The 144,179-nt window shown below is 44.2% G+C and overlaps 2 protein-coding genes across 10 annotated transcripts; one reads left to right on the forward strand and one right to left on the reverse strand.

Moving 5' to 3' along the window:
• Window positions 1-10,654: 10,654 nt before the first annotated feature.
• BABAM1 (BRISC and BRCA1 A complex member 1) lies at window positions 10,655-58,199 on the reverse strand. Of its 6 annotated transcripts, none has more exons than XM_056518111.1 (9): window positions 58,176-58,199; window positions 30,502-30,841; window positions 29,610-29,668; window positions 29,414-29,534; window positions 26,864-26,942; window positions 24,309-24,333; window positions 20,516-20,645; window positions 20,319-20,399; window positions 10,655-11,049 (listed from the first exon to the last, which is right to left on the reverse strand). In XM_056518111.1, the coding sequence occupies exons 2-9, from the start codon at window positions 30,754-30,756 to the stop codon at window positions 10,846-10,848; spliced, it is 954 nt and encodes a 317-aa protein (XP_056374086.1). In that variant the 5' UTR covers window positions 30,757-30,841; window positions 58,176-58,199; the 3' UTR covers window positions 10,655-10,845. The 6 variants fall into 6 exon arrangements, with proteins under 6 accessions (XP_056374086.1, XP_056374079.1, XP_056374082.1 ...); XM_056518104.1 differs by lacking the exon at window positions 58,176-58,199 and adding an exon at window positions 34,878-35,014; XM_056518107.1 differs by lacking the exon at window positions 58,176-58,199 and adding an exon at window positions 34,866-34,993.
• On the forward strand, window positions 34,984-115,330 carry LOC130269369 (colorectal mutant cancer protein-like). Of its 4 annotated transcripts, XM_056518102.1 has the most exons (16): window positions 34,984-35,122; window positions 45,554-45,598; window positions 61,659-61,751; window positions 62,597-62,701; window positions 66,900-67,069; window positions 68,987-69,148; window positions 74,300-74,440; window positions 75,647-75,774; window positions 75,929-76,069; window positions 78,676-78,776; window positions 80,539-80,671; window positions 81,595-81,853; window positions 86,412-86,594; window positions 88,092-88,183; window positions 88,979-89,101; window positions 114,633-115,330. In XM_056518102.1, exons 4-16 carry the CDS (start codon window positions 62,638-62,640, stop codon window positions 114,811-114,813), a joined length of 1,878 nt encoding a protein of 625 aa, XP_056374077.1. In that variant the 5' UTR covers window positions 34,984-35,122; window positions 45,554-45,598; window positions 61,659-61,751; window positions 62,597-62,637; the 3' UTR covers window positions 114,814-115,330. The 4 variants fall into 4 exon arrangements, with proteins under 4 accessions (XP_056374077.1, XP_056374075.1, XP_056374078.1 ...); XM_056518100.1 differs by lacking the exon at window positions 61,659-61,751; XM_056518101.1 differs by lacking the exon at window positions 61,659-61,751 and having other exon boundaries at window positions 35,052-35,128.
• Window positions 115,331-144,179: the final 28,849 nt, after the last annotated feature.

Here is a 144,179-nt window from a genome sequence, read left to right on the forward strand (position 1 = left end):
ACTTGCCCCGTGTGAGTTCAAAGGAGAATCAAATTTCTCTATCAGCTCCATTGGGGGACACAGACCGTGGTGTATGCTGCTGTCTCTAGGAGGTATGACACTATGGCAACAAAAAAAGTTGGCTACTCCCAGCAGGATATACCCGCCTCCAGGACCTGAGCTAATCAGTTTAAGCTTAGTGTCTGAAGGAGGTGGACATGGTCTGGATTTCTACAGACCAGGTCTTATGTTTTTTTATTTTCCTAGCTAGGGAATGTGTTTTTTTTTAGGTGGGGACTCAGGAACTGCGGCTCAGGTGGGGACTCAGGAACTGCGGCTCACTGTTTCCCCATTGCGATTGAGGGGGCACAGACATTGCGTATATGCGCTGTTAACCCCCTCTCGCCAACGGTCAGCGCCTGGGGTTGTACCTCATGGGTCCGGGTCCCCCTATTTCCCTGCTCGCCTCGTTCGCACATGGTAGCTCGGCGTGATGCAGGTAACAGAAGGCTGACTGAAGACTTCACAGAAGACTCCATTAGGTAAGTTCTTCTGACCAGGTGAGTATATATTTTTCTCCCTTTTCTTAGGTGCTGACTTGCAGCCTCTGGAGACCCTAATTTTTTGGCCCACCTTTCAGGATCTAAAGGGCTGGCCTGTATTGGGGCTCTATCTTTATTCAAGCAGGGGCGAGCAATGGCATTTTGGGCAGGAAGGGGTTACCTTATTACTTTATATTAACTACATGTGTGTGTGTGTATTTTTATACTATGCGGCTGTCAGCCGCAGCGCATACTATGCGGCTGACAGCCGTGGCGTTTGTACTGTTCGGTGCACTGAGCGCCGACTTCTTCGGTTTCAGCAGCAAACAGCTGCCGGCGGACTTGAGTATCGCCCGCTCACTTCCCCGCGGGCGCAGACGCGACTGACATGTGCGCCTGGGGCAAGGAGCGGGCGCCATTACTATTCTTCACGGTGGCAGAGGCGCTATAGCTCCACCCACAGGGCCGCCGGAGCTTACTGGGGGCACGAATCGCCCTCCAATCAGCGCCGTGCACGCGATTTTTGTGAGCAGAGGCCAATTAGACAGTGCCCCTACTCCAGGCACGCCCCTCTATGACTATTGGCTGGCCTGTTTCTCCCTCTTTCACTCAGAGCGGAGTTCTCCTCACAGCAGCTGCCACAGGGGACACAGACTCGGGTGAGAGTTATTTTTTCATTATGTCCGTACCCAGAACTTTTCCTCCCTCTAAACAGACAACTGGAGCATTAGTTTCCTATTTTGTCTGTAAGAACTGTAATTCCAAAATGCCTGGTTCTGCTGAACCCACTTGCTCTGCCTGCTCCTCTGCTGCCCCAGCCCCCATGGTACCCCCGGATGCTCTTTCAGTTCAGGTGGATTCGGCCGCCCCTCCAACCTGGGTTTCTTCCCTATCCCAGTATATGGCTGACTTGACTCAAGTCTCCCGTTCGGTGGCTGAAGCCTCCCGTGACGTGGTGTCTGCCTTCAAGAAGTCTGCCCTGTGCCGGCCCTCTAAAGGGACCCGCTGCCCTTCTCCACATACCTCACGCTCTCACAAGCGTACTAGGGGTGCATCATTTGACTCTTCCATTGAGTCTTCAGGCAGATGTGCTCACTCCCCTCGTGGGTCCCGCCCCTCTGGGTCTGGTCACAAACGTCGCTCCTCCAGAGGACGTTCCCGCAGTTGCCACTCTGCCTCGCCAGAGCCACATACCCGGTCAGGGTCACCCCCTCAAAGGCTGCCTCCACTCGTTCACATTCTCCTGGTGAACTGGCGGATGAGGCTTTCGAATCGGCATCTGACTCTGAGGACCGCTTGGATTCAGTTGAAACGGTGAACTCATTGGTTGCGGCCATAAGAGACACCTTTCACTTAGAGGACCCAGGATCTTCGGACGTGACTCCTGAAGTATCCTTTCATCGTGCTAAACTGGCACCTCAAAAGGTTCAGCTCTCACGCTGAATTTGACACCCTTCTGGAATCTGCATGGAAACATCCAGACAAGAGGTTCCCGGGAATGAAGAAGGTTCAGTTGCGTTACCCATTCGACAAGGACATTGTCTCTAAGGTGGTTTCTCCTCCCTCGGTGGATCCACCAATTTCCCACCACTCTAAGGCTACCACACTGCCACTGGCAGATGCAGCTGCTTTCAAGGACCCAACGGACAAGAAGGTGGAGTCCTTAGTGAAGTTTGCTTCTGAAGCAGTAGGCTCTTCTCTTCTTCCCACCTTCGCCTCGGCTTGGGTGTCCAAAGCCCTATCGTTGTGGTGCTCAAAGATCCGTCAGGGTATCCAGGCGGGATCCCCCCCAGAGGATCTGTCTGCTTTGGTTCTCCAATGCTCTAAAGCTGGAGAATTTCTGTGCTGCCTTTACTGTGGATCACCTAGCAGCCCTCCACCATTCCATGTGGCTTAAGGCTTGGGATGCGGATGCCGCTTCCAAAAGGTCTCTCACCGAGCTTCCTTTTACTGGTGCCCATCTTTTTGGCAAGCGCCTTGGCAAGATTATTTCTGAGGCGACGGGGGGGGGGGGGGGGGGGCTGTTTGTAAGAGTTCTTTGTTGCCTCAAAATAAGGCTCGCTCTACTTCCCAGATGAAGTCCTCTTCCTTTCGGGGTCGGGGCAGGCGCCTTCGCGGGACAAGGCTCCCTCATTCCGGGCGCGCCCATCTTGGAAGTCGGACACCAACCGTTCCGGCCATTTTGCGGCCAATCGGGCAACCGCAAACCCACTTCCGCATGCAGTGATGCCCCCAACCGCAGATTTTTCTCGGGTGGAAGGTCGTCTTATTTTTTCGAGACATCTGGACCACACACATTCAGGACCCTTGGGTCAGGGACGTGGTGTCCAAGGGTACCGAATCGAGTTTGCCTCCCTCCCGAGGCATCGTTTATTTCAGTCCCGGGCTCCCTGGTCTCCTCCTCTGGCGAAGCAGTTTCAGGAGGCTCTCCGGGCCCTGCTTCTCCAGGGAGTTATTGTCCCCTTTCCTCCAAGGGAACGTTTTCAGGGTTTCTATTCCAATCTTTTTGTGGTTCCCAAGAAGGGCGTCTCAACCGTCATCTTCTCATCAGCCACTTTCGAATGGAATCCCTCCGTTCGGTCGTGGCATCCATGGAACAAGGGGAATTTCTTTCTTCGGTGGACATCAAAGGTCTTTACCAAGTGATAGCCCTGTTGCGGTCGAGGGGAGTCTCCGTAATCTCTTACCTAGACGACCTTCTCATCAAGGCTCCCCCCAGAGTCCAGACCCTGGAGAATGTGGATCTCACCCTCCAGACCCTGGATCGTTTCGGGTGGATGGTAAACAGGGACAAGTCTGTCCTTTCTCCCACTCAGTCTCTGATCTTCCTGGGACTTCAATTCAACACGGCCTCTGCCCGGATTTGCCTTCCGCCGGACAAACGTCTGACTCTCCTGTCAGGAGTCCGCTCCCTTCGGGCCCAGGTCCCAGTTTCCATTCGCGTTTGCATGGAAGTCTTGGGTCGGATGGTAGTGGCCATGGAGGCCGTACCCTTTGCCCAGTTTCATTACCATCCCCTTCAACTGGCGATTCTCTCTCGATGGGACAGATCTCCTCTGTCTCTCGATCGCAAGATTGCTCTCCCTCGTCACATCCGTCAGTCTCTGCTCTGGTGGCTCCGCTCCCCCCTTCTTCTTCTTCAGGGGGCGATCATTTCTTCCCCTCCAATGGCAGGTGGTTACAACGGATGCCAGTCTGTCGGGCTGGGGCGGTGTGTTCAGGGACTGGACGGTTCAAGGCCTCTGGTCTTCCTTGGAAACTCTTCTTCAGATAAACATCTTGGAACTGAGGGCGATTCTTCTTTGCCTTCTTCATTGGGAGTCCCTGCTTCAGTCCCACCCTGTCCGCGTCCAGTCGGACAACGCCATGGCCGTGGCGTACATAAATCGGCAAGGCGGCAGCTCGGCAGCCATGGCCGAGGTGACGAAGATTCTCATCTGGGCGGAAAACAAGGTTCCAGCCATTTCGGCGATTCACATTTTGGGTGTGCTCAACTGGGAAGCGGACTTCCTCAGCCGGTCCTCGGCCGACCCCGGCGAGTGGTCTCTGCATCTGGAGGTCTTCACACAGATCTGCGACCTCTGGGGCATTCCAGACATGGACCTCTTCGCGTCTCGGCACAATCGGAAGATCCTTCCGTTTGTGGCGAAGTCCCGGGACCCCCTGGCGCTAGCAGTGGACGCCCTAGTGATTCCTTGGACAGGGTTTGCTCTGCCCCGTTTCCTCCCCTTCCGCTCCTTCCCAGGGTTCTGAGGAAGCTCAAAGCGGAGGGGGTTCCCGCCATACTGGTAGCTCCAGATTGCCACCCCAATTTACAGTCGCTGCATTTGACGGCATGGCGGTTGAGACCGCGGTTTTGAGAGCACACGGTTTCTCTTCCCAAGTCATTCACACCATGCTCAGGGCTCGTAAACCCTCCTCGGCAAAAATTTACCACCGTACTTGGAGGTCTTATTTTTGTTGGTGTGAAGCTCAGGTTTTGTCTCCTGTTACTTTTTCTGTTCCCCGTCTTTTCTCTTTCTTGCAGGGTTTGGATCTGGGGTTGTCTCTCAGTTCCCTTAAGGGTCAGGTTTCGGCGCTTTCTATTCTTTTCCAGCATCCTCTGGCTTCTAATTCTCATGTCCGGACCTTTCTTCAAGGAGTGGCGGATGCTGCCCCTCCTTATAGGTCACCTTCTCCCCCTTGGGACTTGAATCTGGTTCTGGGGGTCCTCCAAGGTGAACCTTTTGAACCCCTTAGGGAGGTGTCCCTGCGCCTCCTTTCTTGGAAAGTGGCATTTCTTGTTGCTATCACCTCCATTCGGAGAGTGTCTGAATTGGCAGCTCTCTCCTGCCGTTCTCCGTTTCTGGTGATTCATCAGGACAAGGTTGTCTTCCTGCCAGATCCTTCCTTTTTGCCTAAGGTTGTTTCGGCCTTTCATCTCAATGAGGACATTGTTCTTCCGTCCTGCTCCTTCTCATCCTAAGGAGCGTTTACTCCGCAAACTGGATGTGGTTCGGGCTGTTAGATCTTACCTATCACTTCTTCGTTTCGCAGTGTGATTCCTTTTTTGTCCTTACGGAAGGTCGTCGCAAGGGACAACCTGCTTCCAAGGCCACCATTTCTCGGTGGATCCAGTCTGCCATTTTGGAAGCCTATCGCTGTAGGGGGAAGGTTCCGCCCTTCAGGGTTGTGGCTCATTCTACCCGTTCTGTTGGGGCATCCTGGGCTCTCCAGAACAAGGCCTTGCAGATTTGCAAGGCGGCTACTTGATAGTCTTTGCACACTTTCTCGAGGTTCTACCGGGTTCATACCTTCGCATCGGCTGATGCTAGTCTGGGCCGTAAAGTGCTGCAGGCGGCAGTGGAATAGATTATCTGCCCACCCAAGGGACGGCTTTGGTACGTCCTACGGTCTGTGTCCCCCAATGAAGCCGAAAGAGAAAAGGAGATTTTTTAACACTTACCTTAAAATCTCTTTCTCGAAGGATCCATTGGGGGACACAGCTCCCACCCTTTTGGGTTTCTCTTTGGTTTTCTGTCCGAGGGTGTGTTCAGTTATATTTTTTCTTCTGGTTCTCAGACAGTTCGTGTTTTTTCCTTGACCTGTCGGTCCTCTCCTATTGCTCTGTTACTAAACTGATTAGCTCAGGGCCTGGAGGCGGGTATATCCTGCTGGGAGGAGCCAACTTTTTTTGTTGCCATAGTGTAATACCTCCTAGAGACAGCAGCATACACCACGGTCTGTGTCCCCCAATGGATCCTTCGAGTAAGTGTTAAAAAAAAATCTTTTTTTCACAATTTTGAAAGGGTGCCAATAATTTTGACCAGCCCATTTTTGGAGTTTGGTGTGACATTGTCCAATTTGCTTTTTTTCCTCCTTTTTTTGGTTTAGTTCCAAAACATACAAAGGAAAAAAAAACATATGTATAGCAAAACATGTGTTACTGCAATCCTTTTCTGTGAGAAATACTACATTTTCTTGAAAAATTTCAGGGGTGCCAACATTTACAGCCATCACTCTATATCCTTGTCAGTCTGTATATCCTTGCCGCAAATGGACATTCATTACCATCCATCTCTGGCTCCCAAGGTATGACACACGCTCAACAGGTGAGCACGCATCATACTCGGTGGGTCCCGGTTGCTATAGGCAACTAGGACCCACGGCTAATGCCGGACATCGCCGCTAAGGCTGATGTCCAGGATTAACCCTTTAGACGTGGCGATCAAACTTGATTGCCGTATCTAAAATGAAAGTAAAACATTGCCAGTTAGCTCAGTGTTGCTGTTCGGGATCGCAGCGTCCCGAACAGCTTGCAGGAAGCGAGGAGGATCCTTACCTGCCTCCTTGCTATCCGATCGCCGAATGACTGCTCCGTGCCTGAGATCCAGGCAGGAGCAGCTGAGCTGCAATAACACTGATCAATGCCATGCAGTGAACAGTGTAAGAGATCAGTGTATGCAATGTTATAGCCCCCTATGGGCTATAACATTGCAAAAAAAAAAAAAAAATGAAAATAAAGTGTTAATAAATGTGATTTAACCTCTTCCCTAATAAAAGTTTGAATCACCCCCCTTTTCCCATTTAAAAAAAAAGTGTAAATAAAAACAAACATGTGGTATCGCCACGTGCATAAATGTCCGAACTATAAAAATATATAGTTAATTAAACCGCATGGTCAATGGTGTACAAGTAAAAAAATTCCATAGTCCAAAATAGCGTATTTTTGGTCACCATAAAAAAAAAATTTAAAAGTGTTCAGAAAGTCCAATCAAAACAAAAATGGTACAGATGTAAACTTCAGATCAAAATGAGTGCCGATACCACCCCTTATATGGAAAAATAAAAAAGTTATAGGGGTCAGAATGACATTTTTCAACGTATTAATTTTGGTGCATGTAGTTTTTTTTAGTAGTAACATCAAACCTATGTAAATTGGGTATCCTTGCGACCGTATGGACCTACAGAATAAAGATCAAGATTTTTACCGAAAACTGCACTGCATAGAAATGGAAGCTGCTAAAAATTACAAAATGGTTTTATTTATTTTTTTGCCCCACACTTTTTTCTGGTTTTGCCGTGGATTTTGTAGTGAAATTGTTAATGGTATTACAAAGTAAAATTGTTGGCGCAAAGAACAAGCCCTGATATGGATTTTTAGGTGGAAAATGTAACCCCTTAAGGACCGGGGGTTTTTCTGTTTTTGCATTTTCGTATTTTGCTCCTTGCCTTTAAAAAATCATAACTCTTTCAATTTTGCACCTAAAAATCCATATGATGGCTTATTTTTTGCACCACCAATTCTACTTTGTAATGACATCAGTCATTTTGCCCAAAAATCTACGGTGAAACGGAAATAAATCATTGTGCGACAACATTGAAAAAAAAACGCCGTTTTGTAAATTTTAGGGGCTTCCGTTTCTACGTAGTACATTTTTCAGTAAAAATGACACCTTATCTTTATTCTGTAGGTCCATACAATTAAAATGATACCCTACTTATATAGGTTTGATTTTGTCGGACTTCTGGAAAAAATCATAACTACATGCAGGAAAATTAATACATTTAAAATTGTCATCTTCTGACCCCTATAACTTTTTATTTTTCCATGTATGGGGCGGTATGAGGGCTAATTTTTTTTGCGCCGTGATCTGAAATTTTTAACGGTACCATTTTTGCATTGATAGGACTTATTGATCGCTTTTTATTCATTTTTAAATTATATAAAAAGTGACCGAAAATGCACTATTTTGGACTTTGGAATTTTTTTGCGCGCACGCCATTGACCAAGCGGTTTAATTAATGATATATTTTTATAATTCGGACATTTCCGCACGCGGTGATACCATATATGTTTATTTTTACTTTTATTTACACTGGTTTTTTTTTTATTGGAAAAGGGGGGTGATTCAAACTTTTAATAGGGGAGGAATTTAATGACCTTTATTCATTTTTTTTTTTTCACTTTTTTTTTTTTGCAGTGTTATAGGTCCCATAGGGACCTATAACACTGCACACACTGATCATCATTGATCACTGGTTTCTCATAGGAAACCAGTGATCGACGATTCTGCCGCATGACTGCTCATGCCTGGATCTCAGGCACTGAGCAGTCATTCGGCGATCGGACAGCGAGGAGGCAGGTAGGGGCCCTCCCGCTGTCCTGTAAGCTGTTGGGGATGCCGCGATTTCGCCGCGGCTATCCCGAACAGGCCACTGAGCTACCCGGCAACTTTCGCTTTCGCTAAATGGTTAATAGCGCGTGGCGCCGCGATCGGCGCTGCACGCTATTAGAGGCGGGTCCCGGCTTCACTATGACGCCGGGCCCGCTGTGATATGATGCGGGGTTACTGTGTAACCCCGCGTTATATCAGGAGAGCAGGACCAAGGATGTACCGGTACGTCCTTGGTCCTTAAGGGGTTAAAGTGTTATGATTTTTAGAGGAAAAAACTAAAGTGCAAAAAAAAAGTGCAAAAAAATGAAAAATCGCCAAAGAGGAAAGGGGTTAATGCTGACAGTGCATTTGATCAGGTCTCGTGGGCCCACATCATTCATACCTTTAAATATAGCCTTTTGGTTTCCCTTTTTTATCCTAGTCCGTACCATTTATACAAATGCTCATTCCACCATCTGGTTGAATGGGCTTTAGTCTACTCCTTTTGAGATATGTCGGGGCACAAGGCAAAGTTGTCCTCTGTCCCCATTATTATTTAGCCTGGCCCTAGATCCTTCAGGGAGTTCAAGAAAGTTTACCAGTATTCTAGGTCACTGAGGTTGGCCAATCTCTTGACTCTTGCATTTGTTGACAACATTTTAATGTTAATGGCCAACCTTAGGGTTGATATACTAGAGGTGATATATGATTTCCACCGGGTTTAGGGGTTCCTTATGAATTATGCTAAGACTCTGGTACTTTCTCTTTATAAATCAGCCCAGAATGGATTAAACACAATGTTGCTGTTTAAAAGGCAGTCTAAAGCTCTAACATATCTAGGTGTTAAACTTCCTTCTAATCTACATAATCTTTATGAATTCAATATCTGTCATATTCGCAGGAATCAAACTCTTAGAGTTTTTCTCAACGATGTTCCCTCTTGGGCTGATCCCATTTAAAGGAAAACTGTCAGTAAATGGGGCCGATGGGGATGCTGATCAATATGCTGCCTACAATGCCCGGATCCACCCCGCCATTCGCCCGTTATCTTAAGCTCCTAAATTGCATGGGCGGGGTTACAAGGCTCCTTCCGGCACTCTGATGTCAGTGCTGCTTATGACTGTTCCTCCCCGCTCTGTACTAGACTCCACTGAGGAGGGAGGGGATTAATATTCACAAGCTGGGCGGCGCTGACGTCAGAGTGCAGAATGAGCCTTGTAACCCTGCCCATGTCAGTTAGCAGCTCATTTGCATATTAAAAAACGTAACTGGCAAATGGCGGGGTGGATGCGGGCATGGTAGACAGCATATTGATCAGTGTCCCCCAGCAATACCAGCCAGTACCTCTGGTTGGTGCGGGGGGAGTTTACTGACAGTTTTCCTTTAATAAAAACGACTGCTTTCTCTTCATTACTTTTTCCTTTACAGACCCTGACAATCATTTTACAAAAAGCTGATGTCAAACTGCTCGATAGACTCTTTAGACAATTGATTTGAGGGTTTAACTGGGGGAACCGTATCAGCCTCTTTAAACTACAGCAAACATAATTTCTGGGTGGTATTAACTTTTCTAATCTAAAGGTTTACAGCATTGCGGCATTTAAAGGAGTACGATAAGGGAGAGCCAGAGATACAGCATTTGGGTATCTCCGGCTCTCCAATAAAGATACATGGAGGGGTCATGTCGGCTGCCACTTGGTGCAGGGATAAGTTGTACTGTACTCCTTTAAGCAGTTAAATGACCTGACACACCCAGCATCCCTACCTCCGTTCTTTCTGCTCCTATATGCCCACCCACTTTGTGAATATTCATGGTGAGGTAGGCAAAGGGGTATGTTTGATCCCGCCTCCGTTGGGTAAAGGACGACATTTACATATTAGGAACAGAGGCTAATACACCCTGTATTTTTCTAGAATGGTGGCACAGATCCAGATAATTTATACATCATTTTACTCTGGTTCATCCTCCCTATAACTGTGTATTGGGTTTAGTGCAGGTTAACTGCCTGTCAGTTTCCCTTTAAAATCCATGGCTATGTATGTACAGCAGTCAGAGCCGCCAGGGAGAATAGCTGGAGAAAAAAAATACTGCTTGCGCTGTCTTTTTCTCCTGCTGGGGTCCATCAGGACCCACTGTTGCCCGTTGCGCCCCGTCAAACTCCGGGAAAAATAAATACATTTTAAAAATGGGTTTGAAGGCTGTTCTTGACAGGGCACAACAGCAGTGTGAAAGTAGCCTGTCTGTCGGTTATTCTGCCAAACTAAAAAACAACATATAAAGAGAGACAAAAAGCTGAGCACTGTGACTGATTTTGGGTAGAATTGGAGAAAAAAGTAGAGCATTTCTAGAAGGACTTCTAGTTTGCTTACCATGCCGTACACAGACTCCGTGATTTTCACTCTGAAATCTTGCTGCATCACAGCTTAGCTTCTCTCCCGCTTTCAAATCTTGTTCTCAGATAGGAAAGCACAGATCACCTGGTTCGTTTTAAAAGGGGTGTATATTTCAAATAAAATAGTTTTAATAAGTGTTATTTACTAAATACATCTGCAACCTCAATTAGGAAATCTATTTGATGAATTTGTATCAGCTTTTCATGGTTATTCTTTGCAAGACTGATGCAATATGCAATTTATATAAAAATGTGTTACTTTATTATCATCATCAAGATTCAACTCAGTTTATTTTAGACTGTCACTTCACCCTCTGCATTCTCCTCTTCTTCCTCTAGAAGGCTATAAGAGGCATGACTCTGAAATGGGCGCTGAAGAGGATGAGCTAGAAGTCTGGCCATACAGTTGTGAAGCTCAAGAGCTGGTCCTGTTATTGAAACCTCATATTTATAACTTGTGCCTTTAGTATCCAAACTGCTGAAGAAATCAAATGCATCCTATAAAAAAAAAATTAAAAAAAATAGATATTTAGAGACATTGCAAAGTAAATAAACATTAGCCATCAGTTTATAGACATATTGGAGGAGATTTATCAAAACTTTTGCGGAAGAAAAGTTGACCATAGCAACCAGATTGCTTATTTTATTTTTCAGAGACTTTTTTTTAACAATGAAAGAAACAAACAATCTGATTGATTGCTGATCAGCATTGGAAGTTGTTAATTTTTTTAGAAGTTCATGTTATATGTTCTCCAAATATAAACCAAAATGCAGATATATATATATATATATATATATATATATATATATATATATATATATATATATTTTTTTTTTAAAGTATTTAAGTTTTGCATTATAATTAACAAACATCACCAACAAGGTGGATCAAGGTAGAACATATACAACAGACTACGTAGGTCCCAGAGACCAGCTCTAGCACAGTAACAGAGATTCAGAGTATGCAAAAAAATGCTCCAGTAAAACAGAAGGGCACATCTCAGACCCAACAGTAGGAAGCCCAACACAGACCGACAGACCGACACACACACACACACACACACACACACACAAGCACTCATCCCGGTTAACCCAACCCTCCCCAACCCAGCCCGTTCCCGTAAAGAACTGCAGCACGCTACAGAAGACCTACTGGGATAGACTAGTCAGGGGGTCCGTCGACACATCCAGCAAAAGCCAGGGGGTCCATAACTTGTCGAATTTTTTAGGGCACTTACGACTCACATGGTATAACAGGACATATTTATTAATCAAGTTTAGCCAACAAGACACCGGGGGGCGGTTGCGGGAGAGGTGTCTTTCCAGGTTATCACTACAACCTTACGGGCACAGAATAGCAGGAAGCGAATTAGTAAGCGTCTATGCGAACCAGAGACCACTTCATTAATGACTCCCAGCAGGCATACCACAGGGGTGAGTAAGAAAGGGAAGTCTGGGGGCGTGGCTTAGCATGGCATGTGAGCGGTCGCAGCATCCCTGAGCTCTGCTGCTGATCCTACACTTATCCTGGGCATCTGGCACTTTTAGCAGCTCCGACCCCTACAGTGTGTTGCCGTACCTCTCCTGAAGCTGTGGGGTGTGAGATGGCCGGGCGTAGGGAGGCGGCGGGACCAGGCCGCAAGCCGTGCAGGCACCATCTTGCGTTGAGATGGCTGGCGTGGCGGAGCGGCTACAGTGATTCGCCGGGGTCATGGACCCTCCTGAGCTGGATCGGGCTGCAGCTGATGACTGGAGCGACGTCAGTGATGCAGGGCAGAGTGGCTGCGGGCAGAACCTGCTCCTTCCATGGCTTCAGGGCCTGAGGACATGCCGGTCAGTGAGTACAGTGCAGCCTGAAGTTAACTCTATTGCTGCTGGAGCCCCTGCAGTGACTGCTACAAACTCCCTCACTGTATCTACTTCTGTGCCTAGGACTGTGTCTCCTGCTCCCCTCTCCTATGCTAGGGTGGTCACTGTAATGCTTCACCTGGCCTTAACCCTTCCTCTGCCATTATGGGGCCTCATGTTCCAAGGGGCACTGCTGTTCCTTCTACTGCCCCTGAATCTACTCTTACAGATGTGATGTTAGCTATTTCTAAGGGGAATACTGATATGAAGCTTCTTATTGGTGGCATGCGTGAGGACATTAACCTGTTACGCCAGAAAGTGTCTGAGCGGGTTGGGGCTGTGGAGGAAAGAGTTAAAAGATTTGGAGGATCAGGTCCCCCCCGAAGCGGGACATGCACTGTGCAATTACTAATCTGACCTCATTGGCTGCCATGTCGGATGATATGGAAAACCGCCATCAGCGGAATAATGTGCGCCTTCTGGGGGTACCATAAAAATCAGAGCCACAACCCTGGAGGAGAATTCTTTGAGAAAAGAGACTCTGACGCCCCTGTTTGCAGTGCATAGGGTGCCCACCAGACCTCTCCCGCCAGGAGCTCCGCCTAGAGCTGTGCTTATTAGTATACTGCATTATAAGGATAGAGACATTATTCTACACAAAGCTCGGGACATGGAACAGCTCGCCATTAATGGCAATCATGTCCCTGTGTTTCCCGACTTTTCTGCTGAGGTCCAAAAGAAAAGAGCTAAATATATGGATGTCAAGAGACTTTTACATGCCCTCAATGTGATCTATTTCATGCTTTATCCATCCAGACTGAGGGTTGTGGCTCTGGGCACTACCCACTTGTTTGATACCTCAGTGGCAGCTGTGGACTGGCTGGATGCTCATGAAGCGCAGATTTGACAGGTTTGCCAATGATTATCCGCGATTTGTTTTGCTGCAGTTGTCTTCGACCACTGCGGCAGCTGCACTGTTAACTAAGTCTGCTTCTCCTAGGTTTCCCTCACTCTGCTGCAGTACACTCTCCTGAATGTACTCCCCTCCTGTGGGTGGGGAGCAGAGCTTGGCCATTTTGTCATTTTCTTATTTACATTCTCAATGTTTAATGGGGAGCTTTTATATGCCTATACACTTTGGGGGGGGGGGGGGGGTTCTTACTTATTTTCTATATCCTTTGGGGTGTTTTATGATCGGTATTGCATCATGCCAGATGCCTAGGTTATGTTGTTCTTCTCCCAGGATTATAGTTGCACGATTGATGGGAAGAATGTTTATTTGTATTCTACATGCTTTTGGTTACTTGGCTTTTTCTCTGCCCCTTGTGTTGCGAGTTGGGACATTTGTATCTTTGTTCTTTGTCTTTCCTCCAGGTCTGGCAGTTATTCCTTTGTCCATGTTCCTGTTTTCACCTGTTCTACCTGGTCATTTGCCTTGGTGTCTGTGCTTTCCCTGCTTCATTTATTGTTTTGTCCACTCCTATGGCTACTGATGTACACATGGTGGCATAGAATGTATGGGGCCTTAATGACCCTCCTAAACGGCTTGCTGTTCTGCAGGAACTCAAGCTTCCTCAAACTGCTGTTTTGCGTGTCTCTGAGACACATCTGACAGATGATACGAAACAGGTACTTAAACCATGGTCCGGCCATACCTTCCATGCCACCCATTCATCTCATGCTAGAGGTGTCAGTGTTCTTATTCACAGGAATATTCTTTTTAAGTGTTTTTCTAGTTTGATTGACCCTGATGGTTGCTTTGTGTGCCTTTATGGCGAATTTCACCATGTGGCTTGTATATTGGCTGCAATATATATCCCTCCCCCATGTTCTATTGATGTATTAAGGAGGGTGGTGTCCTTTGTCTCCTCCCTGCCAAATGTGCCCCTTCTTCTGGTAGGAGGAGATTTCAATAATCTTTTGAATCCGTCCATAAATAAATTTGGGGGTAGAGGGGCCCCTATAGGGTTTTCTGTTACCGGTCTGACTAGGTTTGTAGAGGAAGCTGGGTGGGTTTACTTATGGAGGCGGCGCAATCCTGCAGGTAGGCAGTATTCCTGCTACTCTAGTTCCCATGGTACTCTTTCACATATTGATTTAGCGCTGGTTAATGAGCTGATCTTCCCATGGGTGGCAGTGGTGGAATACCCTCATTTATCGGATCATTCTCCTATTCATGTACACCATAGCTTCAGTTCTAGTCCTAGAGTTAGGGGGTCCTTGTGGCACCTTAATCCGTACTGGCTTCAGGTACCCACAATAGCCACACCCTGGTAGCAGATATTGAATCTTTCCTGGAAATTGTGGCACAGCTTTGCTGGGGGTAGTGTGAGCTTTTGTCCAGGGTGTGTTTACTAGAGACATTAACACATGTAAATCAAAGAATCCAGGAATACAGGAGTCGTTGCAACAGCAGGCGATTTCTGCTGACAGGGAGTTCCTTGGGAACTCGTCTGATGCTGTTCAGGTCTGCTGGCAGTCTTGATGCACATCTACTGCAAATGGCGGATAATAAACGTTTCTTTCAGCAGCAGCGATATTTTGAAAGTGGGGAAAGCACTGGACGTTTTTTTGGCTCGTATGATTCGGGTGCAGCAGGAGTCCATGGCCATTCCCTGTCTCTGCGATGGTGCTGGGTCTCTTGTGCAGGAGGAGGCTAAAATTCTTGATGTGTTGGTCTCCTTTTATGAGGAGACTTATTCCTCCAAATTGTTGTATGATGATGTTGCTGTGGATCAATTTGTTTCCCCTATCCTGGTGGCAGCCCTGTTGCAGACCCAGAGAGACTTTCTGGACACGCCTATTACTTTGAGAAAATTGGAGGAGGCCGTGGGTTCTTTGCCAAATAAGAAATCACCAGGGGTGGACGGGCTACCTAATGAATATCTTAAGCAATATAGTGATGTGCTGCTTCTTCAGTTACTAGAAGTTCTGCAGGCTGCTGGAGTTGAGGGGGCTTACCTACTTCTATGTCAGAGGCTTTTATAGTACTATTGCTGAAGCCTGGGAGAGATCCGCTTTTGGCGGGTTCTTACTGACCAATCTCATTGTTGTGTTCAGATATTAAACTGTTGGCTAAGGTACTAGCGAATCGGTTGCTGGGGGTTCTCTCTACTCAGGTGCATGGCGATCAAACTGGGTTTATGCCTGGCAAGTCCACGGCTGATAATATTAGACGGCTGTTTTTGAATCTTCAATTGGTGCCGGTGGGAGCTGTTGGTAGGGCTGTACTTTCACTCGACTCTGCCAAAGCTTTTGACAGTTTCTGAGTGGTGCTTTCTGTGGAGTGTGATGCGTCATATGGGCTTCGGTCCTCAATTTCTGAAATGGGTTATGTTGTTATTGGTGGCTCCGCGGGCCAGGATCAGGACTAACTGCCTACTCTCCCACTCTTTTCCCCTGGGTAGAGGCACTCGCCAGGGGTGTCCCTTGTCCCCCTCTTTTTGCAATAGCCATAGAACCCCTGGCTCTGTTGGTTAGATCATCAGCGGATTTTAGAGGATTCCGATATGGTACCCTTGATGTACGCATATCTCTGATGATATGCTTTTCTTGGGTGATCTTGCTCATACTCTTCCTCCGCTGATGCATCTGATTGAGCGGTTTGGTGAATATTTGGGCCTGACCATCAACTGGGATAAATCTACTCTCCTTCCTTAGGACCCCTTGCCACAGATCCCGGATGTTGCCAGGGTGGACATCCCCATAGTGAGTCAATTCAAATACTTGGGCATTATGATTATCGCATCTCCCTCTAGTTATATTGCTCTTAATCTGGTGCCACTATTGGATCGTAGTGCTTGTAAGGTAGCCAGTTGGCGTAAGCTCCCTCTCTCGTTAGCGGGTAGGTCCAATCTATTCAAGATGGTACTGATGTCACAGTTTCTGTATGTGTTGCATAACTCTATTTGGATCCCCATAAAGTATTTTATTAGGATTCAGTCCCTTTATGGGGAACTTATATGGAATGGTAAGTCAGCCCGAATACTTTTTGAGATGTTGCAGCGTGTTAAGGAGGAAGGGAGCCTGTCGGTTCCTAATCCATGGCTATATTTCCTAGCCGCACATGTTCAACAGTTGAAGGGGTGGGCACGTATGCTACTATAGGGTGATCGGGTCAGTTAGTGTCCCAGCGGTGTGGGGGGGGGGGGGGGGGGAGAGATATGGTGCCTACGTTTACTCTCCTACGTAAGGTATGGGTGAAGTTTAGGTCCCTTCTCCAGTATACCACTTATGTTACATATTCTCCTCTTTGGCATAATCCTAATCTGTCTGAACTTCGCGCTCTCCCTGATTCTTCCCTTTGGTCCCCTCGGGGGGTTCTAGACCTATCTCAGTTGTATACCTGCCTATCCATTGACTATCAAGGAGAAGTGGGAAGCAGATATTGGTCCTCTTTCAGATGAGCAGTGGGCTCAGGTGGTGTCTATGACTCCAAGACTGGTTGTGTCGGAGGCTCATCATCTCTCCCAGATGTTTTTATTACATAGAGTGTACCGGACCCCTGCTTTTATCCACAGAATTGGAGTAGGGCTGGGCTCCTGTTGTCCTCATTGTTCTCTACCTGATGCCCATCTGTTACATATGATGTGGGAATGTACACATCTTACGCAATTCTGGAGGGAGGTGTTACATTTAATTAGGCGGATCTATGGTATCCTGCTTCCTCCTCCTGCTTTGTGCGCTGGACCGCATAGAGGATCCGGATGGGGATAACGGGGTATATTTGGGTATTTGTAGGATTCTTTATCAGGGGTATAATACAACCTCATTCTGAAGCTGAAGATACCTATAAAAGGAATTTCCAGGAAAGCTATAACGTTCCTTCATGTCCGAGAAGGATCGGAAGATCTGACCCTCCCCAAGCAAGTGGATCACAAATTTGACTCCATGAGAACCCCAGAAACTGGCCTCTTGTAACCCATGTAGATGAGGTAATTGTACATTTCCCCACAAGGGTGCCCTAGGAGATACCAGAGGCTGTGGAAATTTACTCGACACCACGGACCATACTTTAGCTATAGTTTGAATGGGAATAAGAAAGGAAGAGCGAGAGTGATACCTGTAGAGAGTATTAGTAAGAGCTTTATAGGAACCCATAATTGCTCCAGCCAAGGCCGTCGCCGAGTTCGACAAATCCAGATTGATCCACCATGCTGAATAGACCACTTGGGAGTCAAGAAAATAGTTGCAGCTAAACCGCCATGCCGCTTAGGAGCCTAGAGGCAGCTAAACCTCCATGGGGCAGCTAAACCGCCATGCCGCTTAGGAGCCTGGAGAAGAGCCCGACCAAGTCTGGGAGGTTTTCCCTCCCAGTAGAAGGATCCCAGAGAACCACATAATGTATTAAAATTTTTCCTAGGGAGGGATCATGGGAGCTAAATGAAAAAGATAAAGTGAGGACCAGGCCTTGAACCACTCCACAGTGGAGCATAAAAGCAGCTCCAAGTTCAGGGACAGATAGTCCATCAGGGAAGCAGTTATCTCCACCCCTAAGTATCTAAAACAGGAAACCACCTGCACCCCTGCCGTAAGAGAGGATTGGGACTCCAGACAAAAGTGCCATTAGGGAGGACTTAGCCCAGTTGACACCCCCAAGCCCGAAATCGAACTAAACCGATCAAGTAGGTCAATAAGGGACAGGAGAGAACCCCCAGCATCCGCTAAATACACCAGTGTGTCATCTGCATAAAGGGAAACCTTCTCTACAATAGACCCCCTGGGGATACCACAGACAGCAGTGTCCCTACGGATGGCTGTTGCCAAAGGCTCCATCGCCAGCACAAAAAGGAAGGGAGATAGCGGGCACCCCTGCCTCGTCCCACGACCCAGGAGAAAAGGAGCAAAAACATCCAAGTTAGTGCGAACGTGGGCCCTAGGACTATCATATAGCAAGCGAACCCAAGCACAAAATCGTGGACAAAACCCAAACGAACCCAGTACCTCCCCCAGATAGGACCACAGCACAGAGTCAAAGGCATTGTAAATATCCAGACTAACCACCACATCTGTAGGAAAGCCCTCCTCTACAGCTGCTATGTTGAGCTGCAGACGCTTCACATTCATATCAGTAGCCCTACCCAGCATAAACCCAGTTTGGTCAGGATGAATGATAGCCTTAATGACCCCATACAGGAGAGTGGCCAGCACACTAGACAAGATCTTAATATCAACATTCAAAAGGGAAATAGGTCTATAAGAATCAGACAGCAATGGGTCCTTTCCAGGCTTGGGGAGCACAACAATCAACGCCTCCCTCATTGTGTCTGGAAGAGCATCTGCAGCAGCTATTGAGTGAAACAATTTAAGGAGTATAGGGGCCACTCACTCCTCATTCATCCTATACCAATCACCTATCATCCCATCTAAACCTGGGCAGATTTATATCTAAAATAATTGGCAAAGATCACACACTAAAACCACTTCTAGTACTTGGACATATACAAAGACTCACTGTAATATTTAAACCACCTCCCCAATATTATAAAAGGTCCCCCTTGCGTGGGCATAATGGCTCTGATCCATCAAAGAATGAGTCCGATTTACCAGCAAAATATTGATTAAAAGGATCACATTGTGCATTCTGGTCTATTCATCAAGTAGATGCACATGGACACAGCCATCCATATAATGTTAAAGAAAATGTCATTATGCTAATTAATGCACCTTCTTCCATTGCTTCACTGTCCAATTCTGATGCTCACATGCCCATTTTAGGCGGATTCACAAAAGAACAGGGCTCAGCATTAGGGCACTATAGCCATCCCTCAGCTACGCAGCAAGCTGCAATGTACTATATTTCTATCCTAGCCAACATTAACTTTTTCAGCATTTTGTGCTCCAGTAGCTCTTCTGGGGAATCTGAGCAGGCAAGCTAGCCTTCAAGAAGCATCCCTAGTCAGTACAGTAAAAGGTGAGGGTCATCTTTTCTAGAAAACACAAAATGACAACCATAGGTTAGTCACAGTCTTATATGGATACTTGCTGAGTAGTTAAAAAAAATGTGAGGCAGATTACTGCAAAGATCCTATTAGATGGTGCTCAAGTACAAGGCTCAACAATTGTGCACATATGTTGGCCAAAAGGGTTGCTGAATCATGTGTGTATTCCTTTGCTTACACAATTTATCAGCTGTACATCCCCTTTTAGACAGGGAGATGTGTGGTCGACAAACAAGGTTTTTTTTTTACCTTTCAAAAGAAATTATCACTGGCCCTAATTCAACAAGGTGATTTTAGCATGTTTAATAACTGCCCATTATAATAAGGCACTTAGACATAGGCCTTAATCCCTAAAGAGCTGTAGGCACTACCTGTACTAGTGGAGAATACCTCTATAAAAGGCATCAAAAATAATCGGTCCCTTTTTTCTGTCAAAATATAAATGAGCGCAACCAGTTTATCATCACAGTTGTCAGATACATACAGGTAGGGGAATAAGCTTCAACCGAAATCCTCCCTAAAATATAACTTTTACTGCCAATTTTAAAAGCGTTCTATGTATGCAAAACATATGCCACTTTTTTATATGTTTATCTGGTTATGTATGTGGTATGTCAGGTGACCAAAATAATAACGGTACAGGTATAAAATGGGACACAACCCTATTTTATCCCAATGCATACCTTACAAACATATAACAATATGCTACATTCACCTTTCCCCCCCCCCCATCAGATTTATACAGTATCCAATAAAAGGTCTTGTCAGAAGTTGATAAAACCCCCACTATTAGCTAAAACAAAAGGGTGTCTCAGTAGCCAGAGTGTCTCAGTACCCAGATCGCCACATAAAAAAAAAAAATGAAATTTCTGAAATTACAAGTTCATTAAAACTGTGAAAAAAAAAAATAATGTATAAATAAGAATTGTTCATAGACAATACAATACTCTGTTGGCAGAGGTCCCATCTCCCACTTACTTTCCAGCTTACATCTTCTTCATCGGACCCATTGTGGATGTAAACAACATCAAAGAAAAAATAAGGGCACTGCAGCATTTTCTGTAGAAAGAAACAACAAATATTATAGTTGAAGTGTATGAGTCCACAATGGAGATACAATACTTTGAACACAAGCAGCCAATATAAGAGTTTTTACTTAGTGTGAACTACTTTACCTTCATAGTCTCTGTCAGAGCGAGTGACGGCTGGGAGGCTGGACGGCTGTAGATCAAGATTATCCTCACTACATATGGAGGGGGAATAGTCTGCACATTATCAGTAACTGGAAATTCTGTTCTCTGTTGTCTGCATAAATAAAGTAGACTATGTCACCGTCATTAAAAGATAATCCAGCCCTCCACACTCTGAACCTTAAGATAGCAATTTCATAGGCCTATCCCCCCAAAAAATGTATTCTTACTGCTGGTCCAGCCAAAAAACTTTTGACATATCAAAAGCTTTGATCGGTCTGAGTCTGAGAGTAAAGATCTCCCACTGATCATCAGAATGAGTGGGTAGAAGTGTCCCTGCTCGCAGAGATCAATGTCCTGCTTGAATGGACGGCCCCCTTAAAAAAAATGGAGCGAGTCGGGGGGGGGGGGGGTGGGGGGGGTGAAGAACGCTGATGTGCGCTTGTTCTTATGACTGGTGGTGGTTTTGGTGCTGAGACTCTAAATCAAAACGTTTGACATGTCAAACCCCCCCTTTTTTTTTTTTAAAATGACAGGGACACTTTAAAGTTGTACTCCGGTGGTTAAGAAGCTAGAGCAGGGGGAGAGAGAGGACATACACAGCTCCTCATCTCTCCTCCCCTGCTCTGTCTTCTGAGGACGCAGGTCTGCACTGAAAGAAGACAGAGAAGATAAGAGTGTTATGTGGAGTGGAGGATAACAAAGTGCACGGGCTGGGGATGTATAGACTGCAGGGGAATAAATCTCGGACTGGGGATGATTTCTGTGTGTGAAGGGGGGGGGGGGGGGACTCCTGAATGACACATGCTGGGAGTTGTAGTCCCTGTTATGTGTGTGTATGCTAGTGTTTACAAACCAGTGTGCCTCCAGCTGTTGCAAAACTATAACTCCCAGCATGCCTGGACAGCCTTTGGGCATGGTGGGAGTTGTAGTTTTGCAACAGCTGGAGGCACACTGGTTTGGAAACACTGTCCTAGCCTATTCAGCATACACATCATGTTACACCAGTGTTTCCAAACCAGTGTGCCTCCAGCTGTTGCAAAACTACTACTATCAGCATTCCTGGACAGCCTTTGGGCATGCTGGGAGTTGTAGTTTTGCAACAGCTGGAGGCACACTGGTTTGGAAACACTGGTGTAACATGATGTGTATGCTGAATAGGCTAGGACAGTGTTTACAAACCAGTGTGCCTCCAGCTGTTGCAAAACTACAACTCTCAGCATGCCCAAAGGCTGTCCGGGAATGCTGGTAGTAGTAGTTTTGCAACACCTGGAGGCACCATGGTTGGGAAACACTGGTGTATGTCCTATAGAGGTGTGGTGAATTACAACCCCCAGGAGACTATAGAGGCAGCATGCTGGTGTTATACCACAGACTGAAGACTCCTGAATGACACATGCTGGAAGTTGTAGTCCCTTTTGTGTGTGTATGCCAGTGTATCCCAACCAGGGCTGATTATATTAGTGTACTGTGTATAAGGGGGCCGACCTAGGAAAATAGTAGGGTGGGTAAAGGGTGGAACAAAAAAAATAAAAAAATAAAAAGGAGCTGCCCCAAACCAGCAAGGCTTGTGGCATGCTGGGATTTGTAGTTTTCACCACAGCAAGAAACAGGAAATAGAAGCAAACACAGGAAAACAAAGTGGGGGATAAAAAGACAACAAAGAAATAGAAATAGAGTTGCCTAAACAACAAGAATAGAAATGAAACAAAACAAATAGGGTAAGTCAAAAACGGAAAAACACGTTGACCACCAGAGTATCCCTTTAATGTCTTTCTTTTTAGCCAGACCAAGAGTAAGAATACATGTTTTTTTCAGTAGTTTGCTAGTAAAAAGGTTACTAAATTTACCTTAGAAGATTTACCCACTTTTGGCTGTGTGCAAACACACTTTTATTGGGGCTCATTTTGAGATGTAAAGTCTGCACTGAATTTAATGCGAACAGGGCTGTCAGTTTACATGTAGTTTCATTTTGCAATCATACTTATTACAGACATAAAACACAGGATAAAAGTACTGAAGACTTATTTGAACTATCCTTCTCACATTTTTTTGGTGGGGACATCAACATCCCAAATAATGTCTTCTCTGCAAATTTGTATATCAGCATTTTCTGAAGCAAATCACTAAATAAATAATTTAAAAGAACAGTCCAAATGGCAGAAAATCACATCTGAAAGAGTTTCAAAAAGACTCTGTGCACATAACCTTTATCTTTCTGATAAATATATGCTGCAGAATACAAAGAGAAATCCAATGTATATCCCTATATTTCTGTCATGTATTTCACCTAGCAATTAATTCCTCAGAGTTTTGGATGCAGATTAGCCCCATTTAATAGGGCTGACATATTTTCTGAATAAATTACATATCCACAATCAACACTTATGTAAGTGCTGCAGTTCAGTGTACACTACCGAGAGTATTAAAAACAGTGGGATACATATTGCATGTGTTTTTCACAAAGCCTTATGCATACAATGAGTATATCTTTTCTACAGATTTTAACATGGCATGTCCCTTCACACTGATGCTATCTAATCTGTGTTGGCAGAGTCAGACTGTGTTAGGACACACTCTAGTGACAGAATGAGAGAATGCTAATGCTTATTTGTCAATCAGGTTTCTCATTACATTTCCAGAGTAACTGCCCAAAAGAAAAGATGACCCAGCACTGTTATTTTATGGGGAATATGTCGTTACTATGGCAGGGGAGCAAATAGGTCTTCTCTAATCCCTTAGAAACTGAGATACTGCAGGAAACCTTACAGTGAAAATGGACCCATTGATCCTCCCAAGTTAGAACATGATATTCAATGTTTCATTAAAATAAGATTTTATAGTATAAAGGGCAACGCACTTTGATCCCGAACTAGACTCTTCATCAGGCATCTGACGATTTACTTTCTGGTAAGAATTAAATCTGCTTTTTTTTTTTTTTGTTTTCTGACCTACAGGCTTCACTGGGTATGCACTTGTTTTCCCTTTTTTTGCATAGAGTTCTCTAATCTCTTAAGGGGACAGACCAATTTTCACATTTGCGATTTTTTTTTTTTTCTCTTACACTTTGAATAGGGGGCGGTTTACACAGTGCACTTTATGGTAACAATGACATGTTCACTTTATTCTGTTGGTCAATATGATGATATATTATTTTCTATTATCTATTATAAAATGTACTATTTTTTTATTTATTTTTTTATAAATAAAAGGCCAAACTTGCCCCATTTCTGTCCCCTATAACTTTTTACTTTTTTAACTGTTTGTGTGTCGTGATCTGTATTTTTATCGGCACCATTTTTGTTTTTTATGATGCTTTTAGATCACTTTTTAGTCATTTTTTTTCTGATATTTGAAGTGACCAAACATCAGCATTTCTGGTGTGTTTGTGGTATTTTATTATGTTTCCACTGTTCAATGCAGAATCATCAAGCAGCAGGAGTTTGGTAAGTGGGACCTTTGCCGCCATTTTATCTCATTTGACCCCTGTAATGGGTATACCAGAGAAGTCATTTTTGGCGCAGTGCTCGGCATTGATCATGGGGTCTAAAAAGTTAATGGCAGGCAGCTTATGCACTCGCTTCATAGTCACTTAACGTTCCAGGGCCTACATGTACACCCTGATGCCTTAAGGCCTTGATGTCTCAGTGTTGTCTACGGGTTTGACCTTTATAACTCTGCTGCAAACCTGTAGCTGACCAATTAATAATAAATCTAACTTCAAATTCATTATACATTTTTTTTATAAATTATAATCTCAGTTATTATTATAACTTACATTATGTTAAAAAGTCCTTCCAGGTCTGAACAACGAATTAAGGAAACGTATATACAACTAAAGTTAGTTTTTGTCACATCAGCAGTGCCTGACAGACCCCACTGACTTATATAATGTGGTTAGGTGGGTTCGCTTAAGGTGCATTATTTTGACTGGAAAAACCGTAGTCAGAATCTTTGTCAAGAAAGGCAGCCTCCCATGCAGAAATTAAAACTGTCTTTCTTATTCTAACTTATTATAATAAAAATGACATACCAAGATGGCTGCATGTGCAAGTGAATCTTTCCAGAGTTTATTGCTCTGAGACAGACAAAACAGCAGTCTGGCAGATATGATACCTTTTAATGGCATACAAAAATAAAACAAATGAAGTTACATGATGAGCTTTCAAACCAACTAAAGATTTTTTTTTCTTACATGGTATGACTCAGTGGGAATAGAGTGGCTGTGGAATGGAATTTATTAGCCCTTTTAGGTTACGTTCACACGTACGCAGATTTGATGCGCAGGATTTTCTGCTGCAGATTTCAATGTAAACTAAATGACTGAGCACAGCTTCTAATCTGCAGTTACAAATCCTGAATTCAAATCTGCTCAGGATCCTGCATGTGTGAACGTACTCATAAGGTACGTTCACATGTACAGGAACCTGCGCAGATTTGATGTGCAGGATTTTCTGCTGCAGATTTCAATGCAGACTAAATGACTGAAAACAGCCTCTTATCTGCAGTTACAAATCCTGCTAAATTTGATGCGCAGGATTTGTAACTGCAGAATATCCTGCACATTAAATGATCATCCTGTACGTGTGAACGTAGCCTTAATCAGAATACAGTTTCAGTCTTTTTAAGGTGTTTGTTTAGTGACAAATTCAAAATTTTCCAGTACTTTTTGCATTAATGGGGTTGTCAAACCTTGTGTTTTCTGCTCCCTTAATCGCTCCTTCCACTCCATTTCCTGGTTTGGTGTGTGGCGGGACATTCAAATCGCACAAAACTTGTTTTGCAGACAGTGTTGGAGCGATGGAGAGAACTTTCTTTGGTGTGAGCTCTCCTGCTCGCCAACCTTCTGTGTGTGATAAGTAAGGATGTCCCGATACCATTTTTTTTTTTAAGACCGAGTACCGATACTTTAATTCTAGTACTCGCCGATACCAAGTATGAGTACTTTTATTTTAAAGGGAATCTGACAGCAGGGTGACCCGGTTTGTGGCGCTGTTTACCGTGCTGATATGTGGGTCCTTGTTGTGTACAATGGAGGCGGCTGCTGTAGTATGAGCCAAGATTTCTCTCTTCTCCATTGGACAGAACAGGGAATTTGCATTGGCGGTGAAACCGATGACCATATGGTGAGCAGCGGCAGAAGCCGGGTCACCTGCACGATCTATCTATAGATTCAAGTTAGTGCAGGTGACTCTGCTCTAACATTGCCTTTAATAGTAGGTAGTATCCCCTTGCAGACATTAGCAGCAGCCCCCTGGCAGTCATTAGTAGCAGCCTCCCCTGTAGACAGCTGCCCCCCTGTAGACATAAGTAGCAGCCCCCCTGTAGACCACAGCCCCCCTTTAGACAGTGGGTCCCCATTTAAACAGCAGCAGGCTCCCCCTTTAGACAGCAGCAGACTCCCCCCAGTTTAGACAGCAGCAGGCACCCCCCCGTTTAGACAGCAGCAGCCCCCCCCCCTCTTAGACAGCAGGGCCCCTGTTTAGACAGCAGCAGGGCCCCCCCCCCTTTAGACAGCAGCAGGGCCCCCCCCCCCCCTTTAGACAGCAGCAGGGCCCCCCCCCCCCTTTAGACAGCAGCAGGGCCCCCCCCCCTTTAGACAGCAGCAGGGCCCCCCCCCCCCTTTAGACAGCAGCAGGGCCCCCCCCCCCTTTAGACAGCAGCAGCCCCCCCCCCTTTAGACAGCAGCAGCCCCCCCCTTTAGACAGCAGCAGGGCCCCCCCCCTTTAGACAGCAGCAGGGCCCCCCCCCCCCCCTTTAGACAGCAGCAGGGCCCCCCCCCCCCCTTTAGACAGCAGCAGGGCCCCCCGTTTATACATTAGTAGCAGCCGCCTCCTTGCAGGCAGCTCACCTCCTGTGTCGGGTGTTGGTGCTGCCCCGTTCTCCCGTCCTCTGGTCCGCATCATGGCGTCCTATGGAGGAGCATGTGACATATACGTCACTCTGCTTCCTCCGTAGCGTTACGCTGGGTGCAGGGGAGGAGGCGGAGTGACGTGTGTGTCACATGCTCCTCCGAGGAACACTATGATGCGGACGGGAGGATGGAAGAACAGGCCAGCAGAGCGGCACCAGGTATCGGGCATGGTATTGGGGACATTAAACGAGTCCCCAATACCATGCAAATGGCTAGTATCGGCCCCGATACCAGTATAGGGACATCCCTAGTGATAAGCTTATCACATACACCTCCAGAGACAGTACACAAGTCCTGGAGTCATCTGTGAGACTCTTGTCACACACAGAAGATGGCTTACAGTATCTTACTTAATTTACATTGTTTACATTACATGTAGTGATGAGTGATTAAACCACTGATGAAAATGTAAAGGATACTGAATGATTCACAGACGTTTGTCTCCAGATCATAAAGACAACTGCAGACTTCCCGGGGGTCTGAAGTAAATCCAGAGAGCTTGAAAATATCAAATTTTAGAAACTGTTAAGCAACAAAAATCAGGACATTTCATATGAAGCATCATTTTTAAAAATCAGGACATTTCATAGGAAGCATCATTTTTAAAAATCAGGACATTTCATATGAATATCATTTTTACTCTGGTACCCTGTACAGTCACTAATTTAGTTGTGTTAGACAAAATACTACAGTACTATGGTTAGACAAAAAATATTAAGCAATATATTATTATAATCATTGAAAAGGAATTCTTATCTTTGTAAATCTTAATTATACTGGATTCAAAAAGAGGTTCCAATGAACAAACAAAAAAATAAATAAAAATACTCCAGTTTTACCAAAGGAATATTGGTATGGTAGACTTTTGACACTCAAGTGGTTTACAGCTTCAAGTCTCCTGGAGCCACATGATATTGTAGTAAAATAGAACATCTATGGAGTGGAGTATTGTGACATCATGGTTCCGCCCCCATGTGACGTCACGCTCCGCCCCCTCAATGCAAGCTTATGGGAGGGGGCGTCAAGCCCCCTCCCATAGGCTTGCATTGAGGGGGCGGAGCGTGATGTCACAATACTCCGGCCCCGTGATTGGCAGTCATCAGACCTGCAGCAAACATGCTCCAGGGGCTGATGGTAACGGGGTGCTGCATGAAAGATCACAGGGGTCCCCAGCGGCGGGACCTCCGCGATCAGGCATCTTATCCCCTATCCTTTGTATAGGGGATAAGATGTCTTAGCGCCGGAGTACCCCTTTAAGGCCGGCTTCAAAATTCAGAATTTCTGGCCTGACAAAATCCGTCTGGAGATTCTGAGTGAGATTGAATATGTCAGTGGTAGGACCGCACAGATATTGCTGTCCCCATAGACTGCAATGTCTGCAGAGCGGAAATCATCCAGAACACACAAGTTCAATGTTCTGGTGGAATTTTTAAAAGGGCACTTTCCAGGCAGAAAGTCCGCCTCAAAAACTTTGCAGTGTCTACTGTGTACCAGAATCCCATTGCCAGCAATAGGACTATGCTGCTCCAAAATATCAGAGTGGAATTTCAAAACTGAATTCTACACGGAAATTCCGTAGTGTGAAGCCAACCTAAAAATACAACTATATATTAGTAAGTGCTTTCATTTTGAGTTAGAAAATCTAAGGTTTTTTTCTCCCTTACTTCTGGATAACCCTTTTAACAGAACAGAGAAACAGCTTGGACACAATAGCTGTTTCCCTATTATAATATTTACAAAATGGAATAAAAAAAAAATCTGGTAAAAACATGGGATTTGGCAAGTATAGTTCAGAAAAATCCAGCTCGCTCCACCAATACGCCCCCGACACGGATCCGCACCCAGCCCGGTGCACATGGATTCAAACAAGAAGAGGAGATGATCCAGCGTGGGTCAATAGAAATCCAGACTTTATTAGAACTCACAGTAAAAGCAGTAAAAGCAACCAGCAGATCAGACGCGTTTCAGGCGCATGCGCCCTTCGTCAGTGATGTCATCCATCTGCACAGGTGTCAGTTAAATACCGACCAGGTAGTGGGTGGAGAGTTAACCACCAATTAAACTACACTTGGACCGCTGACAACAGTGCAGAGGAGGATACTAATACAAAACATGGACAAAATGTTAGTAAAAGTACAAGAAGCTAAAAACAATACACTAATATGCAATTTTGCACAAATGGCTTGTACAACATAGGAGAATAACAGGCTGGTTGCTTTTACTGCTTTTACTGTGAGTTCTAATAAAGTCTGGATTTCTATTGACCCACGCTGGATCATCTCCTCTTCTTGTTTAAAAACATGGGATACATTTTAGTATCACATATTATCCTTTATATTGTCTGAGGCCATGTTCATTCACACAGTTCTTTTGGTCCCGTCTTTTTCATGCAAAAAGGACGGCCATTTTTGGTTGCTGTCTTTTGCTTTAAAACTGCCCATCTTTTTCTAAAATAACAGCTGTTAAAGGGGTTCTCCATTGCCCTGTCTTCTGGAGCTCCGCTCGCAGCGTCCGGAAGTTTATTACTCCGGACGCTGTGTGCGGGCTTCAGTGTTTGAGGCCGCCCCCTCGTAACGTCACGCCCGCCCCCTCAACTAAAGTCTATGGGAATGGGGCACGACCACTGTCACGCCCCCTCCCCAGAGACTTTCGTTGAGGGGGGCGGGTGTGACGTCACGAGGGGGCGGCCTTGAACAAGGAAGCCCGCACACAGCGTCCGGAGTAATAAACTGCCGAACACTGTAAGCGGAGCTCCGGAAGACAGGGCAGTGGAGAACCCCTTTAAATCACACAGTGTAGGAAAATGTGCATTCCAGCGTTTTTCCATTGAGTTTCACTGAACTCAATAACTGGAAATAGTCCATATTTTGTAACTCAAAGGCCAAGAAACTACAGTTTTTGGTAGAAAAGACCGGTGAAAAACAATGTGAGAACATAGCCAAACATTGGCCTTACTTGCTTTCCCTTACCCACATAGCTTCATTATTTGCAACCACAAGCGCAAATTCATGTCTCTTGTCAATCTTATGCTTGGTACGTACAAACATCTCTATCATCTTTTGTGAAGAGTTAAGGGCATTGGTTTTGGCACTGGAAAAAAGGAACACGGTATACATTAAAGTGCCCAGGTCACATCTAAATCATATGTTTCAATAGAAAACATACCCATTGAATGATTCCAGCTTCTGAGAAGACATTTCTTCTGACAAATCCAGACAAATAATCTAAAAAGATAAGCAGAAGAAATGCAGACAGTTTATAGGATGACGTGACAGTGACAAACAATTCTAAGCAGAACAATGTTAGTATATCGGCATATCCCCGTTTCTCCTCCACCATTGCCCAGTTCAGGCTTCCCTCAATAAATAAAAGCTAACTGTGATAGACATGTTCCTACCATACCTTGAGGTGGCCTTATGCATTAATATGGGGATGTTGGGGGGGAAAAGAAAGATTAGGCATATTTTAATTCAACTGCCAGACACCTCTATCAGCTATCTCTTTGTTGACAGCACATGCTCAGTCAAACCATGTATGTATTTGTATGAAGAGGTCATTAGGAATACCTAATGTCTGACCGCTATTAAAAGTGTGAGGCCAGCTTTACAATGCACAACTAGGCTGCTTATGAACCTTCTTGAGAAGAATCCATACAAGCAAGCACAGGTGTTATTTTCATCTCTTTAAAACTTGTAGTACATGGGGTGAAATTTGTTATTTGCGTTGGAAATTGCAAACCATGTTCATTTAACAACCAATCACAGCTCAGCTTTAATTTTACCAGAGCTTGTTAAGATATGAAAGCTGAGCTGTGATTGGTTGTATTAGACAAAACCGGACAGTTTAGGTTTTAGGCAGATTGATAAATCTGGGCCATAGAGTTACATAGAGAAAGGATCAGTGGAGCAGTTGCCCATAGCAACCAGATTGCTTTTGAAAAATTTAAGAAGCAATCTGGTTGCTATGGGTAACTGTACCACTCTTCCTCTACACAGGTTTAAAAAAATATCCCCTAAATAGTGTAAATTTGGGGTCTAGTGTCTGCTATAGTACACACCACTTTTTCTGGGCAGTTCACCCTTGGAGTTTTGACTTGAAATTCCACAGGGGGCGGAGGGACACAACTTGGGGAAGCAGAGACTGGTTGAGAAGGATCGTCTGCCTGTGCCGCTTCACCCTCTCCCTCACTTCGGCTGCCCACTACAGGCTGTGGTGGCACTCCTCTATCTTCAGCACCCTCTGGGTTAGAACGTGTCCGGGGTCTCTGTTCCAGTGTTCTTTCGCCGTCTTCTGCGGGTTCTGAGGTATCCATGTTGCATATCTCTTCTGTAGGGCTATCCAGCTTTATTGAGGGAAATTCAGCCAATAATGGATATCAAGCAAATAGGATATTGAACCTATAATATGATGATAAATGTATTAACACATTATGTAATCTTCAAAATATATTCTCATATTGCCTCATGAATCTTTTATCTTTTAATCTCTTAAAGGGGTACTCCGGTGAAAACATTTTTTCTTTTAAATCAACTAGTGGCAGAAAAATAAACATATTTGTAAATTAATCCTTTCTGTCCTTATTAGCTGCTGAATACTACAGAGGAAATTCTTTTTTTTTTTTTTAATGCTCTCTGATGACATCACGACCACAGTTCTCTCTGCTGACGTTATTATAACAATAATAACGCTTTATTTATTGTTGTCCTTAGTGGGATTTGAACCCAAGTCCCCAGCACTGCAAGGAAGCAGTGATAACTACAGAGCCACCATGCTGCCCTTAGCATACATCTGCTATGCATGGTTGCTAAAATGGACAGAGATGTCAGCAGAGAGCACGGTGTTCGTGATGTCATCAGTGTTCCAAAAAGAAAGGAATTTCCTCTGTAGCATTCAGCAGCTAATAAGTACTGGAAGGATTAAGATTTTTTTAATTGAAGTAATTTACAAATATGTTTAACTTTCTGCCACCAGTTGATTTAAAAGAAAAAAGGTTATCACCGGAGGATGCAGGGTTTTTCCATTTTTGCATTTTCATTTTTTCCTCATCACGTTCTAAAAATCATAACGCTTTCAATTTTGCACCTAAAATTCCATATTATGGCTTATTTTTTGCGCCACCAATTCTACTCTGCAGTGACAGTCATTTTACTAAAATATCCAAGGCGAAGCAGAAAAAAAATCATTGTGCGACAAAATTGAAGAAAAAATGCTTCCGTTTCTACGCAGTACAATTTTCGGTAAAAATGACACCTTCTATTTATTCTGTAGGTCTATATGGTTAAAATGATACCCTACTTATATAGGTTTGATTTTATCGTACTTCTGGAAATAATCATAACTACATGCACGAAAATGAATATGTTTAAAATTGTCATCTTCTGACTACTATAACTTTTTTTTTTTTTTTTCCCATGAACGGGGTGGTATGAGGGCTCATTTTGCGCCGTGATCTGAAGTTTTTATCGGTACCATTTTTATTTTGATCGGACTTTTTGATTGCTTTTTATTCATTTGTTTTATGGTCTAAAAAGTGAACAAAAATACGCTATTTTGGACTTCGGAATTTTTTTGCGCGTACGCCATTGACCGTGCGGTTTAATTAATTATATATTTTTATGGTTCAGACATTTACGCACACGGCGATACCACATATGTTTGTTTTTATTTGTATTTACACACTTTTTTTTAAATGGGGGGGTGATTCTGATTTTTATTAGGGAAGGGGTTAAATCACATTTATTAACTTTTTTATGCAGTGTTATAGCCCCCTCTAGGGGCTGTAACACTGCATATACTAATTGCAGGCATTGTTCAATACATTGCCATAGGAATGCATTGATCAGTGTTTTCTGAGCTTGATTGCTCAAGCCTGGATTTCAGGCTTGGAGAAATCAAATGCCGATCGGACAGCCGAGAAGAAGGTAAGACACTTCCTGCTGTCCTCTCAGCTGTTCGGGACGACGCAATTTTACCGCGGCGGTCCCGAACAGCTCTGCTGAGCTAACCGGCAGTGTATTCTCCCGTTTTAGACACTTTGATTGTGGTGTCTTGATTGTGGTGTCTAAAGGGTTAATACCAGACATCAGCCTGATCGGCGATGTCCGGTATTAGCCGCACAGATACGACCCCACAGATACGAAGCGCGCTCAGAAGCGGTTTCACAGATCGGGAGCCGGCCACAGGACATAAATATACGTCCGTGGTCGTTAAGGGGTTAAGGATGGTAACCACAATGGGGGGAATTTATCAAGTAGTTGGACAGGTTTTTTTTATTTATTTTTGTCACATTTGTCTTGTGCAGTCACTTTTAGCGCGACAAACCTAATTGATCATTAACAAAAGTTTTCTATTTTAGTTGATCATTTAGTCAGGATAATGCAGTGGAATCAAATTCACTATCTGGGAATTTGCCATTTTTCTAGAGCCGCAAACATAAGTAAGCCCGGACCACACTTAGAAAAAAAGGAGCTGTGACTGGAAGAGATTTTAGTTATGCAAAAGTTATCAAAGACCGTCCGCTACTATGGTAACTTTGGAGCAAAGACGCCAAAAACACTGCAAATTAATAATTAAAAAATCTGTCTACATGAATAGCTTTCCACCAGGAGAATTTATAAATACCCCTCAATGTGATGCGGGCAGATTGGATTGTATAGTGAGTTGGGATGTTCCGATACCAATACTGGACATTTGCACAAAATTGATCGCAGCATCTAAAAATCCTATGATTAACTGCCGGTGTGAGGTGTTTTTTTGCACCCCCGTAGATCCATGCGTCTGCTCCTCCCCCAGTTCTCCGAACATTTCCGAAGCTAGAGCTGGGGGAGGGCAGAGCAAGGGGAGGAAGGAGGTTCACTCCCCCTCCCTCATCTCCCCTCCCTGAGCTCGGCTGGACGCAGATCTCTACAGCACGCCCCCTCCCTGAGGACATAGATCGCCCCGGCAGGTCCCCTCCCTCATCTCCCAGAGCTGAGGACGTAGAGCAGTGCTCCCAATGAGCTCTATGTGTAAAGGGGGACATACTGTACGGGCTAAAGGGGGACATTTAGCCTGTACAGTATGTCCCCCTTTAGCCCCTCAGGGAGGGGGCGTGCCGTAGAGATCTGCGTCCAGCCGAGCTCAGGGAGGGGAGATGAGGGAGGGGGTGTGAACCTCCTTCCTCCCCTTGCTCTGCCCTCCCCCAGCACTAGCTTCGGAAATGTTCGGAGAACTGGGGTAGGAGCGGACGCATGGATCTACGGGGGCGCAAAAAAACACCTCACACCGGCTAGCTCAGGGATGCTGATCGGGATCACCGCAGTGAAATCACAGTGTTCCGATCAGCTGTCAGGATGGCCGGGGGTCCCTTACCGTGCCCCAGTGCCCTCCTATAGTTACTCCTTTACTGCAGCCATCCATGGCAGGCATTAGTAAAGTAGTGCCAATAACACTGATCAATGCTATGCTATGATCAGTGTCTGCAATATACAGATTTCATGAAATACTACCCTATGGGGACTAAAAAAATAAATAAAAAAATACTAAATGTGAATTAACCCCTTCCCTAATAAGTTTGAAATTTTTTTTTTTTTTTTTTTAAAAGAACACCCCTTTTCCTCATAAAAAAAAAAAACTGTCACATGACATTGAAAAAGGTATTGGTAATTGGTATTGGCAAGTACTTAAAAAAAAAATTATCATTTCTCGTACTCGGTCTTAAAAAATGGTATCAGGACATCCCTAATAGTGAGCCACTAACTCCATTGTATGATGACCCTGCCAGGGAACAACTGTGCAGCAACCATAAGCGCTGGGTGAGGAACCGAGGGCTCTGGTGCACACTTGGTTAATAAAGATGGCTACCAGACAGATGCTGTTGCATTTACTACAATGATGGTGCAGAGGGCGGTAGAAAAAGGGGTGACACCAGGTTAGCTCCTGATGATAAGACGTGTCAGAGACTTTACAACCTGTCTTCTAGAAGACTGTCTGAATCCTAGATCTATAAGGAATGAAAGCGATGCTTGGTTGCTATGGGGATTTCTCTTAGTTACGCATGTCTCCAAGTTCCTGGTCCACATTTTTCTTTTTCAATAAGGTTATAGGATAAAACTGCTGGAACTGTACTGCTCTGCATCTATTCACCTATGTCAGTGGTCTCCAAACTGTGCACCCTGCAGCTGTTGCAAAAACTACAACTCCCAGAATGCCCGGACAGCGGTTGGCTGTTTGGCCATTCTGGGAGTTGTAGTTTTTGCAACAGCTGGAGGGTGCACAGTTTGGAGACCACTGGCCTATATAGATAATAAACACCCTGAGAGGAAGGCAGGTCAACCTATCTATGTAAAGAAGCCAAACCACATGAGCCCCGACCTGCACACAAAGCATCTATTGCTATCATCTCATCCGAGCTCTCGGCAGTCACCTGCGCTCCACACTGACCCTCGGGCTCACCTTACGGCAGCCGCTGTTTTCCCCAGCCTCTCTGCTCCTTCACCATTTGATACAAGAGGCAGAAGTGCCTGACCAGGAAGTGCCGGCGAGGAGCGGGGAATTGTGGGAATTGTAGTTTTCTGTGTGGTGCCTTGACGTGCGCGCTTACTCGCTCTATTTCATAGACTAGGCATACTTACTCCGAGGCAGTTCATGGCGTATGAGGAATAACTCCTATTCTGTTTCAGTGCGGTTTACAATTTCTGGTAAATGTGTGTGAATATAGTCTTACAGCTTCAGGGACGAACTGTGCAGGAAACTTACATTTGCGGTTTTCATTTTTTCCTCCTCACCTTCTTAGGGTGCGTTCACACTGAGTAATTCAAGAGGAATTTACTCGAGTAATTCCTCTTGAATTCTCCTCTCCATATTAATGCCCATCTCCTCTGTCCATTGACTTTAATGCTATTTCTGCTGTCCTGTTCACACTGCGGAAATTCTGCTAGCGGAATTCCAACGCTGATTTCCGTTCCATGCTTGAAGAATGAACATGTTCATTCTTCAAGCGGAATCCGCTAGCAGAAATCAATTGAAGTCAATGTTAAAAAAAAATTCCGCCCGACATCGTTTTCACGTGGAATTTGCGGGCAATTTGTGTGCAATTTGCGTGGAATTCGCACACAATTTGCACGGAAATGGCTGAAAAACCCTTCACTTCTTTCTCCCCCATGTCTGCGCGCAAGTCCGCGCAAATTGTGCGTGAATTTTGCACGAAAAATAAATAAATTTCATCCCGTATATTTTTCAGCGTGAATTACTCTTCATTTACTCCGTGTGAACGCACCCTAAGGCAATGTTCACATCACGGATGTGGAATCCAGCAGACAAATTCTGCTCAGAAATCCTGTTTCAGTAGAGTCCTATTGTTTTCAATTGGATTCAGTTGCGTTGTGTACACGGTGGAATTTCCGCAGCAGAAACATCTGGCGCTAAAATTCCTATTGACCTCAATTTATGCAAAATTTGCTCGGAAATGCATTGCTGTCTATAGAGACGTGTATTTCTAGTGCCAGCTATAGAGCCGTGTGAACATACTTTAGATATTCTCTACTTTCTTCTTCCATCCACAAAGCCATATGAGGGCTTGTTTTTTGCTGGACCATTTTGTACTTTGCATGGATACCCTTCATTTTACCATAGAATGTTTAACAAAACCATAAAATAATTGTGAGGTAAAATTAAAATGCAATTTTGCTAATTGTTTTAGTGACGTTCACAGTGCAGTAATGTTTTTGTCAGGTCTGTATAATCGCGACGATGCCCAGATTGTATAGGTTTTGTTTTGTTGTACTACTTTTTAAAAATGAAATAAATCAGCATTTTTTAAACTCTATGAAGGAGATTTATCATTATTTTCAAACATACAACCTTGATAAATAAATCACATGTAAGCAAACCCGGGAAACCCGTTTACAAAAGCATTTTTTAAAGCAGAAATTTTTCCCTTATGTTAATTGCCGAAGTTCTTTATTTACCCTTTATTACCAGTAGTGTTGCTAGAGAGTGCCGGGCGGGGGGGATTGTGCCGCATCGGGTGACACCCTGACTGGCCTGTCTAGCAATAAATACCTGCACTCCAACAACTCATCCACCCTCCTCAGAAATAAAAAAAATATTAAAAACATACTATACTGCACCATTTTTGTTTAATTTTGAGCCCGCATTTTGTGACGTTGGTGGGCGGAGTCTTGCGTCGCTACACTGAGGCTGGAGTTTACATCAGGAAGGAAGACAGCGCAGCACCAACAGGCACATAAACAATAGTGAAGCCACAAAGAAAACGGCTCGGTACGTTACCCACCCTAAAATGTGCAGGAAGCTGTATTACTATGGATGTTTCTTTTTTTTTTAAGGGAAAATTTTGGTGCCACATATGGGGGTTATTTACGTAGTCTGTAAAAATTCTTTGTGCCTTATTCTATTTAACACAACATTAATTTTAAAATGTAGTGGGTGCACCAGCATGTACGTGTCCTAAAATTTATAGTTATTAGTTATAATTAATTTTTTATATAATTAATATTAATGTAGTAGCTTTGTTTTATGATGCAGAACAAGAACAGTTGTTATAGTGGGTGTTAATGTCCTTTTTTGCAGATGTATGCACTTTCTGTAAGGCTGCATTCACATCTCATTTTGTACATACGGGTGATTGATGTAACTATAAACTGTATGGGGGGGGGGGGGGAAAGCGATGCGGACAAAAAAAAAATGGGGGGCCAAATGCAGCGCCCTGAACCCCTAATAGGGCCTGGGTCACACTGAAAAATTGCGGCGGACCCTTGGGGACCTATTAGGGGGGGGGGGGGGGGAATTTTTAAAACTTTTATTTTATTTTTTACCCTACCTTTCCCTGGGCTGTATTCTTTCCCTGATCTATGGGGGGCTTCTTTCCTTCTGTGGGGGCTCTGATCTCAGCAGAGGGGGGTCCTGGTCTTCCTCCAGCAGCTCTGACCGCTGATTGAACCCAGCCAGCCGCGGGAGCTGCAGGAGGATGCGGTTAACCCCTCCCCTGCCGGCTGCTATTGGCTGGACGATAGCAGCGATCCTGGGGGGGGGGGTGACGAAATCGCCTCCTCCCCATAGATACAGGAGGTGATCGGGGGTGTATCCTACACTCCCGATCACATTGTATCTCCGGGTCTGCGGGTCACCAGTGACCCGCATCACCGGAATCGCAGCGATTCACAAGTGTGAATTCGCTTGCGTTTTTTTGCGATCGCCGACATGGGGGGTCTAATGACCCCCCTGGGCGTTTGCACGGGATGCCTGCTGAATGATTTCAGCAGGCATCCCGGTCCGATCCCCGCCTGGCGGGGACCGGAATTGTCCATGACGTACGCGTACGTCATGGGTCCTTAAGTACCAGGGTGTCATGACGTACGCGTACGTCAAGGGTCCTTAAGGGGTTAATGCCTAAAATGATAGTGGTCAGATGTGCAAAAACCCATTTCCTTAAGGTGAAAATGGGCTTGGTCCTTAACCCCTTAAGGACATAGCGTATTTCCGTTTTTTCACTTTTGTTTTTTCCTCCTTACATTTTAAAGATCATAACCCTTTCAATTTTGCACCTAAAAATCCATATGATGGCTTATTTTTTGCGCCACCAATTCAACTTTGTAATGACATTAGTCATTTTAGCCACAAATTATATGGCCAAACAGAAAAAAAAATCATTGTGCGACAAAATGGAAGAAAAAACGCCATTTTGTAACTTTTGGGGGCTTCCGTTTCTATGCAGTACATTTTTCGGTAAAAAAGACACCTTATCATTATTCTGTAGGTCCATACGATTAAAATGATACCCTACTTATATAGGTTTGATTTTGTCGCACTTCTGAAAAAAATCATAACTACATGCAGGAAAATGTATACGTTTAAAATTGTCATCTTCTGACCCCTATAACTTTGACCCAAGGTAAATATTAGGTGTTTTGTTTGGACAATCAGAGAATCACTACTGGATCTTATTGGCCACTGGTAAAAAGATGATGGATGATGACATCATTAGTATATGGATATAAAAAGGGCTCATTTCCCCTTGACACTCAATGCTGTCAGTAATCTCCTTGATAAAGCCATGTGAGTGCTTTCCCAATACATACTTAACAATGAGTCCTCATAGAATGTACCTCTAAACACTTATTAGTGAGCGATATTAGCCAGTGAGTCCAGACCTGCGGCGCACAGCAGGTACTGGTCAGTGTGCAAAAGTGACTGGGTTACATAAACATGGAATGAAATAGACAGTTTTCATCACGGTTTATGTCACCTTAGTGGTGATTTTTTATTAAAGTGGTCATCACCAAATACTAACTAGTGCTGTCAGCTACAGAGTTGTCTAGAGGAGTGAGACGGTTGTCGTTTGAGAAGGGCTATATAGATTGCTGTAGCATTCCACATACTTATATAGTAGGCAAGTAATACTACACTCCATGGGGGACATATAACATTTCCAGTGTATAATAGAAGTTTTTTACCCCTCTGCCTGTTTAAATTTGGCGCAGCTGCGTTAAATTTATCATTCTTGTGCAGCTACTTTCTTGAATTGCGTTTAAATTTAGAATTCTCAGAGCATAAATTTACCCCGCAGCTCTATTTAGTAGGAGCTCTGTCTGCAGCGTATCTGCACCTAAACAGTAAGTGTGTCCTCGTTATTAGTTTTAGAATTTTTTTCCTTCATTATGTAGAGCTTTAATCTCACAATAATACCACTTTTTGCACCCAATTATAACACATCAATTATACCAATGTCCTTATTCTTCATTTAACATCTGTGACACCCCTGTGCAAATCACCTCAAATGTACATGGTGCACTCTACCTTATGGGCCTTGTTGTACGCCCGCAGAGCACTTTGCGCCCACATATGTGGTATTTCCGTACTCTGGCTAAATTGTGTCCCAAAAAATGGGTATTTTTTTTCCCCCATTTACCTCTTGTGAAAATGTAAAGTATGCGGCAACACCTGCATGTCAGTGTAAATCATTTTATTTTTATACACTAACATACTGGTGTAGACTCCAACTGTTCCTTTTCATAATGGGTAAAAGGAGAAAAAGCCCCCCAAAATCTGTAAGGCAATTTCTCCCGAGTACGGCGATACCCCATATGTGACCCTAAAATGTTGCCTTGAAATACGACAGGTCTCCAAAGTGAGAGCGCCATGCGCATTTGAGGCCTAAATTAGGGTTTTGCATAGGGGTGAACATAGGGGTATTCTATGCCAGTGTTTCCCAAACAGGGTGCCTCCAGCTGTTGCAAAACTCCCAACATGCCTGGACAGTCAATGGCTGTTCGGCAATACTGGGAGTTGTTGTTTTGCAACAGCTGGAGGCTCCATTTTGGAAACAGTGCCGTACCAGATGTTGTTCATATTTATTGGGGAGGGGAGGGGGCTGTGTAGCGGTATGTGTATATATAGTGTTTTTTACTTATTTTATTTAAGTGTAGTGTAGTGTTTTTAGGGTTCAGTCACACGGGCGGGGGTTGACAGTGAGTTTGCTGCATCTCAATTTTGCAGCACTCCCTGTAAACCTCCGCCCATGTGAGTGTACCCTGTCCATTCACATTGGAGGGAGGGGGGGGGGGGACATCCAGCTGTTGCAAAACTACAACTCCGAGCATGCCCTTTGCTGTCCGTGCATGCTGGGAGTTGTAGTTTTGCAACAGCTGGAGGCACACTGGTTGCGAAACACGGAAACAGACTCAGTGTTTCACAACCAGTGTGCCTTCAGCTGTTGCAAAAACTTCAAATCTCAGCATGCAGTGACAGCAGAAGGACATGCTGGAACTTGTAGTTATGCAACAGCTGGAGGCATACTGCTACAACTCCCAGCATGCCCTTTGGCAGTCCGTGCATGCTGAGGGTTGTAGTTATGCAACAGCTGAAGGCACACTGGTTTCAAAACACTTGAAAGTTTTTTACTTAACTTAGTGTTTCCAAACCAGTGTGCCTCCAGCTGTTGCACAACTTCAATTCCCAGCATGCATGGTCTGTCAGTACATGCTGGGCGTTATAGTTTGGAGGCACAGCTGGAGGCACACGGGTTGGGAAAAAGAGTTAGGAAACGAACAATGTTTCCCAACTAGTGTGCCTCCAGCTGTTGCAAAACTATAATTCCCAGCATGGCCAGACATGCTGGAAGTTGTATTTCGGCAATATCTGAAGGGTCAGATGTTGACGAACTACAACTCCCAGCATGCTTGGGCAGTCTGGGCATGCTGGGAGTTGTAGTTTTGCAACAGCTGGAGGTCCACAGTTTGTAGACCACTGTATAATGGTCTCCAATCTGTTGTCTTCCAGATGTTACAGAACTACAACTCCCAGCATGCCTCGACAGAGTGGGCATGCTGAGATTTGTAATTTTGGAACATCTGGAAGAGCACAGATTGGAGACCATTATACAGTGGTCTCCAAACTGTGGCCCTCCAGATGTTGCAAAACTACAACTCCCAGCATGCCCAGATGGTCACATGGTAAGATGGCTGGCTATCAGTGATAGCCACCATCTTACCAGGCGCTGGGGAAAAGTATAACGGAAAGCAGTAAATTTTAAAAATAAAAGGACAATGATCTACAGTGTTAAGTGTATTTTAATGTGGCGGAGCTTGTTCAATGAAGTAAGCTATCAAACATTTCCTATGTAAATGTATTAAATTGTTGGATCATAAAATACCAATATACAAGTGATCTAATGAATAACTGAACTGTAAACAAATATTCTATGTGCAAATTATTTTAAAAGTGCTTTGGAATAACCAAGGAGTAAAAAGCAATATAAAGCAAACCAAATGAGGAATTGAGATAGGAAAGTTATAACATTCTGGTGGTTCCTTAGTAGAACTTTCCTTCAGAAATAGAAAGGATTGCTACGTGCAGTTAAAGTTGGCTTATATTTATGGGGAAAAAGACGCACGTGCGTCAAAATTTTTGGTGCAAAGGAAAAGAACGCAGGTAATAAATCCATGTGTACTATAGATGTTACTCCAAGGTACCCTGATTCAGCCATATCTGGACGACATGCTCTACCAAAACGTGCGCAAAAAATGGGAAAAAAAAGCACTTGCGCAAAACTCCCAGCATGCCTGGACAGTCAACGGCTGTCCGACAATACTGGGAGTTGTTGTTTTGCAACAGCTGGAGGCTCCGTTCTGGAAACAGTGGCGTACCAGACGTTTTTCATTTTTATTGGGGAGGGGAGGGGGGCTGTGTAGGGGTATGTGTATATGTAGTGTGTTTTACTTTTTATTTTATTTTTTGGTAGTGTAGTGTAGTGTTTTTAGGGTACAGTCGCACGGGCGGGGGTTCACAGTAGTTTCTCGCTGGCAGTTTGAGCTGCAGCAGAAAGTTTGCGGCAGCTCAAACTTGCAGCCAGATACTTACTGTAAACCTCCGCCCATGTGAGTGTACCCTGTACGTTCACATTGGGGGGGGGGGGGACATCCAGCTGTTGCATAACTACAACTGCCAGCATGCCCGTTGGCTGTCGGTGACTGCTGAGAGTTGTAGTTTTGCAACAACTGTAGGCACACTGGTTATGTATCACTGAGTTTGTGACCTAATTCAGTGTTTCACAACCAGTGTGCCTCCAGCTGTTGCAAAACTACAACTCCCAGCATGTACGGTGCATGGTGTACATTGACTGCTGAGAGTTGGAGTTTGCAACAGCTGGAGGCACACCGGTCGTGAAACACTGAGTTAGGTAAAAAAAAAAAAACTCTTAAGTTTCACAACCAGTGTGCCTTCAGCTGTTGCAAAACTACAACTCTCAGCAGTCACCGACAGCCAACGGGCATGCTGGGAGTTGTTGTAGTTATGCAACCACCAGATGCACCACTACAACTCCCAGCATGCACTTTAGCTGTTTGTGCAAGCTGGGAGTTGTAGTTATACAACAGCTGAAGGTACACTTTTCCATAGAAAAAATGTGCCTCCAGCTGTTGCAAAACCATAAGTCCCAGCATGCCCATAAGGGAATGCTGGGAGTTGTGGTGGTCTGCCTCCTGCTGTTGCATAACTACAGCTCCCAGCATGCCCTTTTTGCATGCTGGGAGCTGTTGCTAAGCAACAGCAGGAGGCTGTCACTCACCTCCAACGATCCAGCCGCATGAGGTCAGTCCCTCGCCGCCGCTGCTGCTCCTGGGGCCCCGATCCCAACATTGACGCCGGGGATCGGGGTCCCCAGCACCCGGGGTGCACGTCCCACACCCGCTCATGTCCTCCGGAAGAGGGGCGGAGCGGGTGCGGGAGTGACACCCGCAGCAGGCGCCCTGATTGGTCGGCCGGTAATCCGGCCGACGAATCAGTGCGATCGTGCGATCGTGAGGTGGCACCAGTGCCACCTCACCCCTGCAGCCTGTAATTCCGGGTCACCGGGTCACTGGAGACCCGATTGACCCGGAATCGCCGCAGATCGCTGGACTGAATTGTCCAGCGATCTGCGGCGATCGCCGGCATGGGGGGGGGGGCATAATGACCCCCCTGGGCGATATGCCGGGATGCCTGCTGAACGATCTCAGCAGGCATCCGGCTCCGGTCCCCAACCGGCTAGCGGTGGGGACCGTAATGGGTACGCCCTCGGTCCTTAAGGACTCGGAATGCAGGGCGTATCCATACGCCCTATGTCCTGAAGAGGTTAAGGCAAGTGACCAACAAATATACTGACCAAAAGGTTGGCTTGGTTAGGGATCTGTCTATTCAGTGTCATCAGTGTTATGTGATTGGGTTAGTGTTATTAATCATGTGGTATTGTTTCTCACCTTTTACTTTATATTTTTGATTAAAAGTTATGTCTTATTAGAACACATACTGTTATAGAGGTTTTTGTTACCCCTCCTGCCGGGGTTAGTTTAATCTTTTTTGATGACAATACAGGGTTTTATTGGAAAAGGGGCATTATTCTTTTTCTTTACACTTCATACATATATTGAACAACCTTTTATTATTTTATTTTTCACTTTTTCAGGTTATGCTATGCTGCAATACATTTGTACTGCAGCACAGTATAACCTGATCTGCTGCAGACACTACAGACTATGCGATCCAGGCTTCCGTAGCAGGCAGACAGGAGGTCATCATCTGACCTCCTGCTGCCATAGCAAGCAACGGCAACCCCTGATGGTATCACGGCGCCACCTTTGGTGAACAGGGGGAGCCCGCTCCCCCTGTCAACACCATAGATGCTGTGATCCGGATTGATCACAGCATCTATGGGGTTAATGCTGCCGGGACTGGCACCCCCGGCAGCTGCGGCGGGACCCCGGCTGTGATTGACAGCCGGATCCCGCCACCGATCTCCTGCGTTGCCTGCGGCAGTGCAGGAGATCGCTAGGATGTATCCATATGTCCCAGCGTGCGAACAAGTTGGGTGCTGGGAAGTAGGGATCGACCGATATCTTTTTTTAGGGCCGATACGATAATCGGTGGAGGTTAGGGCCGATAGCCGATAACTTATACCGATATTCCGGTATAAGTTATCGGCTATTTATCCCCCCGCGAGGGTGAACCGGTCCGGGCTGTCCTTCTCCGGGGGTGCTCTTCTCCACTCCGGGCAGGCTCCGGCCTAGTAACGCAGCATAGACGCCGCTGCGCAGTGATGTCCGTGCGCAGCAACGCATCTGACGTCACAGCGTAGCAGTGTCTATGCAGCGTACTAGGCCGGAGCCTGCCCGGAGTGGAGAAGAGCACCCCCGGAGAAGAAGGACAGCCCGGACCGGTTCACCCTCCACTCGGAATGCCGCCGGACACTACAGGAAGGATGGATGGCCCGGACCACCCCCATTACGGGTAAGTTTAATTTTTTTTTATTGACTCGGAGGGTGGGGGAGGGGCCCGACCGGTATAGCGGTATGGGCAAAAATCCATACCGTGGGAGAAAAAAAACGGTATCCGGTTCATACTGGTATACCGGCCAGCACTACGGTGGGGGGTGCGACGCAGTGCGGTGGGTCTGGGGGGGGGCGATCGCGGTCCGGCAGGTTGGGGGGTGGGCGGTTGCGGTGCGGTGGGGGCGGTGCGGGGGGCATTATCGGCAAGGTAATTGCCGATACCGATAATGCCCAAGATCGTGATTATCGGCCATACCGATAATCGGTCGATCCCTACTGGGAAGTATGAATATGTTCTATAGCGGGAAGGGGTTAACATTTTGTCTTCAATGTAACTACTTTTCCTGATACCCTAAGGCTGGGTTTACACACAGAAGAAGTGTGTTAGAGCTATTGCTGCGCAAAGAGCTGCCTTGCAAAAACACATCCAATTCTCTATACATCTGCATGTATTTTAACATCAGGCTTCTTAGCTGTGCAGCAAATACTGTAGCACTAGTGAATAAACCATCATATTATCTGTAGATAGACCCTATTAACTTTTAACTGGATCGAAGCCTAGACACTTTGCACTTTCCTTGATGGTTTTGAAAAGTGTCTAGACACTATGGGGGAGATGTATCAAAACCTATGGAGAGGCAAAGTTAACCAGTTGCCCATAGCAACCAATCAGCTTGCGTCTTACATTCTTAACAAGGCCTCTGAAAAATGAAAGAAGCCATCTAATTGGTTACTATGGGCAACTGGTCAACTTTTCATCTACACAGGTATTGATAAATCTCCTCCTATGTGAGTTCTATATATCATCGTGGCCTATGACCAAACACAATGGCACATGATCCACAACTCCATGGCCCCAACAAATCCAAACGTTAAATTCACAGAAATGTTTTGACCTGTGGTAGCTGACCCACAAACATGGGTTAAAACATAACGTTTCTTGTATGCAAAGCAAATTGCAGAGTATATACCACCCATATATATCAATATTTTCAAAGATTTAAGATAGATACATAATGAAAGCAAAAAATAGGCATAGTGAGATAAATGGGAGTGGTTAACAATGTAAAAAGTTATCAAAAGTTATCATCCATCAATAGAGGAAAGTACAATAATGGTCACCTTTCCTTAAAAAAAAAATACAATATGATATTTAGCTCATTTATATTTAATTGTAAAATGAAACTAGTTGGAATGAATGTTTATGAAAATACTACACAAACAAACCTTGCCGTCACAGTATACCACTTTTCCTCAGGAAGCCCCTTGCTATGAAATCATTGTCCTGTTTCCTCTTCTTGTTTCCAGTGTGCTACAGGCTTCTGGCTACGTCGGATGGTCTGAATATAAGTGGTAAGTAGTGAACGCCTTCATATTCCTTGTTAATAAGATCAGCTTTGTTGTCAACTTGTAGATGTTATATATTGTGATAACCATTACTATCGCTTGATATGCTTTGCTGGTATAGTAGGGGCAGAACCTTGTATAACATGAAACAGCTTTTACTTTTAACATTTTATATTAACTTTTTATTTATTTATTTATTATTCATTTTACTTAATTATTCCATATGCACAACCTGTTTATACTTAATTCACTTTTAAAGCTGTTTCTAACTAAAGGAAAATAAAAGCCAATTCTAAATAAAGTTTCCTAATGCTGCACAACAATAAAGTTTCCAATTGCTACACGTTAAAAAGAAAAAAAAGGCATTGTTTTAGATTATACGTTATCATTTTTGCTTTTGTAGTGCAATGTCTATTTATATACAGTTGTTTGTCAGACTGGCTGTATATTCTATTATAACCAAGCAGGATATTAGATTTTCCTGTTTCTTGGATTATATAACCACTCCCTATGAACTGAACTTTATAAATGGGTATGCACAATGCTCTGTATATCACGTAATGCAAAATACATGTTCACATTTAGAAAAGAACAAGAAATAATATTCATATGAATCATTCATATGTGTAAAAGTTTCCTCAGGGTATAGCTTGTGCACACACTGATAAGGACTCACTGGGTGCAAGTAGAAGGGACAGCATTCTTTTAGAAACAAGAAAACAGAAAAGGCCTCTTTTTTCTTAGACCATTAGGCTGGGTTCACTCCATGGTTTCTGCAAGTATTTTGATGTGTAGTATGTGCCAATACGCTAACAAAAAGTGTGCAAAAAGTGCAATTTGGAAATACGCATTGCATATTTTTTGTGGCACTCATTTCAATAAAATTTGAAATCCAGGATGCAGATTAGCCCATCAATGTCCAAAACTGCTAAAAAAAAAAAAAAGTGTGTGGTCAGAAGAGTGAAAATATGTGGTAAAAAGTCCCAGTCTACTCTGCAATTTTCTGCCATATGTTTTTTGATGCTTATTTATGCTGTGTACACATAGGGGGAGATTCATCAAGACCTGTGCTAAGGAAAAGTTGACCACTTGTTCATAGCAGCCAATCAGATTGCTTCTTTTATTTTTCAGAGGCCTTTTCAAAAATGAAAGAAGTGATTTGATTGATTGCTATGGGCAACTGGTTGACTTTTCCTCCCCCATACTCATATTTTATGTTACCACTGCTTAGGGAGCCATTGGAACTGGGCACTAACACTTTAAAGGGGTATTCCCAACTATTTAAAGTTATCCCTTATTCATAGGATAAGGAATAAACTAGGTGATAGTGGGGACAATGAATAATACTGAGAAAAGGAATAGAGGATAGGGTCCGGCTCCTGGGTAGAAGTATCCAATAAAACTTAACCTTTAATGGCAAATATTAAAACATGGAAATTCGCCACTGAGTGGCAAGTGACATGTCACTTAAAAAAAGGGGGTGAAATGCCGACGCGTTTCGAGCAGTTGCTCTTAATCATGGCCTTGGTACCTTGTCACACGGGAGTTTAAATACCCACTGGCATATGGTCGGGTCCCACCGTGGATACAAACTCCCCGCCTCCGTCAAACAGGATGTGACGTGGCATATGGAAGGTAGCACATTTTTTCGGCTACCTTCCATATGCCACGTAACATCCTGTTTGATGGAGGCGGGGAGTTTGTATCCACGGTGGGACCCGACCATATGCCAGTGGGTATTTAAACCCCCGTGTGACAAAGTACCAACGCCATGATTAACCCCTTAAGGACTCAGGGTTTTTCAGTTTTTGCACTTTTGTTTTTTCCTCCATACCTTTTAAAAATCATAACCCTTTCAATTTTCCACCTAAAAATCCATATTGTGGCTTATTTTTTGCATCGCCAATTCTACTTTGCAGTGACATTAGTCATTTTACCCAAAAATGCACGGCGAAAGGGAAAACAAAATCATTGTGCGACAAAATCGAAGAAAATCGCCATTTTGTAACTTTTGGGGGCTTCCGTTTCTACGCAGTGCATATTTCGGTAAAAATTAAACCTTATTATTCTGTAGGTCCATACGGTTAAAATGATACCCTACTTATATAGGTTTGATTTAGTTGCACTTCTGGAAAAAATCATAACTACATGCAGGAAAATGTATACGTTCAAAAATGTCATCTTCTGACCCTTATAACTTTTTTACTTTTCCACGTACAGGGCGGTATGCGGACTCATTTTTTGCGCCGTGATCTGAAGTTTTTATCGGTATGATTTTTGTTTTGATCGGACTTTTTGATCACTTTTTATTCATTTTTTAATGGTATAAAAAGTGACCAAAAATGCGCTTTTTTTAACTTTGGAATTTTTTTGCGCGTACGCCATTGACCGTGTGGTTTAATTAATTATATATTTTTATAGTCCGGACATTTACGTACGCGGCAATACCACATATGTTTATTTTTATTTATTTTTTACACTGTTTTATTTTTTTTATGGGAAAAGGGGGGTGATTCAAACTTTTATTAGGGAAGGGGTTAAATGACCTTTATTAACACTTTTTTTTAACTTTTTTTTTGCAGTTTTATAGGTCCCATAGGGACCCGAACAGCCCGACTGAGCAGCCGGGTCACTTTCACTTAAGAAGCGGCGGTCAGCTTTGACCGCCGCTTCTAAAGGGTTAATAGCGCACATCGCCGCGATCGGCGATGTGTGGTATTAGCCGCGGGTCCCGGCCGTTGATGAGCGCCGGGACCGACGCGATATGATATCGCGGGAGCCGGCGCAGGACGTAAATATACGTCCTGCATCGTTAAGGGGTTCAGAGCAACTGCTCGAAACGCGTCGGCGTTTCACCCCCTTTTTTTAAGTGACATGTCACTTGCCACTCAGTGGCGAATTTCCATGTTTTAATATTTGCCATTAAAGGTTACATTTTATTGGATACTTCTACCCAGGAGCCGGACCCTATCCTCTATTCCTTTTTTCAGTGTTACGGGGAGTGGCGGCTCCCTGCTTCCGTGCTCCGGGACTATTGCCTGATGCTTGACACATATGGACTTTGGTGAGCTGATCTATTTCTTTGTGTTTCTCTACAATGAATAATACACTGGCTTTGCATGCATGTTCTACTCCTTTAACCACATAGGGACCCAGGTACTTAAAGGGGTACTCCGATGAAAAACTTTTTTTTTAAATCAAATGGTGCCAGAAAGTTAAACAGATTTGTAAATTACTTCTATTAAATAATCTTAATCCTTCCTGTACTTATTAGCTGCTGAATACTACAGTGGAAATTCTTTTCCGTTTGAAACACAGAGCTGTCTGCTGACATCATGAGCACAGTGCTCTCTGCTGACATCTCTGTCCATTTTTAGGAACTGTCCAGAGTAAAATGAAATCCCCATAGCAAACATGTGCTGTTCTGGACAGTTCATAAAATGGACAGAGGTGTCAGTAGAGAGCACTGTGCTTGTGATGTCATCAGACAGTTCTGTGTTTCAAAAAGAAAAGAATTTCCGCTTTAGTATTCAGCAGATAATAAGTACAGGAAGGATTAAGATTTTTTAATAGAAGTAATTTACAAATCTTCAAAAGGCAATGAAGGAATAGAATGAATCGGCAACTCACCAGTCTTCTCCTTAGAAAAGGTTCCTTTATTCAAACATACTCACAGCATGAAATGCAATCAGGGAGAGGGATCGGTTCAGGGGGGGGAGGGGGTAAAAGTAGTAGGCCTACTACTTTTACCCCCCCCCCCCCGCACCGATCCCTCTCCCTGATTGCATTTCATGCTGTGAGTATGTTTGAATAAAGGAACCTTTTCTAAAGAGAAGACTGGTGAGTTGCCGATTCATTCTATTCCTTCATTGCCTTTTGAAGATTTGAACTTTTGCCAAGTATCAGTGCACCACCACATCTCTACTTATATTTCTCCGTATTAGCGTCATACACGACTGTCCGTCAGAGCCTATAATAGCAGTGCCGAATATCACTTCTTTGCTTTAGTTAATTTACAAATCTGTTTAACTTTCTGGCACCAGTTGATTTAAAAAAAAAAAAATTAAAGTTTTTCACCAGAGTACCCCTTTAAGGACCCAGTGCGGACCTGTACGCCCGTGGGAATTTTGGACCCTGCCGCGCACCAGGCGGGGACCGGACAGGGGTGACTGCTGATATATATCAGCAGACACCACGCACAAATGCCCATGTTGGCGATCACCGCAAATCGCCGTTGAATTCACACCGGCGATTTGCGCCAATTCCGGATCATTACGAGTCTATGGTGACCCGAAATATAAGAGGAATCGTTGTCCAAGACACCCACGGTCCCCCTGAAGGGATAGGAGTGAGGTGGCAGGGGTGCCACCCCTCCTATCCCTGCTATTGGTCATCAAGGAGCAACGACCAATAGCAGATCGGGGGCGGGGTGGTTAACTTTCGGTTTCCCTGTACTGCCCACCCACAATAGGCGGGGCAGAACGGGTAAACCGACAGAGGACCGGTGCCGAAGGTCCCCTTACCCATCCGCGGCAGCAGCAGGCAGCGATCGGTGGCGGGGATCGACAGAAGAGGAGGACGGCGATGCGGCTCCCTGGAGGGCTGCAGTTTGGAGATCACTTTGCAGTGATCTCTAAACTGTGGCCCTCTAGATCTTGCAAAACTACAAATCCCAGCATGCCCACACAGCAATTTGTTGTCTGGGCATGCCTCGGATTTATAGTTTTGCAACATCTGGAGGTCCACAGTTTGAAGATCACTGTGCAGTGGTCTCTAAACTGTAGCCCTCCAGATGTTGCAAAACTGCAAATCCCAGCACGCCCAAACAACAAACAGCTGTCTTGGCATGCTGGGAGTTGTAGCTGCGTACCTCCAGCTGTTGCATAACTACATCTCCCAGCATGCCCTTCGGCGATCAGTACATGCTGGGAGTTGTAGTTTTGCAACAGCTGGAGGCACACTGGTTGGAAAATGCTGAGTTAGGTAATAGAATCTAACTGAAGGTTTTCCAACCAGTGTGCCTCCAGCTGTTGCAAAAGTACAACTCCCAGCATGCACAGTTTGTCAGTACATGCTGGGAGTTGTAGTTTTAACAGCTGGAGGTTTGCCCCCCCCCCCCCCCCCATTTGAATGTACAGGGTACATTCACACAGGCAACTTTACAGTGAGTTTTCTGCTTCAAGTTTGGGCTGTGCCGCAGCGCAAATTCCTAGCGGGAAACTCACCGTAACCCGCCAGTGCAAATGTACCCTAAAAACACTACACTAACAGATAATAAAGGGTAAAACACTACATATACACCCCCTTACACTGTCCCCCCCAATAAAAATGGAAAACGTATCATACGGAGCCTCCAGCTGTTGCAAAACAACAACTCCCAGCATTTCCGGACAGCCCCTGACTGTCCAGGAATGCTGGGAGTTGAGCAACAGCTGGAGACACCCTGTTTGGGAATCACCGGCGTAGAATACCCCTATGTCTACCCCTATGCAATCCCTAATTTAGTCCTCAATTGCGCATGGCACTCTCTCACTTCAGAGCCCTGTCGTATTTCAAGGAAACAGTTTAGGGCCACACATGGGGTATTTCCGTGGGAGAAATTGCACTAAAAACTTTGAGGGGCTTTTTCTCCTTTTACCCCTTATGAAAAGGAAAAGTATGGGGCTACACAGCCTGTTAGTGTAAAAAAATTTAAAAATTTTTACACTAACATGCTGGTGTTGCCCCATGTGGGTGTAAAAATGTGGGTGTAAAAATGCTCTGCGAACGCACAACACGGCTCAGGAGTGAGAGCGCACTATGTACATTTGAGGCCTAAATTGGTGATTTGCACAGGGGTGGCTGATTTTACAGCGGTTCCGACATAAACGCAAAAAAATTAATTCGGGTAGAAAAACAGACATTGTGCACATCTACAATCTTGTATAATGATCTGATTGCTTCTCAGCATAATATCAAAAACTAACAGGTTGTTAGTATACATTTTTGATCAAAAAGTACAAGCCCACTCACCACGTCAAGGCCACCTAACCAGAGTGGGTCCCTAACGTCCCTAGCATAAAATGGCGCAGCACCGGGCGGCGACCACCACCGCCGCGACACCAATGCCCACAGGGGGGGAACGACCCACTGGCAGAGCGGCCCCAATGCCACTCAAACCAGTCTATGGGCCGCACCCCCCGACAGACACGGCAGCAACGGACACCGCACAGCACCACACCAATGTGAACAAGGTGTAATAGCTCACTTACCATGCTCTCCAAGTCAGACTGGGAGGCTGCTAAGAAAGAAATGGCCCAGGTGTAGCTAACTACTACTTATATAGGTTTGGGCTGAGGGGGTGGGGAAGAGTACAGCACATGTTCAAAAAAAAAAAAGAAAGAGGGGATAGAAATCACAGTGTGAATTCGGGTAGAAAAACAGACATGGTGCCCATCTACAATCTTGTATAATGATCTGATTGCTTCTCAGCATAATATCAAAAACTAACAGGTTCTGACATAAACGCAAAAAAATTAATACCCACATGTGACCCCATTTTGGAAACTACACCCCTCACGGAATGTAACAAGGGGTATAGTGAGCCTTAACACCCCACAGGTGTTTTCCATTAAATTTGGATGGGAAAATATAAAAATAAATTTTTTTCACTAAAATGCTGGTGTTACCCTAAATGTTTCATTTCCACAAGAGAAAATAGGAAAAAAGCCCCCCAAAATGTGTTACCCCATTTCTTCTGAGTAAGAACATACCCCATATGTGGATGTAAAGTGCTCGGCGGGTGAACTACAATGCTCAGAAGAGGAGGAGCACCATTGGGCTTTTGGAGAGAAAATTTGTCCAGAATTGAAGGCCATGTGTGTTCACAAAGCCCCCATAGTGCCAGAACAATGGAAACTATGGGACATGTGACCCCATTTTGGAAACTACACCCCTCATGTAATGCAATAAGGGGTGCAGTGAGCATTTACACCCCACAGGTGTCTGACAGATTTTTGGAACAATGGTCCGTGAAAATGAAAAATTTTATTTTTCATTTGCACAGTCCACTGTTCCAAAGATCTGTCAAACGCCAGTGGGGTGTAAATACTTACTGCACCCCTTATTAAATTCTGTTCCACTGTTCTGGCACCATGGGGGGCTTTGTAAACGCACATGGCCCCTGACTTCCATTCCAAACAAATTCTCTCTCCAAAAGCTCAATGGCGCTCCTCCTCTTCTGAGCATTGTAGTGCGCCAGTAGAGCACTTGACGTCCTCACATGGGGTGTTTCCATACTCAGAAGAAATGGGGTTACAAATTTTGGGGGTCATTTTCTCCTATTACCCTTGTAAAAATTTAAAGTTTGAGGGAAAAACAGCATTTTGGTGAATTATTTTTTTTTCATTTACACATCCGACTTTAACAAAAAGTCGTCAAACACCTGTGGGGTGTTAAGGCTCACTGTACCCCTTGTTACATTCCTTTAGGGGTGTAGTTTCCAAAATAGTATGCCATGTGGGGAGTTTTCTGCTGTTCCGGCACATAGGGGCTTCATTTCCAAAAGCCAAATGTGACTCCTCTTCTGAGCATTGTAGTTCGCCCACAGAGCATTTTACGTCCTAACATGGGGTATTTCCATACTGGAAAAAGATGGGGTTACAAATTTTGGGGGGAATTTTCTCCCATTACCCTTTATAAAAATGGTACATTTTTGGAAAAAAAATGCACTTTAGTGAAAACATTTTTTTTTTCATTTACACATCCGACTTTAACGAAAAGTCGCCAAACACCTGTGGGGTGTTAAGGCTCACTGGACCCCTTGTTACGTGCCTTGATGGGTGTAGTTTCCAAAATATGCCATGTGGGGGGTTTCTGCTGTTCCGGCACCATAGGGACTTCCTAAATGCCCCCCAAAAACCATTTCAGCAAAATTCACTTTCCAAAATCCCATTGCTACTCCTTCCATTCTGAGCCCTCTACTGCGCTCACTTGACATACACATATGAGGTATTTCCTTACTCTAGAGAAATTGGGTTACAAATGTTGTTGTTTTTTTCACTCCTATTACCACTTGTAAAAATTCAAAAACTGGGTCTACAAGAACATGCGAGTGTAAAAAATGAAGATTGTGAATTTTCTCCTTCACTTTGCTGCTATTCCTGTGAAACAACTAAGTATTAACACACTTACTCAATGTCATTTTGAATACTTTGAGGGGTGCAGTTGTTATAATGGGGTCATTTGTGGGGTATTTCTAATATGGAGGCTCTTAAAATCCAGCCCTCTGATGTCTTCCAAAAGTACAAACATGTAAACTTTATGATGCAAACATAAAGTAGACATATTGTATATGTGAATCAATATATAATTAATTTGTAATGTCTATTTTCCTTACAAGCAAAGAGCTTTAAAGTTAGAAAAATGCAAAACTTTCAATAGAAAGTAAAAGCATCCCAGAGTTATTAATGCTTAAAGTGACAGTGGTCAGATGTACAAAAAAGCGCTCTGGTCCTTAAGGTGAAAATGGGCTTGGTCCTTAAGGGGTTAAAATGGACAGCGATGTCAGCAGAGAGCACTGTGCTCGTGATGTCAGCAGAGAGCTCTGTGTTCCTAAAGGAAAATAATAAGTATTCAGCAGCTAATAAGTACTGGAAGGATTAAGATTTTTTAATAGATATAATTTACAAGTCAGTTTTACTTTCTGGCACCAGTTGATTTAAAAATATATATATATATTTCCACCGGAGTACCCCTTTAATTACCAAAGACATTTCTCCCCTCTTCTGGTGAGCGCTGGTCCCAATGGTTGGACCCCTCCTCCCCCTTTTGATCACCTTGTTTCCCCCTATCTTATGAATATGGGATAACTTTAACTTGTAAAATGGCCAAGGGCACACACAGCTACATAAAAAATTAGAATTATAACAAAATGGGGACTTTAAAATGTATAATATTGTAATCATGATGGAGCTGGTAGTGAGGTAGAAGGTCCAGGTATATCTAGCTCTGAATCTGGTCCAAACAGAAGAGAAAATCTTGTCCACAGCACCAAAGTTCATGAAAAAATATGTGTTTTTTATTCCATAAAAGGTGTCAATACAACAGCGACGTTTCAGTCAGCTCAACCTGACCTTTCTCAAGCATCACACAACCAGTGCTAACCATATCTTTATAGAGGCACCAATTACAAATGGTACCAATTAGTGTGCAAAATCAATCATTAAATAAAGTGCAAATGCATAGTGTAAACAATACAAAAAATATATACACATAAGTAGCAAAAGTACAAAACCAAGAAGTATACAAAAGTGAGACTTATACACAATATAGTGCAGTAAATACATTAGGATAAACACTAATTGTGTTTAATTAATAAAGTGACACACATGTGTAGTCAGACATACAGGGTTAAAAAGGTGGGGGAACACACACTCACCGGATGACAAAGTATATCCACGCTATTACAGTATTCGGCATCAGGAAGTAACAACAGCGCCTGCGCGCCTCGTTCTCAGAGCGTCTCGTGTGGCAAGTAGATCTAGGCCAATCAGCGGATGGCATCCAGGTGCCCATGGCGACGCGCCGCGAAATCTAACGCATGCGTACATCACCACGAGACAACCTGCGCCATCTTGAGTGTGGGAAACAAGCCTCTCATATATCCAAGGGAGCAAACTGAAAAAATAGTAAATCTCTATCAAGTATGACTACCAGGTAACAGTGTAAGGTCCTAGTCCCCTGCAACCATCGTACCATACAGACTCGGGAGGTCTGTATGGTATCTTTATTCTTTAACTTTATGTTTTTTATTATTTATTTTTTATTTTCGTTCTGTTCATTTTGGTTATTATAATTTTTGATACTAGACTCCAGGTTGGTCCAAATGTCCTTGACTGTGTGATCTTGTGTGTGGTTTATGGACCAAGAGGGTCCTAGGGTGGCCGGCGAATCTGTGTGCTGTGACCACACACCTCCATACGATGTGTGGAGATGTGGGTCGCGTGCACACTGTGCGATGCTAGCCTCCGAAAGCCGGATGCTGGCGATGCACATGAGTGCGGACCTCCCGAGTCTGTATGGTACGATGGTTGCAGGGGACTAGGACCTTACACTGTTACCTGGTAGTCATACTTGATAGAGATTTACTATTTTTTCAGTTTGCTCCCTTGGATATATGAGAGGCTTGTTTCCCACACTCAAGATGGCGCAGGTTGTCTCGTGGTGATGTACGCATGCGTTAGATTTCGCGGCGCGTCGCCATGGGCACCTGGACGCCATCCGCTGATTGGCCTAGATCTACTTGCCACACGAGACGCTCTGAGAACGAGGCGCGCAGGCGCTGTTGTTACTTCCTGATGCCGAATACTGTAATAGCGTGGATATACTTTGTCATCCGGTGAGTGTGTGTTCCCCCACCTTTTTAACCCTGTATGTCTGACTACACATGTGTGTCACTTTATTAATTAAACACAATTAGTGTTTATCCTAATGTATTTACTGCACTATATTGTGTATAAGTCTCACTTTTGTATACTTCTTGGTTTTGTACTTTTGCTACTTATGTGTATATATTTTTTGTATTGTTTACACTATGCATTTGCACTTTATTTAATGATTGATTTTGCACACTAATTGGTACCATTTGTAATTGGTGCCTCTATAAAGATATGGTTAGCACTGGTTGTGTGATGCTTGAGAAAGGTCAGGTTGAGCTGACTGAAACGTCGCTGTTGTATTGACACCTTTTATGGAATAAAAAACACATATTTTTTCATGAACTTTGGTGCTGTGGACAAGATTTTCTCTTCTGTTTGAACGATGATCCCCTAACCAAGGATCCAGGAGCTGCGTGCACCCCCTTACGATAATAATAATTTTTTCTTCTATTGGCTGTGCTGTTCTTCTTCTACTTCTGAATCTGGTCCAGGTATATCTAGCCCTATCAGCCCAATGGCACCTCTTTGATCTGAACACAGAAAGCCTCTGGGTTACCATAGAAAAACAAGGAAGAGCGCTCCATAGCGTATTACCGCAGGTACAGGGTCGAAAGGATAAAATAGGGAATGCCCTTACCAGATGCGGTTGTGTAGAACAAGATCCGGCCTGCAGCCTTCCCATCCAAACAAGACAATGGCAGCAACAACACTTCTGGAGGGGATGGGATTCAGCGGCGCTGGTCAGGAGTAGACACATCAGGTAGGTAGAAGAATGATTTTTATTTAAACAATGTAACGCGTTTCACCGTAGGTGCTGTTCATCAGGCATGAATGAAGCCTGATGAAGCTGCACCTGCGGTGAAACGCGTTACATTGTTTAACCCCTTAAGGACTCAGGGTTTTTCCGTTTTTGCACTTTCGTTTTTTCCTCCTTACCTTTTAAAAATCAACCCTTTCAATTTTCCACCTAAAAATCCATATTATGGCTTATTTTTTGCGTCGCCAATTCTACTTTGCAGTGACATTAGTCATTTTACCCAAAAATGCACGGCGAAACGGAAAAAAAAATCATTGTGCGACAAAATCGAAGAAAAAACGCCATTTTGTAACTTTTGGGGGCTTCCGTTTCTAGGCAGTGCATATTTCGGTAAAAATTATGCCTTATGATTATTCTGTAGGTCCATACGGTTAAAATGATACCCTACTTATATAGGTTTGATTTTGTCGCACTTCTGGAAAAAATCATGACTACATGCAGGAAAATTTATACGTTTAAAAATGTCCTCTTCTGACCCCTATAACTTTTTTATTTTTCCACCTACAGGGCGGTATGAGGACTCATTTTTTTGCGCCATGATCTGATGTTTTTATCGGTATAATTTTTGTTTTGATCGGACTTTTTGATCACTTTTTATTCATTTTTTAATGGTATGAAAAGTGACCAAAATACGCTTTTTTTAACTTTGGAATTTTTTTGCGCGCACGCCATTGACTGTGCGGTTTAATTAATTATATATTTTTATAGTTCGGACATTTACGCACGCGGCGATACCACATATGTTTATTTTTTTTACACTTTAATTTTTTTTATGGGAAAAGGGGGTTGATTCAAACTTTTATTAGGGAAGGGGTTGACCTTTATTAACACTTTTTTTTTGCAGTGTTATAGGTCCCATAGGGACCTATAACACTGCACAAACTGATCTTTTACACAGATCACAGGCGTGTATTAACACGCCTGTGATCAGTGTTATCGGCGCTTGACTGCTCCTGCCTGGATCTCAGGCATGGAGCAGTCATTCGCCGATCGGACACCGAGGAGGCAGGTAAGGGCCCTCCCGGTGTCCGGTCAGCTGTTCGGGACGCCGCGATTTCACCGCGGCGGTCCCGAACAGCCCGACTGAGCAGCCGGGTCACTTTCACTTTCGCTTTAGAAGCGGCGGTCAGCTTTGACTGCCTCTTCTAAAGGGTTAATACCACACATCGCCGTGATCGGCGATGTGTGGTATTAGCCGCGGGTCCCGGCCGTTGATGAGCGCCGGGACAGACGCGATATGATGCCGGATCGCGGCGCGATCCCACTTCATATAGCGGGAGCCGGCGCAGGACGTAAATATACGTCCTGCGTCGTTAAAGGGTTAAATAAAAATCATTCTTCTACCTACCTGACGTGTCTACTCCTGACCAGCGCACCTGAATCCCATCACCTCCAGAAGTCTTGTTGCTGCCATTGTCTGGGTTACCATGGCAGCCAAGGACCTAACATATCTGTTATCTACTGGAGCCTGTAACTGCCTGTTAATGGAACACTAACAGACAGGCAGGTATAAAATACTGCACTACATAGTGCAGTTTACTATGAGCAGTAAGTATTTACAGGTACACTTGTTCAAATACCCTTTTAAGACTAATAAATAGTGTAATGAATGTGTTACATTGTAAAAAAAAAAAAAAAAAAAAACTGATTTAATAAAAATGTTTTATTGGAAAAAAAGCTGCACAACCATAGCGAATGGTTCTATAAAACAAATGCCAGTTTTTCATCCTGTATTTGGAACTACATTAAAAAAAAGCTCTTTTTATCCCATCTTGTAAAAAAAACAGAATATAAAGTGATCAAAAAGTAATATCTACCCCAAAAATGTATCAATGAACACAAAAGCTTCTAATCAACTTCAATATGCATTTATAACCCCTTGGGAGCCCTGTTGCCTTTCTGGGACTTGTGGTGCTTACACCAAACAGATTAATACTGACTTGTGAGACTGAAGGATGAATCCTGGTAGGTTGGGTCCTGCTGAGGTACTGAAACCTTTTCTGCAGAGGCATGAACTTCCACTGTGCGAGTAATCCTTGCAGTATGACCAGGTGAGATTAGATTTGAACTAGGCCTCTACTCGGAGCACACACCTGAACCAAACTGTGGCTCAGCATCTCTTCTATACTATAAGGGTGAGACTTTAGGGGTTTTCATTGGCAGACAGGGTCACATGGGGTTCACTGCTCTCCTTCAAAGACAGTAACACATTAATAACATATATACATATAACAAGAATATAATTGATTTTAGAAAAATATATTATTTTGCAATAGAATGTAATCATAATTAGTATAATTATAAGTCTCTGGTGGGCCCAACACCTTGTGCTGCCAAGCTGCCCGAGACAGTCTAAAGCCACAGAACAGCTATTGGTGCTGGTAGACCACACATGCTTGAGCAAGGTCCAGCAAACGCATCAGTAAGTGCACAAAATTACTTGTATAGTTTGTCTTTTATGTTTAAATAAAAGTATCCTTTGTTAGAAGCGCCGATAAAGTATCCTTTATTTCCAAGTGTTCTGTGCGGTCTTGTGACTATGATACCACCATTCCTGTATCGCTGTTGGGTGGATCCATGGCAGCTGATTCATTACCTTATACCACGTACCTGTATAGATGGTAGTGCTCTAAGTGCAACACATTTTTATAATCCTTGCACTTTTAAGTTTTACTTATCGATCATCTGGTGATACAAATGGGGTCCCATCTGTGAAACATCCCCTTTAAGGTCCCCCTAAACCTGCAATTCTCCCCACCCCCGGCATTCTCTGGAATGGGACCACAGCTCTCTGTGAGGACTGTGTACTGCACACACTGCAATTATTTCAGGTACAGAAATGGTTCCTTGAAAAAGTCAACTCTTACGAAACGCAGGTTGGAACAGGCAGTGACCAAATGCAGTATGGGTGAGTGGATTTGTGTTACGGCAGAGGTGAAGTGGATCCGCTGAGCCTGTGTGGATGACGGTGTGGGCCGTACCAGGGAGCAGAGTCTAAGATGCAGCTGATTTTAACCAGAGCCCGCCGCAAAGCGGGATGGACTTGCTACGGCAGGCAGCACCCAGGTTGCTACCCCTGATACGACTCGTCCACACAGGCAGCCAAGGTGTAACGTGGCACAGGAAGGATGAGGCAACACAAAGTCAGAACAGGTAGAAGGTCAGGGCGTGCGGCACAGTAGCAAGTTCAGGTCACGTAGCTAGAGGTCAGAAGGCAGGCGGCACAGGAGCAATGTCAGGATACGTAGCAATGGGTCAGATGCACGGCAAGGCAAGACACAAACTGAACGCTTTCTCTAAGGCAATAATAGCACAAAGATCCGGCAAGGGTCAAAAGGAATTGCTTATACTTATAGGGTCACGGAACAGCAAGAACCAATTAAGTGAGCACTGGCCCTTTAAATTTCACAAAGTCGCCACGCTCATGCCCTAGGAGGCGGGGACGTGCGCCTGCAAGCAGGCAGAACAGAGGAGACACAGGGACGACAGGGGAAGTAAGGAGCAGTGTGCTGAATGCAATCGCATCGCGTGATGCGAATCGCATTGCAGACCGCACCGGGTAGCGGAGAAGGAGTGTGTCTGCGGCCAGCATGTCTGACCGCGGCAAGACTCCTGACTATTTGTTTACTATGCTCGGCAAGTATAATTGGGGATAAATATGCAATAGTCTAGGAGTTTAAGTGAGGACATTGGTACCTGATACTCAGTGCACTTTACTACGCCATTACTGCAGTGCAATAGTGATTTTTTTCTACAAATCCTCCCAACATTTTATCATCATTAGTTTGATACCCTTCTCATTATTATATTACTATAGTGGCATAATGGGGTCCTGCCATTAGTCTTGTTTTTAAATTGTCTTGTTGTTTCCTGCACATTGGAGATATTGTAATTTTCATTTTTTCTAATGAAGTTTATATTTTGTATCAGTAGCTATTGCTCTTTTCTTGTTGTAGTGCAAAATATTGCCTTCAGAGCTGTACTGAGTGGTATTAATTCAGAGACCCCGGGCATTTTTTGATAAGATGGAAATTCTTTAATGATTATGGAGGTAATATGCCGTGCAGGTGTTCTTTGTTTAATGTTACAGAAATGGTACAGCAGCAGAGTAAAGCACTCGGGTCTCTTCAGCGCTCCTATAGAAATGAATGGAGCATGTGCTGTCTACACAGTCTCCTCTCAAAGAGCCATCCCAATAAGAAGATGGTGAGGGGTTCCAGCAGTCAGACCCCACGATCAGAGACTTATCCACTATCCTGTGAATAGGAAATCAGTTGTATGTCACTGGACAACCCCTTCAAATTTGGGTTATTAGACCTGTGGTGTAGACTTGCAACTGTAATACCCAGAAATACTCCTGTAATACCTTTTTTTGTAATATTGCTCTGTAATGCCTGTCTTGCACTATGCTTTTTTATTTTGTGATTTTTTTTGAGTGCTGTATTTTTAAACACTCTTTATAACATTGTATGCAAATACACAGCTTTGCAGCACAAATATTGTATACACACAGCATTGCTGCACATTCGTTATATATATGCAGCTCTGCTGCACATACACAGAAATCTCTGCTACAAATACACACACCTTTGCTGCATATATACACAGCCCTGCAGACCAGACACACACACTGATTTTTATTAAAAAAACAACTCTCTGCATGTTTTATTACCTATTCTTTAGTCCTGTTCTTCCTGACTTCTTCCAAGCAAGTACGGCAGATTTTATAGTGTGTGTTTTGTGGAAAAAAATGTATCATTATGACTTTAACTCTCTGTTACATAATGTTTTTTTTCCAAATGTTCTTCTCTTTTTTTCTATATGCTTTTAGTGCTCCTTAATTGCAACCCTGGATTGCGGTATCATCCACTATGGGACAATTGCCTAGATAAACATGTTTGTGCAAGTTTAAAAAGTAGTCCAGGTACCTGTCCATCAGAGATTTTAACTTGTGTGTAGTTTTTGTGGAATTTTTATGTTAGAAGCTCTATTAAATCTGCTGTGAGCAGAAAACCACTCCCCTTCCCAACTACTTTACATTGAGCCCCACGTACTTGGTGAAGCAAACATTTTTGCACAAATGGGGGTTTTGCAAAAGTTTGCAACTTTTGACGCTTTACATCAGACATGCAAATGTCACAAATAAAAATGAATGCATAAATTAATGCCAAAGAAGTCAAAGAAAGGCCAAAAAAGAAGGTGGGAAGGAGGCCCTAAACTAAGCTGTATATATATCAAGAACCGCTACTTCTATTTGAGAGATAGCATTAACATTTCTAGTGGGCAAACCACTGAGGAAGGTAGAACAGTAAATTACAATGGCAGTTCCACATGAGAAAAGAGCAATCCACAGTGGCAGGAGTTGTCTGTATTGCTCTCATCACTATGGTTACAGGAAACATAGTGCTCCATTATTTGTACCATTACGGTGTATACTATAAAACTATTAATATTTCAAATGTTCACTGCACTATGCAGGGAGAATAGATTTTTCTTAATAACTTGTATTAATTATTAATTGATATATTTTTCATTGCCTTAACTCTATGAATATAGAGAGGAATTTGAAGGTTATTGACCCATCACTGTCACTGTAAAATAATTATACAATCTATTGAGCCATTATAAAGAAATGCAAATGTGTTTCTATTTCAAGAGATTTGTATCAATGAACTCTAATATTGCTTAGAGTCAACAGTGCAAGAGGTTGATAATAGAATCCATGGCAATATGGCCTATTCTACAGCTCAACTGCTTTTCTTTTGTCAGAAAGGGGACAATGATGGAATAAGGAAGTACCATTTGAAAATATGGAGGAATCTTTTCATTCAGAAAATGAAAGCCAGTCATCACTGTTAGATCCTGGTAATACAGGTAACAACACAATGATACTCATAAATCAATTTAACTTTCTTCTGTCATATAACAGAAGAAATAAGAAATGTTGTCAGATAAGACATGTTTGTTTGTTTGTTTTTATTAGTTTGTTTGGAGTAGTACAATATGAAAAAATCTACATCCCCTATCCGCAGGATAGTGGATAGGTGTTAGATTACGGGGGGTCCGACAGCTAAGGGCCCTCCGCAATCTTCCTCCTGGCACCAGGTCTTTGCATGGATGTAGTGTGTTGACCACGGCACGAAGCTGTGGCCTAAATGTCCCCTCCTTGCATCTCTATGGGAGAGCCGGTGATACACAAATTGGATAACTCCTTTATTTGTGCCTTAACCATTTGCTTGTTTGTGGCTCAGCTATTTCTGATGGTGCCCCTATTCACAAAAACAGACAAAACACTCATTATATTGTTGGGATTTTACAGAAGCTCTGTCTCATAATGCATAAAAATATGCAGTGAAGAGTGTCGGGGAGCGGGTAGAATTGTGCTCCGTTCAGGGATTTAAGTGCCAAATTTGAAATGCATAAATTTATGTCATTTACATAAATTGCTATCATGCACAGTGCAGCCAGATGCCATAATGTGTGTAAAAAGCATTAGAGGTATTCTTTAAATCAAATGTTTATGTAAGGTGTAAGGATTCCTCCTTGAGGATAGCTCTGGGATCGTCCTGGACACTGCCACAGGACACGTTTTCTCTCAATAAATCGGCAGACAATGGTTATTCATGCAAGTCTGGCACCTTGCCAGCTTTATTTAGACAGGTTGCAGGAAAAAACAAACATAACGCAGGAACAAAATAAAATCCTAGACCGTCTGGCCACTGACGACACATATCACCATGCCCTGACTACTAACTGGTGAGCTGCCAGTTAAACATGTGCCTCCTGCAACCTGCTACTCACAGTTCACACCACTTCTTGGACCACTCACAGCTCCGGCTGTGTTTTTCCCTCAACAGGGCCCGTGTCTCCCCCTTACAGCCAGCCTGCTGTTTCCTAGGGAGAGCCCGTGTCTCCCCCTTACAGCCAGCCTGCTGTTTCCTAGGGAGAGCAAAGATTACACTGGATCTCTTCCTTATAAACACCTCCCCTCTCTGCTGCGTCATTCATTAGGCCACAGGTGGAGGTTTCTCCAGGGTGAGCCAAGGAAATACATCCCTTCCTTGCCACAGTATCACAAAGGCTACATTCACATCACATTTTTTACATACAGTTTTGAATCAGGTTTTTTTCCCCCCAAAACAGGAAACGAAAAACTGACAAAACCATATGTAATTGTATATTTATAAAAACCACGTACGGTTTTTATTTATTACAAAAGTCCTTTACACAGCCACCCAGGACTCCTGCAGCCAGCACCGACTGGCCAATCACGGCTCTCGGCAGGGACTATGAAATTACAGTGATGGGATTTCATATTACTGGGAGCTGGCCGGCCGGGGAGCAGAGCACAATGCCGCCCGCTTCTCTGGCAGGAGCCATCTCTCCTACTACTCCTCACATCATGGGAACAAACTCTGCTCCCAGAAATATGAAATCACATCACTGTAATTTCATAGTCCCCGCCAAGAACAGTGATTGGCCAGTTGGTGCCAGCCAATCAGGGCTCCCAGCAGGTAATTCAAAGTAACAGAGTAACAGTGCAGAGATTTTTTATTCTTCACATCATGGGCCGGCTGGGGAACAAAGAATGCCACTCAACATGCTTATAAGTTAGGATCACAGCAGGTCTCAGGAGTGAGACCTGGTGCAATCGGTCCCTCAGCCCCTGTACTACTACTATTTCCAACATGGTGCAGACTCTGTTCCATGATGAGAGTAGTAGTACAAGTGCTTCCGCAAAGTCACCACAGGGAGGAAGTTTAAAAACAGGACAGAACTGTGCACAAAACTATGGTTGACCATGGTTTTGTGCACAGGAAAAATAAGATACATCTAGTTGTATAAGGTTTTTGTATGGGAGATCAGTGAATATGGTTTGCTATACAAATAGAAAACCATATACGGCAACCGTATTGCAAAAATCTGATGTGAATGCTCCCTTATGCATATTAGTAACATTTCTGGTAATTTTCTAATTTTCCATTTTTCCATTTATCAACATTTTAAAGGGGTATTCCAGGCAAAACCTTTTTTTTATATATATATCAACTGGCTCCGGAAAGTTAAACAGATTTGTAAATTACTTCTATTAAAAAATCTTAATCCTTCCAATTGTTATTAGCTTCTGAAGTTTTCTGTCTAACTGCTCAATGATGATGTCACGTCCCGGGAGCTGTGTCCCGGGACGTGAGTCATCAGAGAGCAGTTAGACAGAAAACCACAACTCAACTTCAGAAGCTAATAACTATTGGAAGGATTAAGATTTTTTAATAGAAGTAATTTACAAATCTGTTTAACTTTCCGGAGCCAGTTGATATATATAAAAAAGTTTTGGCCTGGAATACCCCTTTAACCCCAAGACAACACAGGGTATACATGTATGTCCTTGCCACCTTGGATATAATGACCAAGGGCATACATGTACACCCTGAAGTGTTAAGTGTCTATGAAGGGAGCACGCTCGCTTTTTAGGCAGTGAGTGAGGGCTACTGTGATCATAGGGTACAATGCATAGCAATAGGTGCAGCATTGTACAGTAAATGCAAATTAACAACCACGTATATTTACGTCTGTGGCTGGCTCCTGTAATGTGCTATCGGCGACCAGGACCTGCAGCTAATACCGGACATTGCCAATCAGGCTGATGTCCGGTATTAACCCTTTAGATGGGATAAAAGTCGATTGTGGCGTCTAAACCAGGAGAAATCACTGCCGGTTAGCTCAGCGGAGCTGTTCGGGACCACAGCGGTGAAATCGAGGCTTCCCGAACAGCTAAGAGGACAGCAGGAGGTGCCTTACCGAGATCCAGGTCGAGCAATCAAGCACAGATTACACTGATCAATGCTATGCTATGGCATAGCATTGTTCAGTGTATGCAATCAAAGTATTGCAAGTAATAGTCCCCTATGGGGGCTAAAAAAAAAGTGAATAAATGTGATTTAACCCCTTCCTAAATAAAAGTTTGAATCACCCCCCCCCCCTTTTCCCATAAAAAAAAAAATTTAAACAAAAATAAAAATAAACATATGTGGTATCACAGCGTGCGTAAATATCCGAATTATAAAAATATAATTTTTGTTAAACCGCACGGTCAATAAAAAAAATTCCAAAGTAAAAAAAAATTCAAAAAAAATTCTGCAGGTGCAAAATTAAAAGCGTTATGATTTTTAGAAGATGATGAGGAGAAAACAAAAGTGCAAAAACTGAAAAACCTGTGGTCCTTAAGGGGTTAAAATTATATAAAAGCCCCCCTCCCCCAATTAAAATATAAATCACTATCATTTTCATATTACATTTTTTTTTTATAAAACATATTTGGTATTGTCATGTGCGGAATTGTCCAAACTGTATAAAATGTACATGACTCCGCATGGTGAATAGTGTAACTGAAAATCAAAATAAAAAAACGCTATAAATGCTGATTTCTGGTCACATCAGAATTAAAAACATTTATTATAAATGATCAAAAAATCTAAACAAATATTATATAAGGATCTACAGATGATGGCACAAAATATGACCCTGCATACAACTAAAAGTCATAAGGGGTCAGAATGTTATTTGTTAAAAGAGTTAGATTTTTTTTTCAAAGTAGTACAATAATAGAAAAATATATAAATAGGGTATCGCTTTAATGGGATTGCCCCACAGAATAAAGAATTGTTTATACCATACTACCATACAGTGCACCTTATAAAAACAATGTGGCTGCTGTAAAGCATCTCTCTAAATACTGTCAACGTAGCAGAGAGAAATCCCAGGCAATATGGCTGCCACCTAATAAAAATTCTCTAGAAAATTTATATATAAACAATCTTAAAATAGGAACAGATTTATGAAAGCAAATATGTTTTAGCATATGGTCCGAGCAGTTAAAAATGTGACTGAATACATTTCCTTGGACACTCTGGGACGTAATTAAAATAACACCCGGGGCCTCCATAACAGCTATAACAGCAATATCTAAACACAGGAGTACTTCTTTTTAAATCATTCTAATTAAAAAAAACTGTTAATTAATAATATGACAACCCCTGTTACAATATTATTTCCTCTTTTCTCTTTTTTTTAGCATATCAGAATGACCTCTTCTTACAGCTGCAAGAAGTAATCTCTTCCCTGGAAACATGTGTATTCTCCTGGAAAAATCCACCTGGGAACAGGTCAAGGGAGGAAAGTGTGGCGTCCCCCAATGACCTATGTTCTAATGAAAAGCCTGAAATTGTACATGGATTAAATCAGGTCTTCAATGAGTTCTATACTTTTCATCAATAACAGTGGCTAGTCATGGAATGAAAAATAAGTAACAGGGCAGGGCCAGACTGGCCTACTGGGATACCAGGAAAGTTCCCGGTGCGCTGCTTGCCCTTTGGGCCAGCTGACCTGGCTGGCAGTGTCAAGTAAAAATGTAGGTGATGGAGACAAATAGCCTCTCCAGCTCCCACCGACTCTGCTCATCTGCCTTTTCTTAGATTTTGCACAGCGGAAGTAGCTGTCGGGCAGAGAAATCTACCATATATGACATTGATGCCAAACAGATACAGTGACCAGGGGCTGATTGCATTATGCCATGAGGCTGGTGTCATGCAATAATTTCCCCAGTCCAGCCCTGTTACTTGGTTATATGAACATTATTTCCATTGAGAACCATTTTTTTTAGTGGTGCAACCAGCAGTGCAAACAGTTTTTGTTTTCATTTGAGTTGCCATTGGTAATTCAAGGTACAATTTCTCCTTTGGTCTATGCAAACTAGTTTGCAGGTTAATTTTTAATTTGTCATCAAATTTTAATAAGCAAACACAATTTGGCCCTGTTTACATCATTTTACACTTTATTTCCTAGACCTTCAAACATCCAATGCTCACCTTATACTTTAAAACTGTGCATTTATTTAGGACACGCATCAGTGTTTTGTATTTTTATAAACTGTCTAGCATATAAAATTAGATCCGATTTTTAAACAAAAGGTGTCTTCAGGTGTCAGCAGAGATCACTGTGGTCAGATTGAAAAGAACTACACAACTTCCTCTGTAGTATACAGCAGCTAATAAGTACTAGAAGTATTAAGATTTTTAAATAGAGGTTATTTACAAATCTGCTTTACTTTCTGGCACCAGTTCATCTGAAAACTTTTTTCCACCGTAGTACCCCTTTAAATGGCAGCATGTTCTACCTTATGGTTTTGCTGCAGTATTTTGCCATTTTGTTTGTGTACAATCATGGCGTTGAAAACTTCATTTAAAAAAGCACAACTGTGCTTTTTCTTAAAAACTGTTTCAGGACCTTTTCCTAGAACTTAAAGGGGTACTCCCGTGGAAAACTTTTTTTTTTAAATCAACTGGTGCCAGAAAGTTAAACAGACTTGTAAATTACTTCTATTAAAAAATCTTAATCCTTCCAGTACTTTTAAGGGGCTATATACTACAGAGGAACTGCTTATCTTTTTAGATTTCTCTGATATCATGACCACAGTGCTCTCTGCTGACCTCTGCTGTCCATTTTAGGAACTGTCCAGAGCAGGAGAAAATCCCCATAGAAAACATATGCTGCTCTGGACAGTTCCTAAAATGGACAGTAGTGTTCAGCAGAGAGCACTGTGGTCATGACATCAGAGAAATCCAAAAAGATAGGCATTTCCTTTGCAGTATACAGCCCCTAAAAAGTACTGGAAGGAATAAGATTTTTTAATAGAAGTAATTTACAAATCTGTTTAACTTTCTGGCACCAGTTGATTAAAAAAAAAAAAAAAAGTTTTCCACGTGAGTACCCCTTTAATAAACATGTTGCTGCACATACTGATGACAACTAGAAAGAAAACATTTTGGCCCAGATTTATCAATCCGCTGAAGACAAAAACTTAAGTGATTTTCTCATAGAAACCAATCATAGATCAGCTTTCATATCCTTACAAGCTCTGGTAACATGAAAAGTAAGCTGTGATTGGTTACTGTGCAAAAATCACTCCAGATTTTCAACAGATTGATAAATCTGTGCCATATTATTTACATTGCTGACTACATACAGAGAAGTAATACATGTATTGGCTGTATTTGCCTAAAGAAAACCCTTCCTGATTTCAAAATTTGGCAAAAATATGGCATAACATACTTACATCACTAATAGCTAATGGTATTCACAATCTAAACTCTTTCCATACAGATTTCAGATGATGATGCTAACGTCTTACAGTCTGAGATTACACGCTTCCAGGAGAATAACGCAGCACTGAGGGTCAAACTTCGTCTTACAGACAAGGAGCTCAATAGCTCAACAGCTACACTCAATATCTTCAAGGAGGAGAAGGAAAAACTACAAACAAAGGTGCTTAGTTTGATTTATATGTGTACTGCACATCCATAAAAGACTGTCTAGGTTTCAATAACAATCTCTGTGCCCTTATCCTGCTTTAGCAGTTTCCTGCTCTTCTAGTTTTATAGTAGTCAAATATTCTCAGTAGCTTCCTCAAAAGTATTTCTTCCATTCTTTGCCCTTAATATTATTTATATTACTAAGTTTTGAAAATCCTTTATCTTGGGTCCCAATTTGCCACCATATTTAAAGGGGTAGTCCAGTGGTGAAAAACGAATCCCCTATCCTAAGGATAGGGGATAAGTTTGAGATCGCGGGGGGTCCGACCGCTGGGGCCCCGGCTCTCCGCCCAGATAGCGGGTATCGACCCCCGCGCGAAGCGGCGGCCGACACGCCCCCTCAATACATCTCTATGGCAGAGCCGGAGATTGCCGAAGGCAGCGCTTCGGCTCTGCCATAGAGTTGTATTGAGGGGGCGTGTCGGCCGCCGCCTCGTGCGGAGGTCGACACGCCCCCTTCCCGCGGGCTGTCGGGGCTCCGTACAGGAGATCGCAGGGGGCCCCAGTGGTCTGACCCCCCGCGATCTGCAACTTATCCCCTATCCTTAGGATAGGGGATAAGTTGTTCACCACTGGGTCACCACTGGACTACTCTTTTAAACAATGGAGCAAACGCTCTATGGTGCTGAAATCTTATTTTTTTTTTTTTTTTTTTTTCAAACATAAATTTTTCTGCTTAGACAGATCGCAGCATAAACACCATTTTTAATCATACGGTTACTATAGTCATTTAGTACATTTTTTTCTTTGTTATGGGGACCAAATCATCTTTCAGAGTTATGTAGGGGCACTCAATGCATTCACTACAAAAGCGGGTGTCCCTCATCTTCTATTCACAGCCAAGGGATATTGCAGGTATTGACGTGTAAAGTGACTTTGTGTTGAGTTGATCCCTGAGTTTTTAAAGGGGTACTCCGGCCCTGAGACATCTTATCCCCTATCCAAAGCAATCTTGTGTTCGCCACCCACCTGTTTGAGCTGCACGCGACGGTGTCAGCTCACAAACAGTCGGGTGGCGACCCCCGTGTGACGTCACCCCCCGCTATACAAGTTTATGGGAGGGGGCGTGATGGCCATCACGCCCCCTCCCATAGACTTGCATAGTGGGGGGTGACGTCACACGGGGGCGGAGTCGTGACGTCAGGATACTCTGGCCCCGTGGTGGCCACCCAGCTGTTTGTGAGCTGGCACGAAAAAATGTATAAAAACATCAGATCACGGCGCAAAAAATGAGCCCTGATACCGGCCCGTATGTGGAACAATAAAAAAGTTATAGGGGTCAGAAGATGACAATTTTAAACGTATAAATTTTCCTGCATGTAGTTATGATTTTTTTTAGAAGTAATACAAAATCAAACCTATATAAGTAGGGTATCATTTTAACCGTATGGACCTACAGAATAAAAATAAGATTTAATTTTACTGAAAAATGTAGAAACGGAAGCCCCCAAAATTAACAAAATGGCATTTTTTCTTCAATTTTGTCGCACAATGAATTTTTTTTCTGCTTCATCATGGATATTTTGGTAAAATGACTAATGTCACTGCAAAGTAGAATTGGTGGCGCAAAAAAATAAGCCATAATATGGAATTTTAGGTGCAAAATTTTTAACGTTATGATTTTTAGAAGGTGATGAGGAAAAAATGAAAAAGCAAAAACGGAAAAACCCTGCATCCTTAAGGGGTTAAGAACTGTCCAGAGTAGGAGAAAATCACCATAGCAAACATATGCTGCTCTGGACAGTTCCTAAAATGGTCAGAGATGTCAGCAGAGAGCACTATGGTCGTGATGTCAGCAGAGAGAACTGTGTTCCAAAAAGAAAATAATTTCTTCTGTAGTATTAAGCAGCTAATAAGTACTGGAAGGATTAAAGGGGTATTCCAGGCCAAAACTTTTTTTTATATAACAACTGGCTCCGGAATGTTAAACAGATTTGTGAATTACTTCTATAAAAAAATCTTAATCCTTCCAATAGTTATTAGCTTCTGAAGTTGAGTTGCTGTTTTCTGTCTAACTGCTTTTCCCATCATGCACAGCTCCCGGGACGTGACATCATCATTGAGCAGTTAGACAGAAAACTTCAGAAGCTAATAATTACTGGAAGGATTAAGATTTTTTAATAGAAGTAATTTACAAATCTGTTTAACTTTCCGAAGCCAGTTGATATATAAAAAAAAGTTTTTGCCTGGAATACCCCTTTAAGATTTTTTAACCCCTCCCGCTATATGACGTATGTATACGTCCAAGCATCCGACACATTCGCGCATTTGGACGTGTGCATACGTTATAGCGATCTCCGGCAGGAGATCGGTGACTGGACCCAGCTGTTAATCACAGCCGGAGTCCCGCTGCAGCTGCCGGAGCCACGATCGCGACGCTCCCGGCAACATTAACCCCCTAGTTGCCGTGATCAGTCCTGATCACGGCATCTATGATGTTGACAGGGGGACCGCTCTTCCCCTGTTCTCCAACGGCGGTGCTGCGATACCATCGCGGGTCGCTGTTGATTGCTATGGCAGCAGGAGGTCAGATCATAACCTCCTGTCTGCCTGCTACGGAAGCCTGTGAGATCCAGCCAGGCTGTAGTGTGTGCAGCTCATCAGGTTATTTTGTGCTGCAGTACAAATGTATTGCAGCATAGTATACCTATAAAAAGTGTAAACAAATGAATAAAAAGTTCTTCAATAAAAGTATGACGTGTAAAAAAAAAAAAATGCCCTTTTCCGAATAAAAGCCCTGTATTGTCACCAAAAAAAATCAAAAACACAATTCATATATATAATAGGTATTTCCACGTCTGTAATGACGTGTAATATAAAACTATAATCTAAATAATCCCGCATGGTGAACACCATAAAAAAAAGCGCAAAATTTGCCAATTTTGGTATAAATAGAGGAATAAAAAAGATCAAAAGGAAGCATGTAGCACAAAAATGAAACCAATAAGTACAGCTCATCCCGCAAAAAATAAGCCATTACTCAATTGCGGCGGACGAAAAATAAAAAAGTTACGGCTGTTTAAAAATGAATGGCAGAAAAAGAATTTTGCTCAGAAAAGGAAAAAGAACATATAAAGCTATATATAATGGGTATCGCCATAAGCGTACGGACCCACAGAATAAATATAACATCACTTTTACCGCACAGTGTACACCATAAAAAAATTATTTAAAAAAGCCAGACATTTTCCAGTTTTTCACAATATTTTGAAGTTTTTCACAAAAAATCCTGCATGTGTCAACAAAAATGCACCAGTTATATAAAGTACAATATGTCACAAAAAAACTATCTATGGTAAAGTTATTACCATTTAAAGAGATACATGTCAAATAAAAAAATAAAAAAAGACCCTGGTCATTCAGGTAAAAAATGGGTCCATCCTTAAGGGGTTAATAGAAGTAATTTACAAATCTGTTTAACTTTCTGGCACTTTCTGGCAGTTGATTTAAAAAAATAAAAAAACAGTTTTCCACAAGAATACCCCTTTAAGTTGGCCATTATTTACAAACTTTATAAATAGACCACATCCTTCCTGTGTACCAGTCCATAATATAAGGACATAATCAATTTACCTGAACCATTTATACACCTGTTTCCAGGAAAGCACTCGGGGTACATGAGTGCTCCCTCCACCAACCTAACAACAGATCGGCATAGAAGGGGGCACATGGCGCACTCATTGCTGTCCTGTAAATTTAACTTGAGTAAAAAATTAAGCAACTCTAGGAAGAATAAATTGTGATGATGATGACGTGTTACTGTTGTGCATGAGCGCTTACTCTGTGTTCATACACAATGGCCCTCATTTACTTAGAAAATGGGGTTGTAAGTCTATCTTGCTTTCTTACCCGACTGCTTTTTCCCCCTGGTATTTATTATTATGTCGCATCCTGTTTGTCGCACGTTGGTTTTGTAGGTTTTGGTTTCCAACTCCTCTGAGTTGTCGGGAAAAAATCCACAACAATTCAACAAATTCGGGTTGGAAACCTTTATAAATACGTGGTAAAGCTCAGAAATGTCGGGTTACGCCCCTTTTTCGGGTTTGGGAGAATCCACATCGGGTCTGTCGGGAAAAAATGTTGCAGACATGTCGCAGACATAGATGCGCCAAAAAAACCCGACAAAACAAGTCGGGTTTAAAATAGTAAATGAGGGCCAATGTTGTTATATTAGGATTACAAATTTAGGGTTAAATGAAAAGTATAAGTGGGTAGTTCCAGATCATGTAGTTGCTCAATAAGGTGCAATGATTCCCATGTATAAGATTCCAGCTTGTGACAAATGAAGACCCACAACACTTGACAGGTGTTTGGCTTGAGAAAGCTTTGCTAGGGGTCCAGTTTTGAATTTATAATTTTTTTTTTTTTTTTTTTTTTTTTTTTTTTGCTATTTGGTAAAAAAAAGCTTTAAACACATCCCAGTAACTAGGGCAAACTGGCAGAAATTCCCTTTCTATTTGGGACCAAATATTTAGCACCAGTTTCTAAGAAATACACTGAGTGCACACATTTATCAGCATTTTGAAGCATTTCAAATGGAGTATGGGGGATTTCCTAGAGACCTTTTCACTGATAACATTGATGGGATACCAGATAAACCATTAATGCATGATCATAGTGGTTTCAAAGCTGGTATCCTTCTATTACTGAAAATAAAGTGGCCTCAAAACGTACCAAATATTGAGCAGTAATTTCTAGCTCAGGCCTATTCAAGTATTGTTGTATTGTATGTTGAGCATTGTTGCAACACCTACCCACTGCTTGGTTGAGATTGGCATTCTGGACAAGAACCCTGGAATTGCATAATATTTAAGTAGAAACAGTATTTATGCCCCTCTGTATTCACATCAACTTACAGTAGTATCAGTATACACTTTGTGTGCTTTATTAATATTTGTAATATTTGTGAAGGAACCATACAGAAGGAGCCAGGCAGAGCATGTGGCTTAAAACTAGACATTAGATATAATTGCAACAGCTTAAAAAAATACACACACAAAAAACGATACCCTATTTTTACACAGAAGAGTGAACAACCACCATCACCATGGATTTGATGCCTGGGTGAAATCCTTACCACAGCCCAGATGTGTTTATTTTCTAGGTAAAGAATTTACAAGACATTCTGCGAGATAAAGGCCTTTCTACTGCTACAGCTTCTCCCCCAGGTAGTCCTCTATTGGAAGAACTTAATAGTTTTACATCTGAACATTATCCTGTCCTTAGTGAGCCAAAATCTCATCAGGTAAGAAAAGTACTATATACTTAACAAAATGAAATAAATTAAGGTGACATTTGATAAAGTGTACTAGTACCGTATTTTTCACAATATAAGACACTCCGGCATATAAGACGCAATTTTAAAGGGTGAAAATCTAGAAAAAAAATATTCTGAACCTTCTAACTGCAGACCTCCAGATGTCGCAAAACTACAAATCCCAGCAAGCCAGGAGTTGTTATTTTGCAACATCTGGACGTCCGCAGGTTGAAGACCACTGGTATAGGAGGTAATACTCACGTGTCCCCACCGCTCCGGACCGTCACTGCTCGTCACTACTGCCCATGATGTCACCCTCCATGGCTGTCGCCGCGTCCCCGGGGTGTCCCCGTCGCTCCGAAACGCCTCTGCTGCCGGGTGTCCTCGCTCTCCGTCGCCGCCATCACGTCGTGATGGCGACGAAGGAGAGCGCCGGCCATGCAGGGGATCCCAGCACGGAGCAAGCACCGAGGAGGCAGGTAAGGTCCCTCCCGGTGTCCTGTAAGCTGTTCGGGAAGTCACGATTTCACCGCGGTGGTCCCGAACAGCCCGACTGAGCAGCCGGGTTAGTGTCACTTTTGCTTCAGACGCGGCGGTCAGCTTTGATCGCCGCGTCTGAAGGGTTAATACAGGGCATCACCGCGATCGGTGATGTCCTGTATTAACCGCGGGTCCCGGCCGTTGATGGACGCAGGGACCGCCGCGATAGGACAGGTTTTAATGTGTATTTGCCGTATCAGACGCACCAACTTTCCCCGCCCCAGTTTTGGGGAAGAAAAAGTGCATCTTATACGGTGAAAAATACGGTAATATTTTCCAGAATCTAGTGGCATATGAATATATTAAACTATGTACTATGTCTTATTAGAAAGAAATAGCATTTTCACATTCAAGCAGCCTATAGCTCCCATTTACCTGTTCACAGCCTTTCTGTAAATGTTAGGACAGTATCGCTCACTGATCCAGTGTAGTGTGAAGAAGTAAATACGGGACATTGAGGAGGGAGATGCAGCTGCAGTTGTACAGTAAAACAGCAACCATTCCCCATTTTAATGTGATTCTGAGCATAGGTCCAAAAACAAAGCATTTTAACCACTGTACATTTTGGCACACTGTGTTGAAGAAATCTTTATTTTTTTTTTATTTTTTTTGTTAAGTCCTGTATGATTTCCATATATTCTTTTTTTTATTCAGGCTCCTATCTCAGCAGTTCGAAGTGTCATTCAATATCTTCAGAGTCTCCCTGGATGCCAGACATCTGTGTCATGTCCTTCTGAGATACATCCAAGCAATATAGAGTCTGAGATGAAGTGGTTAAAATGGTGAGAAGCACATCATTAGTCATCCATGGCAGAGCAATAAATGTTACACTACCTTTCTGATATTTAATATCAAGCACAATTATTTCATTTCTTGATATATACTTGAGCAAAACTCAGATGTGTAGGATTAGTATTGCCAACAATTGTATTCCAGGCACCTTGACCGTTTAAAACAGATGAATGAACAGCTCAGTGCGACTCTAGAGGAGTGTAAGACCGATTCTGAAAAACTCAGTATGCACCTTGGAAAACTGGAATCTACCTGTACAGCGTTGCGACTTGCTCTGCAATCCAGGTGACAGCTTTTACAATGAAAAATATAACAACTTCATATTACTTGAATGTTTTCCCATTACTTTACTGGCCTCTCTGGTAGTGCAGGAGTGTTACCAATTAAAGGAAGGAAGATGCAGAGGCTCAATGACCATGTGTATGAATATATTTTATTCAAAAATAGTGATTAGATATATTTATTAACATCAGTTAGTAAATTTCTAATACAAAGTAAGCATGATTCATTGCTCGACCAGGACCATCTCTTTAGACAATAAAGGGGTACTCCGCCTCTAAATATCTTATCCCCTATCCAAAGGATAAGATGTCTGACGCCCCCCCCCCCTCCCGTGATCTCCAGCACGGCACCTTGTAATCCGATGCTGGATGACAAGCGACCACCACAGTCACGCCCCCTCCATTCATGGCTATGGGAGGGGGGCATGACAATTGTGTACTAGCCGTCATGCCCCTTCCCTTAGACATAATTGGAGGGGGTGGGGCATGACATCATGAACACGGAAGCCCCAAGCTTCCATGTTCTGTACGTCTACGGAGCTGGGAGATCGTGGGAGGTGCAAGCGGCTTAACCCCCGCAATCAGACATCTTTTCCCCTATCTGTAAAACAGATGTGGTTAAAAATCAACAGCAAGAGAATTTAAACCAGCTTGGGATAAACATTTATTTACCCTAAGATAAAAAAAGAAATAGGAAGTAATAAAAAGGAAGACTAGATTTGGTAGTTTTTACTATCAATCTTTTAATAACATTTGAGGGATTGGTTTTGAAAAATGTCCTTATTTTGAAAGAAGATAATTGAAACCCATCATAATAAGGAATATATTTTCTTTTGTGGACCTTTCTACACTGCTCAAAAAAATAAAGGGAACACTTAAACAACACAATGTAACTCCAAATCAATCACACTTTTGTGAAATCACACTGTCCACTCAGGAAGCAACACTGATTGACAATCAATTTCACATTCTGTTGTGCAAATGGAACAGACCACAGGTGGAAATTATAGGCAATTAGCAAGATACCCCCAATAAAGGAGTTGTTCTGCAGGTGGTGACCACAGACCACTTCTCATTTTCTATGCTTCCTGGCTGATGTTTTATTCACTTTTGAAAGCTGGCGGACAGAGTCTACAACCCACAGAAGTGGCTCAGGTAATGCAGTTCAACCAGGATGGCCCATCAATGCGAGCTGTGGCAAGAAGGTTTGCTGTGTCTATCAGCGTAGTGTCCAGAGCATGGAGGTGCTACCAGGAGACAGGCCAGTACATCAGGAGATGTGGAGGAAGCCGAAGTAGGGCAACAACCCAGCAGCAGGACCGCTACCTCCGACTTTGTGCAAGGAGGAGCAGCAGGAGCACTGCCAGAGCCCTGAAAAATTACCTGCAGGCCAAAAATGTGCATGTGTCCACTCAAATGGTCAGAAACAGACTCCATGAGGGTGGTATGAGAGCCCGACATCCACAGGTGGGGGTTGTGTTTACAGCCCAACACCGTGCAGGACATTTGGCATTTGCTAGAGAAGACCAAGATTGGCAAATTCGCCACTGGCGCCCTGTGCTCTTCACAGATGAAAGCAGGTTCACACTGAGCACATGTGACAGAGTCTGGAGATGCTGTGGAGAACGTACTGCGGCCTGCAACATCCTCCAGAATGACCGGTTTGGCAGTGGGTCAGTAATGGTGTGGGGTGGCATTTCTATGGGGGGGGGGGGGGGGGGCAGCACAGCCCTCCATGTTCTTGCCAGAGGTAGCCTGACTGCCATTAGGTACCGAGATGAGATCCTCAGACATATGCTGGTGCGGTTGGCCCTGGGTTCCTCCTAATGCAAGACAATGCTTGACCTCATGTGGCTGGAGTGTGTCAGCAGTTCCTACAAGAGAAAGGCATAGATGCTATGGACTGGCCCGCCCGTTCCCCAGACCTGAATCCGATTGAGCACATCTGGGACATCATGTCTTGCTCCAAAACCGATAATAGATTGATCCCTAGCAAATACGGCACGTATGACCCTACCCTATGGATATACCATGTCTATCAAATTAAAGCTGTACCTAAAGAACTTCATGTTCATAATGCAGTTTTATTTATAGATTGCCTTGTCTAAGCTTATACCAAATACTAGTTGGATTAAACTGTGCCACAATCTTGTACCAGAGTTCTGGCAAATTTTTCTTGCACAGTGTTGCATCTCAAGCCATAAAACACAGATAATTTGTAAAGGAGTTGTCTGGGGGGTTGGCCAGGGCTGTTGTTGAAAAAAAGTTAAACTCACCTACCCTGCTCCACTGCAACTCCTGGTCTAACATCAACCAGTTCCCACTCATCACCTGTTTCTGGGATGAATTTCCCTCTCAGCCAATCACTGGCTATAGCAGTGTCCCTCCTCAGTCGGTGAGTGATCCTGCTGTGATGGTTCATCTCAGTAGCAGAAAGAAACAATGACAAGTGGGGACTGGATGACATTAGACTGGGTGCGGGGGTAATGGAGTAGGACTTTTTCACCACAGCCATATATAATAAAATTTTGAGGCTGCCTATGTTGTAAAGTAATTCAAAATGATTTCACTGTCAATAAACAGTAATTCTTCCTGTCTGTTATGTCTTAGTGAGAGATGTTTGAAGACATACAGTGTGTTGCTAGCTCTTGCAGAAGCAAAGCAAGAAATCATGCTTGGTCAGGTCTCAGCAGGAGATGTCTTAAAATCAGGTACTGTACTACTTTATTAATGTTATTAATGCTTCCTGCAGGACATGATACTCGGCAGGGATAATAAACGTAATGTCCACAGCAGATTTTATGAGATAACTGGTAAACTTTACTTGAACTGGTATGCAACAGTCTTTACAATTATGCAGTCTCTTTAGAGGTAACCAGGATGCAGGTTCCTCACATGCTTTGCTGGGACGGATAGTCGTTAGCTTTAAGCAGGCCACTGTGCTACTAATTATAAGATTTGAGTTGGGTAGTAGTCACACAGGATTTGTAGATAGAGCTTTGTAACTCACGGTTTTAGTGGCTGCTGGATTCTTTAAGGCTTTGTCCTAGATGACTTGAATGAAGATATGCTGATTGTGCTTGCTTGATAGTCCGGAACTAAGAGCTATGAGAGTGCAGGAACAAGAGAGAGAATTTACAGACTACAGCGCCTTATATACTAGGGGGGCTGGACTAATCCCATTGGGTGCAAAGCCTGTAAGTCCTGAACCCAGAGAACTCTGGGTACATCACATGACCCCGGAAGGTCCTAAAAATCTATGCAACCATTACAATAGATAACGTGTCCCTAACCCGGGTCCTATACATTTATACACTATACAAAATACATTTCTATGAGGCGCCCAAGGGGCAAGCCCTACAGGAGAGCCCTGTGGAAATGGAGGGACCCTAGCTGAGGTGACTCTAGACAGGAATAGGACCAGGTCCTGTACCGGGACACCACACTCTTAATGTCTGTGGTGCAGAGATGGGAACTGGAAAATTCTACCACTGTATATGCTGATGTACCTATGTATTTTTATAGGCAAATGTACAGCAAATAAGTTTTACTTGGTATATACTTATTGACAGGATACAGGAGGATCCTGCATCGCAAATACATACAGTTAACTACGCTTTCTTCATGTACTGTTGTATATGGTAGTTCAATGAAGGCATCTGCAATTGAATAGGCATAAAGTTGCATATGTCTGACCATACATTTGGAAGGACTGTTTCAGAATTACCAGGGTGTGTTTTTAACCTTCGAGGGCTTTTACAAAGCACAGTGATATAATAATTCTCTATGCCAGAGGGTTTTGTTAGATATAATGGTCTTATGCAGGTTTGCAGCTGATTCTGATACCCATCTGTCGATTGCAATAATTATTCTTAAAGGGGTACTCCGGTGGAAAACGTTTTTTTTTTTTTTTTTATCAACTGGTGCCAGAAAGTTAAACAGATTTGTAAATTACTTCTATAAAAAAATTCTTAATCCTTCCAGTACTTATACGCTGCTGAATACTACAGAGGAAATTATTTTCTTTTTGGAACACAGAGCTCTCTGCTGACCCCTATGTCCATTTTAAGAACTGTCCAGAGTAGGAGAAAATCCCCATAGAAAACATGTGCTGCTCTGGACAGTTCCTAAAATGGACAGAGATGTCAGCAGAGAGCACTGGGGTCATGATGTCAGCAGAGAGCTCTGTGTTCCAAAAAGAAAATAATTTCCTCTGTAGTATTCAGCAGCTAATAAGTACTGGAAGGATTAAGACTTTTTAATAGAAGTAATTTACAAATCTGTTTAACTTTCTGACACCAGTTGATAAAAAAAAAGTTTTCCACCGTAGTACCCATTTAAATTCCACTTTAATGACCCAATAGAAGAATTGAGGCAAGTTACCATTTGTACTATTGTAATATCATTTAAAACTGTTGCTTCTTCTAATATAATGTATTATGTATCGGATACTCACATATCTTTTAAAATAAGGCTGGAGGCTGCTGCCAAAAGAGTTGGAGATAAAAACAAAACTGTTCCTGATGGAAGTTAAAAAAATATTTCGGAAAAAGGGAAAGAGTTCGGATTCTGAAACAAAGAAAATGGATGGGCAAAAAGTAAACAGGTAAAAGAAAATCTTTAAAAAAAAATGTGTATATATATATATATATATATATATATATATATATATATATATATAAAAATATATATAAATATATTAATTGCCTCACTATTCAGTTAGAAATTGTAAGGTTTGGACAAGCTCTGTTTGTTAAAAAAGTTCCTACAACAACTTATCCCAATTGTTCAATTGTTGGTATTGAGACTTCCAGAAATCACCTGTGTCCTATAACAAAACTTGCAGTAAGGAAGGGTTTACATTGCAATTGTGTCTTCTGAGACACAAATACCTAGGCAAAATGACATGTTGACATATCTAGGTATGAAGAGCCAAAAGCACAGCAGACCACACTATTGAGACTCAACAATACTTGAACCTAGTCGCTAACAAACAAGGTTCAGGCCATTAAACTCAATGGAGATCATTCCACATCCACTTATGATGCCGACATGCCATTTTAACATATTGGTTGCGTATCTATGCCTTGGAAGGCACAGTTGTATTTTTAACAACCAAGTCCTGCTGTCTATTGAAGTCAGTAGGCTGTCCATGTAATAGACATCCAAGGTCCTCCAGAACAATATTGCATTTTTTCTATTTTCTTCATATATAGCTCTTGCAGCAGATCTAATGGTTGTCATTAAGATCCGAAAGTTTTCATTATGTTTACAGATAATCTACTAAAATCCTTTTACACAAATTTCAGGTCATTTTTCATTTTTTAAGTGGCAGCTCTTTGTAAGTAGCATTTACAATGTCTCAGAAAAGTACATGTGGGTTAATGCAAAGACATGTTATGAAAACTTTTTTATCCCAATGTAAATAGTTACTGTATTGGAGGGAAAATCTTTACAATCTGATAGATGTTAGATATTGCAGCTATAGTTATCATGCATAACTTGTACATAATACATGATTCTTTTCAGCCTCTATGCCCCCTGGCTCAATGAAGAAGAAGAGCAGATGCTGAAAGATTACATTCAGTCTCTAAAGTGGGATTTATCTTCCATTACAATGTCAGACCACTTCAACGCTGGTACTTCACATGCAAAGAAAGTAACTCAGTGTGCTGAAATGATCAAAGCTAAAGTGGATGATGCTATCAAAGATTCACCAGAAGCTTCACCTTGTCTTTCGGAGAAACCTGCTAGAGCCCAGATTATGCAGGATCTAATGTATACTAAGGTAAGGCCCAGTTGTGCTAAGTAAAGGGGACTTATGTCATGGGATGCATGCATGTACATGGTTTGTAATAGTGATGCCAATTTCTTAAAATTTTTGTGATGCCACATGTGATTGGCAGTCTTGTAGTTAATTCTTCTATGGAATGATGACTTTTTGGGCTGTTGGTAGTGTTACAAGTGTCCTGATGGTGACTGCCCTGCTGTAGAGATGGAGCAGAAATAATTTAACCAAGTTCTTTACTTACAAATCCTGGAAACATTCTCAGAAAGGTTTCTATAAACGAGTTACTGTTCTAACCCTTTAGCCTAGGAGTCAGTATTACCACTAGGCCCTAGCACCAAGGGCTGTTAGCACACAGTCTCTGTGCTGCTTCAACACTACTTACTTAGGCCCCTTTCACATGCCAACATTTTCTCACTAAATTCCTACTTCTCTATGCAAAAACCATGGCACACAAGTCATTTATAGCAGATTCAAGCAGAATTTCCATGTGGAAATTCTTCCTGAATCCTTATGAAATCAAAGATGGTAGGTCCTGAGGAGGATTATTTTCTGCTTCAAGAACTGACATGTCCTTTCACCTTCCATTAACATTAATGGGGCTTTTATTTGACAAGAATTCCGGGAAGAATTTCCCCATGGAACTATTGCTTGAATCTACTTCAAATTACTTTTGTGTCATGGTTTTTACATGGAGAAGTAGAGGAAATTCAGGAATTCTGCCGCATGAAAAGGCCAAGGATATAACAGATGTTCCACTTCTGCTCCAGGCAACAGCTGCCTCTTTGGCTGTCCTCAGTGAACTCTAGGTAGGCATCAACTACTACCTCAGCCTTCTGTGTCACTGAAAGGAATTAATGGCACACTCTTTTCAACATCCTAAACAGCATTCTCACAGGTCTTTGCAGTCCCAACTTTAAACTCCTTACTTCTCTCAGCCTAGTATACACTTTGCTTCCCAATGTCTCTGTTGCACAAGAAAGCCTATCTCTTTCATATCACTGAAGAAAATCCTCCCCATTATACCATCCTTCACCTTCCGGAGGGCAAAGACACTTAGGAACATCCTAGCACCCAGCCGCCTCAGGAAGAAAAGGACCAGTTCTCCAATTCAACAGACTATCATCCCCCTACCAAAGGGCACTTTCAGATGCGGCCTGAAAAACTGCCTGTGTTGCAAAAGCATCACGCACAACATAAGCACTTTCAAGTCTTATGTAACCTCTAGTACCTTCCCTATCAATACTCATCTGAACTTCAGCTCTACCCATGTGATTTATCTTATCAACTGGAACTGTGGAATTCAATACATTGGGAGGACAACACAGACTCTACGAAAACGCCTCAATGGCCACCGATACAACTGTGGAAAAGGCTACCTGAAGCAAAGTCTCTCCCGCCATTTAACAGAGAAACACAACAAGGACTTTTCAGCTATCACAATCACACCTATTGAACAGATTTCACCAGACAGCGAAAACAGAATCCAGACTCTGAATAGTAGGGAAGCATACTGGATTTTTAAAATCCAGTGTTAACATCCAGAAGGACTTAATGAATGCATTGAACTTTAAATCCCAATATGGACCTAAGTACATTACATCCCCTATGTACTACAGGCACTCCATATAGCCCAGCACACGGTATACTATCAGCCCACCAATCAATCTCACCCACACACTCTGACCCACCATCACATAATGTAAACAACAATACATCCATATGGCCCCTCTTTTATTCTTTTTTTTAAATTCATTTTTATTCATATTAATAACATCCTCCCCGCCTCCCCCCCCCTTTTTTCCCTCCCCCCTCCCTTAGCGATTTTTCTCCCCCCCCCCATAGTTACCACAATTATAGTCTATATATTCCCCCTCACCACCCACACCTATAAACCCACCACCTACATTCATAGCCCATACTAATGCAACCAAATACAATCTTTCTATATAATTCCCCCCCCCCATATTTATTATATCTACAGCCCTACTAATACACCCATTTATAATTTACTCCTACTTTCCAATTATTCTCCATATAATATCCTCCCCCTTTTAGTTTCTCCCCCTCATAATTATTAATATACCGCAAATCTATCACTCAATGGACCACTCAGTTTTCATAACTTTGGGGCCTGAATATTCCTCCGTCAGTGAGACACGCTATCGGCATAGCGCGCACACTGTAATAAGCACAAATATCGCAGCGCTGCTGTGCTGTAACACCTTCACACAGGAGAGCGCTCCGCTATCACAAGACGGCATCAGCGTTCCCCTGGCAACCTGGGTGCAGACCGGAAGTGACGTGCCGGGACGGCCCGCATAATGCTCGCTCTCCCGGAGCGCGCCTTCACTGCACGCTGGCATCATCACCAAACAGGATCCACACCAGGTATTCACATCCCCGCTGCTCAGATTCACTCTGACACAGCGTTAGCACACTGGGCATTGACTGTCATATGTTTCTCCATCCACAGCACGCTCCCACAGCACCATCAACGAAGCATGGTAAGGTCACTGTGGACATAAATAATTGTCTATTGCCAATGCCACCCTTTATTAACACCTACAGACCGTTATGTGCCCCTGTGTCATCAATTATATGTGTACTTCAGCATATTGACAAATTTTAATAACCTTATGTGGTCTATATGAAATTTTTAATTCTGCCTATAGACAATCTGTTATCGAATGATATATTTTCATGAATGGTTTTAAAGGATATTAAACTTGGCAGTTTAACCCCAGTGTTGCCAAAGTGTATCACATGTAGTTAATTAGTTTACAAACATGTCCTTTCCCCCATAATTTATTACAATCCAGTCAAGCTTATTTATCATCATTTTTTACCATATCTCTTATTATATATTTTGTGTATATATACATCATACACTATACATTTTATTTTTTATTATTATACTCGCTGTATTTATTCTATTTATTTTATGATATGTGGTTTTTTTTTACCAACTAATTTGCTGGTCATATCACATTAATAAGAGTATATTATTAATTGACCATATTTAGTGTATATATACATGTAATTGTCAGACACCTCATATGAATACTAAAATAGTTGGTTGTCTGTTATGTTATTTTAGCAAATTTATTAGACCTGAGGAAGGCATCAGTAGTATGCCGAAACGCGTTGTCCATTTTTACCAAAATAAAATCTATTGATATCCTGTTGCCAGTCTGCATTCTTGATTCTTGATGCCATACGAGCAGCGCCTCCATCAACCACCATTTTTTACCCTTTTCCTTGTATCACTATTACTGGTCACCCTATTGGTTCAACCAGTGGCGGTCGTGAGTGCGGCAGCTCTTTCGCCTCTACCCACTTCCCAATAGCGCAACTTGCCGTTGGGTCGTAGCCATCCTACAGAAATAACTACAAGATTAGTATATCACTTGGGTGTGGTGGAGGACACACACCTGTTTGATATACATTACAAGGGAGCGCCCCCTGTTTTTTCTTTTTGTCTCTCTTTCCGACTTTCATATCACTGCACCACTTTTGGTTTATCACATATACACCAGAAAGGCTGATGTTTCTCTCTAAACATATAAAAGCGTACATTCCCCGCTTAGTAGGGGGCCCATATGTTATATGCAAGCATGAGTCCTATGCAAATCACATTCCAACCAATTGGCTCACTCCAACCAATCTCAGCCAGAGACTTGGGAGCCACATGTGGATTGCAACCACCTGCTGTGTGGCTCACCATAAGAGTTATAATATGTATCAAGAATTTTCATTATAGAATACATATCCTATTGACAGAACAGTGCTGATTTGAATGGCATAACAATAGAGTCAAATTAACCATTGAATTGTATCAAATGTATTAATGTTTTCAAATTCATCATTTCTTGTCCCTCCATTTTTAATATGTCTATCCTTAATTTTTTTGTTTAAGTGGCTCCCAAAGATCACTCAAAGTTGGGGACCACAGCTTTAGATTATAAATGTAAATTCATCTTTTTTTTTTTTTTTTTAACCTTTTATTACAAAGAGTTGACTAACCAGATAAAAAGTGCATGAGACAATGTTTGTATAGGGAGAATCCAGCACTACTGCATCCAGTTCACTTGTGTAATTTTTCTGCTGTGGGCAGTCCAGACCCTAAAGATAATCAATGATCAACACTAGCGCTGTTTGTGTACCACATCCCAACTCACAACTGCTGCTACTGGCAGGTTTTTAGACACCTTCCAGTATATGTATGTACAAATAAACTCTACATGCTGTCATAATCAGTGACACCTTCAATAGTTTTTCAGTTGTAAAGCTTATCCACAAATTGCTGTCATAGGTTCCAATTATGGCTTCAGTGTATAGCACTGCTTAAAACACTGTGCCTATAATGCAATAACAGGAGATTGCGGGGGGTCCCAGTGGTCATAACCCCCCCCCCCCCCCCCCCGTGATCTAAAGCGGATAGGGGATATGTTTTTGTGCTATGAGACTTTTCCCGTAAAAGTAATGCTGATGTTATGTTCTTTTAATCAGCTTTTTAATGTTGCCTAGTAAATGACATCTTGTTTTATTCCCGTAGAAGAAGTTGTCTGAACTAAAAGCCAGTCTGCAACTACTTCAGACAGAGAAACGTGCTTTGGAATTACAATCTTTAACTCAACAAGAGCAGGAGAAAGCCTATATGCTTGTCCAAGAGCACCTGCAGATAGAACAGAACGAATGGATAAAGGAAGCATCTGGCAAAAATAAGACAAACAAACAGGTAATGCCAGGGCCGGCGTTAGGGTGGGGCAATCCGGGCAATTGCCCAGGGCCCCCAGGGGGCACCCTACGGGCTGCTCAGTGGCAGATCCAGGGGGAGGGGGATCCGCCACTGAGCAGCCCGCAAGGGGCCCCGTCACTGACGTCCCGTGCGTGCGCCCATAGGAACGGAGGAGCGGAGCATCGCAGCATCGAGGAGGACGCGTGCTGGCCGTCATGGTAAGTTACCAGCACGTTAGCTTCGGTGCTCCGACCACTGCTCCTCCGATCCATAGCAGTAGGTCATGACCCCTGACCGGAGGAGCGGTGGTCGGAGCACTGAAGTGGGGCAGTACACAGGCATACAGCCTCCAGCCATACACTGTATATGGCTGAAGGCTGTATGTCTGTGGGGGGGAACTATACTGCACCTAATGTGGGGAACTATACTGCACCTAATGTGGGGGAGCTATACTGCCCCTAATGTGGGGGAACTAAACTGCACATAATGTGGGGGAACTATACTGCACCTAATGTGGGGGGAACTATACTGCACCTAATGTGGGGGGAACTATACTGCACCTAATGTGGGGGGAACTATACTGCACCTAATGTGGGGGGAACTATACCACACCTAATGTGGGGGGAACTATACTGCACCTAATGTGGTGGGGAGCTATACTGCACCTAATGTGGGGGAACTATACTGCACCTAATGCGGGGAACTATACTGCACCTAATGTGGGGGGAGCTATACTGCACCTAATGTGGGGGAACTATACTGCACCTAATGTGGGGGAACTATACTGCCAACCTAATGTGGGGGGACTTATACTGCCAGCCTAACGTGGGGGAACTGTGCTGCCAATCTAATGTGGGGGAACTACAACCTAATGTGGGGGAAGTATACAAAACATTGTACTATTCTGATCCCTATAATTCTATTATTTTTCTGTATATGGGGATGTATGAGGGTAATTTTTTTTGTGCTGTAGATTGTAGCAACATTTATGTTTTGATGGGACTTTTCCATTGCTTTTTAGACTTTTGTGGCCCCACTTTTGATTTTGCCCAGGGCCACGTTAAGCCTAAAACCAGCCCTGGGTAATGCCACTTGTGACAAGTAAGGTCCCACAGCTGGAGAAATGACTGTTCTTGGAATGATGGAGTTTTGACCTTTGTTGTTGCACAGAGGTTTTTATTACTTGCATTGATTTCCAATATAATACCACATCTGCAGGAAAATACCTGTAATATGTCCTGCCCATTGTAAAGAGTCATCTATCCCCTTGCTTTGTTCCCTTTACCAATATCACATAATACTTTAATAAAAGGTATATGCCAGAATTATTGGAAAAAAACTATTGCTTGTCCAGTACATTTATTACAACTTACTAAATAGTACTAGGCTTTATAGTAACATATTTGGTTGTCATGTTATCATTTATTTTTATGTTTAATTGTGCAATTTTTTTTCAAACAATATTTAAAACATGTATATTTTTTTCATGTTACAAAGAAACATCAAGATGTAGATAGAGATTGCCTAGGCCAAAGTGAGAATTCCACTTCATCTACTTCAATGCAGCGACTAACAGATTCCTTGAAAAGGTATGAATGCTAACTTTTTCCTCTGCATAGTTTACAAAGAGTGTGCAGAGGAGTTGACCAGTTACCCATAGCAACCAATCAGATTGCTTCTTTAATTTTTGAAAAGACCTCTGAATAATAAAAGAAGCAATTTGATTGATTGCTATGGGCAACTGGTAAACTTTTCCTTTATGAATCTCCCCCAATGACCCATATTTATTATGGGGGAGAATTATCAAAACCTGTCCAGAGGAAAGTTTGCCGAGTTGCCCATAGCAACGAATCAGATCGCTTCTTTCATTTCTGAATAGGCCTCTGAGAAATGAAAGTAGCGATCTGATTGGTTGCTATGGGAAACTCCGCAACTTTTCCTCTGGACAGGTTTTGATAAATCTCCCCCTATGTGCCTGATACCAGAACTGTCTAGTTTTGCCCATAGAAGCCAATAACAGACACAGCTCAGCTTTGATTTTACATTACACTGTTTTTAAAGTTCTATTGACAATATGATATATTGGAACTGAGGATCAGGTATTGTACGTAAAGGGCAGGGAATTGCACCTTTTCAGGATGGGAGGTCTCCATGGCTCAAGTCTTATTGTATTTAAATGCCTTTTCTGATTAAAAGAGTTTCACTGAAAAATGTCTTGAATAACTTATTTAAATATATTCATCAATATATATATCCTGGTTTAATTGTTCATTTAATCTGTACTTAAGAGATGTGTGTAACTACACATAATACTTCATTAATAAAACAGTGGGTTAGGATTGAGTCATTTGTATAGAGCTGTCCTATATGTCTTTTCATTTCAGGAGCAATGAAATGAAAGGAAGAATCGAAGGTCTCATTTCAGAAGTAGAGCAATTATCCTGTAAAGTATGTGCCGAGAATACTAAGACTGCGCAGATGATCAAAGATTTCTTCAAAGCTCATAGGTATACAGATGATCATACTGTCTTGCCTATATATCATTTGTACATGGAGATCAATGTCCTGTTATATTGTTTGCCTGTACATTACAAGAATGGAATATTCTTGCCAATCTGCTGTCTATTAGCTGTAATGATTCTAGGCTGTCTGCTATGATAGAAAGGGAAATAGAGCTACCCTTCCAAAAGAATAAGAAATAGGTATGGGTACATGTTAAGTGTAGCGCCAATTACTTTTTTAGTATAAAATAAAAACTTTGAATTCTCTGGTAACAATTTATGGTTACTGCACTCTGCAGCCTGTTCTGTGACTATATGGAGGGGTTGTCTGGTGGAATAAATCTTTGGGAGCCTCAAAATAAGTTGACAATGGGGCCAGGCAATAAGGAAAGCAGGTGGAATGCCTGGCAGCATAGCTGGAGGTAAAAACCATAGGAAGAGGGAGGTTGTGATCCCATTGTATAAAGCTCTAGTGAGACCATATCTGGAAAACTTCTGGAGATCTCACTTGCAAAAAGATATTCATAATATAGAATGGGTCCAAAGGCGGACTCAAACAGTGGAAAATCAGTCCTCCATTATACGGTAAAATATGTATTTATAATACAAATATTTTGTTGTAAAAAGTGGAGAATAAATAAAGGAAATTATAGACTACAGGGCCCCTTGTGGTAAAAACCATTTACCAATGTTCATACAAATTAAAATGTACTTATAAAAGATAACAAATAAAACGTATTAATGATTTGCTATTTTAGCATATAAACATCATTAATCTCTGTAAAATAGCTTATTGCACGCTCACCCGTCCGATGTAAGGGATTTTTTTTTTAAGTTTTGCAGGTCCCAAAATGTTCATAAGTTTTGCCTGTAAAGCCAGTTTCATACTGCTTAATCTCCGAGACAGAGATTTTGAGTGAATCAGTTGGCGCTAGGAGCACGCAGACATTGCTGTCCCCATAGATGGCAATGTCTATGGAGCAGAAATCTGCCAGAACATTAAACTCTTTTTCTAGGGGATATTCCAGAAAGAATGTTCGCCTCAAAAACTCTGCAGTGTGCACTGTGCAGCCGAATCCCATTGCCAGCAATGCGACTCTGCTGCACCAAAATTTCAAAACGGAATTCAACTTGGAAATTCTGTAGTGTAAAACCGGCCTAAAAAGTCTCGTTTGGGATCAAAGTGAGCTGGCTGGCCTTATGCGCGATAATAAAGCACTCTTGTTTGCTGGTATCTTGGTGCACTCCTTTGTGCAAGAGAAGGGATCATAGATGTGAATGTTTTAGGATAGGATGTTGGTATGGATTAAGCAGCATCCTTATGTTTGAGGAACGTGTGCTCCTGTTTTGATTGACAGTAATACAGGATTGCAGTAACACAGGTTTTGCTATACACGTTTATTCCCTTTGTGTGTATTGGAACTAAACCAGAAAAGGGAGGAAAAAAAGCTAATTGGACATAATGTCACACCAAACTCCAAAAATGGGCTGGTCAAAATTATGAGCACCCTTTCAAAATTGTGGAAAAAATTGTTTCAAATATGTGATACTCCTTTAAACTTACCTGGGGCAAGTAACAGGTGTGGGCAATATAAAAATCACACCTGAAAGCAGATAAAAATGAGAGAAATTCACTTAGTCTTTGCATTGTGTGTCTGTGTGTGCCACACTAAGCATGGACAACAGAAAGAGAAGAGAACTGTCTGAGGACTTGAGACCCAAAATTGTGGAAAAATATCAACCATCTCAATGTTACAAGTCCATCTCCAGAGATCTAGATTTGCCTTTGTCCACAGTGCCCAACATTATCAAGAAGTTTGCAACCCATGGCACTGTAGCTAATCTCCCTGTGCATGGACGGAAGAGAAAAATTGATGAAAGGTGTCAATGCAGGATAGTCCGGATGGTGGATAAGCAGCCCCAAACAAGTTCCAAAGATATTCAAGTTGTCCGGCAGGCTCAGGAAGCATCAGTGTAAGCGTGAACTAATTGTCGACATTTAAATGAAATGAAACGCTATGACAGGAGACCCAGGAGGACCCCACTGCTGACACAGAGACATAAAAAAGCAAGACTACATTTTGCCAAAATGAACTTGAGTAAGCCAAAATCCTTCTGGGAAAACGTCTTGTGTACAGATGAGACCAAGAAAGAGCTTTTTGGTAAAGCACATCATTCTACTATTTACCGAAAACAGAATGAGGCCTACAAAGAAAAGAACACAGTACCTACAGTGAAATATGGTGAAGGTTCAATGATGTTTTGGAGTTGCTTTGCTGCCTCTGGCACTGGGTGCCTTGAATGTGTGCAAAGCATCATGAAATCTGAGGATTACCATTGGATTTTGGTTCGCTGGGTTTGCGTCTTAGATTTTGGGTCTTCCAGCAGGACAATGACCCCAAACATACATCAGAAAGCACCCAGAAATGGATGGCAACAAAGCGTTGGAGAATTCTGAAGTAGCCAGCTATGAGTCCAGATCTAAATCCCATTGAACATCTGTGGAGAGATCATAAAATCTCTGTTGGGAAAAGGCGCCCTTTCAATAAGAGAGACCTGGAGCAGTTTGCAAAGGAAAAGTGGTCCAACATTACGGCTGAGAGGTTTAAGAAGCTTATTGATGGTTATAGGAAGTGACTGATTTCAGTTATTTTTTCCAAAGGGTGTGCAACCAAATATGAAGTTAAAGAGGTACTCCGGTGCTTACACATCTTATCCCCTATCCAAAGGATAGGGGATAAGATGCCTGATCGCGGGAGTCCCGCAGCTGGGGACACCCGGGATCATGCACGCGGCACCCCGTTTGTAATCAGTGCCCGAAGCGTGTTCGCTCCGGGTCTGATTACGGTCGACCGCAGGGCCGGCGGCGTGTGACGTCACGCCTCCGCCCCCGTGTGATGTCATGCTCCGCCCCTCAATGCAAGCCTACGGGAGGGGGCGTGACAGCTATCTTGCCCCCTCCCGAAGGCTTGCATTGAGGGGCGGAGCGTGACGTCACACGGGGGCGGAGGCGTGACGTCACACACCGCCGGCCCTGCGGTCGCCGGTAATCAAACCCGAGCGAACACGCTCCGGGCACTCATTACAAATGGGGTGCCGCGTGCATGATCCCAGGCGTCCCCAGCTGCCGGACTCCCGCGATCAGGCATCTTATCCCCTATCCTTTGGATAGGGGATAAGATGTTTAAGCACCGGAGTACCCCTTTAAGGGTGCCAATAATTTAGTCCAGCCCATTTTTGGTGTGACATTATGTCCAATTTGTTTTTTTTCCTCCCTTTTTGGTTTAGTTCCAATACACACAAAGGGAATAAACATGTGTATAGCAAAACATGTGTTACTGCAATCCTTTTCCGTGAGAAATACTTCTTAATTTTCTTGAAAAATTTCAGGGGTGCCAACATCTCACTTTAGATCAGGTCAGATCATTTTCCTAATGTTTTGTTTCACATTGAAAAGTAATGCAAGCCATGCTTCTCAGTCTGAGCCAATACGTGTCCTCAAAGAGGAGACTAGCTAAGAAAGGCAACTTAAAAGGGGTACTCCACTGGAAAAAAAAAATAATTAATCAACTAATGCCAGAAAGTCAAACAGATTTGTACATTACTTCTTTTTAAAAATCTTAATTCTTCCAGTACTTATCAGCTGCTGTATGCTCCACAGGAAGTTCTTTTCTTTTTTAATTTCCTTTTTGTCTGACCACAGTGCTCTCTGCTGACACCTCTGGCCAATTTAGGAACTGTCAAGAGTAGGAGCAAATCCCCATAGCAAACCTATCCTGCTCTAGACAGTTCCTGATATTGACAGAGGTGCTTTATAAAAGGTTAATATTTCTGGTGATGCTGATTACAATACAGGTTATCGTTCTGAGATCCATTGTGCCATTGCGGGGACCAAACTGCTAATATGTTAATGATCTTCTTAGAGCATCTGTTATGTTTCCACCCCCTTGAAGCACAATCTGCCTGACCACACTCGCCTTGCGATAAATCTCCATTCATGAATAACTATGTTCGGATCTTCAACAAATCGCCAATACATGTGCAGGACACCTAGGAAATAGTGATCATAATATAATACATTATAACTTGTTCTTCAATAAGGGAACCTCGCGAGGGGCCACAAAAACAATGAGCTCTAGGAAGGCAAAGTTTGATCAACTCAGAGAAGCCCTTAACAATATAAAATGGGATAATGTCCTCAAAAACAAGAATACTAACACTAAATGGGAGACTTTTAAGAATATTTTAAATACTCACTGTAAGAGGTATATACCTTATGGGAATAAAAGGGTCAGGAATAAAAGAAAACCAATATGGATGAATAAAAATGTTAAGGGGGCAATAAATTACAAAAATAAAGCATTTAAACTACTAAAACAGGACGGCAGTGAAGATGCATTAAAAAGCTATAGAGAAAAATGTAATATTTGAAAAAACAGATAAAAGCCACAAAAATAGAGACAGAAAAACTCATTGCCAAAGAGAGTAAAACTAACCCCAAATTGGAAGTGGAAGAGGAGAACGGAGATGGAGTCCATAGACAGCAAAAAAGTAAGACGACCTCGTGGACTCTGAATCCTTATGATTATAATAGAATTATTCCCAAGGGAGAAGGTCGACCCAATCGTCTTGGTGAGCTGAAACAAAATGCTGAAGATAAGTCTCAAGACTTTGATTAACTCTCTCCACCTGACCGTTGGACTGAGGGTGGTAGGCCGAGGAGAAGTCCAGATTGATGTCCAGATGGGTACAGAGGGCTCGCCAGAGACAAACTGCACTCCACAATCTGAAACGATATGCTAAGGTAGACCATGTAAGCGAAAGATATGCAGCAAGAAGTACTTCGCCAGCTGTGGGGCAGAAGGAAGACCAGGTAGGGAAATGAAATGAGCCATCTTGGAAAACCGATCTACAACGACCCAAATGACAGTGTTATTACGAGATGGCAGCAAATCTGTGATAAAATCCATAGTGATATGGGACCAGGGAGTCTTCGGAATGGGTAAAGGTTGTAAGAGTCCTGCAGGTCTCTGCTAAGGAGTTTTGTCACGGGCACAAGTATCACAGGAATGGACAAAATCAGGAACATCACATTCAAGATGGGGCCACCAGTAGTGTCAAGAGATCTGAAGTAGAGTCTTACGCATTCAAGGATGACCTGCTGTCAAGGAAGAATGACCCAATTTCAGTACCTTGCGTTTCAAGGATTTTCCTGGAGGAACTTGCTGTATTTCCGCAGGATCGGCAGAAATCAATCGGTCAGGGGGAATAATATGCCTAGTCGTGGAGTCCAAACCTATGACATCCGAGGACCTGGAAAGAGCATCTGATCTTATGTTCTTGTCTGCTGGACGGAAGTGAATGAAGAAGTTGAAGCAAGAAAAGAACAGTGACCACCTTGCCTGGCGGGGGTTCAAACGCTGAGCAGACTGAAGGTGTAAAAGATTCTTATGGTCGGAGTAGATGATGACCGGATGAGAAGACCCTTCCAATAAATGTCGCCATTCCTCCAAAGCTAGCTTGATAGTGAGGAGTTCACGATCTCCAATGGAGTAAGTCCTCTCAGCAGGAGAAAAGGTCTTGGAGAAGAACCCACAAGTTACAGTCCTGCCCTTGGTGTTTTTCTGAGTAAGAACGGCAATGGCTCCAACAGATGAGCCATCAACTTCCAAAGCAAAGGGCATCTCCAGATCAGGTCTTGTAAGCACAGGAGCAGAGGCAAATGCAGACTTTAAATGGGAGAAGGCCAATTCAGCCTCAGGAGGCCAAGACATAGGATTAGCAGTCTTTTTTGTGAGAGCCACAATTGGAGCCACCAAGGAAGAAAAATGTGGGATAAATTGACAATAATAGTTAGCGAATCCCAGAAAGCATTGAAGAGCACGTAGGTCAGAAGGACAAGGCCAATACAATACCGCAGACAATTTATCTGGATCCATCCGCAGGCCTTGATGAGAGACAATGTAGCCAAGAAAAGGAAGACTAGATTTCTTGAATAGGCATTTCTCCAGTTTGGCATAGAGATGATTCTTCCATAAACAGTGAAGAACTGTTACGCCGAGCGCTCCGGGTCCCCGCTCCTCCCCGGAGCGCTCGCAACATCCTCGCTACTGCAGCGCCCCGGTCAGATCTACTGACCGGGTGCGCTGCGATACCGCCCCCAGCCGGGATGCGATTCGCGATGCGGGTGGCGCCCGCTCGCGATGCGCACCCCCGCTCCCGTACCTGACTCGCTCCCCGTCGGTCCTGTCCCGGCGCGCGCGCCGGGTCTCTGCGATTTAAAGGGCCACTGCGCCACTGATTGGCGCAGTTGGTCTAATTAGTGTGTTCACCTGTGCACTCCCTATGTATACCTCACTTCCCCTGCACTCCCTCGCCGGATCTTGTTGCCATTGTGCCAGTGAAAGCGTTTCCTTGTGTGTTCCTAGTCTGTGTTCCAGACCTCCTGCCGTTGCCCCTGACTACGATCCTTGCTGCCTGCCCCGACCTTCTGCTACGTCCGACCTTGCTCTTGTCTACTCCCTTGTACCGCGCCTATCTTCAGCAGTCAGAGAGGTTGAGCCGTTGCTAGTGGATACGACCTGGTTACTACCGCCGCTGCAAGACCATCCCGCTTTGCGGCGGGCTCTGGTGAATACCAGTAGTAACTTAGAACCGGTCCACTAGCACGGTCCACGCCAATCCCTCTCTGGCACAGAGGATCCACCTCCTGCCAGCCGGAGCGTGACAGTAGATCCGGCCATGGATCCCGCTGAAGTTCCACTGCCAGTTGTCGCCGACCTCACCACGGTGGTCGCCCAGCAGTCGCAACAGATAGCGCAACAAGGCCACCAGCTGTCTCAACTGACCGTGATGCTACAGCAACTACTACCACAGCTTCAGCAATCATCTCCTCTGCCAGCTCCTGCACCTCCTCCGCAGCGAGTGGCCGCTTCCGGCCTACGATTATCCTTGCCGGATAAATTTGATGGGGACTCTAAGTTTTGGCGTGGCTTTCTTTCACAATGTTCCCTGCACTTGGAGATGATGTCGGACCAGTTTCCTACTGAAAGGTCTAAGGTGGCTTTCGTAGTCAGCCTTCTGTCTGGGAAAGCTCTGTCATGGGCCACACCGCTCTGGGACCGCAATGACCCCGTCACTGCCTCTGTACACTCCTTCTTCTCGGAAATTCGAAGTGTCTTTGAGGAACCTGCCCAAGCCTCTTCTGCTGAGACTGCCCTGCTGAACCTGGTCCAGGGTAATTCTTCCGTTGGCGAGTACGCCATCCAATTCCGTACTCTTGCTTCCGAATTATCCTGGAATAATGAGGCCCTCTGCGCGACCTTTAAAAAAGGCCTATCCAGCAACATTAAAGATGTTCTGGCCGCACGAGAAATTCCTGCTAACCTGCATGAACTCATTCATCTAGCCACTCGCATTGACATGCGTTTTTCCGAAAGGCGTCAGGAGCTCCGCCAGGATATGGACTTTGTTCGCACGAGGCGTTTTTTCTCCCCGGCTCCTCTCTCCTCTGGTCCTCTGCAATCCGTTCCTGTGCCTCCCGCCGTGGAGGCTATGCAAGTTGACCGGTCTTGCTTGACACCTCAAGAGAGGACACGACGCCGCATGGAGAATCTTTGCCTGTACTGTGCCGGTACCGAACACTTCCTGAAGGATTGTCCTATCCGTCCTCCTCGCCTGGAAAGACGTACGCTGACTCCACACAAAGGTGAGACAGTGCTTGATGTCAACTCTGCTTCTCCACGCCTTACTGTGCCTGTGCGGATATCTGCCTCTACCTTCTCCTTCTCTACTATGGCCTTCTTGGATTCCGGATCTGCAGGAAATTTTATTTTGGCCTCTCTCATCAACAGGTTCAACATCCCGGTGACCAGTCTCGCCAGACCCCTCTACATCAATTGTGTTAACAATGAAAGATTGGACTGTACCGTGCGTTACCGCACGGAGCCCCTCCCAATGTGCATCGGACCGCATCACGAAAAAATTGAGTTTTTGGTCCTCTCCAATTGCACTTCCGAAATTCTCCTTGGACTACCGTGGCTTCAACGCCATTCCCCAACCCTTGATTGGTCCACAGGAGAGATCAAGAGCTGGGGTACTTCTTGTTTCAAGGACTGTCTTAAACCGGTTCCCAGTACTCCCTGCCGTGACCCTGTGGTTCCCCCTGTAACCGGTCTCCCTAAGGCTTATATGGACTATGCTGACGTATTTTGCAAAAAGCAAGCTGAGACTTTACCTCCTCACAGGCCTTATGACTGTCCTATTGACCTCCTCCCGGGCACTACTCCACCCCGGGGCAGAATTTATCCTCTGTCCGCCCCAGAGACTCTTGCTATGTCTGAATACATCCAGGAAAATTTAAAAAAGGGGTTTATCCGCAAATCCTCCTCTCCTGCCGGAGCTGGATTTTTCTTTGTGTCCAAAAAAGATGGCTCCCTACGTCCTTGCATTGATTACCGCGGACTTAATAAAATCACGGTAAAGAACCGCTACCCCCTACCTCTTATCTCAGAACTCTTTGATCGCCTTCAAGGTGCCCACATCTTTACCAAACTGGACTTAAGAGGTGCTTATAATCTCATCCGCATCAGGGAGGGGGACGAATGGAAAACTGCATTTAACACCAGAGATGGACACTTTGAGTATCTGGTCATGCCCTTTGGCCTGTGCAACGCCCCTGCCATCTTCCAAGACTTTGTTAATGAAATTTTTCGTGATCTCTTATATTCCTGTGTTGTTGTGTATCTGGACGATATTCTGATTTTTTCTGCCAACTTAGAAGAACATCGCCAGCATGTCCGCATGGTTCTTCAGAGACTTCGAGACAATCAACTTTATGCCAAAATGGAGAAATGTCTGTTTGAATGTCAATCTCTTCCTTTCCTAGGATACTTGGTCTCTGGCCAGGGACTACAAATGGACCCAGATAAACTCTCTGCCGTCTTAGATTGGCCACGCCCCTCCGGACTCCGTGCTATCCAACGTTTTTTGGGGTTCGCCAATTATTACAGACAATTTATTCCACATTTTTCCACTATTGTGGCTCCTATCGTGGCTTTAACCAAGAAGAATGCCAATCCTAAGTCCTGGTCTCCCCAAGCGGAAGACGCATTTAAACGGCTCAAGTCTGCCTTTTCTTCTGCTCCCGTGCTCTCCAGACCTGACCCATCTAAACCCTTCCTATTGGAGGTTGATGCCTCCTCAGTGGGAGCTGGAGCGGTCCTTCTACAAAAAAATTCTTCCGGGCATGCTGTTACTTGTGGTTTTTTTTCTAGGACCTTCTCTCCGGCGGAGAGGAACTACTCCATCGGGGATCGAGAACTACTGGCCATTAAATTGGCACTTGAGGAATGGAGGCATCTGCTGGAGGGATCAAAATTTCCAGTTATCATTTACACCGATCACAAGAATCTCTCCTATCTCCAGTCTGCCCAACGGCTGAATCCTCGCCAGGCCAGGTGGTCGTTGTTCTTTGCCCGTTTTAACTTTGAAATTCATTTTCGCCCTGCCGACAAGAACATTAGGGCCGATGCCCTCTCTCGTTCTTCTGATGCCTCGGAAGTAGAGGTCTCTCCGCAACACATCATTCCTCCTGACTGTCTGATCTCCACTTCTCCAGCCTCCATCAGGCAAACTCCTCCAGGGAAGACCTTCGTTTCTCCACGCCAACGTCTCGGGATTCTCAAATGGGGTCACTCCTCCCACCTCGCAGGCCATGTGGGCATCAAAAAGTCCTTGCAACTCATCTCTCGTTTCTATTGGTGGCCGACTCTGGAGACGGATGTTGTTGATTTTGTGCGGGCCTGTACTGTCTGTGCCCGGGATAAGACTCCTTGCCAGAAGCCTGCTGGTCTCCTTCATCCTCTGCCTGTCCCCGAACAGCCTTGGTCTCTGATTGGTATGGACTTTATTACAGACCTACCCCCATCCCGTGGCAACACTGTTGTTTGGGTGGTCGTTGATCGATTTTCCAAGATGGCACATTTTATTCCTCTTCCTGGTCTTCCTTCAGCGCCTCAGTTGGCAAAACAATTTTTTGTACACATTTTTCGTCTTCACGGTTTGCCCACGCAGATCGTCTCGGATAGAGGCGTCCAATTCGTGTCAAAATTCTGGAGGGCTCTCTGTAAACAACTCAAGATTAAATTAAACTTCTCTTCTGCTTATCATCCTCAATCCAATGGGCAAGTAGAAAGAATTAACCAGGTCCTGGGTGACTATTTACGGCATTTTGTTTCCTCCCGCCAGGATGACTGGGCAGATCTTCTACCATGGGCCGAATTCTCGTACAACTTCAGAGTCTCTGAATCTTCTGCTAAATCCCCATTTTTCGTGGTGTACGGCCGTCACCCTCTTCCCCCCCCCTCCCTATTCCCTTGCCCTCTGGTTTGCCCGCTGTGGATGAAGTGACTCGTGATCTTTCCACCATATGGAAAGAGACCCAAAATTCTCTTTTACAGGCTTCATCTCGCATGAAAAAGTTTGCCGATAAGAAAAGAAGAGCTCCCCCCATTTTTGCTCCCGGAGACAAGGTATGGCTCTCCGCTAAATATGTCCGCTTTCGTGTCCCCAGTTACAAACTGGGACCACGCTATCTTGGTCCTTTCAAAGTCTTGTGCCAAATTAATCCTGTCTCTTACAAACTTCTTCCTCCTTCTCTTCGTATTCCCAATGCCTTTCATGTCTCTCTCCTTAAACCACTCATCATCAACCGTTTCTCTCCCAAACTTGTTTCTCCCACTCCTGTTTCCGGTTCTTCTGACATCTTCTCCGTGAAGGAGATACTGGCCTCCAAGACGGTCAGAGGGAAAAAAATTTTTTTGGTTGATTGGGAGGGCTGTGGTCCTGAAGAGAGATCCTGGGAACCTGAGGACAACATCCTAGACAAAAGTCTGGTCCTCAGGTTCTCAGGCTCCAAGAAGAGGGGGAGACCCAAGGGGGGGGGGTACTGTTACGCCGAGCGCTCCGGGTCCCCGCTCCTCCCCGGAGCGCTCGCAACATCCTCGCTACTGCAGCGCCCCGGTCAGATCTACTGACCGGGTGCGCTGCGATACCGCCCCCAGCCGGGATGCGATTCGCCATGCGGGTGGCGCCCGCTCGCGATGCGCACCCCGGCTCCCGTACCTGACTCGCTCCCCGTCGGTCCTGTCCCGGCTCGCGCGGCCCCGCTCCCTAGGGCGCGCACGCGCCGGGTCTCTGCGATTTAAAGGGCCACTGCGCCACTGATTGGCGCAGTTGGTCTAATTAGTGTGTTCACCTGTGCACTCCCTATGTATACCTCACTTCCCCTGCACTCCCTCGCCGGATCTTGTTGCCATTGTGCCAGTGAAAGCGTTTCTTTGTGTGTTCCTAGCCTGTGTTCCAGACCTCCTGCCGTTGCCCCTGACTACGATCCTTGCTGCCTGCCCCGACCTTCTGCTACGTCCGACCTTGCTCTTGTCTACTCCCTTGTACCGCGCCTATCTTCAGCAGTCAGAGAGGTTGAGCCGTTGCTAGTGGATACGACCTGGTTACTACCGCCGTTGCAAGACCATCCCGCTTTGCGGCGGGCTCTGGTGAATACCAGTAGTAACTTAGAACCGGTCCACTAGCACGGTCCACGCCAATCCCTCTCTGGCACAGAGGATCCACCTCCTGCCAGCCGGAGCGTGACAAGAACCAGACAAACATGAGTTCGATGCTCCTCTAAGTTGCGGGAGAAGATCAGAATATCATCCAGATATACGACAATATAGGTGTAGAGAAGATCACGGAAGATATCATTGACAAACTCTTGAAAAACGACTAGAGCATTGCAGAGACCAAAAGGCATAACGAGATACTCAAAATGTCCATCACCCTTGCGGATACAAATGAGGTAAGTCCAAATTCATCTCCCTTGCTTCTTGTAAGTCCAACTTGGAGAAGACCTTGGCACCTCGGAGACGGTCAAAAAGTTCAGAGATGAGAGGTAGTGGATAACGATTGTTGACCGTGATTTTGTTAAGTCCCCTGTAGTCAATGCATGGATGGAGTGAGCCATCCTTCTTCCCTACAAAAAAGAAACCTACTCCAGCAAGAGAAGAGGGCTTACGGATAAATCCCTTCTGGAGATTCTCCTGGATATACTCAGCCATGGCTTTGGTCTCGGGAACCGATCCTGAGAAATCCTTCCACGAGGAGGAGTGGTACCAGGCAGAAGATCTATAGGGCAGTTGTAAGGACGATGTGAAGGGAGAGATTCAGCTTGTTTCTTGCAGAATATGTCAGAAAAAACTTGGTAAGGTGGCGGCAGGCCAGGTAAAGGAGGAGGACAAGAAACAACTTTAGGCTGAACTGATTAGACACAAAGATTTTGACAGGATTGTCCCCAGCGAATAATCTCTCCAGTTCTCCAATCAAGGTGCGGAGAATGACGTTGTAGCCAGTAAAGGCCAAGAAGAAGCTCAGAAGTACAGTGTGGCAGTACATAGAATTCAATCTTTTCTTTATGCAACACTCCCACTTGCATGATGAGAGATTTGGTACGGAAGTGCACCATACAGTCCAGATTTTGTCCATTTACTGAGGAGATGAACAAAGGCTTGGCAAGACCAAAGAAGCATCAATAAAGTCACCTGCAGACCCAGAATCCAAAAATGCAGTAGCGCTGAAGAAAGACTTGGCAGAAGCGAAGACCTGTACAGTAATGATTAAGTGAGGAGAGGAAGTATTCACACCTAGAGACGCCTCTCCCACGTACCCTAGGTGCGAGCGTTTCCCGGACGCTGTGGGCGAACTGTACAGTCCTTGAGGAAGTGCTCCGGGCTAGCACAATGCAGACACAAATTCTCACTGCGGTGTCTTGATCTCTCCTGTTGAGTCAAGCGAGAACAATCCACTTGCATAGTCTCTTCGGCAAGAGGCTCAGGGGAGTGTAGAGGAGGACGCTGCAACACGGGTGCCAGACGAGGATATCGCCTTGTATGGGCAGGTTCTCTCTCCAAACAAAGTTCCTCCTGTCTCTCAGCAAAACGCACATCAATACATGTAGCTAGGTGGATAAGTTCAGACAAGGAAGACGGAGGATCACGTGCAGCGAGGGCATCTTTTATCCTGCTAGACAGTCCTTTTTTGAAAGTTGCACACAAGGCCTCATCATTCCATGCCAGTTCCGAGGCTAGAGTGCGGAATTGAACTGCGTAGTCACCAACGGAGGAATTCCCCTGACAGAGATTAAGGAAAGCCGTCTCGGCAGAAGCACGTGCAGGTTCTTCAAAGACACTGTGAAATTCAGCCAGAAACGCAGTCAATTTGGAGGTAACCAGGTCACCTGGTCACCACTATCCCAAAGAGGAGTAGCCCACGCCAAGGCTTTTCCTGATAGCAGACTGACCACAAAGGCCACCTTAGCACGTTCTGTAGGGAATTGGTCCGACATGAGCTCCAGATGCATGGAGAACTGTGTAACGAAGCCTCTACATAGCTTGGGATCACCATCATACTTAGAGGGTAGAGGTAAGCATAACAATTGGACCTGGGCCAATTGCTGGATGTCGTATATCTGGATTTTTCCAAAGCATTTGATACGGTGCCACATAAAAGGTTGGTGCATAAAATTAGAAGGATTGGGCTGGGGGAGAATGTGTGTGGAAGTGGGTACGTATCTGGCTCAGTGATAGGAAACAGAAGGTGGTTATTAATGGTACTTATTCTGATTGGGTGACTGTTACTAGTGGGGTACCACAGGGGTCAGTCTTGGGTCCTGTTCTATTTAATATATTCATTAGTAACCTTGTATAGGGGTTGAATAGTAAAGTAGCAATCTGTGCAGATGATACAAAACTCTGTAAACGGGTAAACACTATAGAGGACAGTGCACTATTACAAATGGTTCTGGATAGGTTGGAGGTTTGGGCTGGGAAGTAGCAGATGAGGTTGAACAGTGATAAATGTAGTGTTATGCACATGGGAAGGAAAAGTCCGGGCTAGGATTATGTATTAACTGGGAGAACACTTGGGACGATTGACATGGAAAAGGACTTAGGGGCCTTAGTTAATAGTAAATTTAGCTGTAGTAACCAGTGGCAGTCAGCTGCTGCCAAGGCAAATAAAATCATGGGGTGCATCAATAGGGGCATAGATGCCCACGACAAGGAAATAATTCTACCACTGTACAAATCACTAGTCAGACCACACATAGAATACTGTGTACAGTACTGGGCACCAGTGTACAAAAAAGATAAAGTGAAGCTGGAGAGGGTTCAAAGATGGGCAACCAGGGTAATACGGGAAATGGGAGGACTACAGCACACAGAAAGATTATCAGAATTAGGGTTATTTAGTTTAGAAAAAGAAGGCTTAGGGGCTACCTAATAACTTTGTATAAATATATCAGGGGGCAGTACAGAGATCTTTCCCATGATCTATTTATACCCAGGAGTGTATTCATAACAAGGGGCATCCTCTACGTCTTGAGGAAAGAAGGTTTCTACACCAGCACAGACGGGGGGGTTCTTTACTGTAAGAACAGTGAGACTGTGAAATTCTCTCCTGGAGGAGGTGGTCATGGTGAACTCTGTTAAAGAGTTTAAAGGAGTAGTCCGGCGCGCACTTTTCTTATTTTATCCGGTCCGGGCTGCAAAATGCCTACGCGCCCCCGGAGCTCCGGTACAGGGGTTTGATCGCCGGGCTGTTTGCTTCTTACTTCCTGTTAGCCCGGCACGTCACACGGAGCTTCAGCCTATCACCGGCCACAGCGATGTCCCGCCTCGGCCGGTGATAGGCTGAAGCTCCGTGTGATGGGCCAGGCTAACAAGAAGTAAGAAGCAAACAGCTCGTGACCGAACATCTGTACCAGAGCTCCAGGGGCGCATAGGCAGGCAAGAGAAAGTTTGTTTTCTTTTTTTTTTTTGCAGCCCGGACCGGATAAAATAAGAAAAGTGCGCGTTGGACTACTCCTTTAACCCCTTCCCGACCTATGACATACCTGTACGTCATGGGTGGCAAAGTGTTCCCGACCCATGACATACAGGTACGTCATGGACATTACTGCCGCTACTCGCGGCATCCCGCAGTGCCCGAAAAGATGGTGGCTATCTTACCGTGCGACCACGGGGGGTTTCGTCCCCCACCCCCCCCCAGCGATCGCTGCTATCAGCTGGTCAAATCTGACTAGCTGATAGCAGCGTTTCGCTATCAGAATACTTAGCAGCGCGGTGTGTGAGTTCCGATCACGGGGATCAGGACACACACCGTTCTGCTAAGTGTCCCTGACCAGTCCCCCGGCGTCACTTACCCGTCGGAGCGGTGTCCTGAGCGGTCCCGGCGTCCTCCGTGCGGTCCCGGCGTCCTCCGTGCGGTCCTGGCTGCGCTGCGTCCCGGAGGTGAGTTTCCGGCAGCAGTGCGGCATCTTCATTGGCAGCAGTGAGATCGCCGTAAAGCGATCTCACTGCTGCCTCTGAGAGTTTCAAAACTGCAACTCCCAGCATGCCCAGACAGCCTTTGGCTTTCTGGGCATGCTGGGAGTTGTAGTTTTGCAACATCTGGAGGTCCTCAGTTTGGAGACCACTGTATAATGGTCTCCAATCTGTGCTCTTCCAGATGTAGCAAAACTACAAATCTCAGCATGCTCAGTCTGTCCAGGCATGCTGGGAGTTGTAGTTCTCTAACATCTGGAAGAGCACAGATTGGAGACCATTATACAGTGGTCTCCAAACTGTGGACCTCCAGATGTTGCAAAACTACAACTCCCAGCATGCCCAGACTGCCCAAGCATGCTGGAAGTTGTAGTTCGGCAACAACTGGAGGCACACTAGTTGGGAAACATTGTCCGTTTCCTACCTCAGTGCCTCCAGCTGTTGCAATTGTTGCAAAACTATAACTCCCAGCATGCACTGACAGACCATGCATGCTGGGAGTTGTAGTTTTGCAACAGCTGGAGGCACACTGGTTTGGAAACACTAAGTTTGGTTGCAAAACACTTGAAAGTTTATTACTTAACTTAGTGTTTCCAAACCAGTGTTCCTCCAGCTGTTGCAAAACTACAACTCCCAGCATGCACGGACAGCCAAAGGGCATGCTCGGAGTTTGCAACAGCTGGATGTTTGCCCCCTCCCCCCAATGTGAATGTACAGGGTACACTCACATGGGCGGAGTTTTACAGTGAGTGCTGCAAGTTTAAGATGGCGCAAATTTTGCGCTGCAGCTCAAACTTCCAGCGGCAAACTTGCTGTGAACCTCTGCCCATGTGACTGTACCCTAAAAACACTACACTACACTAACACTAACCTAAAATAAAAAGTAAAAAACACTACATATACACATACCCCTACACAGCCCCCCTCCCCCAAAAAATGAAAAACGTCTGGTACGCTACTGTTTCCAAAACGGAGCCTCCAGCTGTTGCAAAATAATAACTCCCAGTATTGCCGGACAGCCATTGACTGTCCAGGCATGCTGGGAGTTTTGCAACAGCTGGAGGCACCCTGTTTGGGAATCACTGGCGTAGAATACCCCTATGTCCACCCCTATGCAAATCCCTAATTCAGGCCTCAAATGCGCATGGCGCTCTCTCACTTTGGTGCCCTGTCGTATTTCAGGGCAATAGTTTTGGGACACATATGGGGTATCGCCGTACTCGGGAGAAATTGCCTTACAAATTTTGGGGGGCTTTTTCTTCTTTAACCCCTTATGAAAAGGTGAAGTTGGGGTCTACACCAGCATGTTAGTGTAAAAAAATAAATTTTTTACACTGACATGCTGGTGTTGCCCTATACTTTTCATTTTCACAAGAGGTAAAAGGGAAAAAAGACCCTCTAAATTTGTAACGCAATTTCTCGTGAGTACGGAGATACCCCATATGTGGGCACAAAGTGCTCTGGGAGCGCACAGAAGGGAGAGTGCACCATGTACATTTGAGGCGATTTGCACAGGGGTGGCTAACGAGCTGTTTGCTTCTTACTTCTTGTTAGCCTGGCCCATCACACGGAGCTTCAGCCTATCACCGGCCGAGGCGGGACATCGCTGTGGCCGGTGATAGGCTGAAGCTCCGTGTGACGTGCCGGGCTAACAGGAAGTAAGAAGCAAACAGCCCGGCGATCAAACCCCTGTACCGGAGCTCCGGGGGCGCGTAGGCATTTTGCAGCCCGGACCGGATAAAATAAGAAAAGTGCGCGCCGGACTACTCCTTTAAACTCTTTAACAGAGTTCACCATGACCACCTCCTCCAGGAGAGAATTTCACAGTCTCACTGTTCTTACAGTAAAGAACCCCCCCGTCTGTGCTGGTGTAGAAACCTTCTTTCCTCAAGACGTAGAGGATGCCCCTTGTTATGAATACACTCCTGGGTATAAATAGATCATGGGAAAGATCTCTGTACTGCCCCCTGATATATTTATACAAAGTTATTAGGTAGCCCCTAAGCCTTCTTTTTCTAAACTAAATAACCCTAATTCTGATAATCTTTCTGTGTGCTGTAGTCCTCCCATTTCCCGTATTACCCTGGTTGCCAGTCCCCCGGCGTCACTTACCCGTCGGAGCGGTGTCCTGAGCGGTCCCGGCGTCCTCCGTGCGGTCCCGGCGTCCTCCGTGCGGTCCTGGCTGCGCTGCGTCCCGGAGGTGAGTTTCCGGCAGCAGTGCGGCATCTTCATTGGCAGCAGTGAGATCGCCGTAAAGCGATCTCACTGCTGCCTCTGAGAGTTTCAAAACTGCAACTCCCAGCATGCCCAGACAGCCTTTGGCTTTCTGGGCATGCTGGGAGTTGTAGTTTTGCAACATCTGGAGGTCCTCAGTTTGGAGACCACTGTATAATGGTCTCCAATCTGTGCTCTTCCAGATGTAGCAAAACTACAAATCTCAGCATGCTCAGTCTGTCCAGGCATGCTGGGAGTTGTAGTTCTCTAACATCTGGAAGAGCACAGATTGGAGACCATTATACAGTGGTCTCCAAACTGTGGACCTCCAGATGTTGCAAAACTACAACTCCCAGCATGCCCAGACTGCCCAAGCATGCTGGAAGTTGTAGTTCGGCAACAACTGGAGGCACACTAGTTGGGAAACATTGTCCGTTTCCTACCTCAGTGCCTCCAGCTGTTGCAATTGTTGCAAAACTATAACTCCCAGCATGCACTGACAGACCATGCATGCTGGGAGTTGTAGTTTTGCAACAGCTGGAGGCACACTGGTTTGGAAACACTAAGTTTGGTTGCAAAACACTTGAAAGTTTATTACTTAACTTAGTGTTTCCAAACCAGTGTTCCTCCAGCTGTTGCAAAACTACAACTCCCAGCATGCACGGACAGCCAAAGGGCATGCTCGGAGTTTGCAACAGCTGGATGTTTGCCCCCTCCCCCCAATGTGAATGTACAGGGTACACTCACATGGGCGGAGTTTTACAGTGAGTGCTGCAAGTTTAAGATGGCGCAAATTTTGCGCTGCAGCTCAAACTTCCAGCGGCAAACTTGCTGTGAACCTCTGCCCATGTGACTGTACCCTAAAAACACTACACTACACTAACACTAACCTAAAATAAAAAGTAAAAAACACTTCATATACACATACCCCTACACAGCCCCCCTCCCCCAAAAAATGAAAAACGTCTGGTACGCTACTGTTTCCAAAACGGAGCCTCCAGCTGTTGCAAAATAATAACTCCCAGTATTGCCGGACAGCCATTGACTGTCCAGGCATGCTGGGAGTTTTGCAACAGCTGGAGGCACCCTGTTTGGGAATCACTGGCGTAGAATACCCCTATGTCCACCCCTATGCAAATCCCTAATTCAGGCCTCAAATGCGCATGGCGCTCTCTCACTTTGGTGCCCTGTCGTATTTCAGGGCAACAGTTTTGGGACACATATGGGGTATCGCCGTACTCGGGAGAAATTGCCTTACAAATTTTGGGGGGCTTTTTCTTCTTTAACCCCTTATGAAAAGGTGAAGTTGGGGTCTACACCAGCATGTTAGTGTAAAAAAATAAATTTTTTACACTGACATGCTGGTGTTGCCCTATACTTTTCATTTTCACAAGAGGTAAAAGGGAAAAAAGACCCTCTAAATTTGTAACGCAATTTCTCGTGAGTACGGAGATACCCCATATGTGGGCACAAAGTGCTCTGGGAGCGCACAGAAGGGAGAGTGCACCATGTACATTTGAGGCGATTTGCACAGGGGTGGCTGATTGTTACAGCAGTTCTGACAAACGCAAAACAATAAATATCCACATGTGACCCCATTTTGGAGACCTATCTCCAACAGAAGATAGTATATAGGGGTCTACGAATTAACATCTTGCCCAATTCACATCAGGAGGATAAGGAGTTTATACAAGGGTGGCAACAACTCTTGACCGAGAATTCATTACGTATGCTTGATTATTTAGTAACATACGAAAAAAAGGCCTTTATCGTTGTCGGTGCTCATTTGGAGAGTCAGATTGAAGAAATACAAGCTTTCAAAAGCAATCCTGAATTCTCGAATTTGGAACAAAGGTTACAAAAACACATAGAAAATTTTCAATCAGATATTAAAGAAAGGAAACATAACAAATATATTAGAGACAGGAGAGACTTTGATACTGGTCAAATTTACATCAAAAGACCACAAGGCAACTATATCAACCAATATACAGATATTTCGGAGTCTGAGATATCTGAATCTGACGAGACCCCAAACGTGCCAACACGAGCATACAATCCGACAACGAAACCTAAATATAAAAACAAACGTAGAAATCCTAACAGACGTCCCTATCAAAAGGATACCACAGCATACACTCAAGGACCCACCCAGGGGAATCACTCTGTGAGCCAGTTCCATAGTGCAGGAACTCACCCCCAAGTAACATGCCATCCTGGACCCTCCCAAAGAAATTCAGATGGGACAAATGTGATGGGAGTACATCCCCAATTAACATGCTATCCTGGTACAACTCAAGGAAATCCAGAAGGGATAAATATGATGGGGGTCTCTCCCCCTGTGCCTGCCTTCTCCTCATCTACTCATTCTGCGCCTTTGGCCCAACAGCCAGTGATGACCACAGCTGTTCCAATGATGACTACTGGAACACTAAATCTACCAACACCAGCAACTTTTTTAGGTGGAGGAGTCCAACTTCGAGACCGGGAGAAATGGGCTTATCCCTCCCAGTCGAGATAAAAAGGGATGAAATGCAAGTTATTAACTTGTCTTCCCATGAACTAACACCTTCTCAGACTGATATCTTAAAGAAAGGTCTATCATATGTCCCAACACCCTCCTATGACTCCTTTACCTGGATAAAAGACATAAACCTCTTCGCTAGAAAGTTAGCCCTCCATAAGATGCATAAGAACAGAGAATCTAATCTGTCCACAAATAGGGAGCGTGATGAAAGAGCTATGTTGGATCTCGTAGATCTTCTAGAGGAGAATGACACAGGAGTCAGAAGGATGGAGCCACCCTTCTCGGATTTAAGACCAAAGTCCAGGACCACACCACCCCTTAGCCAATATGGAAACATTCAAACTTTTGTGGATATGGTCACGAATGACCTAGGGAAAATCAAAAATTCCAGCAGATCTCGGAATTTTACAATGGCGGAGTCCAAGGCTTTGAAAGAATTGGAGCAAAATCAGCAAATCATCATAAAACCCTCTGATAAAGGAGGAAATGTTGTAATTATGAATAAGATTGATTACAAGAATATGGTATTGAGACTAATAAAGGACCCTTCCACCTACAAGAAATTAGACAACAATCCCACTGAGGTGTATGTGACGGAGCTGAAAACCATCTTGACAGAGGCTAAGACAAATTGCTTGATAACAGAGGATGAATTCCGGGTTATGTTTAACCCTAAACCAACCATAGCTACTCTATATGCACTACCGAAGGTACATAAGCAGAAAACCCCTATCCCTGGACGACCTATCGTTTCAGGGAATGAAAATTTGACAGAGGGGATAAGTGTGTATGTGGACCAGATTCTGGCCCCCTTTGTGGTGGCCCTCCCTTCGTACATTAAAGATACAGGAGATGCTGTCACTCGACTCCAGGAAACCTCTTTTCCGCCCCAAACCTTTATAGCAAGCCTCGATGTTGAGGCGCTATACACCAATATAAAGCATGATTTAGGCCTGGAGGCAGTTCGACACTTTTTATCCACAAGAGGTACACAATACACCAGTCACAATGAATTTGTATTATGTTTACTTCATTTCCTTCTCACTCACAATTATTTCTTATTTGATGGTCACTTTTATTTACAATGCAAAGGCACCGCTATGGGCACTACCTGTGCACCCAATTTCGCAAATCTTTTTTTAGGGTGGTGGGAGGACACTATAGTTTTTTCAGACACCTTACACAAGTACACTAGTCACGTTTTATTTTGGGGTAGATTTATTGATGATATTTTATTATTTTGGGATGGCACTATCACCTTATTTAATGAGTTTGTCATAGCACTCAATCAAAATGATATAGGTATGCACTTTACACATGAAATACATGAAAACACTCTCAACTTTCTGGATTTAAAAATTTCTCTGGACTCGAGTGGCAGTATTCATACAAGGATATTTAGGAAACCGACTTCCACCAATAGTTTCCTACAATGGAGAAGTCATCACCCGGTAGCCTTAAAGAGAGGCATTCCAGTCGGGCAATACCTGCGAGCGAGACGCAATTGCTCATCCAATGAAGCCTTTTTGGCAGAGAGCAAATTGCTATATCAGAGATTTATATCCCGAGGATATCCAAAGAAAGTCCTACATAGGGCTTTTGCCCGAGCTAGGGACACTCCGAGAAATGAATTACTCACCACCAACAAAAGATCCATGATAGCATCGGGGCAGGAGATTGTGAGATGCATAGGTACTTTTGATCAAAACAATCGCCGGGTAATGGACGTCTTGCGGAAATATTGGCCCATTTTGATGGCAGATTGCGATCTAAGAGAAGTACTTACCGACTATCCGTCCGTTACGTTCAGACGAGGGAGAAACATCAGAGAACACTTAGTCAAGAGCCACTTCTCCGACCCTGTGGAGGAAACGTGGCTGAGGTCCACTATTATTGGTTCCTATCCATGTGGAAGTTGCTCTTTTTGTCAGAGAGTCCCTAAAACAAAGGACTTTACGAATCCTATTGATGGACGAAGATATGTGATCAGGGAATTTATCAATTGTCAAACCTCCGGTATTGTCTATATAGCCCAATGTGGATGCCCTATGATTTACGTAGGAAAAACTACCCAACAGTTCAGAAGAAGGATTTCTCAGCATATAAGCACGATACGGACCAGAGCAGATACACCTTTAGCAAGACATTTTTGGTCTCACCATGGGGGCAACTGGTCCTGTTTGAGATTTTTTGGCTTGGCCAGACCACGCTTGGGACCAAGACGTGGCAATCTGGATAAAAAGCTTCTACAGGAAGAAGCTAAGTGGATTTACCGACTGAAATCTATGTCTCCTTTGGGCTTGAATGAAGGGTTCACCTTCAGCCCATTTATCTAACTAAGTTTACCTGCCTTAAATAAAACAAAACATTATTCATAAAACCTGAAATGTATGGTATTTCATATACCTATTACGCGAGTGTCGCATTTAAGCCTTTTATTGGTGTCACAGTTATCACACTTGTTTTAGGACACAAATTTTCATTATCAATTTCTCCTCCTCTTTTATTAGCCTGCTGACTTAATTCCTCAACATTGATTCAGTTATCTTGGGCTACCAGATTCTCATCATATTCATCTACATAGATGAGATCAGGAAAAACCTTTCTACTTTATTCTGTTTACTAAACAAATCTATAATATGCATAATAATATATACATTATAATTCAGCCCATTGAGTCTGTTGAATTGAAACTCATACTTCAAGTCTATACCAATCAATAGACATGAGTCTTCACTAAATTTTCTATGTTTTCGCGCATCTCCCCCGCGCACATGAAGGATTTCTAAGTTCTCGCGCAGGTTGAGATGCGCAACCGGAAGTTTACTGTTAGCCGTCGGAGAACGGAGTATGCGCAGATGAGTCGAATCCGGCTCCTCCGTTCTATCACCTCGCGCATGTGATTTTAGCGCAGCACGTCATCGGCAACTTACCCTACGGGGATTCGCCGATGTACGTGCCAGTCAAGGCTCCGGAATCGTGATTGGGCATAGGAAATCTAAACAGAGATTGGGTGATCAAACACAGAGACGTGGATTGGTCGATTAAAGTGTCACTCCTTAATGCATGAGAGGCATTGGTGGAGAATTGATGATGTGTGAATCCCGACATCCTGTGACATCATTAAGGGAGGTATTATAACCCCCTGCACGGCGTTTTTTAACTCAGTGCCCATCTACCTCTTGATAACGCTGCTGAGGCAGTGAAACATGTCGAGGGGGGCCATGTTAAGTTTTTAACTTTGAGCTCCATTGTCCTACAATAGCGCTGAATGTAGGTGGTCTGCAGGCACCTCTTCTCCGCCTCAGTGTGCATTCAATCCATAGACCAGTTGGTCCAATTTATATATATATATAGAATCAAACAAGTAGGACGATATGGTGCTCTACATTTTTAAAACACCATTAAGTGCGACCTGAATCCAATAAAGACTGCACTTTTAATTTCACTTTTTTGATATATGGGAAATAAAGGGTTTTTTTTGGGCTACCTTTCTTGGTAGTCTATGAGTTAGTGCCCATTTTGGAAACTACACCCCTCACGGAATGTAATAAGGGGTGCAGTGAGCATTTACACCCCACTGGTGTATGACAGATTTTTGGAACAGTGGTCTGTGAAAATGAAAAATAAAATTTTTGATTTGCACAGTCCACTGTTTCAAATATCTGTCAAACGCCAGTGGGGTGTAAATGCTCACTGCACCCCTTATTAAATTCCATGAGGGGTATAGTTTCCAAAATGGGGTCACATGTGGGGGGGGTCCACTGTTCTGGCACCATAGGGGCTTCCTAAATGGGACATGCCCCCCAAAAACCCTTTCAGAAAAACTCACTCTCCAAAATCCCATTGTCGCTCCTTCCCTTCTGAGCCCTCTACTGCGCCCGCCGAACACTTTACATACGCATATGAGGTATTTCCTTACTCAAGAGAAATTGGGTTACTAATTTTAGGGTGATTTCTCTCCTTTTACCCCTTGTAAAAATTCAAAAATTGGGTCTACAAGAAAATGCGAGTGTAAAAAATGAAGATTTAGAATTTTCTCCTTCACTTTGCTGCTATTCCTGTGAAACACCTAAAGGGTTAAAACACTTACTGAATGTCATTTCGAATACTTTGGGGGGGGGGTGCAGTTTTTATAATGGGGTCATTTATGGGGTATTTCTAATATGAAGATCCTTAAAATCCACTTCCAACCTGAACTGGGCCCTGAAAAATTACGATTTAGAAAATCTTGAGAAAAATTGGAAAATTGCTGCGGAACTTTGAAGCCCTCTGGTGTCTTCCAAAAGTAAAAACTTGTCAATTTTTTAATGCAAACACAAAGTAGACATATTGTATATGTGAATCAATATGTAATTTATTTGGAATATCCATTTTCCTTTCAAGCAGAGACTTTCAAAGTTAGAAAAATGCTAAATTTTCCAAATTTTCATGAAATTTTTAGATTTTTTACCAAGAAAGGATACAAATATCAGTGAAATTTTACCGATAACATAAAGTAGAATATGTCACGAAAAAACAATCTCGGAATCAGAATGATAAGTAAAAGCATTCCAAAGTTATTAATGTTTAAAGTGACAGTGGTCAGATTTTCAAAAAATGCCCAGGTCATGAAGGTGAAAATGGGCTGGGTCATGAAGGGGTTAAAAGGGGTCTGGATGCATTTTTGGAGAATAATAACATAGCTGGTTATGGATGCTAGATTTATAGGAACAGAATGTTGATCCAGGGATTTATTCTGACTGCCATATTTGGAGTTGGGAAGGAATTTTTACCTCTAGTATTAGGGTTTTTTGCCTTCCTCTGGATCAACTCAGTAGGGACTTATTAGGGTTATAGGTTGAACTAGATGGACTCTGGTCTTTTTTCAACCTTATGAACTATCTTACTATGTTACATAACATATCTTGTCATTGCATATAGCTGCTGTACCATGACGTGCCAAAATCTGAAGATGAATAATAGAGGGGTGCATCATATGGCCAGTGCAAGTGGGCAGAATGGGTCTCCATGGGGATGAGAAACACCCTGGGTGCTCCAAGAGGATCATTAGTATATTAGCATTTTGTTCCATATCTTAGCAACAGCACAATAGATCTGACTACAGTAACAAATATTGTAATCTGCATCATCCGCAATATTAACCTGTATAAGCAGGTTAGTGCATGTGCCGCTTCTGTCATTTCCCCTTTAATATTAATTAGTGATTTATAGAATGTAAGTAAGGGGTCATTTGCTGGGATGACTATCTACAAGGATAGGGCAGTCTTGCATTTCTCTACAAATAGTGTGAGAAATTGGTGAGGTAAATCTTTAATAACAGCACATTAGAGAGGAGTTATCTATTAGTATGAGTAGGCGCTGGTGTAATCTTTGAGACATGTCTATATTTACTGTACTTTTCTTTCCTTTATTGCAGGAATCTCTTTATGACGTACCAGAATGCTTGCAGAAAGTACCAAGAACAACAGCACAAACTAGAGTCACAGGCTGATCTAATGTCACAACAACAACAGCGACAGCTCCAAAAACTTGGCCAAAATATTCAAAATCTGCAAAAGAAAAAGATTCAAAAGGATGCAGGAGAGACGTCCCTGTAAAAAGAAAATAAGACATTTAGTGCTTCTTAGGTTATCATGGATAATATAATAAAGGCTTGATGAGGGCACCGGTTAGTCGTATCCGTCGTCATCCCAAGGAAAATAGAATGAATTTTAATGCAGAATTCCATGCAGAATGTGAACATAGCCTAATAGGTGCAGTAAGAACCTAGCCTTAGGCTAAGTTTTCACTTTAAAAAAAAAAAAAAAACATACAGCCAAACAGAATTTTTGGGTGAAAAAACACTGTGGCCAGATGTTAGCTGCAAGTCACTAGACTAGGCATTTATAAAAAGCCATACCAACTTGGCGTTTTTGTGTTTGCATTTTTTTTCCACTCCTCTTTGGCCGTGTTCAGCAGCATGTTAATAATTTGGCATTTTCCCCTGAAATCTTGGCGTTTTTCTCCCATAGACCTCTAAAAAATGTTATTAAAAATGCAATGTGAGTTTTGCATTAGCATTTGGTTTCTGGTATTTTTTCATCTTTTTTTTACTTAACCCCTTAAGGACTCAGGGTTTTTCCGTTTTTGCACTTTCGTTTTTTCCTCCTTACCTTTTAAAAATCATACCCTTTCAATTTTCCACCTAAAAATCCATATTATGGCTTATTTTTTGCGTCGCCAATTCTACTTTGCAGTGACATTAGTCATTTTACCCAAAAATGCACAGTGAAACGGAAAAAAAAATCATTGTGTGCGACAAAATCGAAAAAAAAACGCCATTTTGTAACTTTTGGGGGCTTTCGTTTCTACGCAGTGCATATTTTGGTAAAAATTACACCTTATCATTATTCTGTAGGTCCATACGGTTAAAATGATACCCTACTTATATAGGTTTGATTTTGTCGCACTTCTGGAAAAAATCATAACTACATGCAGGAAAATTTATACGTTTAAAAATGTCATCTTCTGACCCCTATAACTTTTTTATTTTTCCACGTACGGGGTGGTATGAGGACTCATTTTTTGCGCCATGATCTGAAGTTTTTATTAGTATGATTTTTGTTTTGATCTGACTTTTTGATCACTTTTTATTCATTTTTTAATGTTATAAAAAGTTACCAAAATACGCTTTTTTTGGACTTTTTTTTTACACTGTTTTATTTTTTTTATGGGAAAAGGGGGGTGATTCAAACTTTTATTAGGGAAGGGGTTAAATGACCTTTATTAACACTTTTTTTTAACTTTTTTTTTGCAGTGTTATAGGTCCCATAGGGACCTATAACACTGCACACACTGATCTCTAATGCTGATCACTGGCGTGTATTAACACGCCTGTGATCAGCATTATCGGCGCTTGACTGCTCCTGCCTGGATCTCAGGCACGGAGCAGTCATTCGTTGATCGGACACCGAGGAGGCAGGTAAGAGTCCTCCCGGTGTCCGATCAGCTGTTCGGGACGCCGCGATTTCACCGCGGCGGTCCCGAACAGCCCGACTGAGCAGCCGGGATACTTTCAGTTTCACTTTAGAAGCGGCGGTCAGCTTTGACCGCCGCTTCTAAAGGGTTAATACCGCAAATCACAGCGATCAGCGATGTGTGGTATTAGCCGCGGGTCCCGATTAGCGCCGGGACCGACGCGATATGATGCAGGATCGCGGCGCGGTCCCGCTTCATATCGCGGGAGACGGCGCAGGACGTAAATATACGTCCTGCGTCGTTAAGGGGTTAAGAGTTAAAGGGGACCAATCAGCAGATTTTAGCATATATAACGCTTGGAAATGCATTATTAATGCTAAAATCGTTATCCTCACCATCCCCGGGGGATGTTTTTCCCTCCAGGGATGGTAAAGATATTAAGTTATAAAGTCCCCCCGGCCACCCAGCAAGTAGTCCCTGAGCGGGGACTTTCACTTACCAGCTCCGTTCGCTGCAGCCCGCCCTGACGGCTTGACTTTATAATTTAATATCTTCACCATTCTTTGGGGCACAAACGTCCCTCGGGGAGGGTGAGGATAACAATTTTAGCATATATAACGCATTACCAAGCGTTATATGCTAAAATCTGCTGATTGGTTCCCTTTAAAAAAAGAAGTGGTGGACACAGGAAAAGGAAAAACTTCCAAAGGTGAAAAAAACGCAATTGCCACACAAAGGTAAAAAGGCCAGATCACAAAAACAGAGAAAAATGTGGTAGTGGCAGTTTTTTTCTGTTGTGCTTTTTGGCCAAAAAATGCTGGCAAAAGAAAAAAAGTGGAAACCTAGCCTTAGGGAGGTCTTTGAAAGCTAAGACAGCTCATAGCAGTCACATAGAAATTATTACTGACTTATCTCTGAAGTTCAGTGTTTCCTATTGGCTGTAATGTGCTTGATATTCCTCTTTGTGACAATATAATGGAATTCTATATTTGTTGTGCTCTATGTGTTTTCTTACCAATAATCATATTTTCATGGTGTACTTATTCCTTTCTATTCAATACTTTTGATTCAAGGCAGGGGCGTAGTCATAGAGGTAGCAGTCGCATCGGGGCTCTGGTGCCGGAGGGGGCCCCAAAGCACATCTGCCCCATTAGAGACCAGTAATATAACTGGCATATGGGGCACTGTTGCAGATTTTGCGTAGGGGCCCAGAAGCTACAAGCTACGGCTCTGATTCAAGGGTATTATTTCTAAAGCATCTGACGTAACAGCTGCAATGGGGCCTAGCCTTTACTGTAGGGGAGGGGGGGTGGCGATGTCGATATATATGGTCAAGGTTAAGGTGTATTCACTGATCACTGTGGATGATGAAAGGGAGCAGTAAAGTGGTCATTGTAAAATGTAAAGGATGATTGTTAGGAAAGTAGAAAACAACAGAATATAAAGACCAAAATAACTGGGTATAGTACTGACATTTACTATTATAAATCTAAGATTCAAGGGGGAATTCATCATTGTTGGTATAGGTGAATGATTTATGTCCTTTATTTTGTGTGGTGCTAATGTGTAAGTGTGTCAGATTTATTAAATGGTCGCATATGATACATTTTTACTACCAAAAAACTGTGTTAGGCTAGGTTTCCATGCAGTTATTTTTTTTGCAAAACAACCACTGCAGTTTTTGAACCAAAGCCAGAAGTGTATTCAAAAGGAATGGGAACTAAAAGTAGTATTTTTAGTTCTCCTTCCTACTGGATCCACTTCTGATGCCAGAAAAAAAAAAACCTGTGTGGAAACCTAGCCTAAAACCAATAATTCCCCCCTAGGTCCCTCATAACTGACTACCTGTGTTAGTTTTATGATGTAAGGCAAACAGCATGTGTGTACATGCAAAAAACATGGCCTAGTAGTCATTAATATTTGCATTCTAGAAGGGTGGGAACTGTAAGTCAAATCATTGAACATAAATGCATAGGTTGCAACTATTTAACCACATTGTTTCAGAGGAAAAGCAATACTTTATACATATTCTTTGGTAAGTAACACAAGTGGCTGAACTAGATTATACAGTCTTTGCTGTACACTGGTTATCTCCCTTAGGCTGCATTCACATCTCGTTTTTACAATACGGGTACCGGATCTGGCTGGGGGAGGGGCAATCCAGGCTCTCCCGTACCCCAGCCGGACTAGTGCTGAACTCCATTTACTTTAATGAGCCGGACCTAAAACCGCATACGGGTAAAAAATTAGCCGACCGGAGTCACCGTTTGACTCCGGTCGGCTCATAAAAGTAAATGGAGTTCAGCGCTGGTCCGGCTGGGGTACGGTAGAGCCCGGTTTGCCCCTTCCCCAGCCGGATCCGGCACCCGTAATGTAAAAACGAGTAAAAATGTGAATGCAGCCTTAGGCTAGGATTCCACTGAGGTTTTTCATGCAAAAACGCAGATAAAAATGGCCATTTTTGCGGCCAGATATTAGCTGCAAGTCAATAGCGAACTGCAAAATGCCAGATCCATTTGGCGTTTTTCAGTTTGACGTTTTTTCCTCCTTTGGGCGTTTTTCAGATATTTTTGGCTCCTTGGCAGTTTCAAAAACGACCTCTTGTTGAGACTTTGGTGTTTTTTTTCGGGAAGTCTATGGGAATAAAAAATGCCAAGGAAAACGCCATGTGGGTTTGAACTTAGGAGTTTTTGCCGGCGTTTTTTATTCTTCTTTGGACTTTAGCGATCCAAAAAAGTGATAGAGATGCCTTTATTTTTTTTCAGCACGGATAATCTTCCTACCCTCTCCCCCATATCTTCATCCAGGGGGAGCATAGTAGATTTGCTCCAATTTATCTCCAACCCCGATAAAGGGGCAAATACATCAAACAGTTTCATGATCTGGTGTATTTTTTCTTGTGGGTTAGTTACAAAAAGGAGGATATCATCTGCAAATAATAAAATCTTATTTATTTCTCCATTTACTCCAAATCCCTCATAGACATTGTTATCTCTTATCCAAGCCGCTAGGGGTTCAATATAAATTAAAAATAAAAAAGGTGAGAGGGGGAGAGATGCCTTTTTTAATAACATTTTGTAGGGTACCATAAAAAAATTATAAAAAAGATTCAGTTGTGATGGAAAAAATTATATTTTACGAAATGTATCTTTTTTTCTAGCGAATTTTTTTAACCCCTTAAGGACCAGGCCATTTTACACCTTAAGGACCGAAGCGTTTTTTGCAATTCTGACCACTGTCACTTTAAACATTAATAACTCTGGAATGCTTTTAGTTATCATTCTGATTCTGAGATTGTTTTTTCGTGACATATTCTACTTTAACTTAGTGGTAAAATTTTATGGTAACTTGCATCCTTTCTTGGTGAAAAATCCCCAAATTTTATGAAAAAAAATGAAAATTTTGCATTTTTCTAACTTTGAAGCTCTCTGCTTGTAAGGAAAATGGATATTCAAAATAAAACATTTTTGTGTTCACATATACAATATGTCTACTTTATGTTTGCATCATAAAATTAATGAGTTTTTACTTTTGGAAGACACCAGAGGGCTTCAAAGTTCAGCAGCAATTTGGAAATTTTTCACAAAATTTTCAAACTCGCTATTTTTCATGGACCAGTTCAGGTTTGAAGTGGATTTGAAGGGTCTTCATATTAGAAATACCCCATTAATGACCCCATTATAAAAACTACACCCCCCAAAGTTTTCAAAATGACATTCAATAAGTGTATTAACCCTTTAGGTGTTTCACAGGAATAGCAGAAAAGTGAAGGAGAAAATTCACAATCTTCATTTTTTACACTCGCATGTTCTTGTAGACCCAATTTTTGAATTTTTGCAATTGGTAGAAAGGAGAAAATTTTTACTTGTATTTGAAACCCAATTTCTCTCGAGTAAGCACATACCTCATATGTCTATGTTAATTGTTCGGCGGGTGCAGTAGAGGGCTCAGAAGGGAAGGAGCGACAAATGGTTTTTGGGGGGCATGTCACCTTTAGGAAGCCCCTATGGTGCCAGGACAGCAAAAAAAAAAACACATGGCATACCATTTTGGAAACTAGACCCCTCGGGGAACGTAACAAGGGGTAAAGTGAACCTTAATACCCCACAGGTGATTCACGACTTTTGCATATATAAAAAAAAAAAAAAATGTTTTACCTAAAATGCTTGGTTTCCCAAAAATTTTACATTTTTAAAAAGGATAATAGCAGAAAATACCCCCCATAATTTGAAGCCCAATTTCTCCCGATTCAGAAAACACCCCATATGGGGGTGAAAAGTGCTCTGCTGGCACACTACAGGTCTCAGAAGAGAAGGAGTCACATTTGGCTTTTTGAAAGCAAATTTTGCTCTGGGGGCATGCCGCATTTAGGAAGCCCCTATGGTGCCAGAACCACAAAAAAAAAACCACATGGCATACCATTTTGGAAACTAGACCCCTCGGGGAACGTAACAAGGGGTAATGTGAACCTTAATACCCCACAGGTGATTCACAACTTTTGCATATGTAAAAAAATTAAACATTTTTTACCTAAAATGCTTGGTTTCCCAAAAATTTAACATTTTAAAAAAGGGTAATAGCAGAAAATACCCCCCGTAATTTGTAACACAATTTCTCCCGAGTACGGAGATACCCCATATGTGACCCTAAACTGTTGCCTTGAAATACGACAGGGCTCCAAAGTGAGAGCGCCATGCGCATTTGAGGCCTAAATTAGGGACTTGCATAGGGGTGGACATAGGGGTATTCTACGCCAGTGATTCCCAAACAGGGTGCCTCCAGCTGTTGTAAAAGTCCCAGCATGCCTGGACAGTCAGTGGCTGTCTGGTAATACTGGGAGTAGTTGTTTTGCAACAGCTGGAGGCTCCGTTTTGGAAACAGTGGTGTACCAGACATTATTAATTTTTATTGGGGAGGGGAGGGGGGCTGTGTAGGGGTATGTGCATATGTAGTATTTTTTACTTTTAATTTTATTTTGTGTTAACGTAGTGTAGTGTTTTTAGGGTACAGTCGCACGGGCGGGGGGTTCACAGTAGAGCTGCGGCAGAAAATTAGCTGCAGCTCAAACTTGCAGCCAGATACTTACTGTAATCCTCCGCCCATGTGAGTGTACCCTGTACGTTCACATTGGGGGGGGGGGGGGGGGGACATCCAGCTGTTGCAAAACTACAACTCCCAGCATGTAGGGTCTATAAGTGCATGCTGGGAGTTGTAGTTTTGCAACAGCTGGAGGCTCCGTTTTGGAAACAGTGGCGTACCAGACGTTTTTCATTTTTATTGGGGAGGGGGGCTGTGTAGGGGTATGTGTATATGTGTTTTTTACTTTTTATTTTATTTTGTGTTAGTGTAGTGTTTTTAGGGTACAGTCGCACGGGCGGGGGGTTCACAGTAGTTTCTCGCTGGCAGTTTGAGCTGCAGCAGAAAATTTGCCGCAGCTCAAACTTGCAGCCGGATACTTACTGTAATCCTCCACCCATGTGAGTGTACCCTGTACATTCACATTGGGGCGGGGGGGGGGGGACATCCAGCTGTTGCAAAACTACAACTCCCAGCATGTACGGTCTATCAGTGTGCTGGGAGTTGTAGTTTTACAACAGCTGGAGGCACACTGGTTGTGAAACACAGAGTTACAACAAACTCAGTGTTTTGCAACCAGTGTGCCTTCAGCTGTTGCAAAAGCTACAACCCGCCAGCATGTACGGACAGCGGAAGGGCATGCTGGGTGTTGTAGTTATGCAACAGCGGGAGGCATACTACTTTGGCTGGGGATGCTGGGGATTGTAGTTATGCAACAGCTGGAGACATACTGGTTTGCTACTTAACTCAGTGTGCCTTCAGCTGTTGCAAAACTACAACTCTCAGCAGTCACCGACAGCCAACGGGCATGCTGGGAGTTGTAGTTATGCAACCAGCAGATACACCACTACAACTCCCAGCATGCACTTTAGCTGTTTGTGCAAGCTGGGAGTTGTAGTTACACAACAGCTGAAGGTACACTTTTCCATAGAAAGAATGTGCCTCCAGCTGTTGCAAAACCATAAGTCCCAGCATGCCCATAAGGGAATGCTGGGAGTTGTGGTGGTCTGCCTCCTCCTGTTGCATAACTACAGCTCCCAGCATGCCCTTTTTGCATGCTGGGAGCTGTTGCTAAGCAACAGCAGGAGGCTGTCACTCACCTCCTGCTGCTGCTTGATCGCCGCACAGGTCAGTCCCGCCGCCGCCGTCGCTCCTGGGGCCCCGATCCCAACATTAACGCCGGGGATCGGGGTCCCCAGCACCCGGGGTCGTCTTCCCGCACCCGCTCACGTCCTCCGGAAGAGGGGCGGAGCGGGTGCGGGAGTGACACCCGCAGCAGGCGCCCTGATTGGTCGGCCGGGAATCCGGCCGACGAATCAGGGCGATCGTGAGGTGGCAACAGTGCCACTTCACCCCTGCAGGCTCTGGCTGTTCGGGGCCGTTTCTGACGGCCCCGATCAGCCAGTAATTCCGGGTCACCGGGTCACTAGAGACCCGATTGACCCGGAATCGCCGCAGATCGCTGGACTGAATTGTCCAGCGATCTGCGGCAATCGCCGACATGGGGGGGGCATAATGACCCCCCTGGGCGATATGCCGCGATGCCTGCTGAACGATTTCAGCAGGCATCGGGCATCGGCTCCCCTCCGGCTAGCGGCGGGGGGCCGGGAATGGACAGGACGTACTCCTACGTCCTCGGTCCTTAAGGACTCGGAAACGGGGGCGTAGGAGTACGTCCATTGTCCTTAAGGGGTTAAATTAATTTTTAAACAGGGATCAATTTAATGTGGGTGGGCAGGGAACTAAAAATGTAGCCGACAATAATAAAAATATAGAAAGGGGCCATTTAAATGTAAAAATAATATATTTGTTATAATTCAGTTTGTTAAACTTTTTATTAGTAATGTATTTAATAATGTGTTGAATAAAGTGTGTGTGTGTTTTTAAAAATTTTCACTTTTTCTTCTTTACTTTTTACATTTTTTAGGTAGTACTACTACTCCCAGCATGGAACACACTGTTCCATGATAGGAGTAGTAGTACATGTACTAATTGACAGATCGCCCTGGGGGTCACTTCTTACACCCGTTGCGATTCTCCTGTATAATGTATAGATGTGGGCGGGTGGTCGGACGCTCTTCTATGGTCCCCTGCACTGCTGTATATATACACCTATTCATATTTCCCGCAAAGAGCTGTGATTGGCAATCACAACTCTCTGTGGCAATCACAACTCTCTGTGGGAAATATGAATAGGTGTACATATAAGTCAGTGCTTGGGACCATAGAAGAGCGGCCGCCCGCATCTATATATTATACAGGAGGATCACAGCAGGTGTCAGAACTGACACCCGCTGTGATCTTTCCTTAACTGCAGGCACTACTGCTCCCAACATGGAGCACACTCTGCTCCATGCTGGGAGCTGTAGTACCTGCATTACTAGACAGACCGCAACAGGTGTCAGAAGTTACACTCGCTGCGATCTATTAATGCAGATACTACAGCTCCCAGCATGGAGCAGAGTGTGCTCCATGTTGGGAGTAGTAGTACCTGCAGTTAAGGACAGATCACAGCGTGTGTCACTCCTGACACCTGATGCGATTATCCTATCTATTGCAGAGATGCGGAGCGGCTCACTACAGCACTCGCATCTCTGCACTATGCTCCAGTGATATGAATAGAACATCACTGATTCATATTTCCCTCTGAGAGCGGTGATTGGCTGCAACCATCCGGCCAGTCCCCACTCTGGGCGGAAAATATGAAGGAGTGAGGTGAATTCCAATTCACATCACTGGCCGGCCGGAGTTCATAGCAGAGATGCGAGCGCTGTATAGAGCCACTCCGCATCTCTGCAATAGATAGGACGATTGCATCGGGTGTCAGGAGTATTAGTACATGTACTACTGCTCCCATCATGGAACAGTCTGTTCCATGCTGGGAGTACTACTACCTAGAGAGAAAAAAGTGAAACACACACACTTTATTAAACACATTATTAAAATACATTACTAATTAAAAAAATAATTAGAAAAAATATATAATTTTTACATGTAAATGGCCCTTTTCTACATTTTTATTATTGTCGGCTACATTTTAAGTTCCCAGCCCACCCATTTAAATTGATCCCTGTTTAAAAATTTATAGAACATTTTGTTATAAAAATTATAAATTTCATTAAATACAATTTTTTCATCCCTACTTAATTTTTTTATAATTTTTTTTTTTTTGTACCGACAAATTTTGAAGAAAAAAAAAAACGCCGAAGGGACCAAAATGCTATTTCCACTCAAAGGTAAAATCACCAGAAAAAACGCCAAAATGCAGGGAAAATCAGTGGCAGTTTTTCTGGCATTTTTAAGCCTAAAAGACCGCAACACAAAAACCTCAGTGGAATCCTAGCCTTATTCCAAAAACTTGCTGATGGGTTAAAGGGGTATTCCGGGAATTTTTTTATTTGACTATGCTAATGGGGCTGTAAAGTTAGTGTAGTTCATAATATAGTGTCTCTACCTGTGTGTGACGGTTTTCTCACAATTCTTATGTGATTTTCACCCCAATATTTATTTTTAACAGCATACAAAATGACTGTTGTCTCAGATTTTTCCCAGCTTGCAATGCGGTCGAGACCTGACCTCACTAGTCAGCTGATGACAGGGAGCCTGTACGCTTCAATGGGTGGAGGGATCAATCTGCAACTAATGCAACAGCTGTAGGCACCCTGATTGAAAACCACAGGTCTGCAGCTCATTTATGTTTCAATGGGTGGGGTAGCTGATGTGTGGGAAGGAGGAAAATGGTATCATGGGATTTGTAGGCAAACAAGAAAAACTGAAAACAGGAAATACAAGTTCACAAAAAGCTAGCTACAGTGTTATGGTAATCTCACAACATAGCCATTTAGCCCAAGACAAGCACAGATCCTTCCTAAGCATGTCCATTACTGTCTGCCAGGTACCTACTAAAATCACCTTATGGTGGAGATAATGGAAATTGTCTGAGATAATGGAAATTATATTGTGAACCCTGATGGGGCAGAGGAAGATGTAAGTGACAACCATCAATGTATAGATTTGCAGAATATGTTGACATTACATAAGCAGCAAGAAAAAAAACTGTAAATAAACAGGTAATGGTTAAAATGTTTGGGTCATTTCTAACATGCTCACTATTGTTTTCTGATATAATAAGCCTGCTACATGTGCTCCAACTATAGCAATCAGCTGGTATTTATATTACATTCTCCTGACCCTCATTCTTTTTCCTGGGTTCCTTCTGTTTATATTAGTCCATTATTATTCCTACAATAATAATCTTGTTGTGCATATAATGCAACAATAACTCACATTATCAGTATTACAGCATCCAAATTCCATGGTGGTAGTAGTGGGGGACCTGTCATCTATGCATGTAAACATCTGATTGTACATGCATTCTTTGATGCTGATCTGTATAGTGTCCAAGGCTAAAGGAGTTTTCCGGAAATATAAAAACAAAACTAATTTCTTCCACTAACAGCACCACATCTGTCCTCAGGTTGTGTGTGGTATTACAACTTGGCTCCATTTACGTCAATGGAACTGAGCTGCAATAACCCACAAAATCTGAAGACTGGATATCCATGTTAAATTATTTGGGCATCGTTTGCAATATCCAATGAAGGCTCTGTCCACTAGGGGGAGACCTATTATTACATTTGCATCTACAGTATGTGTTAGTCTACACATGACTAAACTAAACTCATATGTTAAAAAAAAAAACTATAATGTGAGTTGAATGAAATAATAAACTTTAAAGTATATTCCTATACTTTTAGCTATCTGAACAAATAAAGGCCCAGCTTTAATTCTGCAAATGTGGCAGGATTCTGGCACAGTTTGTTTAAAAAAAACTGAAACAAATGCTGTGCACCACATTTATGCTTTTGTTTTGTTCACACTTTTTCAGTGGCACCCTACAGCGTAAAGATTCAACAAATTTATCAAATCGCCTAAGCCACTGTAAGCTTAGGTTTCCACACAGGTTTTTTTTATGGCGTTATTGTTATTTTTTATATTAAGTGGATCCAGTAGGAAGAATTATAAATCCTTCCTTCATATTTTCCATTCCCTTTGAATCCACTTCTGTCTTTGGGTCAAAAACTGCAGCAGCAGTTTTCTAAATAAAAAAGTTAGAAAAAAAAACCTGCGTGGTTTAAGCATTAGACAATTTTAGCAAAGCTAGGCAAATATGCCCAAAAGCACAAAGAAAGTGAACAGCGGAGTCACTTATCAATAAACCAATCCATATAATGTGCAAGAAAAACACATAAATGATAAGGAGGAAACAAGCATCAACAAAAAGGCAACATCACCGAATACTGTGACAAGTAATAGTATATAGAATAATATACATGGAAATGGTAAGTATGCGGCTCACAAAATAATCTAAACACTATGTAATGCACAATTGAGGCACAGGCACATTATATGGATTGGCTTTTGATAAGTGACCCTGCTGTTCTCTTTCTTTGTGGTTTTGTATATTTTGGAGTTCACCTTATGAGCAATATCAGACTATTGGGGGCTACTATAGTTAAAAAGTCATAGTGGTAAAAATATGTCATGTGGTAAATAAATGTCTAGAAAACCAGAAAATTCCACAACACAATTGAAAAGGAAAAAGGGCCCCTTTCTGGGACCTAGGAAACCTCTTCTTGTTGGATGTTATTTAGCAGCCATTAAAGGTGGTTAAGACTGCTGGATAGTCTGGGGCAGTGTTTCCCCACTGGGGTGCCTCCAGCTGTGGCAAAACTACAACTCCCAGCATGCCTTTGGCTGTCTGGAAATGCTGGGAGTTGTAGTTTTATACAGCTGGAAGCACCCAAATTGGGAAACACTGGTCTTGGGAGTCTCTCATTGGCAGCAAAAGACATATAGGAGGAGATTTATCAAAATCTATGTAGAGGATGAGTGGTGCAGTTGCCCATAGCAACCAATCAGATTGTTTGCTATGGGCAACTGCACCACTCTGTACACAGGTTTTCTATAAATCTTACCCTTAGAAGGGATAGGTAAATTCTATCACAGCTTCTCTCTCACTTTGTGGCACCTGCTCGCCTTGTGTGTTTGTAGTGAAAGGTTTAGATTAACCCTCTACAATCTCCCCTTTTAGCATGTTAGCCCTTTGCAAGGAGCTGTGTGGTAGCGGGGTGTGATGAGGGTAGATGTTGTTACCCTAGGGGCAGATGGCATTAACCCCTTGTATTCGTGATGCCAGGGCGTGGTTTAGCCTATAACCACCTGAAGGTATACCACTGGATCCTGGGCTAGGCACGGGGGCAATAAAGACTCTGACGCCAAGTTACGGACAATGGTAGCTTTACTGTGGGTAGACAGTTGGTAAAGTCCATACAGTTCAGCCAGGGCCCAAGGAGGTGACCAGTGACTCAGAGACCTTAATTTCCCTGGCGGTATGATTATGTGTGGAAAAATGTACCAAAAGCGGTACAATTTTTTTGCATTAAAATTTCACATCTCCCCTCGCCCATTTCACATCTCCCCCCCCCATTATCACATTCTCCTACCCTTTGTCACATCCCCCCTTGTCACATTCCCCACCCTTGTCACATTCCCCCTGTCACATTCTCCCCCCTCCTTGTCACATTCCCCTCCCCCTTGTCACATCCCCCTTGTCACATCCCCCCCTCCATGTCACATTCCCCTCCCCCCTGTCACATCCCCCCCGTCACATTCCCCCTGTTACATTCTCCCCCCTCCTTGTCACATTCCCCTCCCCCTTGTCACATCCCCCCTTGTCACATCCCCCCCCTCCATGTCACATTCCCCTCCCCCCTGTCACATCCCCCCCTTGTCACATTCTACCCCCTCCTTGTCACAGTCCCCTCCCCCCTATCACATCCCCCCTTGTCACATTCCCCCCCCCTCCATGTCACATTACTCTCCCCCTATCACATGCCCCCCCCTTGTCACATCCCCCCCATGTCACATTTTTCCCCTTGTCACATTCCCTCCTTTGTTACATTCTTCCCCTTGTCACATTCCCTCCTTTGTCACATTCTTCCTCCCCCCCCCCCCCCTTTGTCACATTCTTCCCTCCTTGTCACCTTGTTCTGCAGCAGCATACACTGGGTTTGCCGGGCAGATTTCAAACCTAGTGTATTTACTGCAGAACAAGTCCTTTCCCCTTCAGCCAATCACTGGCTTGACACCACTGTGGCCGGTGATTGGCTGAAGAGGGAAAGGTCCTGCAAGATGAATAAAGAAGAGAGCAGGGACCGGAACGCACGGAGGGGAACAGCATCTGCAGGGACCGGGACTAGGTGAGCAGAAGTTTTTTTTTATTTTCCTCCCAGTGGCCTTTTACACTTAGCTCAGTGTTTTTCTACCAGGGTGCCTCCAGCTGTTGTGAAACTACTACACCCAGCATGCCCAGAGTGTTGTAGTTTTGCAACATCTGGAGGCCCCCTGGTTGAGAAACACTGACTTTTAGTATTTGTCTTTTCCTGCTCTGGCCGGCCCCCACCAGATAATCGCATGTTTTTCCGGGGCCGTATCGCTATATCGCAAAAAGCAAAAATCGCGACTGCTTTTGCGATATATCGTGCAGCCTGGCCGGCAACTCTGCAATTCTACCCCGAGCAACCGCTAAGGAGGTTAAGGGCTTGCTGGGACTTGTTGGAGAACTAGGCAATTTAGTGCAGGCCACATTGCTTGACAATTTGACAGAGACTGACTTGACTTGACTGATGACAGACAAAGCTGCAGATTTAGCTAACTTGCACTTGACTGTGGCTGCAGGACAAAGGATAGGGGATAAGATGCCTGATCGCTGGGGTCCCATCACTGGGGACCCCTGTGATCTTTCACGCTGCACCCCGTTACCATCAGCCCTCTGAGCATGTTCGCTCCGGGTCTGATGAATCACGGGGCCGGAGTATTGTGACATGTGATATTGTGACATTGACATTGTGACACATAACCAAACTCCATAACCAAAACTTTTATGTAATTTCCATTACCCCTATAGAACAAATATCCAAAGACAATCCACACAGGTTCCACACCCTCCGGAGGAGAGAAAATTACTGGATTTATAAACTACAAACCCTGGTCCCTTCTGGCCTCAACGAAATGATCAAATGTTCCCTCTAACCATTTCACTGGCCCACAGATTTCTCCTTTTGGCAACTCATCAAGTTTTTTTATTATTATTTTCTTGTAATCAATTTATTGTATTAATTATGTGTATATATTATTTATATATTTTATACATAATTTTACACATTACTTTTATGCATATTTTATATGCCCTTTTATGACCACTATAATATAAGTGTCCACCCTCAACCCGACCCTGGGTTCCCTTATTAGACGGCTCTTCATTTTTACCCCTATGTACCAACAGTCTTGGTCTGTTTCCCTGTGTATTTTTATGCTTTACCTTAAGAACTTTAATTTTAACTTTAATACATAATTTCTATGGTTATGTATTACACCTTATCATTTATTATTTATAAAATAAAATAAAATTAATTATTGACTACGTAAATTTTTACCAACTGGTTGATACTATACATATAGCAGTCCCTGTACGGGAGCTGACAGCAATGCTCCCTTCTATGACTGTAGCCCCTGCACCCACAATAGGTTTCACACAGCGTGCTACACATAGTCCTTTTTGGGCCATTCCTTTCTTGCTGTAGCTTTTATTGTGGGCATACTCAGCATCCATATCATTGCTATACATACAGCCACCTACTGTTGTGATACACTCTGTAGGCTGCTTATACTGTCACCCACTATGCCATATCACATGACATATGTCATATATCTTACATCATATAACGTATATGTCATATGGCTGATACCGTCACCCACTATGCCATATATCATATGCCATGTGCCTTTTTATGTATATCTTATGCCATATATCAAGTGTCCAGCCTGCGACCCTATATACTGCCCCCATGTTACCTATAACTCGCATTCAAGACTGTTCTATACATATCCATCCCCCTGACATTTTCCCCCGGCCATACCATTCATGCACTTTATATATCTCATATACTCAGTATGCACCTACTGATCGCCACTTTCACTGATATCCCCCTTCTTATTGCGCCCAGTTTCGCTATCATTGAGATCCTTGAGCCATCACAGCAGCCCACACTGACAGACGAGCGCTGCGCTTGTTTGCCGTCTGATTGGCTGAGTGCCAATCACATGGCCAACAAGCCTAGTAACGTGTCCATAGCAACCAGCCGGTCACGGCGCATACACACAGGAGTGTCACGAACCGGCAGGACTGGTAGTGGATCCTCTGGACCAGAGAGGTGATGACGCAGGTTGTACCAGAGGAGCAGTTCTAAGTGGTTACTGGTTTTCACCAGAGCCCGCCTGTTACGCCGAGCGCTCCGGGTCCCTGCTCCTCCCCGGAGCGCTCGCGGCGTTCTCCTCTCTGCAGCGCCCCGGTCAGACCCGCTGACCGGGAGCGCTGCACTGACATTCGCGATGGGGTTGCGATTCGCATAGCGGGACGCGCCCGCTCGCGAATCGCATCCCAAGCCACTTACCCATCCCGGTCCCCGGCTGTCATGTTCTGGCACGTGCGGCTCTGCTCTCTAGGGCGCGCGCGCGCCAGCTCTCTAAGATTTAAAGGGCCAATGCACCAGTGATTGGTGCCTGGCCCAATCAGTCTATTAGCTTCCACCTGCTCCCTGTGTATATTACCTCACTTCCCCTGCACTTCTTTGCCGGATCTTGTTGCCTTGTGCCAGAGAAAGCATTTAGTGTTGTCCAAAGCCTGTGTTCCAGATCTCCTGCTATCCTCATTGACTACGAACCTTGCCGCCTGCCCCGACCTTCTGCTACGTCTGACCTTGCCTCTGCCTAGTCCTTCTGTCCCACGCCTTCTCAGCAGTCAGCGAGGTTGAGCCATTGCCGGTGGATACGACCTGGTTGCTACCGCCGCAGCAAGACCATCCCGCTTTGCGGCGGGCTCTGGTGAAAACCAGTAGCAACCCTAGAACCGGTCCACCGACACGGTCCACGCCAATCCCTCGCTGACACAGAGGATCCACATCCAGCTAGCCGAATCCTAACAGTAGATCCGGCCATGGATCCCGCTGAGGTGCCGCTGCCAAGTCTCGCTGACCTATCCACGATGGTCGCCCAGCAATCGCAGCAAATTGCCCAACAAGGACAGCAGCTGTCGCAGTTGACCGCCACGTTACAGCAACTTCTGCCACTGTTACAGCAGCAACCATCTCCTCCGCCAGCTCCTGCACCTCCTCCGCAGCGAGTGGCCGCTCCTAGCCTCCGCCTGTCCCTGCCGGACAAATTTGATGGGGACTCTAGACTCTGCCGTGGCTTCCTGTCTCAATGTTCCCTACATATGGAGATGTTGTCGGACCAATTTCCTACAGAACGGTCTAAGGTGGCGTTCGTAGTGAGTCTTCCGTCTGGAAAGGCCTTGTCTTGAGCCACACCGCTCTGAGACCGCAATGATCCTGCCACAGCCACAGTCCAGTCCTTCTTCGCTGAAGTCCGTAGTGTCTTCGAGGAACCAGCCCGAGCTTCTTCTGCCGAGACTGCCCTGCTGAACATGGTCCAGGGTAATTCTTCAGTAGGCGAGTACGCCATCCAATTTCGTACTCTCGCCTCCGAATTATCTTGGAATAACGAGGCTCTCTGTGCGACCTTTAAAAAAGGCCTATCCAGTAACATCAAGGATGTGCTGGCCGCACGAGAGATTCCTGCCAACCTGCAAGAACTTATCCATTTGGCCATCCGCATTGACATGCGTTTTTCTGAAAGACACCAGGAGCTCCACCAGGAAAAAGACCTTGATCTCTGGGCACCTCTCTCACAGTATCCTTTGCAATCTACCCCTGTGCCTCCCGCCGAGGAGGCTATGCAAGTGGATAGGTCTCGCCTGACCCATGAAGAGAGGACTCGCCGTAGGGATAAAAATTTATGTCTGTACTGTTCTAGTACCAAACATTTCTTGGTGGATTGCCCTATTTGCCCTCCACGTCTGGGAAACGCACGCACGCACCCAGCTCACGTGGGTATGGCGTCTCTTGGTACGAAGTCTGCTTCTCCCCGTCTCACTGTGCCCGTGCGGATTTCTCCTTCTGCCAACTCCTCCTTCTCAGCCGCGGCCTTCTTGGACTCTGGTTCTTCTGGAAATTTTATTCTGGCCTCTTTGGTGAATAGGTTCTGCATCCCGATGACGCGTCTCGTCAAGCCGCTCTACATTTCTTTGGTCAACGGAGTGCAGTTGGACTGCACTGTGCGTTACCGCACAGAGCCCTTGCCTATGAGCATTGGACTGCATCACAAGAAAATTTTATTTTTCGTCCTGCCCAACTGCACCTCTGAAGTCCTCCTCGGTCTTCCATGGCTCCAGCATCATTCTCCCACCCTTGACTGGACCACCGGGGAGATCATGAATTGGGGTCCTGCTTGCCGCAATAAATGCCTCATGTCTGCTCCCAGTCCCGTCTGTCGGGCCCCAGTGTCTCCTCCTATGCCTGGTCTCCCCAAGGCCTATCAGGACTGTGCCGTGCCTCCTCATAGCCCCTGTCCTGGTGACACTCTGCCCTGTGACATGCTTCACCCTCTGCCCCCCCTCCCCATTTCCATTCCTTCTGAACTACCTGCCGCTGATGTAGCTACCCAGGACTTTTTGTTCCGGAAGGAAACTCAAGTTCTCCTTTCATTTGAAGGGACAAGGAGACAAAAAGAGGGGGAGACCCAAGGGGGGGGAGTACTGTTACGTCGAGCGCTCCGGGTCCCTGCTCCTCCCCGGAGCGCTTGCGGCGTTCTCCTCTCTGCAGCGCCCCGGTCAGACCCGCTGACCGGGAGCGCTGCACTGACATACGCGATGGGGATGCGATTCGCATAGCGGGACGCCCCTGCTCGCGAATCACATCCCAAGCCACTTACCCGTCCCCGGCTGTCATGTTCGCGCGGCTCCGCTCTCTAGGGTGCGCGCGCGCCAGCTCTCTGAGATTTAAAGGGCCAGTGCACCAGTGATTGGTGCCTGGCCCAATCAGTCTATAAGCTTCCACCTGCTCCCTGTGTATATTACCTCACTTCCCCTGCACTTCCTTGCCGGATCTTGTTGCTTTGTGCCAGAGAAAGCGTTTAGTGTTGTCCAAAGCCTGTGTTCCAGATCTCCTGCTATCCTCATTGACTACGAACCTTGCCGCCTGCCCCGACCTTCTGCTACGTCTGACCTTGCCTCTGCCTAGTTCTTCTGTCCCACGCCTTCTCAGCAGTCAGCGAGGTTGAGCCGTTGCCGGTGGATACGACCTGGTTGCTACCGCCGCAGCAAGACCATCCCGCTTTGCAGCGGGCTCTGGTGAAAACCAGTAGCAACCCTAGAACCGGTCCACTGACACGGTCCACGCCAATCCCTTGCTGACACAGAGGATCCACATCCAGCTAGCCGAATCCTAACACTGCCGCAAGGTGGGATGGACTTGATGCGGCGGTAACCACCAGGTCGTATCCTCCAGTAGCAACTCGACCTCTCTGGCAGCTTATATGGTGTAGTACACAGGGAGCGGGCAGGAGCGTAGTCGGACGTAGCAGAGGTCAGGGCAGGCAGCAAAGGTTCAAAGACGAGTGGACGGTAGCAACGGGTTTGGCAAACAGGCAAGGCAATATACACAATATGGAACGCTTTCTCAAAGGCACTAGAGCACAAAGATCCGGCAAAGGCAGGAAGGGGCAGGTTATATTTATATGGAGGTGGCCAGAGGTCAGGGACCAGCGCACCAATTAATGGCGTGCTGGCCCTTTTAATTTACTGAAGGCAGCGCGCGCGCCCTAGAGAGTGGGGCCGCGCACGCCGGGGGACAGAGATGGACGGCGAGGGGAGCGAGGAGCCCGGTAAGCGCAATAGGGACGCGGCGCGTGAACGGGGAGCAGCCGTCACGGCAGCCGCATCCCCAACACAAGGGAACCCGTGCTCCCGGTCAGTGCGTCTGACCGGGGGACGCCAGGATCCCGAAGCAGGAGGCCGAGGGAGCGAGCGCTCCGGTCCGGGGAAGAGGACCGGAGCGCACGCTGTGACAAGGAGGCTGCGCTCCAGACACTGAGCTATTATTTACATTACTTCATACACCGCGACTTGTTTCTCAGCATAAATTCAAAAATTAACAGGTTGTTAGTATACATTTTAATCAAAAAGTACAGGCCCACTCGCCACTTCAAGGCCACCTATTTAGAGTGGGTCCCTAACGTCCCTAGCATGAAATGTAATATACAGTAATATATTTTGGTTCAGTAAAAATGGTTACGGAGGTACACTGAATTGTTGTGGTCCTATATTGTGTTATCAATGTCAAATGTCAAAATGTATACAATTATTGTACACAAAAATTCAATGTGTACAGTCATTTCTGATGTCTGGTTATCTCCTTACAGGGGTTTGTCCTGATACGGTCGGAAGGAGCACATGTCACCCCTTCACCAGCATCTTGTACATATATAAAATAGTATGTATAGTACACTAAGGTACACATAGTTGTGTACACAATAAATGTACACATAGTTATGTACACATAAGTATTGTATACCTCAGTCACATACAGTAGTACTGTATCACTCACATTACACAGTCTACTAACAGTCATATGTCAAATGTATATAATGTCATGTATCATTATGTTCGTGCACAGGATGCTTTCCTGGCAAGAAAGTACTCCTAAAACTAAACTAAAACATGTATTCAGTACAAGGTAACAAAAATGTCATAAAGTTATCTGTATTCATTCTCTAGGATAAATATGTCTAGAATAAACTAATAATAGTGTTCTGGGGAGATGTGTTTTAAATGTCAAGGGGCCCCAGTAGCCAAGGCATTGGGCAGAGAGCCTCAGGCAACCCAATATGCCAATGTGTAATTCATAGTCATAAGTCTAGTCATGTATACAATGTTTAGTATATAGTCTAGTCATGTACAGTATATCATATACATAGTCAAAATGTCATGTTATGTTTAGTAAACTGTTATGTAAGTCAATAAGTGCATAGTCAAAAGGTCCTTACAAGTAAAGTAAACTTATATGTACAAGTTGAATGTCATCACTAATCCTGTTTAACCACAAATCAGAGCGTGTATGGACTATTATACAAAGACTCTAATGTACGTAGTCGAAATTCGTTATTTCACCAGCCTGAAATGGACATTTGTGCAAAAATGCCTCAGGACTGCATCTGGCCCCACGGCCACTTCGTTCCTCAACCCTGACAGAACCTACGTCGAGGACGACTTGTGTTAAGTAGGGGGGTTTGTGATGTCACAGTACAGGACATGTGTCACGATGCCGGCTGGCGGGTGGTGGATCCTCTGTGCCAGAGAGGGATTGGCGTGGACCGTGCTAGTGGACCGGTTCTAAGCCACTACTGGTTTTCACCAGAGCCCGCCGCAAAGCGGGATGGTCTTGCTGCGGCGGTAGTGACCAGGTCGTATCCACTAGCAACGGCTCACCTCTCTGGCTGCTGAAGATAGGCGCGGTACAAGGGAGTAGGCAGAAGCAAGGTCGGACGTAGCAGAAGGTCGGGGCAGGCAGCAAGGATCGTAGTCAGGGGCAACGGCAGAAGGTCTGGAACACAGGCTAGGAACACACAAGGAACGCTTTCACTGGCACAATGGCAACAAGATCCGGCAAGGGAGTGCAGGGGAAGAGAGGTGATATAGGGAAGTGCACAGGTGAACACACTAATTGGAACCACTGCGCCAATCAGCGGCGCAGTGGCCCTTTAAATCGCAGAGACCCGGCGCGCGCGCGCCCTAGGGAGCGGGGCCGCGCGCGCCGGGACAGAACAGACGGAGAGCGAGTCAGGTACGGGAGCCGGGGTGCGCATCGCGAGCGGGCGCTACCCGCATCGCGAATCGCATCCCGGCAGGCAGCGGAATCGCAGCGCCCCGGCTCAGAGGATGAGACCGGAGCGCTGCAGCGGGGAGAGTGAAGCGAGCGCTCCGGGGAGGAGCGGGGACCCGGAGCGCTCGGCGTAACAGTACCCCCCCCCCCTTGGGTCTCCCCCTCTTCTTAGAGCCTGAGAACCTGAGGAGCAGACTTTTGTCTAGGATGTTGTCCTCAGGTTCCCAGGATCTCTCTTCAGGACCACAACCCTCCCAGTCCACTAAAAAAAAAGTTTTCCCTCTGACCTTTTTGGAAGCTAAGATTTCTTTGACAGAGAAGATGTCCGAGGAGCCGGAAACAGGAGTGGGAGGAACAGATTTGGGAGAAAAACGGTTGAGGATGAGTGGTTTGAGAAGAGAGACGTGAAAGGCATTAGGGATACGAAGAGAAGGAGGAAGAAGAAGTTTATAAGAGACGGGATTAATTTGACACAAAATTTTGAAAGGACCAAGATAGCGTGGTCCCAACTTGTAGCTAGGGACACGGAAGCGGACATATTTAGCGGAGAGCCATACCTTGTCTCCAGGGGAAAAAACAGGAGGAGCTCTTCTTTTCTTATCCGCGAACTTCTTCATGCGTGATGAAGCCTGTAAGAGAGAATTTTGGGTCTCTCTCCATATGATGGAAAGGTCACGAGAAATTTCATCCACAGCGGGCAGACCAGAGGGCAAGGGAGTAGGGAGGGGGGGAAGAGGGTGACGGCCGTACACCACGAAAAATGGGGATTTGGAGGAAGATTCAGAGACCCTGAAGTTATACGAGAATTCGGCCCATGGGAGGAGATCTGCCCAGTCATCCTGGCGGGAGGAAACAAAATGTCGCAAATAATCACCCAAGATCTGGTTAATTCTTTCTACTTGTCCATTGGACTGGGGATGATATGCAGAAGAAAAATTTAATTTAATCTTGAGTTGTTTACAGAGAGCCCTCCAGAATTTAGACACGAATTGGACGCCTCTATCCGAGACAATCTGCGTAGGCAACCCGTGAAGACGAAAAATGTGTACAAAAAATTGTTTAGCCAACTGAGGCGCAGAAGGAAGACCAGGAAGAGGGATGAAATGTGCCATTTTGGAGAATCGATCAACGACCACCCAAATAACAGTGTTGCCACGGGAATGGGGTAAATCAGTAATAAAATCCATACCAATCAGAGACCAAGGCTGTTCGGGGACAGGCAGAGGATGAAGAAAACCAGCGGGCTTCTGACGAGGAGTCTTATCCCGGGCACAGATAGTGCAGGCTCGCACAAAGTCCACAACATCCGTCTCCAGTGTCGGCCACCAATAGAAGCGGGAGATGAGTTGCACAGATTTCTTGATGCCCGCATGACCTGCGAGATGGGAGGAGTGACCCCATTTGAGGATTCCGAGGCGTTGGCGAGGAGAAACAAAGGTCTTTCCTGGAGGAGTCTGCCTGATGGAGGCAGGAGAAGTGGAGATCAGGCAGTCAGGTGGAATGATGTGTTGCGGAGAGAGTTCAACTTCTGAGGCATCCGAGGAACGAGAGAGAGCATCGGCCCTAATGTTCTTATCGGCAGGACGAAAGTGAATCTCAAAATTAAATCGGGCAAAGAACAGAGACCACCGGGCCTGGCGAGGATTCAGCCGTTGGGCAGACTGGAGGTAGGAGAGGTTCTTGTGGTCGGTGTAGATAATAACAGGAGAACTTGATCCCTCCAGCAGATGCCTCCATTCCTCAAGTGCTAATTTAATGGCTAGAAGCTCTCGATCCCCGATGGAGTAGTTCCTCTCCGCTGGAGAGAAGGTCCTAGAGAAAAAACCACAAGTGACAGCATGCCCGGAAGAATTTTTTTGTAGAAGAACAGCTCCAGCTCCCACAGAGGAGGCATCAACCTCCAATAGGAAGGGTTTGGAAGGGTCAGGTCTGGAGAGGACGGGAGCCGAAGAAAAGGCAGACTTGAGTCGTTTAAAGGCGTCTTCTGCTTGAGGAGGCCAGGACTTGGGATCAGCATTTTTTTTGGTTAAAGCCACGATAGGAGCCACAATGGTAGAAAAATGTGGAATAAATTGCCTGTAATAATTGGCGAACCCCAAAAAGCGTTGGATAGCACGGAGTCCGGAGGGGCGTGGCCAATCCAAGACGGCAGAGAGTTTGTCTGGATCCATCTGTAGTCCCTGGCCAGAGACCAAATATCCTAGAAAAGGAAGAGATTGGCATTCAAACAGACATTTCTCAATTTTGGCATAGAGTTGATTGTCACGAAGTCTCTGAAGAACCATACGGACATGCTGGCGGTGTTCTTCTAGATTGGCAGAAAAAATTAGGATATCGTCCAGATATACAACAACACAGGAGTATAACAGATCACGAAAAATTTCATTGACAAAGTCTTGGAAGACGGCAGGGGCGTTGCACAGGCCAAAGGGCATGACCAGATACTCAAAGTGTCCATCTCTGGTGTTAAATGCCGTTTTCCACTCATCCCCCTCTCTGATGCGGATGAGGTTATAGGCGCCTCTTAAGTCCAATTTAGTAAAGATGTGGGCACCTTGGAAGCGATCAAAGAGTTCAGAGATGAGGGGTAAGGGGTAGCGGTTCTTAACCGTGATTTTATTAAGACCGCGGTAGTCAATGCAAGGACGTAGGGAGCCATCTTTTTTGGACACAAAGAAAAATCCGGCTCCGGCAGGAGAGGAGGATTTACGGATAAAGCCCTTTTTTAGATTCTCCTGGACGTATTCAGACATGGCAAGAGTCTCTGGGGCAGAGAGAGGATAAATTCTGCCCCGGGGTGGAGTAGTACCCGGGAGGAGGTCGATAGGACAATCATAAGGCCTGTGAGGAGGTAGAGTCTCAGCTTGTTTTTTGCAGAAAACATCCGCGAAGTCCATATAGGCCTTAGGGAGACCGGTTACTGGAGGAACCACAGAGTTACGGCAAGGGTTACTGGGAACCGGTTTTAGACAGTTCTTGGAACAAGAGGACCCCCAACTCTTGATCTCCCCAGTGGACCAATCCAGGGTTGGGGAATGAAGTTGAAGCCAGGGAAGTCCAAGGAGAATTTCCGAGGTGCAATTGGGGAGGACCAAAAATTCAATCCTCTCGTGATGAGATCCGATGCTCATAAGAAGGGGCTCCGTGCGCAAACGTATGGTACAGTCCAATCTTTCATTATTTACACAATTGATGTAGAGGGGTCTGGCGAGACTGGTCACCGGGATGTTGAACCTGTTGACGAGAGAGGCCAAAATAAAATTTCCTGCAGATCCAGAGTCCAAGAAGGCCACAGTAGAGAAGGAGAAGGCCGAGGCAGACATCCGCACAGGCACAGTAAGACGTGGAGAAGCAGAGTAGACATCAAGGACTGTCTCACCTTTGTGCGGAGTCAGCGTACGTCTTTCCAGGCGGGGAGGACGGATAGGACAATCCCTCAGGAAGTGTTCGGTACTAGCACAGTACAGGCAGAGGTTCTCCATACGGCGTTGTGTCCTCTCTTGAGGTGTCAGGCGAGACCGGTCGACCTGCATAGCCTCCACGGCGGGAGGCACAGGAACAGATTGCAGGGGACCAGAGGAGAGAGGAGCCGAGGAGAAGAAACGCCTCGTGCGAACAGAGTCCATATCTTGGCGGAGTTCCTGACGCCTTTCGGAAAAACGCATGTCAATGCGAGTGGCTAGGTGAATAAGTTCATGTAGATTAGCAGGAATTTCTCGTGCGGCCAGAACATCTTTAATGTTGCTGGATAGGCCTTTTTTGAAGGTCGCGCAGAGGGCCTCATTATTCCAGGACAATTCTGAAGCAAGAGTACGGAATTGTACGGCATACTCGCCAACGGAAGAATTACCCTGGACCAGGTTCAACAGGGCAGTCTCAGCAGAAGAGGCTCGGGCAGGTTCCTCAAAGACACTTCGGATTTCCGAGAAGAAGGAGTGTACAGAGGCAGTGACGGGGTCATTGCGGTCCCAGAGCGGTGTGGCCCATGACAGGGCTTTTCCGGACAGAAGGCTGACTACGAAAGCCACCTTAGACCTTTCAGTGGGAAACAGGTCCGACATCATCTCCAGATGCAGGGAACATTGGGAAAGAAAGCCACGGCAAAACTTAGAGTCCCCATCAAATTTATCCGGCAAGGATAGGCGTAGCCCTGGAGCGGCCACTCGCTGCGGAGGAGGTGCAGGAGCTGGCGGAGGAGATGACTGCTGTAGCTGTGGTAGTAACTGTTGTAGCATAACGGTCAGTTGAGACAGCTGTTGGCCTTGTTGCGCTATCTGTTGTGACTGCTGGGCGACCACCGTGGTGAGGTCAGCGACAACTGGCAGAGGAACTTCAGCGGGATCCATGGCCGGATCTACTGTCACGATGCCGGCTGGCGGGTGGTGGATCCTCTGTGCCAGAGAGGGATTGGCGTGGACCGTGCTAGTGGACCGGTTCTAAGCCACTACTGGTTTTCACCAGAGCCCGCCGCAAAGCGGGATGGTCTTGCTGCGGCGGTAGTGACCAGGTCGTATCCACTAGCAACGGCTCACCTCTCTGGCTGCTGAAGATAGGCGCGGTACAAGGGAGTAGGCAGAAGCAAGGTCGGACGTAGCAGAAGGTCGGGGCAGGCAGCAAGGATCGTAGTCAGGGGCAACGGCAGAAGGTCTGGAACACAGGCTAGGAACACACAAGGAACGCTTTCACTGGCACAATGGCAACAAGATCCGGCAAGGGAGTGCAGGGGAAGAGAGGTGATATAGGGAAGTGCACAGGTGAACACACTAATTGGAACCACTGCGCCAATCAGCGGCGCAGTGGCCCTTTAAATCGCAGAGACCCGGCGCGCGCGCGCCCTAGGGAGCGGGGCCGCGCGCGCCGGGACAGAACAGACGGAGAGCGAGTCAGGTACGGGAGCCGGGGTGCGCATCGCGAGCGGGCGCTACCCGCATCGCGAATCGCATCCCGGCAGGCAGCGGAATCGCAGCGCCCCGGCTCAGAGGATGAGACCGGAGCGCTGCAGCGGGGAGAGTGAAGCGAGCGCTCCGGGGAGGAGCGGGGACCCGGAGCGCTCGGCGTAACAACATGGTCCTGTACTACCCTTAGGCCCTGTCAGGTTGAGACCCTCATTGACCTTGGGGCTCCCCTGCATTGTCTCCCCCCCTGTTGTTCCATAATGTTGTGTATATCACTTTAACCCCTTAAGGACCAAGTCCATTTTAACCTTAAGGACCAGGCCAATTTTATTTTAGCGTTTTCGTTTTTTCCTCCTCGTCTTCTAAAATCCATAACTCTTATATATTTCCATCTACAGACCCATATAAGCTTGTTTTTTGCGTGACCAATTGTACTTTGTTATGAAACCTCTCATTTTACCATAAAATGTACGGTGAGCCCAAAGGGAGGAAATTTAAATCAAAACCACAATTTTGCACATTTTGGAAGGTTTTGTTTTCACACTGTACACTTTATGGTAAAATTGACATGCGTTATTTATTCTGTGGGTTAATACGATTAAAATGATACCCATGGCTAGATACATTTATAATTTTGTACCGCTTAAAAAAAAATCTAATCCTTTTTGTACAAAATCAGTAATCTAAAATCGCCCTATTTTGACCACTTATAACTTTTTCATTTTTCGGTATATAGGGCGGTATGAGGGCTCATTTATATAGAAAACTTTTAGATCATTTTTTATTCATTTTTTTGAATAAAATGTGACAAAAAATTTTTGGACTTTTAATTTTTTTACATTTACGCCATTCACCGTACGGGATCATTAACATTATATTTTGATAGTTCAGACATTTACGCACGTGGCGATACCAAATATGTTTATTTAAAAAAACTTACGCTTTTTTGGGGGGGGATGGGAAAAACTGACAATTTTTACTTTTATTGTGGGAGGGGATTTTTTACTTTCTTTTTTTCTTTTTACATTTAATTTTTACATTTTTCAACTTTTTTTTAACATTTTTATGTCCCCATAGGGGACTATCTATAGCAATCATTTGATAATACTGTTCAGTGCTATGCATAGGACACAGCACTGATCAGTATTATTGGTGATCTTCTGCTCTGGTCTGCTCGATCTCAGACCAGAGCAGAAGACCCCGGGAGATGGCCGGAGCCAGGTGAGGGGACCTCCGGCTGCCATGCTGGATGATCGGATCGCCGCGGCAGCGCTGCGGGCGATCAGATCATCCATTTAAACTACCGCACTGCCGCAGATGCCATGATCTGTATTGATCGCGGATGTCGGCCATTCCCGGTGGGTCCCCGGCTGCTGCTAGCAGCCGGAACCTGCCATGTATGACGCGAGCACCGTTCCGATGCTTGTGGTCATACACAGGATGTAAATGTACATCCTGGTGCGGGAAGTACCGCCAAACCAGGACGTACATTTACGTTTGTGGTCGTTAAGGGGTTAATGCCTAGACAGTATCCTTATATAGTAGTAGTACAATGGATCTGTGGGAGGTCTCAAGGACCTGTGTAGGTCTGTCACATGTTATGTTACGCAGTCAAATGATTTGTTGTCACAAGTTCTCCCAGAGAGCACCAGCTTAACCTATTACCCGCAGCTTGACCAATGGGCTTTAGTCCAGCCCCCCACTATATAAAGGGGCGGCCATTACAGTTCTCTCTCTTCCTTTACTAAGAACCAGCAAGTACATATCTCAGTGCAAGTGATCAGCATCTGGAAGACCCCAAAAGCTACAGTCATTCCAGTAAGTCTCATGTCTATGCCTGCTGTCACTGAAACTAGTCAAGTCCAATCTCGAGTCAAGTTAATTATTGGTCCAGCAAGCTGCGAGGTCCTTCTGTGTCCTGGTCACCTCTCTGGGAAATCTGGCCTTAGCTGTGAATATAATTCCATCTGTCTTATACTCAGTAAAGCCTCCGTTTGACCATAACTGGTTGTGGACTCTCATTTCACTAGTAGCAACTGGGATAGCGGAGAAACCGGGCGTGTGGTGTTCCGGAACCCTAAAACCACATTGGCGTCACAAACACTAGGGGTTAACAACATATTACCCCTGGGGTTAATACCATCGGATCCCACCACTCACACCTCTACATCCGTGGTCCCGCCATACAACCGTGGGTCACCACAAAAGTTTGTCTACTATTTGAAAAGTATACTTTAAAATTACATATTGAGAATGTAAATGTTAGTCTTGTGTGGATAAAGGCTTGGAATGGGAACAGCTACAATAGGGGGAAGACAATATTATCAAATAATAAAAAGAGATGTAGACAATGTAGCCTTACTAAGCGAACATAGAAAGCATGCTGATGAGTGGAGAAAATAATAGACACAGACAAAGCAATATACAAACAGGCGAGACACATACAAAGGTGCTTTACCAGTAAAACAATTTGTGCAGACTGTAAAAATATGATGTACTTATAGAGTATATAATAATATAATAATTGACAAAGGCATAATTATCACATAGTAGCAGACTTTCGCATCTTTCCAAACTGTTCCTGATGTCCATGCTCAACAAAAGGCATGTAGTTATTTTGTGGTCAATATGCAGAGGCAGTAATAGCTTGTATAGGGTTCTCAGGACCACAAGAAATATCATAATATTTCTTGTGGTCCTGAGAACCCTATACAAGCTATCAGGTGTCAGGTTCTACAAGCTTTAAACAGTACAAATTTGTTTATGTTTAAGCTATTTAAGCTAGTATTCTGTAAGTAAAATCATACAGGTCTTTAGACAGTTGTCAATTTGCAGCGGACAATTGGCCTAGAATGTGCTGTTACTCTACATGGTAATAGGAGCATAATTGGCCTCATTCACATGACAGTATTATGCAACAATATTTGTACTCCCAAGCCATGAGCCAGCTTGCCAAGGACACAGACTGGTGGTTCCCAACAAGGGTGCTTTGGCATTCTGGTGGGAAAGATGTTCATAGGATATGCTAGGGATTTCAGCCTCTAGTGGGATCTGGTCCTGGGATCTCTAGGGCTTTCAGCCTGCATGATCATTTTTTCCCACCTGGATATGCACAATGATTGACGTCAATGTGCGCATCCTGAAGGTAGAGATGTACCCAGCCATTAGTGGCTGCCTGTGGCCAAGAAGCAAGAG

The sequence above is a fragment of the Hyla sarda genome, chromosome 1, assembly GCF_029499605.1.
Source record: "Hyla sarda isolate aHylSar1 chromosome 1, aHylSar1.hap1, whole genome shotgun sequence".
NCBI classification, from domain to species: domain Eukaryota; kingdom Metazoa; phylum Chordata; class Amphibia; order Anura; family Hylidae; genus Hyla; species Hyla sarda.

Bases quoted from the DNA above. Each gene is read 5' to 3' on its own strand.
- BABAM1 (XM_056518111.1), bottom strand. From the start codon at position 30,756: ATGGATACCTCAGAACCCGCAGAAGACGGCGAAAGAACACTGGAACAG. The intron at 26,943-29,413 runs GTAAGGGAAAGC...GATATTTTCAAG, and splicing joins CAAATAATGAAGCTATGTGG to CTCTCTGGATTTACTTCAGA. The intron at 24,334-26,863 runs GTATCCTTTACA...TTCGTTGTTCAG, and splicing joins AAACGTCTGTGAATCATTCA to ACCTGGAAGGACTTTTTAAC.
- LOC130269369 (XM_056518102.1), top strand. From the start codon at position 62,638: ATGGAGGAATCTTTTCATTCAGAAAATGAAAGCCAGTCATCACTGTTA. The intron at 81,854-86,411 runs GTAAGGCCCAGT...TTATTCCCGTAG, and splicing joins AGGATCTAATGTATACTAAG to AAGAAGTTGTCTGAACTAAA. The intron at 89,102-114,632 runs GTATACAGATGA...CCTTTATTGCAG, and splicing joins GATTTCTTCAAAGCTCATAG to GAATCTCTTTATGACGTACC.